The sequence below is a fragment of the Schistocerca nitens genome, chromosome 7 (genome assembly GCF_023898315.1).
Source record: "Schistocerca nitens isolate TAMUIC-IGC-003100 chromosome 7, iqSchNite1.1, whole genome shotgun sequence".
NCBI lineage: Eukaryota > Metazoa > Arthropoda > Insecta > Orthoptera > Acrididae > Schistocerca > Schistocerca nitens.
In genome coordinates this window covers 517,728,878-517,858,161 of record NC_064620.1, presented here as the reverse complement: position 1 = coordinate 517,858,161, position 129,284 = coordinate 517,728,878, and the positions used below count along the sequence as shown (strand labels likewise).

At 43.1% G+C, this 129,284-nt stretch overlaps 1 protein-coding gene across 1 annotated transcript; it reads right to left on the bottom strand.

Moving 5' to 3' along the window:
* Positions 1-14,125: 14,125 nt before the first annotated feature.
* LOC126195231 (facilitated trehalose transporter Tret1-2 homolog) lies at positions 14,126-74,546 on the bottom strand. The gene is made up of 2 exons (XM_049933756.1): positions 74,447-74,546; positions 14,126-15,668 (listed from the first exon to the last, which is right to left on the bottom strand). The coding sequence occupies exons 1-2, from the start codon at positions 74,502-74,504 to the stop codon at positions 14,263-14,265; spliced, it is 1,464 nt and encodes a 487-aa protein (XP_049789713.1). The 5' UTR covers positions 74,505-74,546; the 3' UTR covers positions 14,126-14,262.
* Positions 74,547-129,284: the final 54,738 nt, after the last annotated feature.

Here is a 129,284-nt window from a genome sequence, read left to right as displayed (position 1 = left end):
ACAGACACCAACTTAAGTGATTCGTTCGGCAAATGTCATGGGTGGAAGTAGGAAGAATAACGGTAAACGTCGCTTTGTTCTTCGTCAGCACAATGTCAGCTGTCACACATGGCCTCGAAAAACTGATTACTTCACAGGGAAACACATCGAATTACTGCCTTAGTTCTCACGTTCACCCGCTTCTTCACATTTGTGCTCTGTATGTCAAACAAAAAATGTGAGAACAGCGATTTACAGTAACCCAAGAAAATGTTGGGTTCTTCCGAATCCGTATTTTAAATGTACCAACTCAGATAAAAAGTAATCAGATAAAAATAACTAAGAACAAGGAAAACAGAAAGAGAAAGATAAGTAATATTTCGAAGTGGCGACGCACTAAGGATAGTAGTGTGTACTCACTGTATTACATACACTGGACGTGTCGAACCGCGTGTCAGAAATTTTAGGGATTTATTGTTGACATCTAAATATTACAAAAAGTTCATATGAACATCGGTCCAAAAATCTTCGTTACGGAGGTATCAAACAATTTATTTTTCATGGCTCAAACATGCTACACTTGCCAAACACGTTTACATTTAGAGACGATTAATTAATCATCTAGTAATTTACATTTACATACATTGCTTCCATCCGTCCGATAAGCCTCCGTTCAACCCTTTGCCATTGTTGTTTCAGTACGAAGACTGGTTTGATGCAGCTCTCCATGCTACTCTATCCTGTGCAACCTTCTCCATCTCCCAGTACCTACTGCAACCTACATCCTTCTGAATCTGCTTACTGTATTCGTCTTTTGGTCTCCCTCCACGATTTTTACTCCCTATATTTCCCTCCGATACTGAACTGATGTTCCCTTAGTCGTAAGTCGTGAAAACATCTGGTATGTTCCGTATTTGGTGAAATTTATTTTGGACACCCTCCCCCGGATCACAGATATTGGGTACAGGAGTTGAGTACATGAAGGATCTGAAATCTGCCTAGTAGGAAAGGAAAGTTCATTGGATTCAAGTCTGACGATCGGGCAGGAAACGAAGGGGGCAACCCTTGATCAATGTACCTGTTCTGAAACTGGTCATCAAGACACTGACGAATCAGCCGAGTAAAGCGAGGTGGAGCACCGTCGTACGTAACCACATTCGTTGGATGACGTCTTAGAGGTAGATCACGTAAGTGAGGTAAGTCTTTTCTGAAAAACCGGAGACGTTGCGGAAAGTAGCAGATGCCAATGAAATGGTCGTGGATGATTCCACCCCACGTGCTGTGGCTGAACTACTGTTGATGTCTATTTTGTCGCGTGTCATTTTCACAAATCCAGACGTTATGTTGTTCTTGCCAAAAATCTGCCTCATCTGATCCTTGCATCCGTGATACGGGTCACTTTTCGCGATTCTACGTAGGCCTACTAGTTAATGCAGTTTCATCGACACTACAAAGAACTCGTTCTTAGGCGTTCATTCATTCCGTGCTCTCCCACCGTCGGGAACTCCATTCTCAAATGAGCGTGTCCACTAAAAGCCTTGGTGGAGTCGTACAAACGCTCTTGCATGAAATAATTGCCTCCCAGAATGACGTTCAACATGAGGTTGACGTGCGGTGTTCGCATTCTCATCTGCTAGGCCACACATATAATGAATATGTGTCATTCCAGACACTAAATAAATCATTGTGGTATGATGGAAGTTATTCTAAAACGGAATAAATGAGAATCGGACAAAAAGTAAATGCCATGACCAGCTACAAACATTAATATGTGTAAAATACGCATTTCAAGTAAATCACACAACCAGGAGTCACTACAGGCAATTCGTTTGATACATCCCTGGCGAAGGATTTTCGGACCCCCGTTCAGGTGAACTTTTTGTAATGTTTAGATGTCAAGAATAAATCCCTAAAATTCCTGAACTGTTTTTACCCACATTGTATGGTCTGACCTGTCCTGCTTGTGGATTTTCAAGGACTTTCAACAATATTTGAACAGCTTCATGACAAGCTATCCTCAATTATAAACTGTATATAAAAATCAGATTCCTGGCAAACAATTCCATTGAACAGAAGAAAACTATTGCATCGTAAGACGAGTACAGAAACCAAAACTATTACCGCTGTTGAAAACACGCAAGTCGATAATTTCCTTACACGAAATCTGCACCAAGCCTTATTTCCACATTTTAATACTTCCACAGTTTAATTTTCAAAAGTCTTTACGATATTTCAGAGGTTCACATGCGAAGTGTTGCCTTTGTTAGCGGACACAGAGCGCGTAAATTTTCCGCGTGTGGATTTTAGTCTATTCATTGTGTGCGTGGTAACGCTGAATTGGATACGATGTGTTTTTGAAGTATTTCTTTGATTACTATTTTATTAGTGGTCACGAAGTTCACAATTAGATAACTGGAGTGCTGAATAAGTTGAAAATTATCACAATTGCAATAACTGTGTTTATAAAAAAAGTACGTTGCTCCCAAGTTTTTAGCTGTTTTTGACAGCATAGGCCTTGTTTAGGACAGACGGGTGGCAGAATAGTAAAGTTCACTAACATCGCACAGTGTGAATTCTTATTTTCACGCGTGTCGCGAGAGAGACAACAAACACCGCTCGAAGGAAATGCGTATTTGAACACTGCGAAGAAGTGAAAAGCTTCTCGATGAAACAATAGATGTCAAGTAAGGTGAGAAGCCCACAAGAAAAATGGGAATTCTGTCAATAGGAATGCAAAAATACTGTGACGGACCAATAACGAACATTAATAAACCCACTGGCCAACGAATTAGTAAGGCAAGGGACCCATAGGAAAACTGAGCAAGGCTAGCGGAAGCCGAAAACGCGTAACAGACAGGATAGGGGCGCAAGTCGCTCCGTTAATCTCGTACGCTTCAGTCACGGGGCGTGAGAGTGCATACTGCAGTGAGCAACTTGTCACGGAGATGGAGATTACTGTCAGAGGTGGAAGAATTACTGCACGCGGTAAGGGTACGGGGAGACCATTTGCGTTGAGGTAAGGTAGGTGTGTATAACTAACGTATGATATTAATGGTGGGATCCCCATGCAGCATCTGACGCATGCGACTGCCGTTATGTGTCCGCCGTAGTGCGACCGACGCATAGCTGGCGATTCCTACAGAGCATCAGCCTCACGCAGTCAGTTGACCCCCATGCCAGGACCGTAAGTAAGAATGAGCACGATTTCTTGTTTTACGTAATATTTGAAGAAGCTGAAGGCGAGGAAGTTCTGCTACAGTTATTTGAGGGACATACTAAAACATAGCCGATTTTCCGAACAAGATCTAGGGAAGGTTATTTCGAACAAATTGTTAAGTGACCAGAAATTTCGGGAGTATTTCAGGTTGAGCATTGCGCACTTCAACTATGTCATCGATCTCGTAAAAGAAGATATCAAGGACGACACAAAAAACTTGTGCGAATTTTTTCCACTGCACCATAAGGATCATTGTATTACACTTACAAACATTTTTTTTTTCTGCCGTCCATCTTTCTGTGATTGACGAGGACTACAGATTCATTTCCTTTGGTGTGGATCATACGGCAAGGAAGGCGTTAGGGGAAATTGTGACATAAGCAGTATCGCAAAAATTATTTTCAAGTGGTAAGATGTTTCAAAAAATGGCTCTGAGCACTATGGGACTTAAAATCTGAGGTCATCAGTCCTATAGAACTTAGATCTACTTAACCTGACTAACCTAAGGACGTCACACACATCCATGCCCGAGGCTGGATTCAAACCTGCGACCGTAGAAGTCGCGCGGTTCCGGATTGAAGCGCCTAGAACCGTTCGGCCACTAAAATGTTTCCTCCGCCTACTAATCAGTCCCAATAGCTGAATGGTCAGCGTGACGGACTGCCGTCGTAAGGAGCCGGGTTTGACTCCCGGCTGGGTTGGGGATTTTTCTCCGCTCAGGGACTGGGTGTTGTGTTGTCTTCATCATCATTGCATCCCCATCCGGCACGCAGGTCGCCCAGTGTGGCGTCGAATGTAATAAGACCTGCACCAAGTAGTGCATACTTCGTACTTGCATTCAGAGGCCGATGTCGATGTGTAATGAAAGACCTAACAAAGTTCCAATGAGGTCAGATTGTGGAGGCTCGATTAGCTGGAGCATCAGTAACCAAGACGGCCAACTTATTGAATGTTTCAAGAACAACTGTTTCAACAATCATGACAGCCTACACACAGCATGGAAAGACATAATCGTGTAAAAGAAATAGTGGGCGCAAATCAAAACTAAACGACAGAGATCGTCGTACGCTAACATGAATTGTGTCAAAATAACACAAAACTACGGCGGCTAAAGTGACTGCAGAGCTTAATACCCCTCTTCGAGACGCCGTATCTATTGACACTTTCCACCGAGAACTCCATAAAGCGAATATCCGTGGACGAATTGCTATACTGAAACCATTAGCGACGACAACCAACGCAAAGAAGCGTAAAACATGGTGTCAGAAGCATAAATCCTGCACGGCTGATTAATGGAAATACGTCATATGATGCCACGAGTAAACATTCGCGTTGTTTTCAGCATCGGGCCGAGTTTATGTCAGCAGAACGCCAATAAAAAGCAGCCTACAATCCTGATTGCTTGAGTCCAACGGTTAAGCATGGAGGTGGAAATGTGACGGTGTTGGCAGCCATATCATGGTATTCTGCTGGTCCCCTCATTACTCTCAAAGGCCGTGTTACATCCAAACATTATGTGAAGATTTTAGGTGATCAGGCGCACCCCATTATTCAAATGTTGTTCCTTAACAATGATGCCATATTTCAGGACGACAATGCACCAATTCACACAGCCAGGACATTAAAATCGTCATATGAGGAGCATGTAACTGAACTGCTGCGTCTTGCCTGGCCAGCGCAGTCCCCGGACCTGAAAATCATCGAACCCTTACGGGCAGTATCCTGCCCATGAACCATGGACTTTGCCGTTGGTGGGGAGGCTTGCGTGCCTCAGCGATACAGATTGCCGTACCGTAGGTGCAACCACAACGGAGGGGTATCTGTTGAGAGGCCAGACAAACGTGTGGTTCCTGAAGAGGGGCAGCAGCCTTTTCCTTAGTTGCAAGGGCAACAGTCTGGATGATTGACTGATCTGGCCTTGTAACACCAACCAAAACGGCCTTGCTGTGCTGGTACTGCGAAAGGCTGAAAGCAAGGGGAAACTACGGCCGTAATTTTTCCCGGGGGCATGCAGCTTTACTGTGTGGCTAAATGATGATGGCGTCCTCTTGGGTAAAATATTCCGGAGGTAAAATAGTCCCCCATTCGGATCTCCGAGTGGGGACTACTCAAGAGGATGTTGTTATCAGGTGAAAGAAAACTGGCGTACTACGGATCGGAGCGTGGAATGATTCCTTAATCGGGCAGGTAGGTTAGAAAATTTAAAAAGGGAAATGGATAGGTTAAAGTCAGATATAGAGGGAATTAGTGAAGTTCGGTGGAATGAGGAACAAGACCTCTGGTCAGGTGACTACAGGGTTATAAACACAAAATCAAAGGGAGGTAATGCAGGAGTAGGTTTAATAATGAATAGGAAAATAGGAATGCGGGTAAGGTACTACAAACAGCATAGTGAACGCATTATTGTGGCCAAGATAGATACGAAGCCCACGCCGACTATAGTAGTACAAGTTTAAATGCCAACTAGCTCAGCAGATGACGAAGAAATTGAAGGAATGTGTGATGAAATAAAAGAAATTATTCAGATTGTGAAGGGAGACGAAAATTTAATAGTCATGGGTGACTGGAATTCAGCTGTAGGAAAAGGGAGAGAAGGAAACATAGTAGGTGAATATGGATTGGGGGGAAGAAATGAAAGAGGAAGCCGCCTGGTAGAATTTTGCACAGAGCACAACTTAATCATAGCTAACGCTTGGTTCAAGAATCATGAAAGAAGGTTGTATACATGGAAGTAGCATGGAGATACTGACAGGTTTCATATAGATTATATAATGGTAAGACAGAGATTTGGGAACCAGGTTTTAAATTTTAAGACATTTCCAGGGGTAGATGTGGATTCTGACCACAATCTATTGGTTATGACCTGTAGATTAAAACTGAAGAAACTGCAAAAAGGTGGGAATTTAAGTAGATGGGACCTGGATAAACTGAAAGAACCAGAGGTTGTACAGTGTTTCAGGGAGAGCATAAGGGAACAATTGACAGGAATGGGGGAAAGAAATACAGTAGAAGAACAATGGGTATCTTTGAGGGATGAAGTAGTGAAGGCAGATGAGGATCAAGTAGGTAAAAAGACGAGGGCTAGTAGAAATCCTTGGGTGACAGAAAAAATACTGAATTTAATTGATGAAAGGAGAAAATATAAAAATGCAGTAAATGAAGCAGGCAAAAAGGAATACAAACGTCTCAAAAATGAGATCGACAGGGAGTGCAAAATGTCTAAGCAGGGATGGCTAGAGGACAAATGTAAGGATGTAGAGGCTTATCTCACGAGGGGTAAGATAGATACTGCCTACAGGAAAATTAAAGAGACCTTTGGAGAAAAGAGAACCACTTGCCAGAATATCAAGAGCTCAGATGGAAACCCAGTTCTAAGCAAAGAAGGGAAAGCAGAAAGGTGGAAGGAGTATATAGAGGATCTATACAAGGGCGATGTACTTGAGGACAATATTATGGAAACGGAAGAGGATGTAGATGAAGATGAAATGGGAGATATAATACCGCGTGAAGAGTTTGACAGAGCACTGAAAGACCTGAGTCGAAACAAGGCCCCGGGAGTAGACAACATTCCATTAGAACTACTGACAGCCTTGGGAGAGCCAGTCCTGACGAAACTCTACCATCTGGTGAGCAAGATGTATGAAACAGGCGAAATACCCACAGACTTCAAGAAGAATATAATAATTCCAATCCCAAAGAAAGCAGGTGTTGACAAATGTGAAAATTACCGAACCATTAGTTTAATAAGTCACGGCTGGAAAATACTAACGCGGATTCTTTACAGACGTATGGAAAAAGTAGTAGAAGCCGACCTCGGGGAAGATCAATTTGGATTCCGTAGAAATGTTGGAACACGTGAGGCAATACTGACCCTACGACTTATCTTAGTAGAAAGATTAAGGAAAGGCAAACCTACGTTTCTAGCATTTGTAGACTTAGAGAAAGCTTTTGACAATGTTGACTGGAATACGCTCTTTCAAATTCTGAAGGTGGCAGGGGTAAAATACAGGGAGCGAAAGGCTATTTACAATTTGTACAGAAACTAGATGGCAGTTATAAGAGTCGAGGGACATGAAAGGGAAGCAGTGGTTGGGGAGGGAGTGAGACATGGTTGTAGTCTCTCCCCGTTGTTATTCAATCTGTATATTGAGCAAGCAGTGAAGGAAACAAAAGAAAAATTCGGAGTAGGTATTAAAATCCATGGAGAAGAAATAAAAACTTTGAGGTTCGCCGATGACATTGTAATTCTGTCAGAGACAACAAAGGACTTGGAAGAGCAGTTGAATGGAATGGATAGTGTGTTGAAAGGAGGGTATAAGATGACTATCAACAAAAGTAAAACGAGGATAATGGTACGTAGTCGAATTAAGTCGGGTGATGCTGAGGGAATTAGATTAGGAAATGAGACACTTAAAGTAGCAAAGGAATTTTGCTATTTGGGGAGCAAAATAACTGATGATGGTCGAAGTAGAAAAGATATAAAATGTAGAATGGCAATGGCAAGGAAAGCGTTTCTGAGGAAGAGAAATTTATTAACATCGAGTATAGATTTAAGTGTCAGGAAGTCTTTTCTGAAAGTATTTGTATGGAGTGTAGCCATGTATGGAAGTGAAACAGGGACGATAAATAATTTGGACAAGATGAGAGTAGAAGCTTTTGAAATGTGGTGCTACAGAAGAATGCTGAAGATTAAATGGGTAGATCACATAAGTAATGAGGAAGTATTGGGTAGGATAGGGGAGAAGAGAAGTTTGTGGCACAACTTGACTAGAAGAAGGGATTGGTTGGTAGGACATATGTTGAGGCATCAAGGGATCACCAATTTGGTATTGGAGTGCAGCGTGGAGGGTAAAAATCGTAGAGGGAGACGAAGAGATGAATACACCAAGCAGATTCTGAAGGATGTAGGTTGCAGTAGGCACTGGGAGATGAAGAAGCTTGCACAGGATAGAGTAGCATGGAGAGCTGCATCAAACCAGTCTCAGGACTGAAGACAACAACAACAACAACAACGGGTGGTTTTGGGTTGCAGACTTCGGAGCAGATTTCCTCCTCCGTCGTCACTACCGGAGTTAGAAAAACGTTCTGATCGAAGAGTGGCACAACATTCCACTGGAGACTATACAATCATTATATGCCAGCAATCCAAGAAGAATTGCAGGTGTATTACGGGCAAATGGGGGTCCTATTCCTTATTAATTAAAAATTCCCAAGTAAGTACAGGTGTTAGCATTATTTTGCCTATGCCCTGTACCTTGCTTAATTAAAAATGTAAACAAAAACATTAACAGTCATACTGTCAGGAAAGATCTACATCATTTTCGTCTGCCTATTACTCACATATGGCGTTCTGGATGTTGCGAAGTTTCTCATATTCACTTTAGTTACATAAAATGCCTGAGGTCTACACTAATGAAGTAAAATTCGAAGAGTTTCTCTCCATATTGCTCACTCCCTACCACAGACGTCTTTAATGTACTATATTTGTTGCTGTAACGTGGTAAAATGATCAGAAAGCCTTTTATTTTCTTAATGATGGTCTCGAATGAGTCCTTTGTGGGCACTTTTCGTAAGGCGATAATTCTTTCAATGTTGTTACGGCAGTCTTAAACATACTGTTCAAAAATACGCAGTATCGTTTGTTAGATAGCTAATGTCTGCTGGTACGCATTAGGTTCTTGCTGAGAGTCTGTGTACTTTCTGACCTCCCTGGGACATCTGTCAGCAGTGAGTCCTTCCCCTTAACTACTACAGTGTCAGGGAGAATAAAAGAATATCTGCTTATCTGTCTGAATTACGACACTACGATCCTCGTAGGAAGAACAGGGTAATTCATGACGTACCACTGAGTTGAGGTACCATAAATTAGAACAGTGAGAGAATACACTTTTTGTCAGAATGCGTGTACACTTTACATAACAAGACCAGCTCCTACACAATAGTTAAGCGTGGCGTCACTCTTTGTTTACCGGTTACGCTTACAAAGTTTCTAGCTGAATGTGCTGCGTGACTAGTCGAGTTTCGTGATTCTAGTGACTTTTAGGAACTGAGACCATACGACTTTGAATTAAATTTCAGAATAAGTAGCACCTACTGCTGTATTTTTTGGCAGTGTGAGAATTTTTAATCCGACCGCTACGTTTGGTAGTACTTAGTTGCCAAATTGAACACCAAGTCGTTTCAGTGTATCGAAAGCACCGAATCTGTAGCGTTGTTTCATGTGTGGTCTGCATGTGCCACCTAAAATTAGCACAAGACAACATCTTTCAAATAAATCTACTCCTTCCCTTTTTATATTTAACTTGACAATTCTTTATTACGAATAATACGTAAAATGTAATCGTAAGGCGAGTATACTTTTCATCGACATGTACAGCACATTACCATCAGCATTTCTGAGTTTGGCAGCTTACTCTTCCTCTCAGATTGATCTTTTGTTTAATCAGTGGCAGCTCTTCCTGTCTTTCTCGTAACAAATAATCAACTGTAGACCTACAGTTCATCAGGGGTTGATGCGGAGCTCCAGAATAGAATATTCGCTTGGTTTGATCTTAATAAAACATTTTTTGGTGTATTGACTGGAAAAAATTAGCTAAAGTAGTCTGTGTATTCAAATCACAATTAGAAAACCTAATGCGAGAATATCCAGTAGCTACACACATCATTTAGCATCACCTCGGTTCCGAGGGTTCCGGAACCTGTACAGAAAATTGGAATAGAGATCAACATAAACATCTCTTCCGCCCTTTTTATTCCTCATGAAAACCACACATTACATGTTGTATCACCATACAGCGAGACCTTCAGAGGTGGTGGTCCAGATTTCTGTACACACCGGTACCTCTAATACCTAATAACGTGTCCTCTTGCATTGATGCTTACCTATATTCGTCGTGGCTTACTATCCACAAGTTCATTAAGGTACTGTTGGTCCAGATTCTCCCACTCCTCAACGGCGATTCGGCGTAGATCGCTCAGAGTGGTTGCTGGGTCACGTCCATAAACAGCCCTTTTCAATCTATCCCATGCATGTTCGATAAGCTTCATATCTGGAGAACATGCTGGTCACTCTAGTCGAGCGATGTCGTTACCCTGAAGGAAGTCATTCACAAGATGTGCACGATGGGGGCGCGAATTGTCGTTCATGAAGACGAATGCACCGCCAATTTGCAGTCGGTACGGTTGCACTATCGGTCGAAGGATGGCATTAATGTATCGCACAGCCGTTACGGCGCCTTCCATGACCACCAGTGGCGTACTTCGGCCCCACATAATGTCATCCTAAAACAGCAGTGAACCTTCACCTTGCACCATTCTCTGGAATGTGTCTCTAAGGCGTTCAGCCGTACCGGATTGACTCCAAACACGTCTCCGACGATTGTCTGGTTGAAGGCATATGCGACGTTCATCGGTGAAGAGAACGTGATGCCAATCCTGAGATATCCATTCGACATGTTGTTGGGCCCAACTGTACCGCGCTGCATGGTGTCGGGGTTGCAAAGATGGACCTCGCCATGGACGACAGGAGTGAAGTTGCACATCATGCAGCCTATTGCGCACAGTTTGACTGGTAACACGACTTCCTGTGGCTGCACGAAAAGCATTATTCAACATGGTGGCGTTGCTCTCAGGGTTCCTCCGAGCCATAATCAGTAGGTGGTGGTCATCCACTGCAGTAGTAGCTCTTGCGCGGCCTGAGTGAGGCATGTTGTCGACAGTTCCTGTCTCTCTGTGTCTCCTCCATGTCCGAACAACTTCACTTTAGTTCACTCCGAGACGCCTGGACACTTCCCTTGTTGAGAGCCCTCCCTGGCACAACGTAACAATGCGGACGCGATCGAATTGCGGTATTCACCGTCTAGGCATGGTTGAACTACAGACAACACGAGCCGTGTACCTCTTTCCTGGTGGAATGACTGGAGTTGATCGGCTGTTGGACCCCCTCCGTCTAATAGGTGCTGTTCATGCATGGTTGTTTACATCTTTGGGCGGGTTTAGTGACATCTCTGAACAGTCAAAGAGACTGTATCTGTGACACAGTATCCACAATCAACGTCTATCTTTAGGCGTTCTGGGAACCGGGATGAGGGAAAACTTTTTGTGAAGTGTATATAAAAAATAATAAGAGTGTTAACGTTAATGGCCTAACACTTGCAAACTACTATCTATCCACTGAAAAAGTCTAGTAAATAGAACAATGTAAATCAATATAAACAAACAATAATAGTGGCAACATAAATTGCAAAACACTTTGCTAACGACTTTCTGTCCTTTCAGAAAGTCTAATAAACCCAACAACGTAAGTCATACGCTTGGAGGAAGTAGCTAATGAAACATGTTCAGTAATATATTCAGAAAGAAAGCAAATTGACTGTGAATGCATCTTTAGTAAAAGATATAGTTCAAACATACAGGGTGAAAAATATTGTTTTCCTGGAGAATGGGTGATTATGTCATATGCAAGCATATATAAATTACAATACAAGCAATCAGCGGAGGGATGATAATCACTGATCACTTGTAATACACAAAAAATATGAATTTGTCTACTGAGGCAGTCCATTATTATATACTAAATTGTTATGATCAAACAGATTTCCAAATACATTTTGCAATAGAAGTAGGTAATGAACTGCACTCAAAAACATTAGGAAAGGTAAAAAAATCTTAAGAGTGAATGAAACAAGCAATACTTCGAATAAAACTATTACAGACGGAAGGAGTGTAATGGAGTACGGAAAAGAAAAAAGTTTCAAAATGGGTAGGATAAAGAAATACAGTAAAAGGATGGCAGAATACTGGACAGAAAGTTAGAGAGAACGGAAAACATGAAGAAGAAGAAGAAGTGAAATAGGTATGTTGTGGAATGAGATTTTCACTGTGCAGCGGAGTGTGCGCTGATATGAAACTTCCCGGCAGATTAAAACTGTGTGCCGGACCGAGACTCGAACTCGGGACCTTCGCCTTTCGCGGGCAAGTGCTCAACCAACTGAGCTACCCAAGCACGACTCACGCCCCGTCCTCACAGCTTTTACTTCTGCTAGTACCTCGCCTCCTACCTACCTTCCAAGTTTCAGGTATGTGGTACTCAGACAGCCACAATGAGGAAAGAGTGAGAAGTACAAGGAGACCAGTTTGACTGTATTTTTCTACAATGTGTACAGTAGTGGACAATGTTGAGCGTGACTAATCTAATTCATTACATAAAATTTCACAATAAATGGAAACGAAAGATTAGTTATGACCACAAAATCAGTAGTGAAATGCAAATAAGCGTCCTAGTCAGTTTATGAGTATTCATTACATATGTGAGGCCATTATCTAGAGCTACTAAATCACTTAGTATAATTTATTAATTTTTCAATGCTCAGTTTTCTGAAAATAGTTGCGTTCCTTAACGTCATTAATACTGTCATGTTTATCCAAATGCCGTGTGTAAAGTTGCACATTAGCACCCTTCGTTTTTTAGTCCTCGTCCTGTTATGAAGATATTTCAAACACAAAGTGTGAGCAGTTATAAGGTAATGCCGCACTGTAGTACAAGGCACTATTCCTGATTCGTGTACATTGTTCATCGCTTGATGTGTGAGTGATAGCGCACATCGTTTGGATTAATATCCATGTCAATAAAGACATCTCAGCATACCTTCCCTAATACGAGGGTCACTCCAAAAGAAATGCACAATATTTTTGTAAAAATACAGTTTTCATTCTGCACGTGTGAAGGATTTACAGTGTGTAAATACATCCTTCCCGCTTGTTTTCAAACTTAGTTCAACCTGTTCCCGTGAGTGGCGTCATCACAGCATGTCTCCAAGATGGCTGCTACACTTGACGTTCGTCAGAAGCAACGTGATGTTATAGAATTCCTGACTCTGAAAACGAGACAGTGGGAAACATCCACAAGAAGATGAAAAAGGTGTATGGAGATGCTGCTGTCGATCGCAGTACAGTTACTCGGTGGGCGAGCAGGTTACGTGATGAAAGCCGGCACGGCAATGTTGGAGATTGTCCTTGCAGCGGCAGGCCTCGTACTGCACACACTCCAGACAAAGTGCAGAGAGTTAACGAATAGGTGACTACTGACAGACGCATCACAGTGAACGAATTGGCACGCTACGTTGGGACAGGGGAAGGAAGTATTTGCAGAATACTGAAAGTGTTGGCGTTTGTTCCAGGTGGGTTCCCAGGATGTTGACAGTGGCTCACAAAGAAACAAGAAAAACGGTATGCAGCGAACTTTTGGAACAGTACAAGAATGGTGGAGATGAATTTCTTGGAAGAATTGTGACGGGTGATGAAACATGGCTCCATCATTTTTCATCAGAGATGGAGAGGCAATCAATGGAGTGGCATCATGCAAATTCACCCAAGAAAAAAAATTCAAAATCACACCTTCTGCTGGAAAAGTTATGGCTACGGTGTTTTTCGATTCCGAAGTGGAACCACCATAAATTCTGATGCATATGTGACGACACTGAAGAAACGTGAAGCTCGACTGAGTCGTGTTCGACCACATCGGCAAAAGCAGGATGTTTTACTGTTGCACGACAATGCACGGCCACACGTCAGTCAAAAACCCATGGAAGCGATCACAAAACTCGGATGGACAACACTGAAACGCCTGCCTTACAGTCCTGACCTGGCTTCAAGTGACTATCATCTCTTTGGGAAACAGAAAGACTCTCTTCGTGGAAGAAGGTTTGAAGATGATGCACGCTGCCAAACAGTGGCTCCAGCAGGCTGGTCCAGAATTTTACCGCGCGGTTGTACAGCCGCTGGTTCCAAGATAGCGTAAGGCAGTTGAGAGGGATGGAAATGATGTGCAGAAATGAAAAAAATTGTTCCTAAAGGATGTATCTACAGACTGTAAAACTTTCAAACATGTAGAATAAAAGATGGATTTTATAAAAAATAGTGCGCATTTCTTTTGGAGTGACCCACGTACGTACAAGGAAGACGACTACATCTGTTGCTCAGGTACACTGGACAGCGGCTTCGACATCCGCTGTTAACTCGTTCGCCGCATCTAAATTTCTGATTATTGTCTATTAAGAATATCCTGCTTACGTTTGGCTCTCGACTGCAGCGACCTGATTATATCGATGTTTATGTGCCGTAGTTTTCTTCGATTCACCTCTTAGATCAGAAATAATGTCCTTTATGGGGCGATTTTTAGTTTCTGGCAAAAATAGTAGTATATACACGTTGCTAAGTATGCAGGAGACGGCATAAAACCAGTAACATCCGTAGGGCTGCAGCCAGACGACCAGCACGACATAGAGTTTCAAAACCGCCGTTGTGGCAACAGTCTGCAGGGCGAGTCCGACAGAAATGGCGACGGGTAGCGCGTCCGGAGAGAAGAGTTCGTTCAGAATTACGAAGAGCAGAGACCCGATGCCGATGGCGCCGAGCACGAGCGAGAAGGACATGACAGAGGCGGGCAGCCACCAGACGGGGTCCACGTCGTAGCCGCTGGCTTGGGCGAAGAAGTATCCGCCGAGGGCTGTGAGGCAAGCAGCCATGCCGGCGTTGGTGGCCAAGAGGAGAGGCCGCCTTCCGGCTCGGTCCACCAGCGCCGAAGACAGGAAGGTCGCTGCGAACTGGAGGGTCGCCACCACGACGGCGGACCAGGCGGCGGAGCCTCCGTTGCCCGTCGACGACAGCATCTCGACCACGTAGTTGAGGATGGTCATGCCGCCACTCAGCTGCTGGTTGAGGATGAGCACGACGAGCGCGATTAAGCCGCGGCGGGCAGCGCGATCTTTGAAGAACTCTGGTATGGACAGCCGCTTGTGCCCCTTTTCTACCGTCCCCGAACTCAGTGTGGACTGTAGGGCCTTGAGCTCTGCGTCGACGTCGTGGCCGGCGGCACGGAACCAGCGCAGCGACGCTGCTGCTTCTTCGCTTCTGCCTTTGGAGAGCAGGTACTGAGGAGACTCTGGCAGGAAGAAGAAGGAGCACAAGTAGAGTGCTGGGAGGACTACGGCGCCGGCGCACACGATCCGATAGGGAGCCACGGCGCCGACGATGTAGGCGACCAGCACCCCTGCGTTGAACATCAGGGCAAAGAAGGTGCCGAGCGACCCTCGCACGTGTTCCTGGGCTGCCTCGGAAATGTACGTGGTGGACACCACAGGCGAACAGCCTGCGCCGAACCCGGTGAGCACTCGTCCCAGTAGCAGCACTGGAAAGGACGGGGCAAACATGACGGTGAGGCCGGCCAGAATGTCGAAGGCGCCAAGCAGGTAACCGGCCAGCTTGTAGCCCCAGCGTCGGCTGACGGCGCTGGAAACTGCTGGGCCCGGCATCGAGGCCATGACCATCAGCGAAGCCACCCAGGATGACTCGTCCCTGGTCAGCGGCCGGTCCAGCGGGTTCACGCTCGGCTCCGTCGTGTTGCTCTCCAGCACGGGGAGAGAGACAGCACTCCATCCGACAATGTATCCAGTGTTCATGGCCACGACGTTCGCTGGAAGAAGCAGATGTCTGTATTTAGTATTACAAAACTGTTGTAATAAGCACTGAAGATAGCACAGTACACTTCAAATGGTTCAGTTGGCTCTGAGCACTATGGGACTTAACATCTGAGGTCATCTGTCCCCTAGAACTTAGAACTACTTACACCTAACTAACCTAAGGACATCACACACATCCAGGCAGGATGTCGCGCGTATCGGTAGCGCGGTTCCAGACTGAAGCGCCTAGAACCGCTCGGCCACACCAGCTGACGCACAGTTCACAACATACTATTCACTCTAAAACTACATTTCAAAAACACCTCAATCTCTAATTAAGTAATCTAGGATCGTTTGACGATTTCAAAATGGAATAATGCGCGCTAAAAACAGGACACAGAGCCAGTGCATCGAATCGAAAGTCAACCGGCGCTCGGAAAACTGTCTGAACTCCCGAGAACTGCTTATCAGTTTACAGGCAAGCCCTCGTCGTTCATTACTATAACGTGCCCAAACGCTGAACATGCCACACAAGCAACAATTATTTGTAAATTCTCCGTGAAGAGCTTCTGCCGATTGGCCGCCTTGCTCGTCTGATCTGATCGTGCCAGACTTTGACCTACGGGGTTATTTACAGGCAACAATGTACAACGACCGCGCGAAAAAAAAAAAAGGTTCAAATTGCTCTGAGCACTATGAGACTAAACATCTGAGGTCATCAGTCCTCTAGAACTTAGAACTACTTAAACCTAACTAACCTAAAGACATCACATACATCCATGCCCGAGGCAGGATTCCAACCTGCGTCTGTAGCAGTTGGGGGGTTCTGCACTGAAGTGCCTAGAACCGCTCGTCCACGCCGGCCGGCTTCTCACGAAAAGCTTACAACAGTTAAAAGATCGAATTCACGATGAAATTTCCAGAGTTCCTCCTGCAGTTACCAAATATGTGTTCAAAAACTGAGTGAAACGCCTTGAGTACATGAATACAAAAAAAAAATGTTCAAATGTGTGTGAAATCTTATGGGACTTAACTGATAAGGTCATCAGTCCCTAAGCTTACACACAACCTAAATTATCCTAAGGACAAACACCCACACCCATGCCCAAGGGAGGACTCGAACCTCTGCTGGGATCAGCCGCACAGTCCATGACTGCAGCGCCTAGACCGCTCGGCTAATCCCGCGCGGCTACATGAATACCAGGTGTAGAAGTTTAAAACCGGAATTTCCATACAGATAGTGCTAGCTGTCAGTGTAGGGCCCACGAGACCGCGTCTGCAACGCCATCTGCTTCCTGTAACGGCTGACGACGAATGTCAACACACTAGGGATGGGGGATCTGCTCCTGAACTGATTCATAGAGTTGAATCTTTCAAAGGAGTGAACAATCAGTGATTCAGAAAAAAAACGGCAGCTCCAAACGTTTCCCACAGCAGAGAGAGAGAGTCGGAGCAGATCAGCAGGGCCTCTGCTGGTGAGAGCACACTGCACGCCACACAACACAGCCAGCGCCGGCCTCTGCCCTGCTTCTGCTTTGGCTGCCTGCATTGTGCAGTGCCCCATTGGATTTCGTGTTTCACATATGCCGTGCCGTCTCTGTGCTTCCTCTGCCGCGTGGAGTCTCTGGCGCACCTTAATTAGCATCGCACTCGGTCGTTTCAGTCGCACGACCTGCCCTCTGGGCAGTTGATGCGAGCAGCAGGACAGAGAGCCTCCTAGTGGAGAACATAAGAACTACTTGCAAAAACCTGCTCGCAAGAGAACGGACGATTTGTCTCGGAGCGGGTGACTGGTGACCGGTCACCGCTCCCCCCACCCTCGGAACTCGCCCGCTCAACGCTCACCCCACCGTTCTCGGCTCTAGCCAGAGCGTTGAGCAAAGAAACTCAGGTGTCACTCTGGTCTCTGCGGTCTTAGCTCACGCAGTAATACAGCTCACGGCTCGACCTGCTTGACTCGGAGCCTCTACATCGGACTTCGTCTCTACTGGATATTGTTCTTCGTAGTAATACCGGTATGTATATTACATAATTATGTTATGTATATGTCATTTGTTTTTATTTTATTTTTATTTGTTTAAACTGATAAGATTAGGTTCCTGACGACTCCTCTTACTATAGGATTTTTTATTATGGACACTCGAATTTATGCTTTAATTACTAGCGAACCGATAAATGCATTGCAAAATGTGATACACCAATATTTTCCTTGTTTTATTCTGTGTAAGGCTATATGCAGCACTTTGGTCTTACAGTCAAATTTATATATTTTTTTCTTATTGCAGTGCGGATTTTGTGATTTTAGGCGTCTTCAGAAAGCTACATCAGTTCCCTGTGAGCGTATCTTCTCAAAAGCAGGACAAATATGCAATGACAGAAGGAACAGACTCACTTCGAGTAAAACTGAACAAATTTTATTTATAAACCAGAACACTGATTAGTTTTTCCTATAACATATACTCACTGTTTGTGTCGACTATGCATACTAAAATATATTACAGCTTTTGTATGTTACTTTTTATGCAATTAAAGTTTGTTTACATAATATGAATCAGTCTTAGTTTCAAAATTTCCCTACCTGATAAAAATACTTAGAATTTTATAGTAATATTTTTATTTTTTCCACCAGATGAAATGTATAACTTTTCAATCTCAAAGTGACTCAGGATGTAATATAAACCTATCACTGATTTTTTCCTTCATTGCAGACTGCAGTCATACTGTACTTTATGAATGAAAATGCAACAATTTGATTAAGTTTCATTATTACTTCATTTCACACTATCACTATTTAGATGTAGATGTTTGTTTTGCGGGACACTCAAAAGTGTCGTTATCAGCATGCTGTTTTAGCTTTGTAGCCATTATCACGTGCAAAGGTGAAATATTTATTATATATCTGACATGTCTGAATGATTGTTGTCACAATATTACAAACATTCAGACATGTCAGATATTTTATGACTATTTCACCTTTGACCATGATAATGGCTACAAAGCAAAAACCACAATAGTGCAAAATAAGTCAATAATCAAAAACTTCGTCATATCATGGAAATTTTAATAAACAATACAAAATTCTTACTCATTATCTGTGTTACTTCAAAATAGGATCAAATAAGACCAAAATACAGGTATAGTACTGGAATAAACCAAGTTTAAAGGGCAATGTGCCTTCCATTTATTTTCTATTGTGAATGAGTGGTGAGTCATGAAAAAGAGCTAGTTCATTTCAGGGAGTGAACAGTTCTGATCCGATCTCTGAAAAGAACAGTTTTGCCCATCTCTACAACACACAGTAACCCAAGTTCCATACATCGGTATCTGTTTGAAACCCTCAAACATGTCGAGTTTTGTGCCTGCAAACAAAGATGTGCGGACAACATTCGTTTTTGTTATCATTTGAAGAAAACTGCTGTAGAATCGCATTGGATGCTTGTCGAAGCTTTCAGCGGACATACTCTTGGGAAAACACCATGTTTCGAATGGTTCAAAAAACTCAAAAGTGGTGATTTTGACGTGGGAAACGACGAGCGCGGGGAACCACCGAAATAGTTCGAAGACAACGAATTGCATGCCTTATTGTATGAAGACGATACTCATACTCAACAGGAACTCGCGGAACAATTGAATGTGGCGCAGAAAGCCTTTTCGGTTGAAAGCTATGGGAGAGCTGCAGAAAGTGGGAAACTGGGTATCGCATGAACCATATGAAAGACAGCAAACAAATCGAAAGACCACTTGTGAAATGCTGCTCGCCAGATACAAAAGAAAGTGGTTTCTCCGTCTAATAGTGACAGGTGATGATAATGGATATATTTTGAGAATCCCAAGCGTCGTAAATCATGGGTGAATCCAGGCAAACCATCGACATCCACTGCAAGACCAAATCACTTTGGAAAGAAAAGAATGCTCTGTTTTTGGTGGGATCAGAAGGCTGTCATGCATTATGAGCTGCTGAAACCTGGTGATACCGTGAACACTGATCGCTACCAACAGAAAATGATCGATTTAAATCGAGCATTACTTGAAAAACGACCGGAATATGGAAAAAGGCAACGCAAAGTAATTTTGCTCCATGATAACGTCCCATCACACACAGCAAACGGGGTCAGTCAAACGATCGAGGCGTTCAGTTGGGAAATACTAGGGCATGCGGCTGATTCTTCGGACTTGTCTCCGTCCGATTATCATCTATTTCCAACATTGGGACACGCTCTCGCTGAACAACGCTTCAGTTCGTATGATGATGTACGAAAATGGTTCGCTTCCAAAGAAGAACTTTTTTGGCGTGGAATTCATAGCCTGCCGGAGAGGTGGGAGAAATGTATAACTACCAATGGTGATTTTTTGAATAAAATATTGTTTATCAGTTTCAAGCAGCTGACGTGTAATTATTGCAACCGAATTTCGATTTCATACCTCTACACCTGATAAATGTCCTAATTTGTGTGTAAAATGTTCAACACTGTTTCGTGATTAGAATGCGTGTTATTCAAATTTAAAATCGTCATTGTGAAACACAGGTCGTTGACACATAAGATCAATTTTGTCAGGAGTTGTAATTGCTAATGCACTGTGTCCAAAATGTACAAAGTTACTAATAATAACTTTTATGGCTCAACAAATCAAATTCTGCAGGAGTTATTTCATCATACAAAATGGTAGCGTCAGCAATAGCAGTGTGATACCTTTCATCAGATATAGCAGTGATACATATTTCTGCCGATGTAAGCCATTACACAACATCATTATTCCACTTGAACGCAATATGTGAGGAATACACGAATACACCGTAAGAGGCGTTATTTTAGTTCCCTTGGAATTTAAGGGAAAAGATTAATGAATGCGGGTTAGAGCCGAGGTTCTCACCAGACCAGTGGTAATGTGCCAAGTGAATGAATAGAACACGTGCAACTAGGTCTCGCGCTGTGAGGGTTTCGTAAAAACTTAATCATTTATACTACTGGTCAAAAATTTTCGCTCATCGATGATAAAATCTGTATACTTCGTACTTATGTACAAACACGTCACACAAACGAAATAGAGCAACAAAATTATTATTAGGTACAAGACAAAATGGTTTAGATTTTAACCTCTTTAAATAATACATCATTTACCATGAGAAAAACTCCACAAACTCTTGGCATTCTGCAGATTTTGTAACGTTTCTCCAGTTATTGCAGTCCAACATATCTGCAATTTACTCCATAGATCTTCAACATTAGATTACCTCAGTTTTCTGACCTCCCTTTCAATTTAGTCCCATAAGAGTTCAATGGGATTTAAGGCAGGTGGCTTACATGCCCAAATCATATTCTTCAGTTCCCCACATATCTCTTTTCTATTGACATATCCTATGCACAATTCAGAATCATGTTTGGGATCATTGTAGTGCTGCAGAAGAAACCCACGACTAATACGTCTCTAGCCAACTGGAACTACATTGTTGATCAGTGTCCTGTGATATCCTTCCTTTTTTAATGTTCCATTAACTGTCGCGATATCACAGACTTTATCACTCGCAAAACATCCCTGCACCATGACCGACCTTCCTGTATGCTTCACCGCAGGCGTCACACATTGACTCTTCATACGTTGTCCACGAAGTCGACGAACAAACAATCGACGATGACTTCCAGATACTTCAAGCTTCAATTCGTCCGTGAATAACACCTTGGACCATTGCTCCACGCTTCAGTATTTACGTTGCTTTGCCCACTGCCATCGTTTCATATCATTTTGTTTGCGCAATAGAAGTATTTGGACCCCTGCAACCTACATAAACCTTGTTCACAGAGGCGACGTTGCAAAGGTGAGACAGAGATTGGAGCTCCTCACATACTATATACTTCCCCGTGAATTTTAGGAGTGTCGAATCCTCTGTCGTTTACTCCATACAGCACATGAACTAATCTGCCTTCTATCCTAGCAGATTACGTTAGAAATTCCATGAGGTTGATCGTAGATGACGCTGTTGTTTAGATGAGAGGCAGTAAAGCCCAAAAATTGTAGCTAAATGCTAGATGTCCTGAAAAGGACGGACGCTTGGTGCAGGGATGGGCAGTTCACTCTCAACATAAAACGTAGCAGAAAACTCATTATTATAGAGTCCGCCAGAAAAATGTATACACCCTTTGTCAGGCTCTATCGAGATATCGATATTGTCGTTCGATTTGACTTATAAGTGTGTTGTAGGATGGTCTTTGGTTCAATAGATGTTAGTACTTTCACCTCGTGACTTGGAAAACAAGATGGCTGGAGGATGCTTGACATTGGAGCAACGAAAATGTATTGTGAAGTTGTTTTTCAACTTTTGATAATGCCGTTGAAGTGCAACGTCAGTGAAGGCGGGAGTTTGAAACAGAACCGCAAATCCGCCTGACAATTAAAAGAATCATTGACAAGTTTCAATTGCATGGAACGATTTGTGATATTCACAAAGGGCTGGCCGCGATGGCCGAGTGGTTCTAGGCGCTTCAGTCCGGAACCGCGCGACTGCTACAGTCGAAGGTTCGAATCCTGCCTCGGGCATGGATGTGTGTGATGTCGTTAGGTTAGTTAGGTTTAAGTAGTTCTAAGTTCTAGGGTACTGATGACATCAGATGTTAAGTCCCATAATGCTCAGAGCCATTTGAACCATTCACAAAGGAAGATCAGGAAGATAGCGTACAGCTATGAGTCCTGCTTCGTCGGCTCTCGTGTTGTAAACGTTTGTTAACTCGCTACAGGAATTTGCTACGCAATGTGCACGTGAAGTGTGGGTTAGCAGTACAAGTGTACGAAGAAATCTGAAAGCTGCAAAGTGGAAAGTTTACATTCCACAACTACTGCGCTCGATTAATGATGACGATCCTGATCACCGAACGCAATTTTTCGAACGGTATCAGCAAATGGTAACTGATGAAGAACAATTTGTGACGAAGGTAGTGTGGAGTGACGAGGCACAATTTAAACTTGATGCAACCGCGAATCGGCATTCCAGTGAGTACTGGGCACCGGAAAATCTTCTTGTTAATGTGGATAAAGCGGTCAATCTAGTAGGTGTTCAAGTGTGGTATGGACTATCATCTAGGGGCTATAAGGACCTTTTTTCTTTGATGCTACTGTCACTGGAGAAGTGTACCTGGAAATGTTACACACATCAATTTTCCAGGTATACGTGAGCTTTATGGAGCTGATGAAGAGGCCTTCTACAAACAGGACGGGGCGCCACAACACTACCAGCTAGCGTAAGAGCTTTCGTGGTTGACAATTTTCCGGGGCATTGGATTGAGTTCCATCCACGGTCGCCAGATCTAATTCCTATGGACTTTTACTTGTGGGGAACTGTGAAAGATAACGTTTATCGACGTATGCCACGCACCTTGGAGGAACTTCGTCAGGAGATTACAGCGACATGTGCACCGATCTCCACTGTAACATTGACTGACGCAGTTGCGGCGACCGCTCGTCGTTCAGTTATGTTTATTGCCGCCAACGGTGAACATGTTGAACATTTAAAGTAACCATGTGCTAAACTGAAGGATGTACAACATGTGTGATCAATTATTAAATGTAAAATAAACACATGAGTAATACTTTTCGTTCGTTAAAGTGTGTATACATTTTCCTGACGGACTCTCTATAATGACGCGGTTGCAGAACAATCAGTGGAAGCAGTCACGTTCATAAAATATCTAGGACTATTTGCAATTTAAAGTGGAACGACCACGGGAAACAAATGGCAACTGTAGCATATGCCGGACTTAGAATCATTAGAAAACTGCTGAGCAAGGGTGCCAATACCCGAGGGCAAGGCAAGCCTCGTCAAACTGCCCCTCAAGGAAAGGAAAGTATTTAGTGTAGTCAGGTGTTTTTCTATCAAGAAAAGTAGGGCAGAACTGGAACTTTTTATGGCTGTTCACAAGTCACCATTCGCCTTCCAAAATATTAAAAATACTCCACCCTTCCAGGTCTAGCCCTCCCCCCATTGCCCCTCCCCCCCTACGAACTACCCCCCTCACCCCATACGAACTACCACATGGAGCACTTGCTCCTCACGAAGTCCAGTCCATCCACAAAGGAGATTGAATATTTCTCGTCAGTCGTGGAACCGTACCAATAGTATTGATAATGAAAAGAGAGAAGACCGAAAGAAGAGCTGCGCGTTTCGTTACAGTTTCATTTAACAAGGGCGAAAGCGAGACGGAGATTCTCAGCCGAGTCCAGTGGCTCTCGCTGCGAGAGAGGCGTTTTGCATCACGGTGTGGTCAACTGTACGTTCCTAGAAGAGGCAAACAATGTACTAATTCCTCTTGTATACAAGGGTAAGTCAAATATTATCCGCAGTTTAGTTATATTTTTGTTTATGTTTGTAGTACTGTCGTTTTACATTGATGACGCGTGCTTTGTTTATTTGTTGTTACACCTTTGCAATTTTCAAGGAGCTAGGGTAGTTTCGCTATCGCTGCCGTGCTGTTAACCATGGCTGCTCCGCTGTTTATTTGCACCATAGAAGAGCGACGTTCAGTGATCCGTTTTTTGTGGTCGGGAGGCGTATCAGGGGGCCGAAATTAATCGAAGACTTCCGGTACAGTACCCGTACTGTACTGAAAGTCTTCGATGAATTTCGGTCCCTGATACGTGTTTTGCCACAACGGAGTGTCTACGAATGGATTGAAAAATTCCGAAACAGTCGCACAAGTTTTACGCACGATGAAGGACCCGGAAGACCGTTTACCGCCACAAATGAAGACACCCCTGAGCGTTCACGTGAAATGATTCTCTTAGACAGACGATTAACTCTTGACGAATTGGCACATCTCTGCAAATTAGTCACGGTTCTGCCTACGATATCATCCACAACAGACTTGGGTTTCATGAAGTTTGTGCAAGATGGGTCCCAAAACAACTCACACAGTAGCATAAACAAACGCGCTTGGACATCTGCAAAAAACGTTTGGATCGCTATGGTAACAAAGGGGACAACTTCTTAGGCAGGATCATTACTTGTGACGAAACATGGATCCATCATTACGAGCCGGTGAGTAAACGGCAGAGTATGGAATGGGAACATCCAAATTGGTCTTGCAAGAAAGAGTTCAAGACCCAACCGTCTGCAGGAAAACTGATGTTTACGGTTTTTTGGGAAGCACAAAGTCCAGTATTGGAACATTATGGGGAAAGGGGCACAACAATAAACAGTGTATGTTACAGTGAGATGCTTACTGCCAGTCTAAAGACTGCAGTTCGAAGAAAACGCCGAGGATTGCTGTCAAAAGGTGTTGTGTTGTTGCACGACAATGCCCATCGCGCGGTGTTCCTATGTACAAGTCATTGAAGGCAATATACATTGACCTTGCTGGGCAATTCAATAAGCAGCAGCTTATTGGTGGACCGAATGTCGTCTGTGGACTGAGAATGCAGTTCACTTGTGATGTTTCTGCTGTGTTTGGAGGCAGTACATGGCTGACCTTGGCTGCTGTATGGGGGAATGATGCAGATTATGGTGGCCCTGAAGCTTTCCCTGATCCAAAAATTTTGGCTTGGAAGACTTGGAGTATAGCTGAGAGTACAGGTCTACTAGCGAAGGTTTCCTATGGTACTTTGGTGTCAGGCAAGCCTTTTAATTTGTCTACAAGAAGAAAGAAGAAGCTGAATGCAGACGACTACCTGTTTATATGTAGTTTGGCACATTACTGTCTACGGTGTACATTATAGCTCACCAGTAAGAAACTGCCGCAATAAAGCCCACATCCAAAGGCAAGGTAGTCAATGAAGCAATGTCCTTAAGTCTGAAAGCATATTTAATACTGACACCAACATCCATCTACATCAGAACTGCCAAGAGAGGGTGTGCAGCTATTTATACAAACATCGAATATTCCAGTATGCAAATAAGTATCCAAATATCGAATATAAAACATTATACAAACACTACTAAAGTAAGATATTTTAAATAATCTTCGAGAAATGATAAATACTAAATAACCGCTTCTGGTCAGGTTTTGAACGGGCGACCTACAACAGGCCAGCGATTGAAGCTAACCGCTACGCCACACGGCATGCATCTACATCTACATCTACATCCATACTCCGCAAGGCACCCAACGGTGTGTGGCGGAGGGCACTTTACTTGCCACTGTCATTACCTCCCTTTCCTGTTCCAGTCGCGTGTGGTTCGCGGGAAGAACGACTGTCTGAAAGCCTCCGTGCGCGCTCTAATCTCTCTAATTTTACATTCGTGATCTCCTCGGGAGGTATAAGTAGGGGGAAGCAATATACTCGATACCTCATCCAGAAACGCATCCTCTCGAAACCTGGCGAGCAAGCTACACCGCGATGCAGAGCGCCTCTCTTGCAGAGTCTGCCACTTGAGTTTATTAAACATCTCCGTAACGCTATCACGGTTACCAAATAACCCTGTGACGAAACGCGCCGCTCTTCTTTGGATCTTCTCTATCTCCTCCGTCAACCCGATCTGGTACGGATCCCACACTGATGAGCAATACTCAAGTATAGGTCGAACGAGTGTTTTGTAAGCCACCACCTTTGTTGCTGGACTACATTTTCTAAGCACTCTCCCAATGAATCTCAACCTGGTACCCGCCTTACCAACAATTAATTTTATATGATCATTCCACTTCAAATCGTTCCGCACGCATACTCCCAGATATTTTACAGAAGTAACTGCTACCAGTGTTTGTTCCGCTATCATATAATCATACAATAAAGGATCCTTCTTTCTATGTATTCGCAATACATTACATTTGTCTATGTTAAGGGACAGTTGCCACTCCCTGCACCAAGTGCCTATCCGCTGCAGATCTTCCTGCATTTCGCTACAATTTTCTAATGCTGCAACTTCTCTGTATACTACAGCATCATCCGCGAAAAGCCGCATGGAACTTCCGACACTATCTACTAGGTCATTTATATATATTGTGAAAAGCAATGGTCCCATAACACTCCCCTGTGGCACGCCAGAGGTTACCTTAACGTCTGTAGACGTCTCTCCATTGATAACAACATGCTGTGTTCTGTTTGCTAAAAACTCTTCAATCCAGCCACACAGCTGGTCTGATATTCCGTAGGCTCTTACTTTGTTTATCAGGCGACAGTGCGGAACTGTATCGAACGCCTTCCGGAAGTCAAGAAAAATAGCATCTACCTGGGAGCCTGTATCTAATATTTTCTGGGTCTCATGAACAAATAACGCGAGTTGGGTCTCACACGATCGCTGTTTCCGGAATCCATGTTGATTCCTACATAGTAGATTCTGGGTTTCCAAAAACGACATGATACTCGAGCAAAAAACATGTTCTAAAATTCTACAACAGATCGACGTCAGAGATATAGGTCTATAGTTTTGCGCATCTGCTCGACGACCCTTCTTGAAGACTGGGACTACCTGTGCTCTTTTCCAATCATTTGGAACCCTCCGTTCCTCTAGAGACGGCCGACCAAACGACGAAGGATACGATACTGCTCAAAGCAGCCCTCTAGCACCTTTTCCGGTAGCCCCATTTTCTGCACTTACTGCACAGGTCTAAAAACCCATACCAAGTCTTCCAGACTATATCCCACTTTATGGTTCTTGGTGTTATAGCGCCCTTGGTCTTACGCCCGGATGCCCAGGATGCACCGCAGCACTTGCCGCTGCTTCCTCCCTTGCTTCCTCCCCCCCCCCCCCCCCCCCCCCCCCCACATTTCAGAAGTTCTCACTGGAGTCGGGAGTCGACTATAGGACTCTTTAGCTAGACCTTGCCAGTGATCCTCTGTATAGTGGCACTGACGGATCCTTGAGCTCTAGCCGTGTTGTTACATCCTCTTCACTGTGATGAACACCAAAGGTAGCCCCTCCCGTCGAAGCTTCGCGATCATCGAGTGGGCTTCAGCATCCTTGAATCTCCCATCGTCGATCCGCACCTCTGAACTGTAACAGGGCTTCATACGGAGGACATCGACCACTTCTCGGGGCTTTTGTCATCTTTGTGGACACAATTCTCGACTTCATATATGACGGCCGACCAAACGACGAAGGATACGAAACTGCTCAAAGCAGCCCTCTAGCACCTTTTCTGGTAGTCCCATTTTCTGCACTTACTGCACAGGTCTAAAAACCCATACCAAGTCTTCCAGACTATATCCCACTTTATGGTTCTTGGTGTTATAGCGCCCTTGGTCTTACGCCCGGATGCCCAGGATCCATATGCTAGCCAGCAGCCTACTTTCTTCAGATCTGCTCGTGAGGTTTCGCAAAGTCATCCTGAGCATCGTCCAATTAAAACATGAACAGTGTACTTATTGTCGTTCCGGTTTTGCAACTGTGGAGCGAGAAGAGGGCTGGTGTGAAGTGTGTGTTGTATGCAGATGTATGCCAGCCTCTCTGTTCGACATCAACGTACATATCTGCCGATGTCTCATTAAAACATTCTGTGGATGGTAGGCATCCAGTGAGTAACTTCGCAGCCTTCGACTGGAAAACTTTTGCACCCTCAGAGATTAACACAGGACCGCTCTGTCTTTCCAAATGATGTCTTCCTCAAGGAACTCTGCAATTTCCAGAGTTTTGGCAGCCAGTACAGATTTGGTGACAGCATTGCTGGTGAGACAATCGGTGCAGACTGTTATCCATCGATTCGCATTTATCGACTTCCCAAGCTGTCTATTCCATTTCGATGCAAAGGTGCTGCTGCACGTGGAGAAGACTTTCTTTACGGTGGCTTATTTAGTGTCCAACAGTAGAGACATGGCCACTGATACCTCCTGCATATTCATGAAACGCAAATGAACAAATGTTGGTGTGTCTTGGAAATACCTTAGGATAGGTGGCTGTAGATGAGCTGGAATGACTAGCAACTTTTCATGCCCCAGTAGAGCATAATTCTGTTATCCAATGCTCTGTTTATTAATTTGAATTACCCATCGGTCGTTTCCTCCTTCTTCAATGGTACTATGGCTTTGAGCAATGCTGGATCTTATCTCTGTTCAGCAGCAATGACATTTAATGCAGCGATGACTGAAAATTCATCCACGCTGCTGTGTTCCACCTAAATATTCTATGACAGGCAGTTGACGTCCTTGTGTTTGCGTCTGCTTTTGCATCTCGCTGTGGGGTCATTCTCGTGAAGCCTCAGTGCCGATCTTGGCTAGTAACCCAACACACCATGAGGCTAGTTAGCCAGCATAGAGAATAATGGTCCGTCACGTCAGTGAATGGTTTGCCAAATAAATTTGGGCAGAACTTGGTGATGGCCCAGACAACTGAAAGGCACTCTTTCTCGTTTTAGAGTAGTTCATCTTGGAATCGGAAAGTGTAGTACATTGGAAATATAAGCTACCACCTTTTCAGCACCATGCTGAATTATCATTAGTACAGCACCTATCCCATACCAATTAGCGTCAGTGTGAAGTTCTGTCTCTTCGTTCTTGTCATACAATGACATGCCTGCCATTATTGGCGAGGATAAGGCGCAGACGAATAGCGAAATTCTGCATGACTCGCTGAAGTGTCGGAACATCGATGTTGTCGATGACCTCCTGAATGGTTGCTTCCAGCTCAGCAATGGTTTTGGGGCTGTTGCTGCACACCTTGTCTTTAATATAGCTCCACAAAAAGGAGTCGCAAGTGTTCAGATCCGGAGAATATGGCTGCAAATCGAAGCCCATGCCATTGGCCACTGGGTACCCCAGAGCCAGAATGCGCTCCCCAAAGAGCTCCTCTCGGACATTAAACACTGTCCTGCTTCGATGGGGTCGAGCTCCGTCTTGCATGAACTACATCTTGTCGAAATCAGGGTCACTCTGGATGATGGGTATGAAATCATCTTCCAAAACCTTTACGTACCGCTCGGTAATCACCGTGCCATCAAGGAATATCTCACCGATCGTTCCGTGACTGAACATTGCACAGCACACAGTCACCTGCTGAGGATGAAGAGACTTCTTGATCGCGAAATGTGGATTCTCAGTCCCCAAATGCGCCAGTTTTGCTTATTGACAAATCCATCCAAATTAAAGTGGGCTTCGTCGATAAACAAAATCACGTCGAAATTCCCTTCACGCCCCGCAGCCAACCGTACAGTTTCAACGTCCTATGGCAAACCGTTCAGAAGTTATGATGATTTTATTTCATATATTCCAATAACGGTCACGCTGTATTTACAGTACAAGAAACAACGGTTTACTTGTAGGTAAGCCCAACAGCTAAAATCCACTATTAATAAAATAAAAAAAAAACTTATCCGTTCGCTATCGGCAACAGGTATCTATTTACTGGGTTTCAATATGGAAGACTTCGCTCATGCACACTAAATTTTGGTGTACATACTGCAACCGTCTTTCGATTCTGTATACTGTCTATTCTGTGGTTCCACAATGTTTACGATCGTCGCAGATGTATAGATTTCCTCTGTGAGCCTGAGTGCCGTTTTGCAACCGACAAAAATGTCACAGTTTAACTGAACATCTTTACTGACGACTGGAATTTGTCTCACTAAAGACGGCAGCATAATAACTTCATCAGAGGGAAACAACCGCACAAAGCAATCTTTGTAATGTGTGCTTTTTGGAATAGCTTCTTCAATATGGAGCTCTGGTCTTGCACAGTCTGTTATTGTCAATTATGCCTGCAAGACGTGCCATTCGAGAGTAACATTATGATTACATTGTGTTAAAACGATAAATTGGAAGGGATGTTGTCTGCCATACATAGTTATTCTAGCAATGCGTGTTCCGGTCGTCTAGGCGTATTCCCTGTTTACGATTTTCAGCACAATCGCTTTCGTATCATGGAAAATAGTTTGCTATAGCTGAGATCCGTAAGCGTTTGAAATTACAGAAAAGGAATCCCCTGAGTCGACTAGCGCTCGGACAATTTGGCCGTCGATGATGACGTCACTGAGATGTGTTGACATCTTGTTGACTGTCGTCTATGGAGGATTTGCAGCCGGCCGAAGTGGCCGTGCGGTTAAAGGCGCTGCAGTCTGGAACCGCATGACCGCTACGGTCGCAGGTTCGAATCCTGCCTCGGGCATGGTTGTTTGTGATGTCCTTAGGTTAGTTAGGTTTCACTAGTTCTAAGTTCTAGGGGACTAATGACCTCAGCAGTTGAGTCCCATAGTGCTCAGAGCCATTTGAACCATTTTTTTGAGGATTTGCACCTGTGGCGGCCTCGTCTCCACAGATGTACACCTCGTTAATTTTTCCAGAAAATCGCCAGCTAGGCGAGCGGCTGCTACCTCTGTACAGCGATGGGGAAGGGCTGTGTGTGTGTGTGGGGGGGGGGGGGGGTTGATTTGGGGGAGGAGACCAAACTGCGAAATTATCGGTCTTATCGGATTAGGGAAGGATGCGGAAAGAAGGCATCCGTGCCCTTTGAAAGGAGCCATCCCGGTATTTGCCTGAAGAGATTAAGGGAAATCACGGGAAACCTGAATCAGGATGGCCGGACGCGGGATTGAACCGTCGTCCTCCCGAATGCGAGTCCAGTGTGCTAACCACTGCGCCACCTCGCTCGGTGAATGGCTGTGTTGTGTGGGGAGCGACTTCGTTCAGGCTTTCGCGATGGGTTTTCGTCCCACACGGCCACTATATAATCGTCTGCAGCTGCCTCGCGTGAGCGGGACTGTTGTGACTGCTGACGTCAGGCAGGGAACAGTCATCGAAATCACGCCTTCTTTGTCTGCAGTAGCGTACAGTCTGTCCAGATGTCTACATTAGAAACACACTGGCGTATTGTCCTCTGTCCTCCAGATGTCTGTCATTTTGTGGGCGTAGTGGTTTGTTGCGCCTGCGTTGGTCGGGTGCTGGTTACGATACAGGTCCGAGTTGGCCGAGGTCTTTCTTCAAAGAGCATCTGACAAGTGGCGAAGATTGTTACTAAGGCCTGATATATTTCTTCGACGTTCCGTATTACCTCCTGAGATATAGGGTGGAGATTAATAGGTGTTTCCCCTTGTGTGCTCGATCCGACGTTCCTGGTCGCCATACACTGCTATATTTCTCTTACTATCCGGCGTATGAGAGAGGCGAATTGCCACAGGGACAACATTCAGGAGTCGTCCATACTTGTTTCGTCTGACTCTATCCTGTCGCATTGCCTTGATGCGTTGGCGCTGCTTTATCAATTCCTCTCCCGTTCTAATATCCTTGGCACATGCCTTCTACGACTCCTTTCATCAAATGTGAGATTTGGTTGGCTTCTGTCATCCGGATTCACGATGTGGTTTATGGCCGATACATTCTGTTTGTACGATTATGTCGTTTCTTTATGACGTTGGGCCCTGATCCTCAGTTGTCCGCGTAGTGGACTTGCAGCTGTTCTTTGCCAAACGGTCTGTTACGTTTGTCCCAACTGTCAGTTTCTCTTCGTTTTTCGAGAAACACTCCCATTCTGTGCCGTTCAATAAAAGTACATACGTGCCAAACATATCATATCATACCAAACTGCGACTCGTTCGAATCCTTTGGGCCATTTCGTCGGGTCCTGATTAGCGTGTGCAGAAAACGTCGATGGGTGACTGATGTACAGCTGAATTACTGCTGTTTTGGAATCCATCTGCCTCCTGAATATACAGGGTGTTACAAAAAGGTACGGCCAAACTTTCAGAAAACATTCCTCACACACAAAGAAAGAAAATATGTTATGTGCACATGTGTCCGGAAATGCTTACTTTCCATGTTAGAGCTCTTTTTATTACTTCTCTTCAGATCACACTAATCATGGAATGGAAACACACAGCAACAGAACGTATCAGCGTGACTTCAAAAACTTTGTTACAGGAAATGTTCAAAATGTCCTCCGTTAGCGAGGATACATGCATCCACCCTCCGTCGCATGGAATCCCTGATGCGCTGATGCAGCCATGGAGAATGGCGTATTGTATCACAGCCGTCCACAATGCGAGCACGAATAGTCTCTACATTTGGCATCGGGGTTGCGTAAACAAGAGCTTTCAAATGCCCCCATAAATGAAAGTCAAGAGGGTTGAGGTCAGGAGAGCGTGGAGGCCATGGAATTGGTCCGCCTCTACCAATCCATCGGTCACCGAATCTGTTGTTGAGAAGCGTACGAACACTTCGACTGAAATGTGCAGGTGCTCCATCGTGCATGAACCACATGTTGTGTCGTACTTGTAAAGTCACATGTTCTAGCAGCACAGGTAGAGTATCCCGTATGAAATCATGATATCGTGCTTCATTGAGCGTAGGTGGAAGAACATACTGACGAAACTAAAATGAGCTCTAACCAGGAGGGTGAAACTCATATAGGGATTTCCGGTAACACGACGTTGGTTTGGTCCCAGGCCACTTGGAGCGCTGCAAGTTTAGCAATTTATAGTCTCGTGTTCCTATTGGATGACGTAGTCTTCCATAATTGTTTTGGTATCGTAGCAAAGTGATCGTGATTTTTCGTTTAAACTGCAGTGTAAGTATGTTGCTATTATTCTGCTTAATTTTTGGATGCATTCGTAATATTTGATGGTGTGATGATTCAGTATTTACTTTTGTTTCATATAGAACACAAGGTTGTATCATCACATTACGTTCTGTGGACTCTTGTATATTTGTTCCTGCAAAGAAATACAATTTCCATTGCTCAGTTTACTTAAAGGGTAAGTATATTTCTTATTTCTGTTCATATTTCCTTGTATTTCATAGAGAATCCCATGCTAGCAGATTCTGACATAGTTGGTATTCAACTTTCCGAATCCTGTAATGGAATATAATTCTGGCTTTGATTCATCTTCCTTTTTGCCACGAAGTACTCTTAGTGACAAAATAAGTACCATTTATTGTGCCGTTTACTACACACCAAATATTGAACGTGTTACAATTGATTCGTAATGCCTCGTGTGTGTTCTATTTCCCGTTTTCGAGAGTAAATATTCTGTACAGTACGTAACACTCTATCCAGGTAAAAAGTGTTTGTTGCTGTTGTATTGACAAAGGTTGTGTTCTCACATAATAAGACATTTGTTTGGAAGTCACACAAAGCAGGTCCTTCAAGCAGTTGGACATTTACACGTATTATTGTGGCAATATCCAATGCACTAGAAATCTTCTCGCACTTTAATGCTCAACACAATGTAATACAGATTTACAGCTGTAACTGTTACTGATAATGTACAGTTGAATTTGGTATCTACCATGGTATCTAGATGCTGAAATATACTGAAATGGTACAATAAGCAGTGTTTCTACTGCCTGATAGCACTGTTTAATGAAGTAGTGTTGAATATAGAATATAGTGCAACTACACTCACACAGTTATATATAGAGTGATGTGCATATCCGTAGTAGAAATGAGAATTTGTTTCGTTTTTTCACTATTTTGTAGCAATACCACATCAGATTACAAGCCATGATAACAGTTCTCAATACTTCACGTCAGGATAGCTGCATTTAGACATAAGCTAATATGATTTTTGATAGGGAAATTAATTTCACATTGAGTTTTCTTTAACATTAATCTATGTAAACCATACCTGATCTTTTTTCTCGTTCCTAATTTTTGGTTTGAATAACATTTCAGACACATGAGGATGGATCATACAAGAAGAGAAGAATCCAGTTTGAGATTGAAATTGAAATACTCGTGCAAGTTTCCGGAATGCAGGAGTAGTTAATACATAAAAACAAATTCCAAACACAAGAATAAACATTTCTATAAATTTCCAGCTGCATCAAAAAGTGAGACTTTAAAGAAGTGGAAAATGATCTGTAATATAGATGGTGTCAACTGTAGTCATTATTATGTGTGTGAGGATCATTTTTATGAAGCAGATTTTGTGAACTTTACTAGACACAGGCTAAATCCTGGTGTTATACCAAAGCACATGGAATTGGTGTTCAATCACCCTCCCCCCACCCATCTGTGTTGCACTGGTGGTGGTGGCGGTTTCACCACATCGGGTGCAAATATAAGTGTGCACGAGACAGGTCACAATGCAAAATCTACAGTAATATAACGAAGCAGTCCCCCTTTACAGAGCACAGATAATGGTGAGTACAGCTTTTTATCCTCACCTGTTTATGATGTTGAAAGTAGTCCAGGTGTAATGGGATCTGGCGTTTCTAAACGTGATTTAACTCCAAGAAAACACAAAATGTGTAAACTGCATAGAATTACAGTTTCCAGAGTGTGTAAATTGTAAAAACAGCTACAGAATGAGAGGAATAAATTGAAAACTCTAAAAGAGTTGTATGATGACAGGAAATTTCAGTTAATTGAAGAAGAGTTGAATGATGTGACTAAAACTTTTAGTAATAGTCTGTTAAGAAATGCCAATATGCAGTCCACAGCAGTACGGTGGTCTATACATTTGTTTTATCTATTTATAAGCGTAGTCCCCGGTTGTACAGATATTTGGCCACATACTTCTCCCTTCCATCTGTCAGGCTGCTCAAGGGAGTGCTTTCCCACATACCATTCGATACAGGACTTAATCCAGCTTTATTAAACTTTTTAGCAAGGGAAGTAAGTAATATGCATGAAAATGACAAGTATTGTGCTCTACTTTGTGATGAAATGTCTCTGGATGATGGTATGTACTATGATGCACACAAACAGCTAATCTATGGGTATCAGGACTTGGGTCATTGAGGACGTTCACCTGTAGCTGCTAGTCAAGCATTGGTTTTTATGCTGAAAGGCATTCACAGAATTTGGAAACAAGTTCTAGCATATTACTTTACCGCAACCACTTTCCACTATAGCCATTTGAAATCACTCATTGTTCACATCATAAGTGAACTACAGAATATTGGGTTCAAAGTGGTTTGTACTGTATGTGACCAGAATGCAACAAACCAAAAGGCCCTTAAGCAACTGTGTGAAGCAAATTTGTTGAAGCCCAGTTTATTTCATTTGGTCGTCAATAATCAACCAATTGTTACCATTTATGATGTACCACAACTGCTCAAAAACACTAGAAATGCTTCGATAGATAATAAAATTCAATTTGAACCTCACAAAGCAGCAAAGTTTGAGTACATCAGTACAGTGTTCTTTTTGGATACAAAAAACGGTTCAAAACTCTACCCAAATTAAAAGCACAACACTTTAACTTTTCTGATTCCCATGTCAAAATTAAGGTAAAAGTTGCTGCTGCACAAATTAGCTGTACGGTTGCAGCTGCAATTGAAACATATGTTTCTACTCACACATTACCATCTGAAGCTATACACACAGCTGAGTTTGTGGAAAAGGTAGATAATCTCTTTGATTCACTCAACAGTAATGAGCAATATCCCAGGGATGGAAAACAATTTAGGTGTGCTTTATCAGAAAATTCGCCACATTTAGAAATGTGGTATAGCATATTGAGTGAAATAGGCAGCTGGCAAATAATAGATTTAAAAATGGGAAGAAACAATACTAATATGTTTAGCTTCATAAAAGGTTAGCAGTTTACATTACAGTCTATTATTTTCTTGTGGAAGACCTTGAAATTGGTTGGCTTTAAGTACTTAAATTTAAAGGCGTTCAATCAAGATGCTTCAGAAAATTTCTTTTGTTGTATAAGACAACATGGTATTGCTAATACAAACCCAACTTGTTTTCAGTTTGTACAATCTCTGAAGACTTGTGTTGTCAATCATATGACTTTGCCTTTCAAAGCCATGAGTGTAACTAAATGTGAAAATGATGATTACACTCCCTTAAGCAGTTTGTGTCACTTTTTGGCAGCTAGTGGTAGGAGTGAACATTTAAGTGAATGTGAGATGAATGACACTGATACACCTGAGCAAATTTATTCTTACTCAGGTGGTATCATCGAGTCTGTAGAAGATCAACAATCCTTAGCCTATGTAGCAGGCTATGTACTAAAAGCCATAGATATACCAGATGATTGTGAAACACATAATACCAGTCTCTACTCCTCTGTTGTGACTGAAAATCATTTGTTTACCTCATTTAAAGAGAATAGTGAGGAGCATTCTCATTTGAAATATGCAAGTGAAAGAGTCATGATTTTCCTAAGGGCACTCCATAATCAGCTGTATGAGTATCTAAATAGTCATGGTCACACAACAAGACTACATGATAATTTTTAAAAAACATTTGTTCTGTCTCATACAACAATTTGTAATAAACATGACATTGGAGAGAGACTTCTGAAGACAAGTATTCCATTTATACTCTACAAGTATGTGAAAGAAAAGAAATTTACAAACAAGAGGAAATTGTGTATGCAACAACTTAAAAAGAAGTTCAAATCATGTTAAAAGACTTTGTATTTCAGTGTTTATTATGTGTACAATGAGAGTAAGCTCCCTATACATATACAAATGTTGTGTTAAAAGCAGAGAATTACATGTTCTTGTATCAAAATCATGCCTTTGATTTGTTATGATAAAATCTGGTAATTCAGCAGGAACATAACTTAACACTTTCTAGATGCAATGATTGGACTCCAAAAGTATAATGAATAAAGTGCTGTCAAGGGGAATTTGTGTTAATTTTCAGTAGTGTACCAAACAAAGTTTTCAAAGAGGAAGTAAATAAATAAAAATGTTAAAAACAAATGTTGTACCAGCGTCTTCTTTCATTATTTAAACATGCTGGGTGTTGCCAAAATAACAGCCAAGTTGGGGAAAAAAGAAAAAAAAAATGTTATGTGTTGCAGTTCATTTTCTTTGTATGTCTCATTGGCAAAAACATTTTGGCTACATTCATGGAGAGTCTACCTGCTCTGCTCCCAATTTGTTTTTCAGTTGATGTAAAGTAGTATTTTGTGTGTTTCATAAATTTATTTGAACTGTGCAGAAGTTCAATTTCAGATGACTGAATATCCATAAATAACAATCAACAGAAAAAATAATAAATCGGATTTTGTAGACTTTACAGTACATCTTTGTTTTGTAGCACAGATTTTTTTGTAAATGACCTCTTGGTTATCCATTAGCTGTGTAGTTATTTATTTGTGTAACCTACTATTCCACTTTCGATCATGCGAGTGGACATAATGTGCTTTAGGATATGTGGAAACGTAAAAATCATTTATACATGCATGCAATGTCAGATGATTTTTTAGTCTGACATGTGCTAAAGCTCGTTTATTTCCACATGATAATGGCCACACGGCCAAAATCGCAATATTGAGTTTTACAAAAAAAAATTCACAGTCAAAAGGTGACGTCGTAATTTACGAAAATTTTCACAATGTAAACTGCAGCTACGAGTAGTTAATGTTTGTTTTTGATTGAGATTTCTTTTATATATTACTTTTCAAGATCTCAAAAACCTTTATTACTGCACTATGCGGCCCACATTCAAAGATTAAATGAAAAATATTGTCATCTAATTCGCGTATTTAGAAATAAACAGAAGAGATTTTCGCGCCATATTTTTTCGTGTTGAAGTTCACAGCCAGGCCACAAGTAGCGCTGGTGTAGTTCTGTGCTGCCGTATAATAACGTGGTCTTTGCACTTCTACTATATTGGTGTTCTGTGGCTCTAACATGGAAATTAAGCGTTTCCGGCCACATGTCCACATAACATCTTTTCTTTATTTGTGTGTGAGGAATGTTTCCTGAAACTTTGGACGTACCTTTTTGTAACACCCTGTATGTATCTTAGGAAGTTTGTATTACTTGTATTTTGACCTGTAGGCGAGGATCTTTACGTTGCCTAACCGGACCCACGGCGGTGAAAATGTACTGAAGTACCCTGCAGCTCCGCCAAATAACGTTATGTCGAAACCACAGTCAATTCCAAATTCACAGCCAGGGTGTCAATGAAGTACAACTCTTAGAACTTGTGAAGCTGACGACTGACTGTTTGTATTCTTGAAACGTGCTTCACCGTTTCTGTTTGACAGCCATGAATAAAATTTTTTTACTGATACTGATATTGATCTTCCGGACAAGGAGTGCAACTATTTATACAAACACTGAATATTCCAGAATGCGTGCATTTGTACAAACATTGAATATTACAGAAACCACAAACAAGAGGTATTTCAAGAAACCTCTAGAAACGATAAATAACACATATTTGCGAGCAATGCTAACCACTAGGCCATAAAGCATACACCACAGCTCACGACATTGCGCTTGAATAATTAGAAATGACCCAAATCCATGCTACATGAACGGGCTGATTTAGCTAGACATCATTTCTAAATGTAATAGCACGAAGTACAAAAATGTAATGTAACCTCAAAACACTTGTCAATACGAGTGTGTAATATGAGATCGATTAGTAATCTGTCCTTAGCTCTTACTGTGGTGTCACCGCCAGACACCACACTTGCTAGGTGGTAGCTTAAATCGGCCGCGGTCCATTAGTACATGTCGGACCCGCGTGTCGCCACTGTCAGGATCGCAGATCGAGCGCCACCACACGGCAGGTCTCGAGAGACTGACTAGCACTCGTCCCAGTTGTACGAAGACGTTGCTAGCGACTTCACGTACGAAGCTTTCTCTCATTTGCCGAGAGACAGTTAGAATAGCCTTCAGCTAAGTTAATGGCTACGACCTAGCAAGGCGCCCTTAAACATTTGTAACGTTGCATGTACCTCAAGATAGAGTCTCACTTGTATCATCCAGAATGCTGTATACCAAAGGACAATATAAAAGTTAAGTGTTTTAGTAGCTACGTTCTTTTCTCTATCACATTCATTACGAATCCTGTTCCAGACTTAACGCCAGACGGCGTGAGTTGACGCGTGCCCTTTCGGCTACTTCACTGTGGACTGGCTGCCTTAACAGTCCACTACACTTACTATACCATATCTGCGAACTGTTGTGAGGGTTACACCAGATGTACGCCTTGAGCGAAATTGTGCTTTCCTAAAGTGCAATTGTCAGCGTCGAACGCTAATACAGTGTCGAACAATACCACTCCGAATTTCTCTGGAGCGTTTATCACACTTCCTCATTTTACCCTTCTTTGATTTCTCGTTTTCTTCGATTTGGAATTTTCAAAAACGTAACACCCAGTGTCATTAAGGTAACCAAAGTAATGTGGATTGGTTGCTATTATTATCGGAGTCAATAGAAAATGCGACTAATCTAACCAGACAGCTCCAGAGACCAGCATCTAAATCAGGATTGGAAGACATCTATCGACAACGCAAATTTCACAAAGAGTTTAAAAACGGCGTCACATGTACCTACAGGTCAAAACTAGAAAAAAGATCTCATGATGGAATGTTTCAGAATGTGGTATTGTAAGCTTATTTGTCCGTCGCTGACATAGAAGACCGCAAACCTTCTTTCCTTCCCGTCTGGGCAAGCTGTGCAGTGACTAGAGTACATGTAAAGCTTACTGGGACAGGGTAAATGCTAGCTACAACGAAGTCGATAATTCGATTGTAATATTGGCATTTTAATTTGATATCCCCCACAACTGACAAAATTTACAAAAAGAAAGTGAATTCCGTTGTCTACCCACACACTCCTGAGAATGGCACATTACCAATTTGCAATTACGTGCCCCTATTACCGGCAGCTGCGTTGATAAATACTCGGCAACTCGCAAGGATAACTAGCATATCAAGAATATTAGGTAAGTTGTTGGAAGTGGTTAAGCGTCGGTGAAAATCTCGCTTCTGAGCGCACAAAGAGCTCTAACCGCAGAACTCTGCACGGAACACGCGTTGGTGCAGTGCTGCGATACAGACCGTATATCTCCCTTCGAAGACGATGGCCAACACGCCATCTCCAAGTCCGTACCGCTCGATGGCTGAAGGCGAAGTGCACTTTCTCCACCACTCTCCCGTCTCCCACGCGTACGAAAACGCGGCGGAAGAATACCCCGTTTCGACCAATGTCGAACGCTCTATCATCGCCGAAATCCCTCCACTGAGATCTACCCAGTGATCGAGTAGGTCATAAAGCCCCTAGGCAAACGAAATTACCGTCTTCGCTACGTGTTGCCCAGCACAGGTGGCTCCGGATGCCGGTCTATCCCCAAAAGCGCCGTATTGTCCCGCGTTTCCGGTGACCGCTACCTGCCGCCCACGGCGGCCCGGCGAGCTACGTCCATCTGCAGACTTTATATTCCACAATTCTCAACTTCCTACACTTTTGACCAACGCTTTAAGTTAGTGACTTAATCATGCAGACATGCAGGGAATACTGCTCGAGAGTGCCTCATATTTATCATAATTCAATAGACTCATGATCTGATGCCATTGCCAGACCCTTTATTATTAATACTAATGTTGGTGAGCTAACGTGTAAGTGCCCATGTCCTGGCACCTTACAGTATCATACAGCGAAGCCACGCTACCGGCGTCTTTACGTTGGCAGTCGAACACGCCGATAGCGGTCACTCAGGGTCTGGTGGCCCAACGGTGCGTGCTCGCTGACCCATGCCTCCAGTGGCTCTGGACTACGAGCGCCCTGCGCCGCCATGATATAGGACGGCCGGTGCCAGCCAGCCAACCCACTGTGCCTGGAGCCTCTTCGCTATGTAATGCTACGCAAACGCTGCGTAGTCATGGCTCCAACACCATCGTTAGTGCTGTAGTCCAGAGAGCCTCTTTCTTGTTGACTTTCAGAGCTGAACTTTATCCCCTGCTGCATTATTTGTAATTAGTCTTCGTGCACTTGGAGAAATACAGGTTAAGTAAATCTTCTGTTTATTGTATGAACTTGTTCGTTAATCATTTCTTCTCCTTTCCAGCTTTACTACAACTACACTTGCTGCACGACTTTGTAGCCCACCACTTCTTACCATTGTGTACGAAATCGTATACAACATGGAAATCAACATCAGTTAAGACATGGGTCCTTTCATTCCTCTCAGCCTGATACGTAGAAGTAAATGGATAACATTTGGAAAAGGAACAACGCACGAGGTCGAGAGATTTAGAAATGTAGTAGAGTTGATTTGAGTTGGTGTGACTGCAAGTGAAGCAATGGGAACTCAGATCAACATGGTGAATTCAGCATATAAACTCACTATGAACATATACATTCTCAACATCATAATCCACCACAGCAACGGCTGAGATCGCGAAATAGCTTCCTGAGAACATCCGAGAAGCTCACCATTTCACCAAAGAAGGCAAGGCTGGAGTTATGGAAGAAGTCGACGCCTCACCTTCAGACCGCCAGAAGCTTGAGAACTGCCAACTGGGCACAACGAGAGCTGGCTGGTGTGGAAATCTTTAAACAGATTACGATCAGGAGTTGGACGATCCAGAGACAACCCGAAGAGATGGAGCTTCAAAACAGAAGATACGTCCTGTGATTGTGGACAAGAACAAACCACAAGCCACATGCTCCAGTGCCTTTTGTGCCCTACATCCTGCACGAAGATTGATCTCCTGCAAGCCACTCCAAGCGCCTTGGAGGTTGCAAAGTACTGGGCACATGTAATATAATTACAATTGGTGTATATATATGTACATATTTATTGATGTGTAAGGCTACTGTAAATTTGTTTGTTTCTGATTCGAGAATAATGATAATCAGGAAGATCCCACAACAGTTTACATTCTCAGCATCGGGAAGATCCCACAAGAGTTTAAAATAGCTCATACTATAGCAATACTGAAACCAGGCAAACCACCCAAAGATCCAGCAAGCCATCGCCGAATAGCATGACTGAGCGTAAGCTACAAATTGCTGGAACGACTCATATACAAGGTATCTACAAGGCTATAGATGAAGTGATACCACGATTCTAGGCAGGTTTCCGTAATAACCGTAGCTGGTACGAGCAAGTAGTGGCTTTGACATCATATATAAAAGCTGGCTTTCAAAGAGGACTGGAAACATCAGTGGCATTCATAGACTTAGCAGGTGCCTACGATACTGTTTGGCTGGATGGACTCGTGCTGAAAATGAAGAAAGCGATCCCTTGCCTTCGGCTCACGACTCTCCTGAAGAACATGCTCACCAGTCGCAACTTTAAAGTGGAAAGTGGAATGGACGTCAGTAACTCTTTCAAGATCAAGAATGGACTGCCTCAAGGCTCAGTCCTAACACCACTACTATTCAACCTCTAAACCAGCAATATGCTTTACACAGTGAGCAGAAAATTCGGATACGCTGACGACCTGGACATAGCAGTGCGAAGCAAATCTCTCGAACAAGAGCAAAGACTTTAACAGATGACTTTGAAGTTATAAACAAATACCACAGAAGATGACGTCTACACCCAAACCCTTCTAAGACAGACGTCTGCGCTTTTCACGTCAACAGCAAAGCCGCCAATGAAAGGCTGACAATGTTATTAGACCAGCAGAGAGTGAAACACAGCTTCCATATTAAATGTTTGGGCATAACACTGGAAAGGACCCCAGCCTACAAAGAACACCTTAAAAATGTTGGTAAGAAGCTCAAAACACAGAATAGTATTATTAGCAAATTGGATGGCAGTTCCTGGGGTGCAGACGCATCAACTCTACGAACAGCAGCAACAGCAATAGTCTACACCACTGCAGAATACTGTGCTCCTGTCTGGCAGAGAAGTCACCATACCAACATGGTAGACGTGCAGTTCCACGATACGATGTGTGTTATCACTGTGACATTAGCATCTACCCCAATACCATGGCTTTCCGTCATCGTCAACATAGCACCGCCAAAACTAAGACGGCAAAAAATGTATTAAGGAATGGGAAAAAATAACACAAATAGATGACACAAAATGCCTGCTTATTCTAGACGTCATTAGAAATTTACCAAATCGCCGATTGAAGTCACGAAATCCGATATGTAATAACAGCTACATAAAAGGAGAGGATAGCTTCAACCTTACAGACGCTTGGAAAAAGGAATGGGAGAACTCAGTAATTATCACCTTATAATTGACCCGTCAAAAGCATTAAAAGGGTTCGACTTTGCTAGGAAAGACTGAGTTAAGGTCAACCGCATCCGAAGTGGACACTATAGATGCAAGACCACGGTCTATAAATGGGGATTCGTAGACAACCCATGCTATGACTGTGGAGCACCTGAGCAAACTCTGGGCCACATCACAAAAGTGTGTCCTACTAGGAAATTTTTTGGATCAGAAGAGGACTTCATAGAAGCCACACCTCGAGCTATGAAGTGGATCAAAGCCCTGGACATCGATGTGTAACCAATAGCTTCTAGTCTCGCATGGCACATGTCATTTTTCTGTATATCACATTGACCACTTTGCATTTGAATGACAATTTTTGTATATATGCTGCTGGCATGTCATAGGATAAATAAATAAACATATACAACCGGATGACTCTGTCGATCAAACAATTTGTAATTTACCTTTTGAGAACAATGTTACTTACAAGGGAACCTCCCCATCGCACCCTCCTCAGATTTAGTTATAAGTTGGCGCAGTGTATAGGCCTTGGGAAACTGAACACAGATCAAACGAGAAAAGAGGAAGAAGTTGTGTGGAACTATGAAAAATATAAGCAAAATATACAAACTGAGTAGTCCATGCACAAGATAGCCAACATCAAAGATAACACGAGCTCAGGAGCGCCGTGGTCCCGTGGTTAGCGTGAGCAGCTGCCGAATGAGAGGTCCTTGGTTCAAGTCTTCCCTCGAGTGAAAATTTTAATTTCTTTATTTTCGCAAAGTTATGATCTGTCCGTTCGTTCATTGACGTCTCTGTTCACTGTAATAAGTTTAGTGTCTGTGTTTTGCGACCGCACCGCAAAACCGTGCAATTGGTAGACGAAAGGACGTGGCTCTCCAAAGGGAACCGAAAACATTTGATCGCAAGGTCATAGGTCAACCGATTCCTTCACAGGAAAACACGTCTGATATATTCTATACGACACTGGTGACGGCATGTGCGTCACATGACAGGAATATGTTGTCGACCCACCTAACTTGTACACTTGGCGAATGGGTAAAAAGATTCTTCTACCTTGCCCGATTTGGATTTTTTGTGGATGTGATAATCACTCCCAAAAAAGTGATGATAACATAAGAATTTGTGAGATAAACTGCAACAAATGAATGCAACAGTTTCACAGTCGCACAGTTTTCCTGTGCTCTGTTAAAACATTTTCAAATTTTTCCGTGTATAGACCGTCAAATCCTGCATATGTCCAAGCAAATCTGAGCATGTCCAGGAATTTTGGAGAGCGAAGTTGATTATGTGCAAGTGCCTGAACTTTGATAATTGTCTGAAAATAACAAATTAAACTTTTCACTCGGGGAAGACTTGAACCAAGGACCTCTCGTTCCACAGTTGCTCACGGGACCACGGCGCTCCTGTGTTCACGTTATCATTGATGTTGCCTATCTTGCACATAGACTACTCAGTTTGTATATTTTGCTTATTTTTTTCATAGTTCCACACAACTTCTTCCTGTTTTCTCGATTGATCTGCGTTTAGTTTTTCAAGGCCTATTCGTTGTGCCAACTTATACCTAAATCTGAGGGGGGTGCGATTGGGAGGTTCCGTTGTTAGAAGGCTAAAACTTGTGTACAGTATATCTCAGGAATAAATTGAGAACCCGAAGACCGGGAGAGAGTTAATATAAAAGGAACAATCAAGAATTATGCAGGACGTCGGGCACCGTTAGGAAGGACTGTTTTTAAGGTATATTTCAGCCTCATGTTAGAAAATTAGCATCATTACCGTTACTGAAATCGATAATAGTAACGTTTGTGTGAACTGAGGCTGATATAATAAAAAAAAAAGAATCAAAAGAATGTCACTGTGGTGTTTCCCTATGGCATTATGTCTAATCTAAGAAGGTCTGTATTCTTCGGCCATATCATTAGATTGGACGAGGAAAGGTTGGTATATCGTATATAGTAGTTTCCTTTGACCTATAAAATCGAGGTACTGTAGAACCAAGAGATGCGAAGGGGTTTGGAAGAATGTGCAAAAGCCCGCATCTCGTGGTCGTGCGGTAGCGTTCTCGCTTCCCACGCCCGGGTTCCCGGGTTCGATTCCCGGCGGGGTCAGGGATTTTCTCTGCCTCGTGATGGCTGGGTGTTGTGTGCTGTCCTTAGGTTAGTTAGGTTTAAGTAGTTCTAAGTTCTAGGGGACTTATGACCACAGCAGTTGAGTCCCATAGTGCTCAGAGCCAAGAATGTCCAAAAAACAGGTTATTTTTCACTTCGAAAATTTAGACTGCTGTAGATCTGCTGGATAGAATTAAACTTAGCAGGAAAATGTCATCGAGAGAAGAGCGAATAAGTTTGCAAAGCGTGATGCTCAAAGAGTACTAGACAAGGACTAGGATAAAAACTGGAACAACGGAAGATGATCCTAAATAACGTGGAGCACATGTGGATGTCTATCTAGCCTCCATACACGCACCGATATCCCACTCCAATGCTAGAAATCTTCTGCTGTTCTCATGATCCCTCTGCAGTGGAGCACACAGACTCAGTGTACTTCACATCCAGATGTAACATCGAAGTTACGAGCAGTGAAGTGTAAAAACGTTAATTCAATTGAGCCCAGAAATGTTTACACAGGAATCAATGTACACGCATAAGGTGCATGGACATAAAAAGTAAATATACGTCAGGCCAATACGCGCAAATAACGTAAATTTTGATCTAAGATTGTTACATATCTAAAAATCAAATCTTTATGTCTTAGGAAACAATCAGTTATTTCTTAGTTGCCCACGGAAGATGCTGGATATATTTAGATGTAACATGTTTGGGGAAAAATAATAGTGAAAAATAGTTGGAAAAGACTACCATCAACAAGACGAGCAGAATCAAAATGAACAGCAACAGAAGAACACCGATCCACTGATTTCCACGACATTCACTGTCTAGTGAGGAGTCTTGTGATATGTCACGTAAAGATTGTTTCCAGAAAAGTACTTCATAAAAACTCCGTAAAAATACTTGGAACGTTTGATAATGGAGGATGTATACTGCATGCGTAGTTTCACTACCCTTAGGCCATAGCCGGCCGCGTTGGCCGAGCGGTTCTAGGCGCTTCAGACCGGAACCGCGCGACCTCTACGGTCGCAGGATCGAATCCTGCCTCGGGCATGGATGTGTGTGATGTCCTTAGGTTAGTTAGGTTTAAGTAGTTCTAAGTTCTAGGGTACTGATGACCTCAGATGTTAAGTCCCATAGTGCTCAGAGCCATTTTTTGAACCTTAGGCCACATTTACCCATAACTGCATCTGACTTCTTGAAAATTTGCAGGTGCTCTTGCGAAATGCGTTACTGTACGCAATGGCAAGCCTGATATCACTACAATCCTATGGTAAAAATAAAACTGTAAAACTGTTGCGGCTGCCTGTTTGTCCGAACTCGCTATTCTCCAAAACTACTAGACAAATTTTCATGGAAGTTTCACAGATAACTTGATTGTAGCTTGGTGTAACGTATAGGCTTTCTTTCATCAAAATCAGATAACGGCAAGAAAGATATCACGACTTATTAAAGTTTTATCTAAAACAGTCGTGTCTGTCTGGTTGTCTGTTTAAACACATTAACTTCCAAAACTACAAGACAAATTTTCATGTGGTTTTCATAGGTATCTTAGGCGTAGCTCTGGGCAACACATACGCTATATTTCATCAAAATCTGAACTCGAAAAGAAGACATTGTAATTTAAAATTATATCTAAAACCGTGTGATCAGCTTATTACTTCAGGTATTTACCTTAGTGACGGTGTAGTACACCAAAGAACACCTGATGCTGTTAGTTTCGTAGTACACAAAGGACAGTAGATTCTGCTGTTAGTCTCTCTACCCTACTGACAGAAGTAATTTCGGAAGGTTACGTCAATGACTGAATTAAGCGCTGCAGTCTTACCCTTGCGAACACAAACTCACATAGAATGTACTTGGCTGCGATATACGGATTTCCTGATTTCGTTTTGTGTACTAAAAACTTCACAAAATTGCTTCGTTCGTTCTTTAGGTCTCTTTTATATTTGACTTCTTGGTCGCCGATTGAGATACTGAACACTAAGAAGCGACGATATGCGAAGACCCTTCTTTAATTTCCATTGCGAAGCACCAACTTATACCTAGTATACTAATGAGACGCTCTTGTCTTTATTTGAACTTCTGAACTACTTCTATACGATATCGCAGTGCCTGTGTCACTCCGAATTACGTTGCAAAGGCACTGAGGCACCAACAGCCGTTATAAAATACATTAAATGTATTCGCAACTGTAAATATGGACAACCATTAGCAGTAGAATGGAATGACGGCAGTGAGAATTTGTACCGGACCAGGAATCGAATGCGAATTTCCCGTTTATCGCGTGCGGTCGCCTCACCATTTGGCTATCTACATCTACATCTACATTCATACTCCGCAAGCCACCCAACGGTGTGTGGCGGAGGGCACTTTACGTGCCACTGTCATTACCTCCCTTTCCTGTTCCAGTCGCGTATGGTTCGCGGGAAGAACGACTGTCTGTAAGCCTCCGTGTGCGCTCTAATCTCTATAATTTTACATTCGTGATCTCCTCGGGAGGTATAAGTAGGGGGAAGCAATATACTCGATACCTCATCCAGAAACGCACCCTCTCGAAACCTGGCGAGCAAGCTACACCGCGATGCAGAGCGCCTCTCTTGCAGAGTCTGCCACTTGAGTTTATTAAACATCTCCGTAACGCTATCACGGTTACCAAATAACCCTGTGACGAAACGCGCCGCTCTTCTTTGGATCTTCTCTATCTCCTCCGTCAACCCGATCTGGTACGGATCCCACACTGATGAGCAATACTCAAGTATAGGTCGAACGAGTGTTTTGTAAGCCACCTCCTTTGTTGCTGGACTACATTTTCTAAGCACTCTCCCAATGAATCTCAACCTGGTACCCGCCTTACCAACAATTAATTTTATATGATCATTCCACTTCAAATCGTTCCGCACGCATACTCCCAGATATTTTACAGAAGTAACTGCTACCAGTGTTTGTTCCGCTATCATATAATCATACAATAAAGGATCCTTCTTTCTATGTATTCGCAATACATTACATTTGTCTATGTTAAGGGACAGTTGCCACTCCCTGCACCAAGTGCCTATCCGCTGCAGATCTTCCTGCATTTCGCTACAATTTTCTAATGCTGCAACTTCTCTGTATACTACAGCATCATCCGCGAAAAGCCGCATGGAACTTCCGACACTATCTACTAGGTCATTTATATATATTGTGAAAAGCAATGGTCCCATAACACTCCCCTGTGGCACGCCAGAGGTTACCTTAACGTCTGTAGACGTCTCTCCATTGATAACAACATGCTGTGTTCTGTTTGCTAAAAAATCTTCAATCCACCCACACAGCTGGTCTGATATTCCGTAGGCTCTTACTTTGTTTATCAGGCGACAGTGCGGAACTGTATCGAACGCCTTCCGGAAGTCAAGAAAAATAGCATCTACCTGGGAGCCTGTATCTAATATTTTCTGGGTCTCATGAACAAATAACGCGAGTTGGGTCTCACACGATCGCTGTTTCCGGAATCCATGTTGATTGCTACATAGTAGATTCTGGGTTTCCAAAAACGACATGATACTCGAGCAAAAAACATGTTCTAAAATTCTACAACAGATCGACGTCAGAGATATAGGTCTATAGTTTTGCGCATCTGCTCGACGACCCTTCTTGAAGACTGGGACTACCTGTGCTCTTTTCCAATCATTTGGAACCCTCCGTTCCTCTAGAGACTTGCGGTACACGGCTGTTAGAAGGGGGGCAAGTTCTTTCGCGTACTCTGTGTAGAATCGAATTGGTATCCCGTCAGGTCCAGTGGACTTTCCTCTGTTGAGTGATTCCAGTTGCTTTTCTATTCCTTGGACTATCCGTGCACGACTCACGGCCAGACCCAAACATCCATATGTCGTCAACCACGCGTCTACAGCTTGTATTCGCACATCCATTATGTATATTCCTGCGCAGATGAGACATTTTACTTGCACGTCGCTTGCCCGGTGTTGGCGTATAAATACGATATTGCAGTGCCTATGTTATTCCAAATTACGATACAAAGTTTCTTTGGACATGCATGTATATACCGGTCCGGCACCAGCTTTCATTGACGTTGTTCTGTTCCACAGCCGATGGTTGTCCATATTCGCAATTGCGTATACATTTAGTGAACTTACAAGTGAACTATGTCTGTAGTTCAGATATAAGTGGTGATCAAAAAGTTACCGTTCGAGGACTTCGCTGCAGCGTATATGCAACGTAGCGCGACTCCGATGTCGTTAGACAAGCACTGATATGCAGGACAGGGAGTTATTGTGCCTTTCGTGTCTTTCCGACTTGCGTGAGGTAAATGCGGAAACTTGAACTTCGGTGACGTTATTACCAAATGCGTCGAAACAAGAGCGAAGAGCTGCTATTCTTTTTTTGGCTGCCGAATGGCAAATATAGTTAGCCACCCATCGGAGGAAGAAGAATATATATGGGGCAGCATATCTTCGAAAACCACCATTGTGGAATGGAGCACCTGCTGCTCCATGATAACGCACGTCCCCATGTGGTATGCCATAAAGCCGCAGTTACGCCAACTCTAGGGGGAGGCTCTTCAGTACTGGCCCTATAGTCCTCATCTCTCTCCAAGCAATCATCGCCTTCGGTCCCGTAAAAAAAGGCTTTGTAGAGTCGAGGATTACTGCCGGGCGCAGATGTGCAGGAGGCAGCAGTTAGGGACCACTCCACGCAGCAACCGTTTTACCAGACGTGTATCTTGAAACACGTGCTCATAAAGGTTGATTGCCTCAACGCTCGCGGCTATTTCTCCTGATTAGCATACCGACTATAGGCTGTACCACCTTCGAACGGGAACTTTTTGATCACCCTTTGTATAGTACTCATTCTGCCGAGTGAACGGTTTCGATTGAACAATAATTAGTCGAATGCGTCGAAATTTTATTTTGTCTGTAAAGGGTATTCAGAAATGTTGTTTGATTAATATAATTCTCCGTAAGTCTTATTATTGCAGTTGTAAGAATAATTCTGTCTGTTGCTCTGTTGTAAGAGTGTTGCTTAAGTTATTTTCTTTATCTAATATCCTCCGAAATTCTCTTAAAGACATCGGCAAGGTTTTTTTAAGGAAAATTTCTTTTTCAAAACTGTGTTTCACGATAGCACCAGCGACGAGACAAATTCAAAGCCATGTTGTCCGGACAAGAAATCACGGAATAAAATCATATTGAAACCTGGACTTTTTTACGTGTCCATCTCGTGCTCTGTTCAGATGTTAGTATCACACTCAACAGAATTATGCGTCGCCAAGGTAGTAAATACAGCAACAATTACCTATTGCCGTTTGAATGATTTGCGGAAGAATAACTGTCAAAGTAATTCAAACCAACTGTGAGGTAAGTCGAAATCTTTTACACTGTTCTTCGAGAAGTAACTCGGCTGCTGGAGAACCCATTGCATTATAACGAAAGGTCTCAGAAATCAGTTTCTTGTAACATTAATCCAGGGACTTAAGAGAAGGGTGATATTACTACGGAGAAGATTTTACTGACTGATTTTAATTTTCCTTTATATTCGTACCGCAGTTGCTGCTACGTTGATAAGTCTCTCTTTGCGAACATTTCGCTAGAAATGGGTTACGTTTGCTTGAGATCTGTTTTGCAAATACGTACGCTGCTCTTGGTCCGGTTCAATGATGTCTTCCAAGACCGATACTACGCCAACAAATTTTTTCTCATCCAAATAATAAATGTACATCCAAAATGGTTTATGAAATAATAACAATTAGACAATGCAAGTATTTGAAGAAGAACGAGATAGAGGGGAACTTGAGCGTATCACAAAACACACATAGCCTACGTAAATAGTGAGACCTTAACGTTTAACCAAATTCTATGAACTGTAGTGCACGACTAAACAACTGTTTGTAGGTTCTGCGACGTATCTTTTCCTTTACGAGTGTCAAAGGACTCTAGATAGTATTGCATTTAAGCAGCTGAGAAATCGTAAACATATAAACCTTTTTGCCCTATGGGCCTGTAATAATAAATCTGCGAAATAGTTTACTAAAATGGCCTATCATAGAAAACAGTGTACTTTTAATTATAGCTTATACCAAAAAAAACTTTTAATTGATATACAATGATAATGTCTTTATGTAGGTGAATAACAATACTACAATAAAGTTCTTGTTATTATTTGGACCTATAGAGTAACTTTTTGGACTTCAGAACTCAAAAAGCAGTCTCTCGATTGTTGATACGACATATTCTTGTTGTGTGAGACTACTAACGACTTAACTGTACAAATTACTGCTCTTGCAATAGGCAATGTTTATACTGCGTTTTTCCTTTAATGCAGCATGCAAGAAACTTTAATAAACTGCAATAACATATACCAGTATTTCTAAAGACACACACATAACTCAAGAGAATGATACAGTCAATTACAACAGAATGTAACTCGTTTTAACCGTGGCTGGATTCATCTTTGTGAGATTTTCGTTGAGCACACAGTTATAAGAATTTTTCAATGATGAGCAGTGCTAAAAGTATTTGTAGCAACTTACACCGTAGTTTTTATTCCATTGCATCAATGCTTCACAACCCTACTTCATTGAAAACTTCAGGGCCTGCAGGTCGTTTCTAGAGCTCAACAATTAACTATGAGAGACAATTTGTTAGACATACGGTTTATTAAAAAAGAAAACATTTCATTTTTACCCATCGTTTAGGACATAAGAGCATCAGTGAGTTGCTTTGGTGCGAGACACACAGTAGCCAACTTGTCTCTGGCTACAGTTGCTGCTAATACCCTACGTCTGCCTTAGCAGTTTGTTTTTAAACGCAAAAGTCTGCAACCAACATAGAACACAACTGGGCTCATTAACACTAATATATTTTCCGTTGAAGAACAGATGCTCCTCACACTTACCAGCGTTAGTATCCTGACACGAAATAATATCTTCTGCTGCGTTTTATGAATATTTCCCGTGATCAGGACAACCACGTCCTGAGCATGTTGATTGTGCAAAGTTGTGTTAAAAAAAGGATGCCAAATTTTGAAGAACGTAGGACAGAGAGGTTTAATTATGTACTTTGAATCAGTACGCACCTGCTGGACCTGGTTCAGATGTGATTTTGAAGGATATTGCGGAGGTGAGGCTTACATTATACTACATAAGAATAATGAGGTAGTTAGTAAGGTAACTATAGTCTGGTAAGTGGAGTCTATCGAACGAAACAAGGTTACTGTTAACAGTAACTGTTTCTTTATTTCCACAAAGCGTTTCGAAACTTTAAATCAGCTGGCTTTATGAGGATCAGTATGGCAAGCATGTGTCATGTTACGGATTTGGAGCAACCTGTGGTACTGTCTAGCAGACTAAAACGAAACGCTATTTTAGTGTACGGCTCAAAACTTTGTGGAGGTCTGTGATTAAAAAGATGAACGAAAATATAACTGCGAAAGTAAAATCAATATAATAAAAATACCTCCAGTGTTCATGGGAAAGGAGCCCTAGATTAAATAAGACAAATAACCCCTGCGATATCGTCACCTACCAATGAGGGTAGGGGCTTCCTTTCGGGATTATGTGCTTTCCAATTGTATACACTACTTTAATTCAACAAATGGAAGTACTGCAGACTAATTTCACCCACAAAAATGAACGGACAGCTCATCTAAAGCACTAAAACATAGTGATTTTAGTTGAAAGAACGAAACGGTAGACTGGCTCCACTTGAAAAGGAAGAATGAATACTTCTCTCAACATACAAAAGTACAAAGGATCTTATCGATCGTTTTCATTCTGTCGTTCCCACTGGCTGGTTTCACTAGAAAGAGATCAATAGTCCAACCGATACGTAAAACTGCATCGAAGAGCCAAAGAAACTGGTACACTTGCTTAATATCGTGTAGGGCCCCCACAGGGATGCAGAAGTGCCGCAACAAGACGTGGCATAGACTCGACTGATGTGGAAGTAGTGCTGGAGAGAAATGTGGACTCCTGCAGGGCTGTCCACAAATCCATAAGAACACAAGGGAGTGGAAATCCCCTGTGAACAGCACGTTGCAAAGCATCCCAGATATGTTCAATAATGTTCGTGTCTGGGGAGTTTGGTGGCCAGCGAGAGTGTTTAAACTCAGAAGAGTGTTCTTGGAGCCACTCTGTAGCAATTCTGGATGTGTGGGGTGTCGCATTGTCTTGCTGGAATTGACTAAGTCCGTCGGAATGCACAATGGACATGAATGGATGCAGGTGTCACATGTCAGAGTCGTATCTAGATGTATAAGAGGTCCCATATCACTCCAATTGCACACGTCCCACACCATTAGAGAGACTCAACCAGCTTTCAATAGTCCCCTGCTGACATGCAGGCTTCATGGATTTTTGAGGTTGTCTCGACATCCATACACGCCCATCCGCTCGATACAATATGAAACGAGACTCATCCGACCAGGCAACAAGTTTCCAGTTATCAGCAGTCCAATTTCAGTGTTAACCGGCCCAGGCGAGGCGTATAAAGCTATTTGTCGTTCGTCTGTTCGACTCCGAAAGCCCTTATCGATGATGGTTCGTTGAATGGTTCGCACGCCGACACTTACTGCTGGCCCAGAATTGAAATCTGCAGCAGTTTGCGGTAGATTTTCAATTCTGTCGCGTTGAACGATTCCCTTCAGTCGTCTTTGGTCCCGTTCTTGCAGGATCTTTTTCCAGCAGCAGCGATGTCGGAGATTTGATGTTTTACCGGATTTCTGATTTTCACGGTACGGGAAAATCCCCACTTCATCGCTATTTCGGATATGCTGTGTCCCATCGCTTGTGCGCCGACTGTAACACCAAGTTCAAACTCACTTAAATCCCAGTGTAGCAGCAGCAACCGATCTAACAACTGCGGCTGACACTTGTTGTCTTATACAGGCGTTGCCAACTGCAGCGCCGTATTCTGCCTGCATCTGAATACGCATGCCTATACCAGTTTCTTTGGCGCTACAATGCGTAATCGACTTCCCATCTATTATTTCCAATCAGGTGCTCCCAACAATGGTTTCGCTCAAAGGAAAGGCTGAATAATTAAACATAAACTTAAAAGTATAACCAAACGAGGCGACTATCTTCCATCACTAACAGAGCGAACTGGTATCATGAGAACGTTCTTAGTATTTTCCTTTTTCTAGTAAATAACGCCAAATCAGGCGAAGTTCAAAAATAAATAGATAAATAAATAAATAAAACTCCGTCAAAGCCGGTCCCAAGCCCGGTTGAGAAAGGAGGAGGGGGAGGAGTAACACCTCGTAAAAGAACCTTGGTCCAGCCGGCCCGGCTGGTAGTACCTTGTAGAGGCCCCTTACCAGGTACAGGTAAAAAGGATCAACGGCTCTGATGGCGAATTAAGATGAAGATATCACCGGCAGAGAAGACCGAAGAATTCTCTTCTTATAACCCAAGGGCGTCTGTTGTGGAAACTACCGGTAACTTGGTCAGCGACTGTTCATCCAGTGGGTGCGGCTGCAGCAACTGCTCCAGGAACCAACAATCCCTGGTTCTACACAACCAGCCTAGCTGGACAAAATTTAATAACAAGGACTATGGTTCGTGGGAGCAACAACAGCATTACCCCAGGTGATAACCATTCCACCCGTTGGCAAGCGGCAAACGAGCATTCGGATTCTGGGGGACCCGGGCGACCACGTACTCAGAGAAAGTCGGAGTTCTCTGGCAAACTACCCACTAAAACGCCAACATTCATTGGCACACTAAATATCAATACACTAATACATTCTGGAATGCAACTCAGTCTTACTACATAATTCGACAGACAAAAAAATCCTATTACTCGCACTTCAGGAAACACGATAAACTGACGATGATACCACAAATTATGGTAACTACCGCATAGTCAAGAGCAAAACTGATAGAAATATTGGCAAAGGTGTCCCCCTTCCTGGGAATGGCGATACTTGCACACAAGAAGATCATAAACTCCGTCAGGGAAGTCACTCCCGTCAACACTCATGATGGCATTTATACAGTGCGCCAACAGAAATTATACACGTGTCAACACTCACGCTCCATCCAACATAGAAAATAAGAAAGACCCTACAGAAGTGGAGAATTTCTGGAACCAGATGGAGGAGACTACGACGAAGATCCCCAAGGAGGACACCATCTTACTCCTTGGTGACTTTAATGCACAATTGAGCAGAGAAAAGGACACAAAAAGACTATAGGCAGATATCCTGCGCACAAATTTACTAACAGAAATGGAAGGCGACTAGTTTATCACTGCCAAAAATGCAACCTGGAAATAATGTCCACATATTTACGAAAGCACCCCAGAAAGTAAAAAACTTGGCGTTCTCTTATTCAAGAACTTGGGGAATTCCAGATTGACCATGTAGCAATCACCCACACACAGCAACGAGAAATTCATGTACATGTCCGAAGAGGTGCCAATATTGACTCAGACCACTACCTTACACGAGTCAAAGAAAAATTCACTGCGCCCCAAGTACAATTCCAAGAAATCGCACCTGCGGAGATTCGACGTAAACAGTCTCCACAAAACAAACATAAAGGACAAATGTGAGAAAGAAGAAGCAAACGCATGGGAAGAGTTCAAAAACGAGATTATATGTAAAGCACAGGAACTACTACCGCTGACAAAAAAGAAAAAAGAAAACATACATGTTGGAACGACAACTATGAAAATGCCCTTAAAGTACGCAAATTGGTCTTTCAGAAATACAGAAGCAAGAAAACGCCAGAAACACAACAAAATTCCTTCAAAGTATGGAAATAAATAGCGAGAACCATCAGACAAACCAAAAGAAGAAACCTAAACGAACAATTGGAACATCTGGAGAATGACTTCAGGAATTACAATATAAGAGATTTCTACAGGAAATTTGCAAATAGGAAACGAGGATTCACACCACAGGCCGGCCGGTGTGCCCGTGCGGTTCTAGGCGCTTCAGTCTGGAACCGCATGACCGCTCCGGTCGCTGGTTCGAATCCTGCCTCGAGCATGGATGTGTGTGATGTCCTTAGGTTAGTTAGGTTTAAGTAGTTCTAAGTTCTAGGGGACTGATGACTACAGATGTTAAGTCCCATAGTGCTCAGAGCCATTTGAACCATTTTGATACACACCACACAATATCTGCTTTAAAAAACAAAATGGAAAATTAGCACTTACTAATAAAGAAAACTGCAAAGAACTCGCAGTTTACTTATACAATTTACTAAATTTTCCAGAGCCCACAGAAATATTCCCAATTATTGAATCCGCACACACCAAACAAGACTCAATACCACCCTAGTAAGAAGAAATCCACCATCTCAAAAACAACAAAGCGGCTGGTGATGACAACATGTTGTTGTTGTGGTCTTCAGTCCTGAGACTGGTTTGATGCAGCTCTCCATGCTATTCTATCCTGTGGAAGCTTCTTCATCTCCCAGTACCTACTGCAACCTACATCCTTCTGAATCTGCTTGGTGTATTCATCTCTTGGTCTCCCTCTACAATTTCTACCCTCCACGCTGCCCTCCAATACTAAATTGGTGATACCTTGATGCCTCAGAACATGTCCTACCAACCGATCCCTTCTTCATAGTAGTAGCAGAAATAGTAGTAGCAGAAATACTCAAAAATTTAGGCCCTAAATCACTTTAGGAGCTCACGGAAATCATCAAAGAAATTTGGACAACAGAAGAACTACCTGACTATTGGAAGTGTGCACTTATCCACCCCTTGCACAAAAATGCCGACAGAGCGGGTGTTAACTATTACCGAGGCATTTCACTACTACCAGTCACCTACAAGACCTTCTCTTCATGCCTGCTGCAGTGAACACAGGAACAAATTGACCACAAGATTGGGGCGTATGAAGCAGGTTTCCGACCCAGGAGTTCCAGCCCTGAACAAATTTTTAATCTAAAAACAACGTTGAAATACAGAGCTATTAGATATAAGCGCAACATATGTACATTCGTCGACTTGAAGAAGGCGTATATCCCTTGTCATCACTCTAATAGAACTCGGACTTGATCAGAAAACACGTAACCTCATTGAAGAGACACTCTCCAACATAAACTCTAAAGTAAAATTCATGGGGGAAATCTCGGGACGTTTTAAGATCATAACTGGAGAAAGACAAGTAGACGGACTATCTCCAACTCTGTTCAATATCATTTCGGACAAGGTCATAAGGGAATGGGAGAGTGAGCTTAGAAAACGTGGCCTGTGGAAACCAGTGAAGATTGGCAGGAAAACTGAAGTCATCTGCCTAGCCTTTGCCGATGCCCTTGCAATTTTGACAGACAATAAACCAAATGCAATACATCAAATAGAAATACTCAAGGAATGAGCCGAGAAGGTTGGCTTGCAAATTTCTTTTGAGAAAGCCGAATTCATGTGTACACTCTTAAACATAGAGAATCTCACCACAAAATATGGGTGGACAAACAGTTCCACATTTTTAGATACCTGGGAGGTCTCCCTGAGTGGTAACGTGCTTGCCTCCAATGCGGTGCGCCCGGGTTCGATTCCCCGCCGGGTTGTAGATTTTTTTTTCAGCTCGTGGACTGGGTGTTCTATTGTCCTCATTATCATTCCATCCTGATCACCAGCACACAAGTCGCCCAGTGTGACGTCGACTGAAATAAGACTTGCACTTGGCGGCCGAACTTCCCCGAATGGGGCCTCCCGGCCAACAATGCGATACAATCATTTCATTTGATTTCAATACCTGACAGAAATTTTGGAACCCACTGGACTAGAAAAGAAAAGAAACTCGAGCACAGAAACTAAAGAAAGCCTACGGTCGAACACACCAACTTTACAACAAAAAGTGCATGTCCATGCATGCAAAAATCAGGCACTACAGCACTGTCATTAAACCCGAGTTGCTATACGCAGCAGAAACCTTGTCAATCCATAACAAGATGTTACTACAATATCTACGATAAGAAGAACGAAAGATCATCAGAAAAATCCTTGGACCACGAAAAACTGAAGCTGGATGTAGACTGCAAACCAACGAAACTACAGGGGAAATTTCAAATATTGCTGCTGACATTAGAAAAAGACACCTTAAATTCTATGGACGCATACACAGACTCCCTGAGTATAGGTTCATACGCCAGATCCTAACAACCACTGAAAATCTTAGAGGTATGACATGGGCCGAACAAGTACGAAGAGACCTTACTGGTGCTCAACTCACCATTCAGGACACTGCAGACCGTAACATCTACAGAAGCAAAATAGACAAGTGGGGAATCCAACCAGAGACAAGAGCCAAAAAGATCGGTACAAAGTGGACGGATGAAAGAAAGCCATGAACGAGAAAATGAAGGTCTCATGGAAAAACCTCAGGAAGAACTGTAGAAGCTTCACGTGATCCACAAAGGATCTACTACGTGTATAATAAATAAATAAAAACCGTCATACGCAATATGGACTTATTATTGTCGTATACTACTTCAATCGTCAATCCACTACGTCAGTTATAGTAACCCATTCCCCAAAAACGTGGTTAAGCTTGGTGGCTGGCCTATCACGAGATGTGAATTGTGCCAAAATTTGGTCTGGAAGCTATATATTTCCGGTAGGCACATTGTGGATGAGGCAATGCCTTCATTCTTGGGGTTTCAAAATACGCCATCATTCCGAGCTGTAGTCTGTAGTTTCTGTTATCTTAACTGAAAGTTTCCTACAAGGGATCAACAGTGCATATTAGTGAAGGCACCTTAACTAATCACTTCATATAATTAGTAGCGATGCATCTTGTCATAGCCTGAAATACACTGCTGGAAAAAATCGCAACACCAAGAAGAAGTTGTGGGAAAGAAAAGGAAATTGATATGCGTGTTTCCGTGTCTGAAGGACGATGTCTAATCAGATTTCGCACCAGTCGCTTAAGAGTGGTGCTAGTAGCGTCCCTACGAGAACGCAAATCATGTTTGCTTTGAATAGAAAATGTAACGGTCGTGAGAGTTATGTTTGAGCATCGTAGTGAGTTGATTTAGTCAAGAATGCCCCTAAGGCGACAAAGACGCCACTATAAACTCCTCACTGAGCTTCAACGATGTCGTGGCTGTTGGTTCTGCATTACTGCAGGAACACATGGCAGTAACGTAACCACTATACGTGACTGGTGGCAGCGGTGGTCACTCGAATGTACACTACTGGCCATTAAAATTGCTACACCAAGAAGAAATGCAGATGATAAACGGGTATTCATTGGACAAATACACTCCTGGAAATGGAAAAAAGCACACATTGACACCGGTGTGTCAGACCCACCATACTTGCTCCGGACACTGCGAGAGGGCTGTACAAGCAATGATCACACGCACGGCACAGCGGACACACCAGGAACCGCGGTGTTGGCCGTCGAATGGCGCTAACTGCGCAGCATTTGTGCACCGCCGCCGTCAGTGTCAGCCAGTTTACCGTGGCATACGGAGCTCCATCGCAGTCTTTAACACTGGTAGCATGCCGCGACAGCGTGGACGTGAACCGTATGTGCAGTGGCCGGACTTTGAGCGAGGGCGTATAGTGGGCATGCGGGAGGCCGGGTGGACGTACCGCCGAATTGCTCAACACGTGGGGCGTGAGGTCTCCACAGTACATCGATGTTGTCGCCAGTGGTCGGCGGAAGGTGCACGTGCCCGTCGACCTGGGACCGGACCGCAGCGACGCACGGATGCACGCCAAGACCGTAGGATCCTACGCAGTGCCGTAGGGGACCGCACCGCCACTTCCCAGCAAATTAGGGACATTGTTGCTCCTGGGGTATGGGCGAGGACCATTCGCAACCGTCTCCATGAAGCTGGGCTACGGTCCCGCACACCGTTAGGCCGTCTTCCGCTCACGCCCCAACATCGTGCAGCCCGCCTCCAGTGGTGTCGCGACAGGCGTGAATGGAGGGACGAATGGAGACGTGTCGTCTTCAGCGATGAGAGTCGCTTTTGCCTTGGTGCCAATGATGGTCGTATGCGTGTTTGGCGCCGTGCAGGTGAGCGCCACAATCAGGACTGCATACGACCGAGGCACACAGGGCCAACACCCGGCATCATGGTGTGGGAAGCGATCTCCTACACTGGCCGTACACCACTGGTGATCGTCGAGGGGACACTGAATAGTGCACGGTACATCCAAACCGTCATCGAACCCATCGTTCTCCCATTCCTAGACCGGCAAGGGAACTTGCTGTTCCAACAGGACAATGCACGTCCGCATGTATCCCGTGCCACCCAACGTGCTCTAGAAGGTGTAAGTCAACTACCCTGGCCAGCAAGATCTCCGGATCTGTCCCCCATTGAGCATGTTTGGGACTGGATGAAGCGTCGTCTCACGCGGTCTGCACGTCCAGCACGAACGCTGGTCCAACTGAGGCGCCAGGTGGAAATGGCATGGCAAGCCGTTCCACAGGACTACATCCAGCATCTCTACGATCGTCTCCATGGGAGAATAGCAGCCTGCATTGCTGCGAAAGGTGGATATACACTGTACTAGTGCCGACATTGTGCATGCTCTGTTGCCTGTGTCTATGTGCCTGTGGTTCTGCCAGTGTGATCATGTGATGTATCTGACCCCAGGAATGTGTCAATAAAGTTTCCCCTTCCTGGGACAATGAATTCACGGTGTTCTTATTGCAATTTCCAGGAGTGTATATTATACTAGAACTGACATGTCATTACACTTTCACGCAATTTGGGTGCATAGATCCCGAGAAATCAGTACCCAGAACAACCACCTCTGGCCGTCATAACGGCCTTGATACGCCTGGGCATTGAGTCAAACTGATCTTGGATGGCGTGTACAGGTACAGCTGCCCATGCAGATTCAACACGATACCACAGTTCATCAAGAGTAGTGACTGGTGTATTGTGACTAGCCAGTTGCTTGGCCACCATTGACCAGACGTTTTCAATTGGTGAGAGATCTGGAGAATGTGATGGCCAGGGCAACAGTAGAACATTTTCTGTTTCCAGAAAGGTCCGTACGGGACATGCAACATGCGGTCGTGCATTATTCTGCTGAAATGTAGGGTTTCGCAGGGATTGAATGAAGGGTAGAGCCACGGGACGTAACACATCTGAAATGTAATGTTCACTGTTCAAAGTGGCGTCAATGAGAACAAGAGACGACTGAGACGTGTAACCAATGGGACCTCATACCAGCACGCCGGGTGATACGCCAGTATGACGATGACGAATACACGCTTCCAAAGTGCGTTCACCGCGATGTTGCCAAACACGGATGCGACCATCACCATGCTGTAAACAGAACCTGGAATCATCCGAAAAAATGACGTTTTGCCACTCGTGCACCCAGGTTCGTAGTTGAGTACACCATCGCAGGCGCTCCTGTCTCTGATGCAGCGTCAAGGGTAACCGCAGCCATGGTCTTCGAGCTGCAAACTTCGTCCGACTGTTCGTGCAGATGGTTGTTGTCTTGCAAACGTCCCCATCTGTTGACTCAGGAATCGAGACGTGGCTGCAAGATCCGTTACAGCCATGCGGATAAGATGCCTGTCATCTCGACTGCTAGTGATACGAGGCCGTTGGGATCCAGCACGGCGTTCCGTATTACCCTCCTGAACCCACCGATTCCATGTTCTGCTAACAGTCATTGGATCTCGACCAACGCGAGCAGCAATCTCGTGATACGGTAAACCGCAATCGCTATAGTCTACAATCCGACCTTTATCATAGTCGGAAACGTGATGGTACGCATTTCTCCTCCTTACACGAGGCATCACAACAACGTTTCACCAGGCAACGCCGGTCAACTGCTGTTTGTGTATGAGAAATCGGTTGGAAACTTTCCTGGTGTCAGCACGTTATAGGTGTCGCCACCGGCGCCAACCTTGTGTGAATGCTCTGAAAAGCTAATCATATGCATATGACAGCATCTTCTTCCTGTTGGTTAAATTTCGCGTCTGTAACACGTCATCTTCGTGGTGTAGCAATTTTAATGGCCAGTAGAGTATCAACAATACCGGATTCCGGAAGGCTACGTGGCACTACCGAAAGTCCATCATGTTCGGCATACGTGACGCATCTGCAGCATTAATTTGAGCAACAGCTGGCACCGCAGTGACACAACGGACTTCTGCAAATCGGTTACTTCAAGGACAACTGCAAGCCAGATGCCCTAAATCATGCATTCCACTGACTCCAGACCACCGCCATCTGCGACTTCAATGGTGTCAAGCAAGGTCTCATTGTAAGACTATTGTGTTTTCTGATGAAAGGTGCATGTGCCTCGGTGCCAGTGAGTGGCAGTGTGTTAGTCAGCAGGAGGCCAATTGAAAGCCTGGAAACCAACCTGTCTTCTTCATAGACACACTGGACCTGCACCTGGAGTTATGGTCTGGGGCGCGATTTCGTATGGCAACAGAAGCACTCTCGTTATTATCCTACGCACCCCTGACTGCACATATGTACAATTAGGTGGTTTGACCCGTTGTGCTGTCACTCATGAACAGTACTCATGGGGTGTTTTCCAGCACGACAACTCTCGCCCACGTATCACTGTTGTAACCCAACAAGCTGTGCATGGTGTCGACAAGTTATCTTGGCCTGTTGGTCACCAGATCTGTCTCCAGTTTGCTTGCTTACTTGAGAGACAACAAAATGAACATTAAGCTATAATCAGGAACGGAGAACCAACAGGTGAATCGATTGTTTTGTGAAGTCAAAGGTAAAGGCGAAAGCTAAATCTGTTCTCAACACGAAGGCTGTAAGTAGGCTGTTTAGGTTTTTATGTTGGTAACGCCACGTAGCGCTCTGTATGAAAATCACTTACTGTGCTGTGTGCAGTCTGTGGCTGGTTGGCATTGTTGGAATATTCGCTATTGTACTGTTGGGCTGTTGGATGTGAACGGCACGTAGCGTTGTGCAGTTGCAGGAGAGCCGCCAGCAGTTGTGGATGTGGGGAGAGAGATGGCGGAATTTTGAGAGCGGACGATCTGGACGTGTGTCCATCAGAAAGAGCAAATTTGTAATACTGGATATCATGAACTGATGTATATATATGATGACTTTTGAACATTATTAAGGTAAATACATTGTTTGTTCTCTATCAAAATCTTTCATTTGCTAACTATGCCTATCAGTAGTTAGTGCCTTCCGTAGTTAGAATCTTTTATTTAGCTGGCAGTATTGGCGCTCGCTGTATTGCAGTAGTTCGAGTAACGAAGATTTTTGTGAGGTGAGTGATTCATGAAAGGTATAGGTTATTGTTAGTCAGTGCCATTCTTTCGTAGGGATTATTGAAAGTCAGATTACGTTGCGCTGAAATATTGTGTGTCAGTTTAGTGATGATCAGAATAAGTAAAGAGAAAACTGTCTGAGTACGTTGAGTTTTGCTCAGATTTTGTAAATCAAATAAGGTAAGAGGTTTACCAGCACAGTAATTCATAATTTTTCTAAGGGGGCGTTTCATAAGGCTACTCTGAACGCGACAGTGCTTTACTAAACCTAGATGTATTAGGGGGTGGCATTCCAGTGCCTTTATCAGGCCTTTGAACTCATTTAGCCAGTCAGTTACAGAGAGCTACAGTTAGGCCTAGAATCTGAAGCACGGTGCACTTTTTAGATTAGCCAATGATGTCTCGAGAGTTATGATGTAATACAAAACATCCTAGTAGCATGTAATGACTGAACATATGGCCTTTACACGTTTATTCCGATCGACCGAGACATACGGGAGAAAATTAGAAAAGAGAGAAAAAATTTACTTGACTTATTTGATTCTTTGATCAAGATCAAAACATGGTGCAAATGTCAAACCAGTCATCAGCTTGAAACTCTGACAGATGAAAACCGTGTACCGAACCAGCATTCTAAACCGGTAGGAGGAAGAATATGAGTCGTGCGTGCATCATCCGGTCGGTACCAGCAATGCCTGCGACTGGCGATGTACCGGATACGAGTCCCTACGGTACGCAGCTATCAAGAAGTTTCAAACCACACTTTGCTGCAAGGCGAAAAGTTTATTCTGGTCCCTACAATTTATATCCCAGAGTTTAGGCTATTCTAGTCCACAGATAGAACACTGCATTATAGCCAGAGTGTAACAAATATATGGAACGCTGGTGACCAAAAGAGGCAGACAGCTTTTATAACATATCTTCGGAATTTTTGAAATCTTTGGGGATAAGTGACAACCAGGCGACTAATGAAATTGGTATGAAGAATGTTTAAGCCAGCAGACTTTCCATCACACTTCAGAGAAATACCATGCGCACGGTCGAGAAGATAGCACCATCCAACAAGTACAAGAATTATCTATCGCACAATCAGTTTAATGGCTCATGCATCCAAAGTGCTCACAAGAATAATATAAAGAAAAATGGAAAACAAAATTGTGAATCTGTAACATACAGAAAAGGACGGGTGAGATACAATATGTGCAAGAACCATGAGGGGACAATAAGAAAGAAACACCAAGAACGAAGTGCTCGGATTAGAAATTCTCTAAGAAGGGGATGTAGCCTTTCGCCCCTACTGTTCGATCTATACGTCGGAGAGTAAATGATGGAAATAAAAGATAGCTATCCTCAGTGAATGTGAAGAAGAATTGTAGGACCTACTGAATTGAGTGAACGGTCCAATGAGTACATAAAAATACGGGTTGAGAATAAACCGAAGAAAAATGGAAATCACGCGGAACAGCAGAAATGAGATTAACGATAAATTTAACATCAAAACTAGGGACCATGCAATAGATGAAGTTAAGAAATAATGCTACCTTAGAAGTTAATTTACTCACGACAGAAGAAGCAAGGAGGATATAAAAAGCTTATTAGCACAGGCAACGAGGGAATTCGTGGTCAAGCGAACGGCAGTTGTAACAGAGATCTGTCTTAACCTGAGGCAGAAATTTCTGAGAATGTACGTCTGGAGTACAGCACTGTATGGTACTGCATAATGGACAGTGGGAAAACCGGAACAGAAGAGATCGACGCGTTTGAGACGCCCTGCTCCAGGATAATGTTGAAAATTAGGTGGGCTGATAAGATACGAAATGGTTAGGTTCTCAGAAAAACAAGCGAAGAAAGGAACATGTGAAAAACACTGAGAAAAGGAAGGGTGGGAATGATAGGACATGTATTAAGACACAGGGAATAGCTTTCATGGTACTACCGCCGTGGTTCCGAATATGGAGATAAGTACCTCCGACGAGTAAATTGTAATTTTATGAGGGGTACGAACAAAGGGGTTGAATTGTGTTTCGGTCAAGACAAAAATTATTTATAAAATATCCTTGCTTATTGGCACTATTCCCTAAGAAATTTCTACTGACTGCATGGTTTACCAATAATAACTTATTTTTCGAGTACTACCATTAACGCTAGACGCAATGCGGTTACAGCTTTTGAAATGAATGTATGGATAATATCTTCCTCACGTACTCCAACCATACACACATTCTTTGTACTTTATTCCATGCTTCTATGGCAATAAACTTGAGACATACACATCACATGTGTTCCAAGAAAATGTCTTCTCCGGCTTGTAGCCACATAAAACAATACAGCGGAAATAGTTTCATTATTAACTACACAACAGTAAACGAACTATTTGACAGCACAACACAAGAGTATCTATATAATAGCTACTACACTGTAGTAGGACATAAACTGTTATTACTGTTATAGATAAAAACTTTCTATAGCCGAGATCGCATAAATCCTTCTTTATTTTCGACAATCGGTTTCGACACACTTTGTTGTTATTCTCTTATCTGTAACATAGAGTATATACAGTCAGTTCCATAAGAAAGTGTTCGCCGTTATCTGTATGAAATAAAAGACACTATTACAAGTATAAATTGAAGCTCCAAAGAAACTAGTATAGGCATGCGTATTTAAATACAGAGATACATAACCGGGCAGAATATGCCGCTGCTGTCGGCAACGCCTATATAAGACAACAAGTGCCTGGCGCAGTTGTTGGATCGGTTACTGTTGCTACAATGGCAGATTATCAAGTAAGTTTGAACGTAGTGATACGGTCGGCGCACGAGCGATGGGACACAGCATGTACCCCTGTACGACCATTTCACGAGTGTACCGTGAATATCAGGAATCCGGTAAAACATCAAATCTCCGACATCGCTGCGGCCGGAAAAAGAACGGGACCAACGACGATTGAAAAGAATCGTGCAACGTGACAGAAGTGCAACCCTTCCGCAAATTGCTGCAAGTTTCAATGCTGGACCACCAACAAGTGTCAGCGTGTGAACCATTCAACGAAACGTCGTCGATATGGGCTCTCGGAGTCGAAGGCCCACTCGTGTACCCTTGATGACTGCACGACACAAACCTTTACGCCTCGCCTGGGCCCGTCAGCACCGACATGGGACTGTTAATGACGAAACATGATGCATGGTCGTACGAGTCTCGTTTCAAATTGTATTGAGTGGATAAATGTGTGCGGCTATGGAGACATCCTCATGAATCCATGGGCGCTGCATATCAGCAGGAAACTGTTCAAGCTGGTGGAGGCTCTGTAATGGTGTGGGGCGTGTGCAGTTGGTGTGATATGGGACCCCTGATACGTCTAGATGGATGAGATGTACGTATGCATCCTGTTGATCACCTGCATCCATTCATGTCCATTGTGCATTCCGACGAACTTCGGCAATTCCAGCAGGACAATGCGACACCACGTTCAGAATTGCTACAGAATGGCTCCAGGAACAGTTTTATCAGTTTAAACACTTCCGCTGGTCACCAAACCCTTCCACGCATGAACATTATTGAGCATACCTGGGATGCCTTGCAACGTGCAGTTCAGAAGAGCTCGCGGGGTCCCTACACGATATTAGGCAGTTGTACCAGTGCCTTTGGCTCTCCAGTGTATGTTTACATAAAATAAATGTCATTATTAATTGCACAGTTACCTAACAGTTAATCCAATCGTCGCCATCATTGATACAGCATGGCACGTTAGCCCATCCACGTTTCCAGCCTCTAAATATTGTCTGATACACTTCGAAACGAATGTCTTTGACTTTCTAAGAATTTTAGCAGCAGATCCATATGAAAGCTTTGGTCCCTGTCGATGATTTACGTGGAACACTGCCTCGTGGCACTTCAGATATTTTGCACCCATTTTAAACTGCAGCCGACAAATCAAAACATTCAGCCGCCACACTGTTTATCTATACACTGTACAAAATCGCACTGAGTACAGATTTGAGACCACTGCGGGCGTTACATTTAAAATTATGGCGCACACTTTCTTGTGGAACTGACTGTACATGGACCATATTTCCACCATGATTTATCACGTGACATTTTAGAAAAAATTTTTTGATAGACATTACAAGAAGCAGAAATAGAAACTGTACATTTACATAACTTCTAAATTTTTTGTTACAGAACGTGTTTATCGTGAGTTATAAACTCATTCTATGTTGCGTATTAGTGGATAAAATGTAGCACATGTTTTATAGGACTGTCAGAAACAAAATACCTACAATTAAAAAGGACCTTGTGCACATGGCCTTGTCCATATATTTAGAGCTCACAGATGATTATTAAGTCCTAAAAACCACAATATACAGTAAAATGCACATTTACTGATCTGTTTACGTTTGTTTGACGTGTTCCATTCATTGATGATCAACCTTAAAGAAAGTGTATGGTACAACTGGACGGCACTGTTGCAAATATTATACGTGTATAAAGTGTTACAGCCGCTAGCCCTTACATAGGTATCGTAAAACTAGAGCTTAAATCAGAGCTTAAATTATTCCCTTCTTCCAGTTTAAAATTGCATATTTTTGTGAGTGGTCTTTAAACACTGTAATAGTTACAAAAGTGTACTATATTTGTACACGAAACATCTTCGAACCTTCTTATTACTACATCCATTATAGGTAAGTTTTGATATTTACTCTTGTACAGCTTATTTTTGTATTGTCGTGGCGTGCACGTGCCAATGACAACAAAGCAGCATCTCACACCACACAAGACGCCCGACGCCCGAAGTATGACTCCTTCCAGCCAACAACCACGACGGGCAACATAAAAGAAACGGTTGATGATGCGGGGAAGGGGGGGGGGGAATGACGTAAAAGTGCCAGGAGCACAGGCAACTGGATATTGTAGCGTACAGGGTTGGCTGGGAAGGTAATGGGAAAGCAGAGGAGAAGGGGTGGGGGGGAGGGGAGTATGCCGCTTCAAATTACAATTTCTAGAGATTATTTACATACAATATAATTTTAGAAATAATAAAGCGTTGAGTGGGATGGGGACAGGGCGGAGACAGATTGGCTACACATACCGTGGACACAGACGAACTGGAATGCGCAGTATATAGATTTTTATTATTGTTATTGTTATTATTAGTGACGGCGGTCATGCACAGAGGACTGGCTGCCTGAGGTCTCCCAGTTCAAATTGTAAGGGGTCAACAACTATGTGATTTGCGAAGAGTAGGCCTGAGACTATTTTGGATATGCGTGGTCAGTTCTTTGAGACTGCTGAGGTCATCGGTCCCTAAGCTTATACAGTACTTTACGTAACTTAAACTAACTTACGCTAAGGGCGACACACACACCCATGCTCGAGGGAGGACTCGATCCTCCGACGGAGGGAGCCGCTCGGCTAGGCCTGAGTGTAGTGCACAAATACTAACACGACTGATTATTATTAATAGGGGTGCAGACAACTACAGAGGAATCTCTCTCCTACATTGCACATATAAAATTCTATCCAAGATCCTATATGAAAGAATCAAGGAGGAATTAGAACAGGAGTTAGGGGAATATCAGGGAGGTTTCAGACCATGGAGAAGCTGTGCAGAGCAGATAATTAGCTTAAAATTGATTATGGCATACTACAAGAAACGGAACAAACCTCTGTCAATAACATTTGAAACCTCTGGCAATAACATTTGTAGATTTTAAGAAGGCATATGACTGTCTCCACAGACCTTCAGTATTAAAAATTTTAAGAAATCTAGGACTCCATCCAGAACTAATTAAAATAATACAACTCACTCTAACCAACACCAAATCAAAAGTGAAGTTTAGAGGAGAAATTTCGGAACCATTCCTCATAAAAACAGGCTTAAGACAAGGTGACTGCCTATCACCATTACTTTTCAACTGTGCACTGGAATACATAATGAGAGAATGGTACAAGGACAATCCACAGAGGATAAGAATTGGAAGTGCAAAAGATGATATTAGCTTAAACTGCTTGGGATTCGCTGATCATCTTGGTCTCCTAGCCAACACCATTCAAGAAGCCAGGAAACAAGTGAAATCACTACAAGAAATAGCAGAGAAAGTAGGCCTTAGAATATCATTTGAAAAAACGGAGATTATGCTAACTGATCCACCACTTGCAAACAAAATTACAATAGGAGAACAGGAAATCAAAATTGTTGATAAATTTAAATATTTAGGCGAAATAATAACATACAATCTAAATGAGAAGCCATCATGGCAAAATAGAATAAAAAAACTGAACTATGCAAATTACATTACCAAAACTACATACAACAAAAAAGTCTATCTATAGATGCAAAATTAAAACACTATAAAACAGTTACACAACCAGAAACAACGTATGCAACTGAAACTATCTTCAAAACAACTAATACAGCAGAAATTGACAGAATACTAAAAATAGAAAGAAGAATAATTAGGACATGTATAAATAAACAGTATAAAATAAATGAACATTGGAGAATAGGATCAAATGAAACAGTATATAAGAAAATAGAACCAGTCATGAGCACAATCAGGAAGAAACGCATCTCATTCTTTGGACATCTGATGAGAACTCCTGAAAACAGAATTAGTAAAAAAATAATACAAAAATTGTGGAATAGCAAGAGCGACATTAAATGGATCACAGAAATTAAGGAAGATATAAAAGAACTTCAAATTACAGTAGATGACCTTAACAACAAGACAGAGAAAACCAGAATACTACAAGACCCGCAAACCAGACTACAAATGAAAATCAATAAAAGAAGTACAGGAAGAGTTGTCTCAGATGAAGAAAGAAAGAAAATATCTGAAAGAATGAAGAAATATTGGGCAGACAGAAGAGCAAAACACCTTTCATATAAGAATAGCATCTAATAATTATATTACCTAAATATATTAAGTTATTGTCGAACCAAATTGTATCCATGTGTAACAACTTGTTTAGAACTCTGTATTTTTGACTACAGTGGTCCAATGAAGGCCATAAAATAAATAATAATAATAATAATAATAATAAAGGGGTGCAGAGTGTGGGTGAAGCAAGTGTCGCTAGGGATAGGAGGGTGCACCATATTTTATAACAAGTGTATACCCTCAATGTGGGTAGCTATCTTTGTTTTCCGAGAAGAAGTTGTACATAGCACTCTGAATGAGCTAGGAATTGCTTCACCATTTTATCATCATCATCATCATCATTTAAGACTGATTATGCCTTTCAGAGTTCAGTCTGGAGCATAGTCCCCCTTATAAAATTCCTCCATGATCCCCTATTCAGTGCTAACATTGGTGCCTCTTCTGATGTTCAGCCCATTACTTCAAAGTCATTCTTAACCGAATCCAGGTACCTTCTCCTTGGTCTACCCCGACAACTCCTACCCTCTACTGCTGAACCCTCTACTGCTGAACCCATGAGTCGCTTTGGTAACCTTGCTTCTCCCATGCATGCCTGTTCGCCCTGACTGCTACATCTATAGAGCTCTTTCCCAGTTTTTCTTTGATTTCCTCATTGTGGAGACCGTCCTGCCATTGTTCCCATCTACTAGTACCTGCAATCATCCTAGCTACCTAGCTACTTTCGTATCCGTAACCTCAACCTTATTGATAAGGTAATCTGAATCCACCCAGCTTTCGCTCCCATTCAACAAAGTTAGTCGAAAGATTGAACGGTGCACAGATAACTTAGTCTTGGTACTGACTTCCTTCTTGCAGAAGAGAGTGGATCGTAGCTGAGCGCTCACTGCATTAGCTTTGACACACCTCGCTTCCAGTTCTTTCACTATGTTGCCATCCTGTGAGAATATGCATCCTAAGTACTTGAAACCGTCCACCTGTTCTAACTTTGTTCCTCCTATTTGGCACTCAATCCGTTTACATCTCTTTCCCACTGACATTACTTTCGTTTTGGAGATGATAATCTTCATACCATAGTTATTACATTTCTGATCTAGCTTTGAAATATTACTTTGCAAACTTTCAATCGAATCTGCCATCACAACTAAGTCATCCGCATATGCGAGACTGCTTATTTTGTGTTCAAATATCTTAATCTCACCCAGCCAGTCTATTGTTTTCAACATATGATCCATAAATAATATGACAACAGTGGAGACAGGTTGCAGCCTTGTCTTGCCCCTGAAACTACTCTGAACCATGAACTCAATTTACCGTCAACTCTAACTGCTGCCTGACTATCTATGTAAAGACCTTTAATTGCTTGCAAACGTTTGCCTCCTATTCCATAATCTCGTAGAACAGACAATAACTTCCTCCTAGGAACCCGGTCATATGCCTTTTCTAGATCTATAAAGCATAGATACAATTCCTTGTTCCACTCGTAACATTTTACATACATTAAAAAAAGTTGAAAGAAATGGGCTGTAGATATTGTCTGGATTCATCAGAAATCACTTGTTTTTCGTCATTTCAAAAATGAAACTGTTCACACAAAATTCTTTTCCATTCTGAAGTTTACTCAGGCGCTAATGTTGACGATGGCTGAGGAAGGAGTTACTAGCCAATATCCAACTGCAGTCATGGATGTAAGGCAGGGGTGTAGTCTTTCGCCCCTGATGAACAGTCTACACGCCAAAGAAGCAATGACAGAAATAAAAGAAAGGTTTAAGAGCGTGATTAAAATTCAGCGTGAAAGGAAATCGATGATAAGATTCGCTGAGACATTGCTATCTTAATTGAAAGTGAAGAAGAATTACAGAATCTGTTGAAGTGGACTACAGAACTACAGAATACGGATTGAGTAATACGAAGAAAGACTGAAGTAATGAGAAGTAACAGAAATGAGAACAGCGAGAAACTAAACATCATAATGTGGGACCACGAAGTAGACGAAGTTGAGAAATTTTGATTCCTAGGCTGCAAAATAACCCATGACGGACAGAGCAAGGAGGCTATAAAAAAGCAGACTAGCACTGGCAGAAAGGAAATTCCTGGCCGAAAGATGTCTAGCAGCGTCAAACACAGGCCTTAATTTGAAGAAGAAATTTTTGAGAATGTACGTTTGAAGCACCGCATTGTATGCTACTGGGACACTGACTGTCGGAAAACCGGAACAGAGCAGAAATGAAGCATCTGAGATTTGGTCCCACAGAAGAATGTTTAAAATTAAGTCGACTGGTAATGCAAAGAATCAGGAGATTCTCTTTAAATGTGAACATTTTAGGTTAGGCCTTACAGTGACTGATATTGACATTAAATGAAACAACAAGTTTACTGTTACCAGTCACAGTTTTATTTATTTCCACGACGCGTTTCAAAGGTTTAAACCTTTTATAGCATTAACCAATGTATTACCCCAAACTTCAGGCAGCCAATATATGTAACATGTAATCTTAGGACCCCTTGCCATGTAAATGTTTGCTCTCATATAATCACTCTATCCACCCCCCCCCCCTCTCACTCTCTCTCTCTCTCTCTCTCTCTCTCTCTCTCTCACACACACACACACACACACTTTCTCTCTCTCTTCCCCTACTTCTGCCTCCAGCCTCTCACATCTGTCTATTAATTCCAATCAAATAGTATCATCTATGTATGATTCTACTGCTGTAGCCAATATGATTATTGTACTTCAAATCTGTAACATTACACCTGATTGTTATTAACAAGTATGAAGTTTAAGCCATTTTAACATTTCACCTGATTGTATAAACGAGTACGAATGTTAAGCTGTTTGAACTTGTCAAAATTAGATTCATACGCCACCTGAAGTACACACACAGATATTCGACACTTCAAAACAAACACCCCCAAATGCTTTAAACAATTATACTGTAATAATGTTGTTACGATGTATATTCTTTGCACTTTGCGATTATGTCTTCTCTCCTGCTACGAACCTTGCACCCAGCAGCTTCCAGACGCCATATTTGTTTACAAATGTGACAGTATACATGTGATGTGTTACGACAGCGAAGGGAACCTGTGACTCTAGTTTACTTATTTTATGTTTACCATTAGATCAGTTTAATTTTTTGTCAGAAGAGATCCAAAAGCATGTTCTGAAATAGTGTCTTGTTTCTCCACTAGGCAGTGCCGCTAGTTCCTCCAAAAAATCGTTAACACAACACACACAAAAATGTCATACTAACTAATGTAAATCCACCCGATGATGGAGGTTTAAACCTTTGAAACGCGTCGTGGAAATAAAAAAAACGGTGACTGGTAACAGTAAACACGTTGTTTCAGGAGGTTCTCCGCAGAATCGGCGAAGAAAGGAATATACGGGAAACACTGACAAGAAGAACGCAGAGTGTGCGGAATAGATTCGATGGTAGTAGAGGGAGCTGTAGAAGGTAACAACTGCAGAGGAAGACAGTGATTGGGATACAACCAGCAAACGATTGAGGAAGTAGGTTGGAAGTGCTACTCTATGATGAAAATGTTGGCACAGGAAATTGGCCGCAAGAAACCAGTCAGAATCCACGACTTACTTAAAAAACGACGGATCTGCAGAGGGTTACAAAGTGTAGAGGAAGATGATAAAGTTTGGAGCACACTAAACAAATAATTGGGGACGTTCTACTCTCGGATAAAGAGGTTGGGACAGGGGAGGTAACCATGGGACTGGTGAATCATGAGAATGTACACATGTGCTCCCGAAAACTGAAAGGACACAATGAGAAAGTCATCTACTGTTTGTCATAGGTACAAGCTGATGCGCCACAGACATTGGCCTGTGGCGTGGCGTGGTTGCTCACCGAGGAACGCTGCGAGGAACTGCATGGCCACGGCCCTGGGCCCTTTGGCGCCCGCCATGCTGCCAGAGCTGAGCTGTCGGTGCTCGCAGGTGTGGCCAGGTGACTGACACCCTAGCGTCGCCGACCCTGCACACGTGGCAGCTGCAGCACGCAACCGCCCATATATATGCCCGTGCCGTATCTCACACTGCTCGCGCTCATCTAAATCACGCCTGCCAGCAGTCAGCTGACGCAGAATGTCTTACTTCTGAAATCACGTGCTACTCCTCACACCTAACATTTCACATCGTCATAAAATATTCAAAAAAACGTTTTTTGCCTAGTTGCAAAACTGTGTGGTCTTTGATCCAAGTGCATCAGGGAATGAAACACATTTTCCACCTATGTATCCAGGCAGGACTGACGTTCCTCCGTTAAGCTTGTGATAGGACATACTATGGGGACCCTTATATGAAGTATTCGATACCACAGTCTCACATATTATACGATACGCATTTCACAGTATAGCAAATGTTAAAATACAACTTTCGGTGCTTTTTATTGTATCATTTAGTTGTACACGAGATATGTTAAAAGTAACACACCCATTAGTGAACTACATCTCATTTAAATATTATTAACAGAGATCTTTAGTTAGTGGAAAATATCTTACTGTAATCACTAATTTTACGAAATTTATATAAAAACTAATTGTTTGACTTGTGGAACTATCAGACAGTAATCATGTAGAAACTTCAGTGTTAAAATTAGTTCAGTTATTAAATGGGAAATTAGTTGTCCAGATTCGATTATTTCGTTAAACGTGGAAATTAATGTTTTGGGTAGATTTCTGTCTAATTGATGCACTGAAAGCTACGTTCGCTCTCAAGAGATTATGTTTCTATAAAAACGCAAATCAGTTTCAATGCAATTAATTTTGAAATTACGAGTTCTAGAAATTTCTGTCATAAAAAAACTATTATTTCGATCATTTGGTCAACAAGAGATTATCATGTAAAATTTGAACCTCAAAATCTGTTTCTGCATTATGTAAAGTGCTCCAAAATACGTTACCATCAAAATTCCTATGGTAATTAACGAGATGTCAATTATTATGTATCAGGTATTGTTAGTCACATTTCTCAAGCAGAATTTCTATACTATATTTGGAAAGAGATTTTAGAAATTTCGTTTGTTATAGTCAGTCATTTATTATCTTCAAAATTGTAGCTGCAGTTTCTTATGAAACAACCGATTTTAATTGTAACTGAATTAATGTGACTTTGTTAAACAGTATTTTCAGAGAACTTGTGTTGTTTAGGAACTATGTAAGCAGTGAGCCGAAGAGCTCGGGGGTGGCAGTAGAGTGACGTTTGTTTCCGATTAATTCGAGTACATGACCCGTAAAGTCAGTTTCTTTCAGCAGTGCACTGTGCGAATGTTTTGGAAGAAAATAAACATCAACACAAAATTCGAACTGTGTATTGGTGTAAATTATTTAATATCATCGACTTTTCACATTGCCTCCTGAGATATCTGCAGTGAAGCAATTAATATTATGCACCCCAGTTAACAATGAATAGCTGGAGAAAGGTTTTCAAAACCAGGAAACCTCCAAGAGTTACACTGAACTTAACACTGACTCGTAGTCTACGCGTATGTTAATCCAACATTTCTCGCTAGAACCTGGTAAACAGTGTGTTTGAAACTTTGCTTCTGCCGGAAACTCACGGTTTGCTCAGACGGTAACTTCATTGGCCTCCAAAAGGCAAAGTTCCCTATTCGATTCTCGATCTGCAACACAGCTTTAATCTGCCAGGGAGTTTCAAAAAGCGGTGCACACACTGTTGAACGGTGAAAAAGTCACCTACCCATGCCTATGTCGTTTCCTCGTAATACCTTTTCTTATAGCAGTACCAACCCAATATGCCTTCTGTGAGTTTTTTGCGAAAATAGGGGAGAGTTCTGGCTGAAATAAATCTACGAGGGTGGGTCGGCAGTAAACTGGACTGGTATCCAGCACAACTTCAGTCTTGGTCAGTATCCTGGCATGGTAACGACTTGGTACAAATCAGTCAGTAACATAGTTGGTACCAACCAACGACTGTACTAAATCCGATTGTGTCAAACGAACCTTCTCCTACGTTGCAATCTAGTTGCACAGCTGTATACACATATATATGTGGATGGAATGTCAATAGTTCGCAGTGGGTAAGAGGGCAAATATCATTCATTACAATGTCTTCAGCAGCGAACATAACATCATCAATGCTGTGCTGACCATAGACACTATACTTTCCAGAGAAAACGAACAATGATAGGTGCCGGTTAACGAGAAAATACGTGCTTTACCTAATCAACAACTATGGACCTGACACAAAGGTATATTTCAATATGTGAATACTCCAAAATCTGTAAGTACAGTGTATGGAGCACAAGAGAAAATAGGGTAACATGCTGAAAACTGTACTACAAGGAATGAGGGTAGGATGATATAATGAAACGAGAATAATAATAATAATAATAATAATAATAATAATAAAAGGAGTTATCACACCCAACTTATCTCCAGCACATTTTCCTGATATATCTATCTTGAAAAGAAGATATTAAAACTGGTGTTTCTTTTCTAAGTGATTTCCAATTCCATGTCTCAAGAAGAACCATTTGAGATAATACGAAGAAGAAATATTTTCAGTTTCACAACGAAGAAGTGACTTTAATTTGTATTATTATTTTCCTTGGGACCGATGACCTCAGCAGTTTGGTCCCTTAGGAATTCACACACACTGTTTTCCTTTCGTAGGAGCAGATAAGAAAATCCGGTTTATTTCTCTTTTTGCAGTAAAGAATTTCTTCTGTTATAAAATAAAAGCACAGCATTGAAGCTAGCCGAAGGTGGCAAAGCTGGCAAACAGAAGTGCCAGATATTAAAGAAAATTGGAAAATGGGTCTAAGGTTAATAAAAAAACAAAAAGTCAATAGAGCAAGGTTTTGGGTTCGACTTCCAGTGTGGCACACAATTTTATTCTACTAGGAATTTTTTGGAAAAGCTCACACTCCGTTGCAGGGTGAAACACTTATTCTGTTCAACGGCAACTGCTGGAATTTTTATGCAAGCAAGGTACTGTCTAGTAGAAACCGCTGCCCTATCTTCCTTCGATAATTATATTTGATGTAATTGCTGTAATGAATGATTTCACATGATAGTTCTTAGTGATGTCTTCAGTTTTCCCTATCGGTTTCAGCAGAACATCTTTTATCAGCTAGGATGACTAACACAAATCTTGCTTTCTCCAGTTACGCTGTATTCTGTAAACCAGTTTCAGATATTGAGAAGCGTTTCGTACATCATATTGTCTGAAACATAAAACCGTTGGGATGCTTCAAACACAGATGGTATAGATAACTATGTATATGCGGAAATTTATGGGCTTTGATCCAGGAGGATCAGGGAATAAAACAAGCAAAACAATAAAAACAATGAAAATTAAGGAGGCCTATTCGAAAGCATACATCTTACCTGTGAAAATAGAACTTGCTGCTGGGTAACATTCAGCATTGTGTTCCTCCATCCGATGAGCTGTAACATGCCTGGTGCCTCCTTGGCAGGCTGACCGCAATGTGGTCGAGACGTTGCCGGTCAGGTCTCATCTGCTCTTCGATGGTGCCTCTACTGACATCATCCCGTGTGAGGTGGCTCCCTTCACGATCACTGCGTAGTTTAACTGGTTCCAGCGACAGTCAGCTGGGGGGGGGGGGGGCGGGGAAGGGGGGGAGGGGCATGTTAGCAGACACAGACACCACAGAGCAATCAATGTGATTGATTTCCATTTGTTCCTGCCTCACGAAGGAACACGTCCGCAAAATGGCATGGCGTACTCGAGAACTGTTGTCCTGGAAGACGAACCCAGTGCCAGTTTGTTGACTGTAGGATTGTACAAAAGTTGAAGGATTCTTCCCCAGTACTGCACTACCCTCTAATGACCCTAGGCAACGAGGAGTCCAACACCCATACATGATGCTAATTCAAAACTCCCCTCCTCACTCCACTGGGCTTCATCCCTTTGCCATGAGTCCAGTACCTAAGAATGTCTCGAAATCTTCATGGCTCGAACATTTGTCTCAAAATTCTCTGCATCTTGTGGCCAGTAGCGGGTTGGGATACATTCTGGTTCAGTCTGCATTGTTGCTAGATTTCCGTCAAGTTCAAAGTCATAGACACCCCTCCCACACTAACCCTTCTGTCCCTCCCTTTGTGGCCGACTGGTTGAGATATAAATGATGGAAATTAAAAAAAACTGTAGTATGAGCAATGCCGTATTGCCCAGGAAAGCTGGTGCAGACTGCAGATTTATCTAATATGGTGCCTATAATTTACTACTTAATTATTATAATTTATGACCTGTCACTTTAAGCCACATCCTAAGCTCTCATTGCTATAATTTATTACCCAGATAGTATAATTTATGATGAAAAAAAATTGTATATGACATCACATTTAAAAATTAAAAGAAAGCCTGGGACAATTTATTTAGGACAGTTATAAATAGGAGTCACAGTCAAAGCCACACTAGAGGTCACACTCAATTTATTAGTATAATTTATGGACACAGTATCTCTTTACAATGAAATATGGCTGTGTCTATATTTGTGCCAATTTGTGCCACCCTTATGTTTATCACTACAATTTATGATGCAATATGCCAAATGTTTTACCAATATAGATTTATCTTCGTTTGCATAATTTATAAGCCAATATGACATCACAAGAAACATGGCTGGGAAATGTAAAATGGGCGAGAAATTAACTAAATTCACTTGCTCTAAGTTTAAAAGCGATGGGGAGACGTCTGTTGGAATCTACATAGTTGTTACAAGAGTCAGTTAAGAAGTAATGCTTCATAATTTTTATTTGTCAATAATTTCGAATGCAACTACATCGTTAGAAAACCACAACACAGACGATTAATATATGACCTCGATATAATCCATGTCCATTTCCACAGTTTTGATCTATATATCAACAAGGGCATGTATCGCAGTGTGGTAAAACGCATGGTCCTGCTTCTGAATCCACTGACACATAAACATTTACTCACCTTCAAACTGCATCCCACGATGACTACTGATGTGTGCCCTTGCATTATCATTCAAATCAAGAACGTCCACCACAGGTTTTGTTGGGCAAACGCGCTGAAGACGTGCTTTGAGCTGTTTTACTTTTCCAACGTATTGGACAGAATTTATTGTGCATCCCTGCTCCAAAAAATCAACCATAATAGCACATTTTGCACAAGCCTGCCACTCGCTGTTTCATTGGCCAACGGTGTTTGTCCTTCAGCTTTATCACAGTGACGAACCAATCGTCTAACATTACTGACATCCACTGTTGCAGCAAAATCCACAGTCTTCCATGAATGCAAATGAGCGTTTCATCCTTCTACACTCAAGAATTCCATCACAGAACGCTATCTGATATGAATATCAACGTCGGTCATTTTGTAAGCGACTGCAGTACTCACAGTACTGTTGAAACAGAAAGTTACTTCTTCAACAGGTTGGAGAACAAGCTTTACTGGTAGCTCCAAATTCAATTTTCTCTTAACTAACATTATTTAAGGGGGAAAGAATAGGGGACATCACTTTTTGACTGACCTCGTAGAGACAGACCACCTGACCTAGGTTTGAACCTGTATAGTTCACTGGTGCAACCTGTGTGGTTCTCAGATAATTGCCACTGCTGTGTGTATGTAGGATAAGGTAGGTAATGGTACAGATATGAACTTAACATATTTTATTTGTCTGAACTCTGCCGCTCCTGCCAGGCCATATGTAGAACACATGCCATGCTACTCTGTGACCCACAACCACTGGGCTTGTAAACAGTTGGTAGGGAATCGTGGTGTTGCCTAGAGATGTTGTGCACTCCACAAGGCACTGCAGTTGCCTGACTCAGACCCAGAGGTGAGCCGCTAAATGATCTCCTGCTCCTCCACGCTGGGAGGCTAACACTGTCTCGCAAAGTGCCCCTGCTAACTCCTATCATCTTGCAATATGCTCAAAACAGTCCGCTGGCTTCAGCCACAACACCACCGCTGACCCATGACTCCACCCATGCCTGCAGACATGTCCAGCGTAAACCACACCCACTTGTGTGCATAGAGTATCCTCCCACAAGATGGGAGCACAATGCAGAGATAGCCTCTTCAACAAAACCATTTTTAAAGTACAAATTTATATTTCCATTCGATAGAGCAGTCCCAGTTTATTCTACTGCGATAGTCCTTTACTTAGTGCGTATTTAAGTCCATTATTGAGGTCTGTTGTGGTAATTCCCTTAATTATCCAGGTTTTTCCATAACTTTAGGTAAGGGATATGCATCTCTCACTGTTCTACTCTTTAAGGAGCAATAATTATTTCCTTTCCCAGACGACGCTATTGTGGTATCCCACTTAGCTATTCCTGAAAAAAATTTAACCTACTCTGCTTCTTATAGCGCTGAACAAGACTATTTTTTAGTTGGTTGAATGTAAGCATTTTCCCTGCATCACCCATAATACCTAAAAAATGCCTTTGCTTGCCCCTCTCTTGTAACTATGCGTTTCCATACATGCAAGGACTGTTCGGAAAGTAAGGTCACATAGATCATGAAATGGAAACCACTCTGAAAATGTGAAGAAGATTTGCACATATATGTGGGGGCAGTGTCTCTAATACACTCCTGGAAATTGAAATAAGAACACCGTGAATTCATTGTCCCAGGAAGGGGAAACTTTATTGACACATTCCTGGGGTCAGATACATCACATGATCACACTGACAGAACCACAGGCACATAGACAAAGGCAACAGAGCATGCACAATGTCGGCACTAGTACAGTGTATATCCACCTTTCGCAGCAATGCAGGCTGCTATTCTCCCATGGAGACGATCGTAGAGATGCTGGATGTAGTCCTGTGGAACGGCTTGCCATGCCATTTCCACCTGGCGCCTCAGTTGGACCAGCGTTCGTGCTGGACGTGCAGACCGCGTGAGACGACGCTTCATCCAGTCCCAAACATGCGCAATGGGGGACAGATCCGGAGATCTTGCTGGCCAGGGTAGTTGACTTACACCTTCTAGAGCACGTTGGGTGGCACGGGATACATGCGGACGTGCATTGTCCTGTTGGAACAGCAAGTTCCCTTGCCGGTCTAGGAATGGTAGAACGATGGGTTCGATGACGGTTTGGATGTACCGTGCACTATTCAGTGTCCCCTCGACGATCACCAGTGGTGTACGGCCAGTGTAGGAGATCGCTCCCCACACCATGATGCCGGGTGTTGGCCGTGTGTGCCTCGGTCGTATGCAGTCCTGATTGTGGCGCTCACCTGCACGGCGCCAAACACGCATACGACCATCATTGGCACCAAGGCAGAAGCGACTCTCATCGCTGAAGACGACACGTCTCCATTCGTCCCTCCATTCACGCCTGTCGCGACACCACTGGAGGCGGGCTGCACGATGTTGGGGCGTGAGCGGAAGACGGCCTAACGGTGTGCGGGACCGTAGCCCAGCTTCATGGAGACGGTTGCGAATGGTCCTCGCCGATACCCCAGGAGCAACAGTGTCCCTAATTTGCTGGGAAGTGGCGGTGCGGTCCCCTACAGCACTGCGTGGGGTCCTACGGTCTTGGCGTGCATCCGTGCGTCGCTGCGGTCCGGTCCCAGGTCGACGGGCACGTGCACCTTCCGCCGACCACTGGCGACAACATCGATGTACTGTGGAGACCTCACGCCCCACGTGTTGAGCAATTCGGCGGTACGTCCACCCGGCCTCCCGCATGCCCACTATACGCCCTCGCTCAAAGTCCGTCAACTGCACATACGGTTCACGTCCACGCTGTCGCGGCATGCTACCAGTGTTAAAGACTGCGATGGAGCTCCGTATGCCACGGCAAACTGGCTGACACTGACGGCGGCGGTGCACAAATGCTGCGCAGCTAGCGCCATTCGACGGCCAACACCGCGGGTCCTGGTGTGTCCGCTGTGCCGTGCGTGTGATCATTGCTTGTACAGCCCTCTCGCAGTGTCCGGAGCAAGTATGGTGGGTCTGACACACCGGTGTCAATGTGTTCTTTTTTCCATTTCCAGGAGTGTACGCCAGTAGATCGTATCACGTCGCTATTTTCAGTTCTGTGTGCACAGTGAGTACGTAAAGATGCCAAGGAAATAGTCACCTGCCAAGTATGAGAGCCTGGTGAGAGATTTCGCCTGATGTCGTGCAGCCCACGTAACACAACTATCATGCGGTTTCTTGTTCGTTACAATTCTGTACCGCATTCTGCAGGGGCAATGAAGATGCTAATGCAGAGTTTTCGATGGGAAATATTTGACCACCCACTATATAGTCCGTAACTGGCTGCGCCTGAGTTCCAACTCTTCTCACATTAACGGCTGTCTATGAAGACAACATTTTGGCTCAGAAAACGAGCTGCAGAGCAGCGTAGAGAACTGGCGGATAGCACAGGCGGTTGCCTTCTATGACGAAGGTGTTGGAAAGTTGGTACAACACTACGACAAACGTTTAAGCCGGAGCGACGACTGTGTAGAGAAGTAGCTGGAAGGTGTAGCTAACAGTTGCATATGAGATATTTCTGAATAGCCCTCGTATACACACAGGGTACTCATTTTAACTGAAGACAGTTATAGTTCCAATTCGTTTATTTCGCAGAGGACATGATGCTACACACGACCCCCTACCACAACCAGTGTGTGGGTGCTGGGGGGCAACTTTTAAATATTGAATGGGAGTCCTCGTCTTTCATTGCAGATAACGATTCCACAGAAAAATCTACGAACGATAATTAATTGAATCCTCAGCTGCCGACAGGTGTTGTTGATATACCTCGATGGGGGCAGCTGAAAATGTGTGCAGCGACCGGAACTCGAACACGGGATCTCCTGCTTAAATGGCAGACGCTCTATCCATCTGAGCCATCGAGGACACAGATGAATAGGGCGACTGCAGGGACTTACCCCTTGCACGCTTCCCGTTAGCCTCACATTCCCAACTGTCCACAATCTACATACGTAATGTACCTAATAGATATTTGCCCATCCACCGATTACTCGCGCACACTACGGTGACGATTCCCGTAAGAGTTCGGGCAACCTGTGCACATTTGCACAGACGTTGGTCAATGGTTGGGTAGCCTTTAACTATATATATATATATATATATATATATATATATATATATATATATATATATATATATATATATATAAAGTAACTGTTTCGAAACAACAGATACCATTGATAACCGTGCAGCTTCTTTAGAATAAATGATAATTAATTGAAAGGTCATCAATGGTATCTGTTGTTTCGAGAACAATTAATATCTTCGAATAATTCTACAAACTTTTTGTCTGAAGCATTTTCTTCGTTTCGCCACAGATGGCGCTGTTATCAGGGTAATAGAAATGGTACACAGTCGTAATTTACGATATGCTACTCAACGGCTCTCGTTAAAGTGGGCATGTCATTTTGATTTTTGTAAGTTATCAATGTGCAGTTCAGAGAGAGAGTAAGTTATGTCACTGTTAAACAATCTCTGATCGTGTTGTGGCACAGTCTTTTCCTCTGCGCAGTCTGATACATTCTTAGTGGAAATATGGTAGGTGATGGACGTATTCAGTATTGCTGTGTTGACTCGTGATTCAGATGAAAAGAGGTTTATTGTAAAGGACGGCAAGGATGAATATGACGTATATATTTAAAGTCTAAAAGACTATAAATTCTGAATAATGTTATTTTTTTAAGAGAAGAATTTGAGGCAGGACAGCAGCACTGCGCAGCTAGTTTGTCGGAATTATTATTGTCAGGTAGTTAAATTCCTCCACTTGCTCGGAGCTGAGAGAAAGACCACCCTACTTCTCTGAGTCATGCCTTAACATATCAACTAATTAAGCCGTTTGGTACTTCTAGAAACTCTCTATTAACATTGTACCCTTTTTAAATCATTGTTCACTTTGTTAAGCATAGTACTGTTCAGACCAATGTTATGTGTGAAGATCTTTCGAAGTTTTCGTCTGTCCTTTTGAATACATCCTTAATTCTCAAATCGTTGTCTTGGAATATCAGTTCATAGGAACAGTTGCTCTCCCCACTATCCATTTAAAGAAGGTTTATTATTATGCATTACCACATTGCACCATATGGCATGCAACAGTTTGAATATTGTTTAGAAATTTTATTTAAAAACAGAAATCTGGCTTAGCCGCTACCTGCTTGCTGTTTGCTGCTGTGCTTTCGAGAAAGCTGCAACAATGTTGTCAAGACGCGAGGTACGTGGAAATTTTTATTAGGGCCAGATAATTGTCTTACTTCACCTGCACATTTAATATAAAGGCCAGACCATTTGCAGTTCAGTTCAAATTAGGTTCTGTTTAGTCAAAGATTAGCACAGGAGTTTAAGTTGGATAACAGTTTGTGGATACATCGTTTTGGTAATACGTAGATTTTTTATAGAGTAGGGGGGTAAATTTGGGATAAATTTCATGTAGAAACACTTAGTGGGGAACCTACAACCTGAAAATCCAATTGCACATGGGACCCAACCTCCATGCTGCGAGGGTAAGACAGGCCAGTATTTCATAACTTCGATTGGGAATCGCATTCGCAACGTTGTATACCTCCGACATATCGAACAGGGGACTACGCGACGCGTCGTTGTGGCCGTGGCTCGAGGCGATTTTTTGCAATTAGAGTAAGTGTTCAAAAGTAGTACCGCCAACTTCAAGACAGTGGTCCGCTTTTCATATAACCGCACACAGGACAGAAGCATATTTGCGGGAACATCAAAGGTGCTTCTGTTGCGGTCGACCAAGTATTCACAGCCTGTTGCCACTTGCTGGTAGACCTTATCTTTTAAATATCCCCACAGAAAGAAACCCGGCGACGTCAAATCCTGCCATCTAGCGGGCCAGTTAATAGGGCCACCTCTGCCGATGTACCGACCGTGGGTCAGTTGCATAATGCACTGGGCAACCGTCATGCTGAAGCTACATACTTTGTCGAACGTCCAGGGCAACATCCTGCAGCATTACGGGTAGTTCCTGGTCCAAAAAGTTTGATACGAGGGTCACTCCAAAAGAAACGCACACAATTTTTTTTAAAAATCCATCTTTTATTCTACATGTTTGAAAGTTTTACAGTGTGTAGATACATCTTTTAGGAACAATATGTTCATTTCTCCACATAATTTCCATCCCTCCCAACTGCCTCACGCCATCTTGGAACCAGCGCCTGTATACCCGCACGATACAATTCTGGACCAACCTGTTGGAGCCACTGTTTGGCAAGGTGCACAAGGGAGTCATCATCTTAAAACCTTGTTCCACGAAGAGAGTCTTTCAGTTTCCCAAAGAGATGATAGTCACATGGAGCCAGGTCAGGACTGCAAGGCGGGTGTTTCAGTGTTGTCCATCCGAGTTTTGTGATCGCTTCCATGGTTTTTTGACTGGCATGTGGCCGTGCATTGTCGTGCAACAGCAAAACATCCTGAGTCGAACACGACTCAGTCGAGCTTGAAGTTTGATCAGTGTCGTCACATATGCGTCTGTCAGCAGTCACCAATGCGTTAACTGTCTGCACATTGTCTGGAGTGTGTGCAGTACGGGGCCTGCCGCTGTGAGGACAATCTTCACTATTGCCGTGCCCGCTTTCATCACGTAACTGGCTTGCCCACCGACTAACTGCACTGCGATCGACAGCAGCATCTCCATACACCTTTTTCAACCTCTTGTGGATGTTTCCCGCTGTCTCGTTTTCGCAGCACAGGAATTCTATGACAGCACGTTGCTTCTGTAGAACATCAAGTGTAGCAGCCATCTTGAAGACATGCTGTGACGGCGCCACTCACGGGAACAGGTTGAACTAAGTTTGAAAACAAGCGGGAAGTATGTATCTACACACTGTAACACTTTCACACATGCAGAATGAAAACTGTATTTTTACAAAAATAGTGTGCATTTCTTTTGGAGTAACCCTCGTATTTGCGTCCATTCAATGTGTCGTCTATAAAATACTGACCAGTACTAAGGAATCATGATTTTAGCGTCAAAATGTAGAATTGTCAGACACCAAATTACACAATACCACTACTTGTCCTCAAGATCTAAAACATCATTTCATTCCATGCAGAGTACTATAGTTTAGACATTTAGACCTGAACTAGCCAGTTTCATTCATATTGTCCACTACCATGTGCTTTGCATTGTTGTAATAGCATGCCGGAAGCAACTTCTTCACTATGATAAACTCGTAACAACTTGATGTTGAACTAGGATGAATAATATGGAAAATATCTGATTCCCTTACCACACAACCACTCTGTAACAGAAAAATTGTAGAATTCGTTGGCTACAACACCAGTATATCAGAATCCATTACAATTCTTAATATGATAATATTACGCTGATTTATAGATACACATAGAAAAAGTTGTAGACAGAGAAAGTAATAGGAATTTGCATGAGAAGCTGTGGGACGTTAATGTAAACACTCAGAGTAAAATGGTTGCTTAAATTCCCGTCTTAATACACACAACAGGGGTAATTGAATGTTTACGTAGAAACGACATGACACAGACACCTACAACTAGGTAACCATCTTACTGAGCTTAAAAAAGATATCCTGATATCCTGATATCCATGCACACTGATCAGCCAGAACATTATGATCAATAACCTACTATCGATATAAACCCGTCCAGGCGATAATGACTGCTAGTCAGACATACGCTGCATTTGGTATCAGTGAGCGTGCTGTCCATGTGTAGAAAGGGGAAGGCGAGCGATGTATCTGGGTCTGGCAGAGGGCGGATTGTGACGGCTCTGAGGCTCGGTACGAGCATTTCGGAAGCTGCACGACTCGATTGGCGTTGAGTTCTGTGGTGAGTGTCTTCAACACGTGTCGAAACCAAGGTGAAACCATGTTCAGACGTCGTGGGGTTTGGCGGCCACCCCTCATCGTAGGTTGGGCAGACTGGTAAAACAGGACAGGTGACGAACAGTGAAAGAGCTAACATCATGCTGGGCAGAGTAGAAGTGTGTCTGAACAATCAGTGCACCGAACACACCTAACGATGGACCTTCACAGCCGATGACCCACACATGTGCCAATGTTAACACCACGACATCGGCAACTACGACTGAAATGGGCACGCGAAAACGGCACTGGCTGGATGTTGGCGCACTGGAAGAGCGTTGCCTTCTCCATCATGCCGCGAGAGGGCGTGAATCTTTCTTTTTCCAGGTGAACAGCCCTTTGACACCTCTACTGTGCGATGGAGACGAGCTGACGGTGGCTCCATATTGCGTCCTGGGGAACATTCATTGGGCATCCATAGGTCCAGTGGAGCTCGTGCAAGTCAACATCACCGCCAAGGAGTATCGTACCTTGGATGCAGACCACACACACCCCTTCATGACGATCATGTTTCCCGACGGCAATGGCATTTTTCAACAAGATAATGCTCCATACCACAGAGCCAGGAGGGTTCGTGGAAAACAGAGTTCCAATTGATGCGCTTGGCTTGCCCCCCCAGCTGGCCAGATTCGAGCCCGATCGAACACATCTGGGACGTGACTGAACGTGGTGTCAGAGTTCATCGCCCTCGTCCCCGGAATTTACGGGAATTACGAGACCTTTGTGTTCAGATGTGGTGCCAACACCCTCTAGCGACCTACTAATGTCTAGTTGCTTTCAAACCACGACGCGTCTCCGCTGTTATCCACGCAGAATGTGGACATACCATTAGGTAGGTGATCATAACGTTCTGGATGGTCATTACATGTGTGCTTTAATAGACACACTAAAAAATTTCTTCCATAACCTATAGAAGAATGTGACAGAAGTTGTAGTGAGAGACTATGAGTATTGAAACGTCAGAATAATGTGTGAAAAGAAACAGAGCGGATCTGTCATATATTCTGTCATCTTGCAGCTCATGATCACTAAGGGAGATAGTTTCAAGTGTTTTAGTGTCACATTCCTGTTTTGGTCGGGATTTCCAAATCTCAGTTGCGTGGCTGTTTGCTACATGCAAACTACGTAGCAATGGCATATGCATTATTTTTTTAAAAAAAGACAACCTCACACTTTTTCTTTAGAAAATACAGTTATTACTACATTTACAAGCAAAAGGAACCAGTGGAAATAATAAAGTGGCAGTGGTTTACTTCAACTGTTTAATTACTGTGGGAAATTTATTCTACTGCTCACGTTTTAAATGCGTTACACAGTCCGAAACACTGATCTCTGGCCCAATATTCCACACAGGATGGGTTTCGTAATGATAGCGATGTTCTGGGACGCTTCGCCTCCGACTAAACGATTCCTATATGGAAGAGACATGTTATGTATTCGTTATCAGACGTTTTGTTAAGCATTATGGATTGTTCTAGAAGTACTGGCGTTCGTTTACCCTCTATTTATAAGGACAGTAAGATGCTTACCAAGTCGTAAACTGCGCATGAGCCTGCGTGGTCTTCAAATGGCTCTAAGCACTATGGGACTTAACATCTAAGGTCATTAGTCCCCTAGACTTACAACTACTTAAACCTAACTAACCTAAGGACATCACAGAAATCCATGCCCGAGGCAGGATTCGAACCTGCGACCGTAGCAGCTGCGCGGTTCCAGACTGAAGCGCCTAGAACCGCTCGGTCACCGCAGCAGGCGTGCCTGTGTAGTCTATTTTCTACATAGTTTAGCTGCAAATCACAACTTTAGCATGAACAAATGGTTCTTAAATACAGTAATTCGCTTTTTTTTAAACTTGGCAAAGTGATTTCCAGCTTCTAGAAGCGTACAGTGCAAAACACAGCACAACTTGATAGTATGAGAAAAACCCAGCACCACCTCTGAGCTATAAATCTCACGTTAATGCCATTTTCTCTAGTGGAAATAACGGACATCAAGAAACTTTTCTGAAGTTCAGTAAGATGGTTACCTAATTGTAGATGTCTGTGTCGTGTCGTTTCTACGTAAACATTTAGCTACAGTGATACGGCTGTTGTGTGTATTATGATGGGGATGTAAGCTACCATTTCATTCTAAGATTAAAGTACTGTTTTATTTATTTTCGTGTTTTACATTCATGTTCAGAAAAAATAGAAAACCTTGAATGACTAGAAATAGGACGTTGAAATTCACGGGACATGTACATTAGTGTGTTCTGCCGTAATTATTAGCACTTCATTCACCTTGGTTCAGCATGTGTCCTGTTGCCAAGTAAGCACAGGGTCCGCCATGGGCCCTGATAACTTATTCCTTGCGTGATGGCATCGACGCGGATAAGGCGCAAATGGCGTCTTGTGGTATAGCCATCCATGCTACATTCATCTGATGCCAAAGTTCATCTGTGGTGGTTGGCACTGGGTCACAGCACTGCACCTGTCGTTTCTCCATATCCCACACATTTTCGATTGGTGACAAGTCTGGTGATCTGGCGGGACTGGGCAAAAGGCTGACATCCTGTGACACTAACGTATGGTCGTGCATTGTCTTGCTGAAAACCGGCGAGTGGTGTGTTGTGCAGAAATGGTATGGCTACGGGTCGCAGGATATCATTAACGTAGGTCACACTGGTCACAGTGCCCTGGACAGACACCAGCTGTGATTTGTGGTTGAACCCAGTAGCACCCCACGCCATGAGGCCTTGAGTTGGTGCTGTATGTCTTCTGCGGCGGCAGGCACTGTGATGCCAATCCTCCTGTCTGCTGCGAACCGAAATGCGGCCATCATTTTCAGACAAACAGAACCTGGATTCATCCGAAAACGCTCTGTGATTCTCTTCTTGCCCCCAGTGACGTCGTTCCATACACCTTTGCCGCCTAGCAGGTTTCTGAACATTCATCAAAGGTGGACGACGCGCACGGAACCCATGCCGTAATAAACGGTGACCCCTGATAGTGTACGGTGTGTTACACTGTTCCACTGTTGCGCCAGAGCTGAGGAGGACGCAGCTCTGTCCGGCAATGCCATTTGGATGAGGTTTCGATCTTCTTAGTGGGTGTTTGGGTGGTGCGATGTGACCCGTCTCGTAGTGTTCTACGGCCTTCCATGAACTCATTCTGCACACACCCGTTGCACTGCCAAAATACATCCTCCCACAAGAACAGAGAAGTATTTTGAAAGCAATAGGTGTTTGAAATTGTAAGAAATATTGAGGGAATTGTGCATCGAAGTCAATGACTTCGTACCGAAAACAAGGAATTTCGTGTGAAAATAATTCTTTTGGGGTATACGACAGTATTCTTGGTTACAAAAATGTGAACCAGTTTCTGATAATCTGCTTCATATACCGCTACATTACAATAAAACAAATGTAGTAAACAACTCTCTTTCACTTCCAAGTGCATCTCATTCCACATGTATCACGTGAATGTGACAGCAAGGTGTTTAATAAGCGACTCCAACCGGCCAGACACAACAGAGTAATAAAAACAATTAGTTGTTTGAGATACTACATAATTGTTGGGCAACGGCCTTGCCGCAGTGGATACACAGGTTCCCGTCAGATTACCGAAGTTAAGCGCTGTCGGGCGTGGTCGGCACTTGGATGGGTGACCATCCGGTCGCCATGCGCTGTTCCCATTTTTCTGGGTGCCCTCAGCCTTGTGATGCCAATTGAGGAGCTATTCGAGAGAATAGTAGCAGCTCCGGTCAAAGAGAACCATCATAACGACGGGAGAGCGGTGTGCTGACCACACGCCCCTCCTATCCGCATCCTCCACTGAGGATGATACGGAGGTCGGATGGTCCCGATGGGCCGCTTATGGCCTGAAGACGGAGTGCTTGAGTACATAATCGTTGATTGTAAAGTTGATCCGATCGTTCGAGGCAATAGGGTGTAGAGAATGCATGACGTCTGCGCCGGCCGGTGTGGCCGAGCGGTTCTAGGCGCTTCAGTCTGGCACCGCGCGACCGCTACGGTCGCAGGTTCGAATCCTGCCTCGGGCATGGATGTGTGTGATGTCCTTAGGTTAGTTAGGTTTAAGTAGTTCTTAGTTCTAGGGGACTGATGACCTCAGATGTTAAGTCCCATAGTGCTTAGAGCCATTTGAACCATGACGTCTGCTCTGACAGATTCATAGTGACAATAGGATTTACTGAAGACAAAATTAACAACCTTTAAACGAAAAGTGCCGACCAATTTCAAGTCACATCTGCCGTAAGAGGTGGACCACAGGCTGCTAGGACTTGATATTGAAACCGAGTGGAAAGATTTCCAAAAGAGCAACAGAAAAGAAGGGCAAGACGAACAAGGCACACGGCACAACAGGCAAAGGAAAAAAGATCTGTCAGCTGGGAATCAGGAAATCGCCATACTGCTGGGCGAAAAAGAGCGAGCATGTTGAATGGAACAATGGAGCGGATGAAGTACAGTACAGACGGAACTGAATGGTTGTCAAGAGGAAAACTGAAAAACTACCCAAAAATTGTTAGGACCGTTACGTGAGCAATACAGATTATGACGTATATTGAAAGCAGCCTAACGCAGATAAATCGAAAAATATGCGGTACGCATAAATTTAAAACATGAAAACAGATGGTTAGAATATTACAAAGAATTCTGGATCAGCTATAAATCAACCAGTTCTCTGAAGTAACGGATAACAGAATCGAATGCATAGATGTTCTGGTGCCGCTTGAACTGACGTCAGAATGAAATCCTATGAAAAACAAGAACCGGTCTCTGTGACCGAACGGTTCTAGGCGCTTCAGTCCGGCATCGCGCTGCTGCTACGGTCGCAGGTTCGAATCCTGCCTCGGGCAGTAGTTCTCAGTTCTAGGGGACTGCTAACCTCAGATGTTAAGTCCCATAGTGCTTAGAGCCATTTGAACCATTTTTTTGAAAAAACAAGAAAGCCTCCAGGTAGTGCAAGACCCAGATTTTTAAGCATCCTTGATGTATGACAGGGTATGGCTAGGATCCCCGAATAACGCATCTGTGATACCCATTTACAAGAAACGTAATGAGTTTTTCAATTATAATGGGATAAGTGTATCAGTAGCACCTGATAATATCTATGCTGAAATTATTACAAGGCACCTTACAACAATCAGAGAGTCCCATTTATCAGAAGAACAGCAAGGTTTCAGTAAAATACATTCTTCAAGCTATTGTGAATTCATATTGAAGATTCCAGTAGACGTATAGCACGATAAACACAACGCCACCCACAAAAGAACAATGGACAGACAAAGTAAATTTTAAAAAGCGCTGGCAATGTTTGTGCTGTTGTATACTTGCGAGAATTTGGCTCTAAAAGTAAAATGGAACGTTGGCTGAGAAACATTTATGAAATTCATAACAATGACGGCTAAATATACCCTCAGAGGCTAAATAAGAAAAGAAAACTTTAGGCAGGAACTAAAGAAAATTAATGTAGATGGAAAGATACAAAGAAATAAACGCAACCGGCTCGAGCGCCCTCTGTGAATGGAAGACAAAAGGCCTGCGAAAAATTCTTTGCTTTAGAAACCGGCTGGTTGAAGAGATGTTGGACTCCTGTGAAAGAGATGGGAGGAAGACTGTGAACTCCATTTTGAAAAGAACGGCCTGTTGAGTCCAACATGAAAACAATGGTGATAATATTTTTTCATAGTCATAAATTACACATGCTGGCGAAATGCAAAGCTTTTCACTGTGTTGCAATGCGTGATGTTTATCAAAATTTGTGATACTCATTTTATGACGGGGATTACATTAAATTTTCGTCTTGTTCGTCCAGCGTAATGTGTAAAGCGAGGTGAGCCACACCCGGATAGGACGGAGTATTAAAGGCAGTGCCCTGGTTCACCGGGCACCATGAATGTGGTTTTCAGGTGCTTTGTTAAAAATTTCTCACAAATAAAAACAACACAGATTAAAAGCACTGTCTATCACTAGGGCTGTCCGCACACGTAACATTCGACTGATGTTTGTTACATGCTGAATGTGCGCTGTTCGCAATTCAGCATCTAACAAGTATCAGTGGACTGTTCTGTGTGTGGACAGCCCAAGTGCCAATAGTGCTTCTAACGTGTATTCTTTTTATTTGTGACAGACCTGTTTTTATTTTTAACAAGCCTGTGTGGAATGTGCTGCACACTAACCACTGTGAAGTTAACATGGCAAGTGTGATACACTCACGATGGTACAGGGCGTATAACAACAGTATTTTTTTATATCAGAAGATGACAGTCTTAACTAATGAAACAGGTCGTCAGGAATAAATAGTATTGAATGCGATCTTAGCTATAAAAGGTTTCTTAAAATTCGACTGGCGTTCGGCAATCGTGTAATCAAACAATTACGGGTTTCTCCGCCTAGTTATGCGCAACACTTCGCATTTGTTTATTTGCCAACGAAACAACCGTTGACAAAAAGCGTCGATGATTTGGGAGTTTTCTGCATTTCACTACAGATTACAAGCTTTGCGATTTTCCTACAGGTGTATAAAACAGTATAGTCCTGTGTTTGTGTACCATTACAATGTGAACAGTGATGGTTCAATAACGCTCCTCTGGGGTACGCCCGAAGCTAGTCCCATCTACCTCAGTGAGACTCTTTTTGAAAAAAGGATTTCCTATTGCGTCATTTCTCGCTCATACTCTGTTTCAAGGCTTGATCTGTCGCTAAGTAGCTGATCAAGTATCTTGGTCCGTTTACTGACCACACCCAGGACCAAACGGTCTTACCACCTATTGTAAAATTCGTACAGGGTATTCTCTATCGAATTCGTTGAATTCTTCATGTATGGCACCCCTATTATCTTCGTCAGTTTTTGTTTGTCAACAAGACTTTGTCAAATATCACTCTCGATCTCATTGGTAAAACAACTAATTAGGTACCAACTAACAAAGGGGTACGACAAGGCTGCTGCATCTCTCCAACTTCGTTCAACATCTACAGTAATGAAATAATACATACATGGATGTCAGAATTTTAGAAAGGCATGTGCCTAGATAGGAACATTCTTTTAAATAATTTACTATATACCGATGATGCAGTGATCCTAGTAGATAAGGAAGATGACTTTCAGAAAGGAATCTACTTGCTAAAACAAATAAGTGCAAAATTTAACATGGAAATTTAAAAAGAAAAAACTAAGACAATGGCCTTCATTGGGAAAGAACCAGTCAGAACCAAAACAGTGATATATCAGAGGATTTTAGAGCAAGTAAACCATTTTAGTTACCTCGGATGTGAAATGACATATGGCTACAGCAGAGATATTGAAATTAAGGTTAGTGAATTCAGTCGGGTATGTGGAACAATCAACAGGAACCTAAAAAAACAAAACCAGGAAAGACACTCAAACAAGACTTTGTTACGTTAAATCCATGGCGATGTCCTCTTTGCTTTCAGAGCAACTTTATAACACAGATGTTTAGCCACGACGAATCTATCTCATATATCAAAATGGCTCTGAGCATTATGGGACTCAACTGCTGAGGTCATTAGTCCCCTAGAACTTAGAACTAGTTAAACCTAACTAACCTAAGGACATCACAAACATCCATGCCCGAGGCAGGATTCGAACCTGCGACCGTAGCGTATCTCATATATCAGACTTCTAATGAACGTCGTGTAATAGTAATGAATTTTGCCTATTTGTGTTAAATTTACTTACGGAAAAAATCGTAATACAAAAAATAAAATAATGTAGAATAATACAATTTTTGAAATACATTTGCCTAGGTATTATACCGGGTGATCAAAAAGTCAGTATAAATTTGAAAACTGAATAAATCACGGAATAATGTAGATAGAGAGGTACAAATTGACACACATGCTTGGAATGACATGGGGTTTTATTAGAACCAAAAAAATACAAACGTTCAAAAAATGTCCGACAGATGGCGCTTCATCTGATCAGAATAGCAATAATTAGCATAACAAAGTAAGACAAAGCAAAGATGATGTTCTTTACAGCAAATGCTTAATATGTCCACCATCATACCTCAACAATAGCTGTAGTCGAGGAATAATGTTGTGAACAGCACTGTAAAGCATGTCCGGAATTATGGTGAGGCATTGGCGTCGGATGTTGTCTTTCAGCATCCCTAGAGATGTCGGTCGACCACGATACACTTGCCACTTCAGGTAACCCCAAAGCCAATAATCGCACGGACTGAGGTCTTGGGACCTGGGAGGCCAAGCATGACGAAAGTGGCGGCTGAGCACACGATCATCACCAAACGACGCGTGCAAGAGATCTTTCACGCGTCTAGAAATATGAGTTTTTTTTGTACTAATAAAATCCCATGTCATTCCAAGCATGTGTGTCAATTTTTACCTCTCTATCTAGATTATTCCGTGGTTTATTAAGTTTTCAAATTTATACTGACTTTCTGATCACCCGGTATTTACGTGATTAGCATCTTCAGCATTTGTAGTCCTGTCTTCCTCAGATGCGTTTAATATTGAGGTATATTGATAATTTTTACTTTTGAACCGTCTAACTACAATTGAATGAAACGCAATTTTCGTGCCACACGGGTTTCGCCTTTAATCTCTGCAAGGCATCTTCAGTGGCAGGTTGCGTGGATGATGTTCTACGTATTCTGTTTCTGTTCCATTTTGGTGCTGTTCCTCTTCTTATACTTGCCATTTGAGGTTTTTGTTTTCCATATTTAACAGCACTCAGTTCTCGTAGCTTTAATACACATCGTTGAAACTCGGTGAGGTGTTGATAACGACATTTTTATAGCCTTAAAAGCATTATTGACTAATATCAACTCACCACGTTCAATCTCAAATGTAGCTTACGCTCATGACTGTTACAGCGTGTATTTAAAGCAAACCTGATCCAGAATGAGATTTTCACTCTGCAGCGGAGTGTGCGCTGATATGAAACTTCCTGGCACACACTTCGCTGCAGAGTGAAAATCTCATTCTGGAAATATCCCCAAGGCTGTGGCTAAGCCATGTCTCCACAATGTCCTTTCTTTCAGGAGTGCTAGTTCTGCAAGGCTCGCAGGAGAGCTTCTGTAAAGTTTGGAAGGTAGCAGACGAGGCACTGGCAGAAGTAGAGCTGTGAGGACGGGCCGTGAGTCGTGCCTGGTTAGCTCAGTTGGTAGGGCACTTGCCCGCGAAAGGCAAAGGTACCGAGTTCGAGTCTCGGTCCGGCACACATTTTTAATGTGGCAGGAAGTTTCAAACCTGATCCACCCTTATAGTGGCGCTACAAGCACCTCTTTGATGCGACTGGTGCGAAATGTGAATAGACGTCTACTTTCGAATCTAGAAACTTGCGTATCAACTATGGTTTATGTCTCGCAACTCCTTCTTGGTGTAGCCATTTTTTTCCGTGAGTGTATTTTGTGGGTTAGAGATGAAAGTTTGGTTATGGTTGAGATAATCTGCAATTAGCTTCTTGTCGTACATACTAAGCAGAAATATTTCTCTACCTCAACATTTAACATACGCCGTTGATACTATAATGGTATTAAGACCACATTTTCATGTTGTACTTTACCTTAATCGAACAGTTCCAACCTGGTTCAAGCCAGATGACATAAGACATTGCTCTCACCATTCGGTTGTCTATGTGACTGAAGGAGGTAGCTCGAGTACGGGATCTAGAACAATATACCGGATACCTCCCCCTCTCCCTGCCCCCCTCCCCCATTCTTCAAGGAATCGCACGGCCATGTGCTAAACAGCTTCAAACCTCAGATTACTTTAAAAATGAGTTAATGTGTTAAATATTTCATGTTAAGTACATAAAACGTTTATGGCTCAAGAGGAAAAAGCCTAACTAAGTTAGCTGTATTTGTTTCGGATTATTCCCTGTAGAGTACAGTCGGATGCTATGTTTCAAAATATTCAAATTTTTCAAGTATCCTGATATTTACGGTGTCATATCTCCTGAACTCTGAGTCGTGTAATGACATAATTATGCAGGTACGTTAAGCTGTATATGTGGACACTTTCTTCAAATCTCGTTGCGAACAGATTTAGTAGTAAAGAAATAAATTAAAACGCCATGCTCGATATTGTGTTATTGGATGAACAGCGAAAATGTATTTAGTGATAAACTTTTTTCCTTTCATTATTTTGTAAAGGTTTTCAGCGATAAAAAGTTTATAAATGCTTAATATTGTGTGTAATGTCTGGATGACTATAGTTTGTGTGATTGGCGTGCCGTGAGTTAAGCTCCTAGAAGAAATATGCACTGTTTCTGACTTTAATAATTGACTTGTATACTAAGATCTATTCATCAGCAGATTGCGGTAGTATTTTAAATTTTTATATTCGGTCAATACTTACTTCTATACTGCCGAAAAAAGGAACAGTACACCAGGAGAGATGACGTCGACTCTGATCCGATGACAGCAAACGCCACCTGTGGGCTAGTAGATAAACTGATAACGGTGACTGTCCTTTAACAACGACTGCTCACAGTCAAACGTGTTAAGCAAGCAGGTAACCTTGCCACGGAGACACACTCCTGCTTCCTACAGCCAAATGAACGAGTTCAGAGAAATGTCACACAAGTTGAACGTGCGCATCGTCTCGTGCACATTCTCACACCCGAAGACGAGATTCTGGACGTCCACGCAGCAAAGACGCTCTCCAGGACCGTCGTATTGTAATGGCAGCAGTGGCAGATTGTATAGCTATCAGAGCACAGACAAGAGGGCTTGTGAACCCAGACGTGTCAGCGCGAAGCGTTGTGAACCGGTTATTAACAATGGGACTACGGGCACGCTCACCTCTCACCGGTCTCCCACATGCGCCACAGCATCGACGTACATGGCTTGACTCGTGCAGTCAGAGGATCATGTGGAAGATGGTATGGCACGCCATGGTCTTCAGCAATGAAAACAGATTCTGCCTGCACACAGGTGTTGGTTGTTTGCGCCTACGACGTAGACCTGGTGAGCGATGTGTCGTAGAAATGGTTCAAATGACTCTGAGCACTATGCGACTTAACGTCTGAGGTCATCAGTCGCCTAGAACTTAGAACTAATTAAACCTAACTAACCTAAGGACATCACACACATCCATGCCCGAGGCAGGATTCGAACCTGCAACCGTAGCGGTAGCTCGGTTACAGACTGTAGCGCCTAGAACCGCACGGCCACTCCGGCCGGCTGTGTCGTAGAATGCATTAGTCCAATTAGTCCAAGACACATTGCCCCCCCCCCCCCCCCCCCGACCTTACAGTCTGTGAGTGCGATAAGCTACAACTCTGGTTCATCTTTCGTGTTTCTGTAGGGTTCGCTAACTAGGACTCGATACGTGCAGAATGTTGTTAGTCCCTCTCTTTTGGCATTCTCGAACAGGAATATGATGTGCTGTTCCAGCAGGATAACGCTCGCTCACACACTGCCCGTGAAACTCAGCGTGCTCTGAAAAACGTGCAAAAACTTCCCTGGTGTGACGTCCCCTCTCCGCCGCGTGCTGGTGTTGTCGACGCCGTGGAGCTGTTACTGCTACACAGCTCGGTCGGTGGAGTCGAGACGTGATGCGCGATGATGGATGTCTCCGTCGTTAACGAGAGACAAGATCTGAAAAAGCTCTTAAGAAATCGTTCCTCGCGTAATGATTAAAGTTTAACTGCGTGTCCGCACAGTTTCCTTATTAATGCGAACTGTGATTGTCTCTTTTAGTTTGAAGTTGAATTATTATGTACCCGGTTAACACTTTAGTGCAGTAATTGATGAATCTTTCCTCATGTGCATCGTCCACATCACCAAAAGCGAGGAAAAAGTTCAATTGCAGATCGTATTGGTCGTTGTTTGTTCGTTGCTAAGTAAAATTGTTCGCTCTATATGACGCGAGATCCACAGATAGTCTTTAATAATGTCTTCATTATCTTGCGTCCTAATATTATGCCATGTCAAAACCTTCCTAGTCACAACTAACAGTCCACGAATTTACTTCGAAGTTAAATAGTCGCTGTTCATTAACTTTTGATGAGCAATTACCAAATACTCATAGAATGATGGAGGTGACATGTTGAATAGTTCTGTTAGTTTTAAGTATCGTGACAATGACGACAGCTTTAACCCTCGGCGTGATTTTATCTTCTTCATGTATTCGTGTCAATGTCTCCTACTCGAGACTAAACGGGTATTATAGTCTTTTGAAAATTTGTCAATTCCTTTCTATAAGTTCACTTATATGAATGTTGAGTCCAATATTGCTTACTTCCGTTAATAAAGTCCAACACCTCGGTATACACAGTCAGCATACTATCGCGGTTGAAGTCTCTCGTCTGAATATCAGTTCACAAAATCCGTGCGTCTACGTCACGTAACAACGACTCTTGAAAGTAAAACAATCTCGTCGCGCTTCGTTCGCTCAACTATGGCAAGAGCTTCTCTCGTATGACTTGATAGCACGATAGCTAGCAAGCGACTTACTTTTTCCGTGAATGAGTATTGTAGACGCATTGAATTTCTTCGTTGCGTTTACAACTCTCTTATCTCCGACCTACATTTCTTTGGACTTAACTTTCATGGTATTAATTTGCAATTATTACTTAGATGTTTGGCAAATAACTATAGATGACCTTTCTTTCTTCTTCTCTGCAGTGCTTAATGTTGGTGTTTATGAAGACTTTCTGGTGTTACATCATCGGCAAAGTTGTCGTACCTGTCAGGATTACTTTTCTCTACTTTACACCATGATGGTCTTTCCTAATTGGGTTTTGGGGTTCATTAGGGTGTTACACTGGTCAGTACGATCTCCAGACATGTCTGCAATCGAACACGTGTGGGATATGATGGGACGAGGAGTGACTCGCGCGAAGCGTCAACCAGCAACTCTTACACAACTAAGTGAACAGATCGATCAGGCGTGCATAACGTATCCCAGGACAGCATTCGCCATCTGTACGATCGACTGGTTGCCAGAGTCAGCTCTCCCATTGCTGCCAGTGGAGTATATATCACGTACTGATATGGGTGTTCCAGCATGGGTCGTTAACTGTTACCTCAGGTCCGCTTGCGCTACTGTAGCTGTAATCATTTCATATACTTTTGCAACAATAAATAGTGAGTGAAATGGAATGTCTGATATGGTGTACTATTTTTTTGTATGCGATTAAAAATCAAAATTTTTTTCTCCCTGGATACCGTTAGATGACGACTTGGAACCAGGGACGGGTGACTCTATGAAATGACTTTTTTTATAATAATATCAATATATATATATATATATATATATATATATATATATATATATATATATATATATATATATATATATATATATATATTTGGAGAGAGAGAGAGATTGATTTTTGATTGAGATTTTTACTTTACGTCGTAACTGGTAGCTGAATTTTGGTTGCTGCCTCCATGAATGATCAACTTCTGCACCAGTTGTTGACGTATTGCAATTTGGAGGAAGTTATTGTTTTTTAAGGTTTAAAATACGACTCTGTTAGTTACTTGCCCGTATTGCGGATAGCTTTGAGCCCAAATTTTCGTAGCTTTTCATACCTAAGGGACCGCTGTTGTAAGTAAGTAAGATCAAACAGCAATCTGCTTTTCGTGAGAAAAGGAGATTGCTTGGCACACAGACTTCCTTCAAACTACACGTCCTGCTACATCAAAACTGGTGAGTGGAGTTCAGCACCTTATTATTGTACAAGAACATAATACAGTTACTGTAATTAAGAAATTATGAGAGGTTGTTACTTACTGAATGAAAACTATAGAGAATGCATTTCTTTTCCTGTATTTTAGTGAACTTTGTACACTTACAATTCTGTCGATTGATAGACAGCAACGACAATGAAGTTCACCTCCTTTTCCAAAAACAAGATATTTCTACTCTTCACTTCCAGAAAATGTGTATACACAAATGTTTGGCAACTCTTACACATACTTCACTCGGTTTTATCACTAAAATATCAATTTTCATTAAATGTAACAATACGTTCTGAGCGACGGCCTAGCACCACTTCCTCTTTCCACCAGATACATATTAACAGTTTTTTTTAATAAAATCGTCTTTTTTTCTAGAGTCCATACTCAAAGATTCTCTAATACTATCGTTTCGGGGATTGCGCGCTAAAGAGTTTCTTGCTGTCCAGTTGCGCTTCACTTCACCTCAAGAAATTTTTGAATCACATTTACATTTACGGTATTTACATACAGGGTGTTTCAAAAATGACCGGTATATTTGAAATGGCAATAAAACCTAAACGAGCAGCGATAGAAATACACCGTTTGTTGCAATATGCTTGGGACAACAGTACATTTTCAGGCGGACAAACTTTCGAAATTACAGTAGTTACAATTTTCAACAACAGATAGCGCTGCAAGTGATGTGAAAGATATAGAAGACAACGCAGTCTGTGGGTGCGCCATTCTGTACGTCATCTTTCTGCTGTAAGCGTGTGCTGTTCACAACGTGCACGTGTGCTATAGACAACATGGTTTATTCCTTAGAACAGAGGATTTTTCTGGTGTTGGAATTCCACCGCCTAGAACACAGTGTTGTTGCAACAAGACGAAGTTTTCAACGGAGGTTTAATGTAACCAAAGGACCGAAAAGCGATACAATAAAGCATCTGTTTGAAAAATTTCAACGGACTGGGAACGTGACGGATGAACGTGCTGGAAAGGTAGGGCGACCGCGTACGGCAACCACAGAGGGCAACGCGCAGCTAGTGCAGCAGGTGATCCAACACGGCCTCGGGTTTCCGTTCGCCCTGTTGCAGCTGCGGTCCAAATGACGCCAACGTCCACGTTTCGTCTCATGCGCCAGAGTTTACACCTCTATCCATACAAAATTCAAACGCGGCAACCCCTCAGCGCCGCTACCATTGCTGCACGAGAGACATTCGCGAACGATATAGTGCACAGGATTGATGACGGCGATATGCATGTGGGCAGCATTTGGTTTACTGACGAAGCTTATTTTTACCTGGACGGCTTCGTCAATAAACAGAACTGGCGCATATGGGGAACCGAAAAGCCCCATGTTGCAGTCCCATCGTCCCTGCATCCTCAAAAAGTACTGGTCTGGGCCGCCATTTCTTCCAAAGGAATCATTGGCCCATTTTTCAGATCCGAAGCGATTACTGCATCACGCTATCTGGACATTCTTCGTGAATTCGTGGCGGTACAAACTGCCTTAGACGACACTGCGAACACCTCGTGGTTTATGCAAGATGGTGCCCGGCCACATCGCACGGCCGACGTCTTTAATTTCCTGAATGAATATTTCGATGATCGTGTGATTGCTTTGGGCTATCCGAAACATACAGGAGGCGGCGTGGATTGGCCTCCCTATTCGCCAGACATGAACCCCTGTGACTTCTTTCTGTGGGGACACTTGAAAGACCAGGTGTATCGCCAGAATCCAGAAACAATTGAACAGCTGAAGCAGTACATCTCATCTGCATGTGAAGCCATTCCGCCAGACACGTTGTCAAAGGTTTCGGGTAATTTCATTCAGAGACTACGCCATATTATTGCTACGCATGGTGGATATGTGGAAAATATCGTACTATAGAGTTTCCCAGACCGCAGCGCCATCTGTTGTTGAAAATTGTAACTACTGCAATTTCGAAAGTTTGTCTGCCTGAAAATGTACTGTTGTCCCAAGCATATTGCAACAAACGGTGTATTTCTATCGCTGCTCGTTTAGGTTTTATTGCCGTTTCAAATATACCGGTCATTTATGAAACACCCTGTATATTACTGAGCTTCTCAGAATAAAATCAGGCACAAATTAGTTAAAGAAAAAAGCAGTGGGACACACATAACGTTACAACTGGGTGACCATTTGGTAATACAGATTACTCGAAATCGTGTCTCACCCATGGGCAAAAATTGTAGGCGCGCTGACAATGGCGTCAACATCAGTAATGCGTGTCAGGCCCGTAGGATGTTGTGGAAAGTGTGTGTGTGTGTGTGTGTGTGTGTGTGTGTGTGTGTGTGTGTGTGTGTGTGTGTGGATATATCAGAAAGTTCCGCGCCCGCGGAGGGCTTTTAACCCACGACAGAGAGGCGGACAGCGGCAGCTGACACTTGGTGAGAGGGCTAAAGCTGACGGATAACTTCTAGCCTGCTGTGTGTACCTTAAGGAGGCAGTCCCAAATCGTTCATAACGTATCAGACTTAGCGACATCCAAACGGCAGGACAGTAATAAATAACAGCAGGGACAAACAGCACAGGAGAAAGGTTAAACAGCACAATTTAAAGCCACGGAAATAAAAGGAAAGGGCAGAATTAGATAAAATCTGAATCTCCTCATACGTAAAAGTAACTAACGCCATTCGCAGAACGTAAATTTCTTTTTCTGTTCACCAGGGACGAATAAGAACGGAATGCCTGTTCCATCGGATCGTTGTCTACTTTCTGGAGAAGACACCTACATAGGGCTGGTTCCAGAGACAGAAGAACAAACCTAACAAGCCATGGGGATCTCACACAAAGTCTCTAAGAATGCGATGCTTTAAATAAAGGCGAACAAAAAGAATAAAATATAAATGTTACCGCGGAATGAAATTTAAGTGTTCATAGCAAATCTATTATACAGGGTGAGTCACAAAAAACGTAACACCCCTTTTATGTCGTGAATCGTTACAAATAATGGAAAGCAGTTTTTGGCAAATGTTAGAACGTCGAGGGGAGCGTATTTTTTTGGTTGGTTAATGTTTGTAGCGCTGCTCTTCTTTTAAATGGAATCGTATACTTTTTATAACTGCATTCGGTATGTTTTGAGAAGACAATTACTGCGATACGGCGCTTGTTAATGTTGACGTCGAAACCTTTCGTAAATTAATTCAAAAAATATCCTAGAATGTGAGGGCACCGTGGCCGCAACGGTATTTGCGGTGCAAACATTGTCGAACAGGCGTCTCGGAACAGGCTGCGTTGTTGTATACCGTAAGGTATGCCTTTGGTACGAGACTAAAGCCTGATTTCCCCCTTCTACCAACTTAGGACCTAGATGCAGGTTCACGTACTGATGAGGTATATGGAAATACGGCAAATACCACATAGGCTAGACTCTAGCTTATGACAAAGGGCTAAGGAAAACTATTTCACATTTATTTATCCTCTCAGACTTATGCGAGCCGTAACAGAGAAATCAACTGTTCATTCTACAAAAATACACGCTGCAAAATGTTAAAAGGAAAATTTGACCTATCTTTTTCTCAAAGAAAATGGCTCTGAGCACTATGGGACTCAACTGCTGAGGTCATTAGTCCCCTAGAACTTAGAACTAGTTAAACCTAACTAACCTAAAGACATCACAAACATCCATGCCCGAGGCAGGATTCGAACCTGCGACCGTAGCGGTCTTGCGGTTCCAGACTGCAGCGCCTTTAACCGCACGGCCACTTCGGCCGGTCTATCTTTTTCTCTACGTGGCTGTGTGCTTCTTAGTGGTAAAATACATGCTGTCGGCCAACTGTCTCTAGCTACACTGCTCTAAACTATATCATATGGGATACATACGTTGAACTAAGCATCATATTAAAAATACTTTGGTGGCACCTGTACCCCGCAAAACAAATACCATTCTTAATGAAACGACGTTTCATGCTGAACGTAAACGTGTAATTACAGTGTTCCCAGTTACGTTCATTATACGCTGTCGACTTATTTGACACAGCAATGCTATTTCGTACACACGTATATGAAATAAACCATTTAATAACAATAGTTTGATAACTACCCAAGTAACATAGCATAAATTTTGTCACCCCAAAAATAACTTTTTCTTTATTTAAGCATGTGTTCAAACTGTTGACTATGGACTGAAAGGCACGTTCGTAAGGACGGTGAACTCATATAAATGAAGTGGATGATATGGTAAAGCATGTGCTGGCGATTCGACAACACATATCGTCTGCCGTAGTTGGTGCTTCGTCATAGACTGCATCTTCGAGTGCTCCCCAAAACAATAAATCAAGAGGAGTCAAACTGAGTCACCTCGCAGCTCTTTCGACAACGGAATTTAGTCCTAACCAACATCTAGGAAAGATCTCATTCAGTATTTGCGTTGCATCGCGGGACGAGTCAGCTGGACAACCGTCGTGTTGCAGCCACAACACTATCGAGTATACAGTGGTGCCTCTTCTAGAAGAACCGGCAGAATATTCGTCAGAAAGTGTGGGTGCGAATGTCCATTTAGAACGCTTAAGGTGAATAAGGTCCTACAAGGTAATTTCCTATGATGCCGCACCATACGTTTACGGTCTATGGCCAAGATAAAATATACACCAACGTCAGTTTTACAATTTGTAACCGCTCGACTGAGCTGTTCGTGTAATAAGTACATTCTATGAAGATCAAAGATGACGAATGTGGTAAATAATTTCTGTAGTCGCAAATTTTTGTACGGTGATAGGATACAGCGCTTTGAACAACAGTCTAGAAATCCTGACGTTTTAGTGCTGAGTGTGGGAGTGTTGATGCATTTGAAGGTCACTTTTGTATGTTTTTCTTCAATAACTTAGAAATCACGGGCTCGTGCGATAACATGTACTAGTACACAATTTAACTGTACTTTATTTCCTACATACAGGGCCTCGTTCATTATCTTTGTATTCGTCAGACCTTCTGCCTACGAAATTACTGTGCTTATAATCGTTAAGTTCTGGTCGAATTAGCAACAAAATTAGTTTTACTGCAACGTTTTTCTTTCATTACCCTGATGAGCGCGTATAAACTAATGATGTAAACGAAATAACCGACTAGGTTGGTGGCGGGAATAGTTCGCATAGTCAGAAATTTTTGCACAGTTGTAGAAGGGAGGTGCCAGAACAACATACTAGAAATTCTGACTGGTGAGTGATGAGTGTGGTGGTGGACATGCTTTTGAAGATCACTTCCATTTTCTTAAATAATTCGAAAACTGTGGCGTCCAGCGAAAACGTATTGCAGCACAAAACTACGTTAAATTTTCTACGGAAAGATTCTGTTCATTTTTTTCTGTTGGACCAACACTTTGCGCGTAGCGAGCGAAAGAACGTGAACATCTTGCGCGTGCTTTTAGAAGGCCAGATATAACATCGCGGGTTGCATAAAACGACATCGGTAACGGCAGCTGAATCACCTTTTATGAAGCCTGTCGCGGGGACACAGCATACAGTGAAGCCATTCTCGAATTAGGGCTCTCATAATGTCGGCGTTGACCGCCCGTCAGCTTCAAATACACACACACACACACACACACACAGAACATCGTTCTCGTTCTTCGGAAACAGAGCGATTTATCCGACGTCCGAAAGGGCATTATCCTTGGATTTCGGGCTAAGGGTGGAAGCATTTGCGATACAGCTAAGTTTTCAAACTGTTCGCGTGCCACTGTGGTTAAAATTTTGCTGTACAAAACCGTCGTTGAGGGAACTCTGGTGCACCACACGTGTAAGGTGGCTATAATTTCGCACCTTACAAGAACTAATCCACATACTTTGCCGTTATCTACAAACACAATTAGGTATTATGTGATAGGTTGTAGATCGTATATACACTCCTGGAAATTGAAATAAGAACACCGTGAATTCATTGTCCCAGGAAGGGGAAACTTTATTGACACATTCCTGGGGTCAGATACATCACATGATCACACTGACAGAACCACAGGAACATAGACACAGGCAACAGAGCATGCACAATGTCGGCACTAGTACAGTGTATATCCACCTTTCGCAGCAATGCAGGCTGCTATTCTCCCATGGAGACGATCGTAGAGATGCTGGATGTAGTCCTGTGGGACGGCTTGCCATGCCATTTCCACCTGGCGCCTCAGTTGGACCAGCGTTCGTGCTGGACGTGCAGACCGCGTGAGACGACGCTTCATCCAGTCCCAAACATGCTCAATGGGGGACAGATCCGGAGATCTTGCTGGCCAGGGTAGTTGACTTACACCTTCTAGAGCACGTTGGGTGGCACGGGATACATGCGGACGTGCATTGTCCTGTTGGAACAGCAAGTTCCCTTGCCGGTCTAGGAATGGTAGAACGATGGGTTAGATGACGGTTTGGATGTACCGTGCACTATTCAGTGTCCCCTCGACGATCACCAGTGGTGTACGGCCAGTGTAGGAGATCGCTCCCCACACCATGATGCCGGGTGTTGGCCCTGTGTGCCTCGGTCGTATGCAGTCCTGATTGTGGCGCTCACCTGCACGGCGCCAAACACGCATACGACCATCATTGGCACCAAGGCAGAAGCGACTCTCATCGCTGAAGACGACACGTCTCCATTCGTCCCTCCATTCACGCCTGTCGCGACACCACTGGAGGCGGGCTGCACGATGTTGGGGCGTGAGCGGAAGACGGCCTAACGGTGTGCGGGACCGTAGCCCAGCTTCATGGAGACGGTTGCGAATGGTCCTCGCCGATACCCCAGGAGCAACAGTGTCCCTAATTTGCTGGGAAGTGGCGGTGCGGTCCCCTACGGCACTGCGTAGGATCCTACGGTCTTGGCGTGCATCCGTGCGTCGCTGCGGTCCGGTCCCAGGTCGACGGGCACGTGCACCTTCCGCCGACCACTGGCGACAACATCGATGTACTGTGGAGACCTCACGCCCCACGTGTTGAGCAATTCGGCGGTACGTCCACCCGGCCTCCTGGATGCCCACTATACGCCCTCGCTCAAAGTGCGTCAACTGCACATACGGTTCACGTCCACGCTGTCGCGGCATGCTACCAGTGTTAAAGACTGCGATAGAGCTCCGTATGCCACGGCAAACTGGCTGACACTGACGGCGGCGGTGCACAAATGCTGCGCAGCTAGCGCCATTCGACGGCCAACACCGCGGTTCCTGGTGTGTCCGCTGTGCCGTGCGTGTGATCATTGCTTGTACAGCCCTCTCGCAGTGTCCGAAGCAAGTATGGTGGGTCTGACACACCGGTGTCAATGTGTTCTTTTTTCCATTTCCAGGAGTGTATGAATAGATAAAGGAGACTGACATTGTCACGTACGTCTTGTAAATAATTGTTAACGCTTATTGCATGGAAGGCGACGGAGTGTCTTTATTATAAAAACGGCGTAATAATGATTGCCTATACTAGAAGAGGTTGGAACGCCAGTGGAGATGAATCGGCAGGCAGAACTCAAGCTCTGGGTGGAAGGCCCGCACAGGTATTGGTCCTGCTTAAACACAGGAAGTAGCTTGACGGACGTCGTGGCATCTGAGCTCTGGAGCACAATAGGGTGACGGCCGGCCGCTATTGTAGTAGAGGCCGGAAGGATAACCGGATAATACTTCCGAACGCCGGAAATCTTGGACGAAGGTGAGAGGAACGAAGAAGCGGCACCTCGGAAACCACGCAGGCTGGGTTATTTCCAAGGATTTATACGCGGAAGCGTACCATTGTACGAGTACAGGTTTTTCCTCGCAAACTTTCCGCGCTGGACGACAAAAGACTAAAATATGGTTGGTCATCCAGAATGAGATTTTCACTCTGCAGCGGAGTTTGCGCTGATATGAAACTTTCTGGCAGATTAAAACTGTGTGCCCGACCGAGACTCGATCTCGGGAACTTTGCCTTTCCCCCGCGAAAGGCAAAGGTCCAGAGTTCGAGTCTCGGTCGGGCACACAGTTTTAATCTACCAGAAAGTTTCGTGATTGGTCATCGTTCAGAAGAATCTGTAGAGAGGGAGAATATTCCGTGGTTTCGGTAATATGATTTGTTTCCGGACTTACGATGGTGGGGGAACCTAGCCTTGCTGGGAAGCCAGCGTTGGAGAGACGTGATCTTCCGTTGTGAGCGCTCGTGTGTGACGGTCGCTCGATATCATCTTTGTTGAGACAGACGGACGTGCTGTCTTTGCTCTCAGGAGACCTTATAGTTAGAACAGGTACTGTACTGTTGCGAACCTATACAATTGTGGTTTTCACCTCCGGGTTGGAAGTCGTCGTTGAGTACGCAGTGTTCAGTAATTGAGAGCACTTCCTCTGCCGATACTTACGTTGAGTCGTTATCTGAACTCCGTCCTTGTGGCTGGGAATTCGCGATTCTCGTCAGTAGAACACGCAGAAGAGAAGGCAGTATTAGATTATATTAGTCAGAGGACCGCCTTCTGTCGTCCTAGTGTCTGAAAGAGTTTATTTGCGGCTGGAGTACTTCCGTCGTTGCACATGAGTACGAGAACCATACGGTGATATCGCAAATGGCTTCGGATTATTAGGGCTTTAAAAGCTAAACAGCTGTGATAACGTTGGTTTATTTCTACTGTGGTTCCACACCACCATAGATCATCTTTGAAAGTAGTGTCTTCTAGTGTTAGGTACGCAGACGATGTCAGTCAAACCGCTTTATTGAAATTAAATCACGCAGTCATAATAAGGGCAAATGATTAGTAATTTACCTAGGAAATGTAAACTTTGAAACATAAAGGTTTCTAATCTACAATAAATATATAAGCAGGAACAACGTTTATCATTTAGTAGTATTAGTTGCCTTAATCATTCATTTATGTTTAGGTTGTAATTCATACACTACTGGCCATTAAAGTTGCTACACCAAGAAGAAATGCAGATGATAAACGGGTATCCACTGGACAAATATATTATACTAGAACTGACATGTGATTACATTTTCACGCAATTTGGGTGCATAGATCCTGAGAAATCAGTACCCAGAACAACCACCTCTGGTCATAATAACGGGCTTGATACTCCTGGATGGCGTGTACAGGCACAGCTGCCCATGCAGCTTCAACACGATACCACAGTTCATTAACAGTAGTGACTGAATGGTTGTGACGAGCCAATTGCTCGGCCACCATTGAGCAGACGTTTTCAATTGGTGAGAGATCTGGAGAATATGCTGGTCAGGGCAGCAGTCGAACATTTTCTGCATCCAGAAAGGCCCGTACAGGACCTGCAACAAGCGGTCGTGCATTATACTGCTGAAGTGTAGGGTTTCGCAGGGATCGAATGAAGGGTAGAGCCACGGGTAGTAACACATGTGAAATGTAACGTCCACTGTTCACAGTGCCGTCAATGCGAACAAGAGGTGACCGAGACGTGTAACCAATGGCACCCTATACCATCACGCCGGGTGATGCGCCAGTATGGCGATGACGAATACACACTTCCAATGTGCGTTCACCGCGATGTCGCCAAACACGGATGCGACCATCATGAGGCTGTAAACAGAACCGGGATTCATCCGAAAAAATGACGTTTTGCCATTCGTGCAACCAAGTTCGTCGTTGAGTACACCATCGCCGGCGCTCCTGTCTGTGATGCAGCGTCAAGGGTAACCGCAGCCATGGTCTCCGAGCTGATATTCGATGCTGCTGCAAACGTCATCGAACTGTTCGTGCAGATGGTTATTATCTTGCAAACGTCCCATTCTGTTGACTCAGGGATCGAGACGTGGCTGCACGATCCGTTAAAGTCATGCGGATGAGATGCTTGTCATCTCGACTGCTAGTGATACGAGGCCGTTGGGATCCAGCACGCTGTTTCGTATTACCCTCCTGAAGCCACCGATTCCATATTTTGCTAACAGTCATTGGATCTCGACCAATCAAAGTCGGAAACGTGATGGTATGCATTTCTCGACCAATCAAAGTCGGAAACGTGATGGTATGCATTTCTCCTCCTTACACGAGGCATCACAACAACGCTTCACCAGGCAACGCCGGTCGACTGCTGTTTGTGTATGAGAAATCGGTTGGAAACTTTCCTCATGTCAGCACCTTGTAGGTATCGCCACGGGCGACAACCTTGTGTGAATGCTCTGAAAAGATAATGATTTGCATATCACAGCATCTTACTGCTGTCGGTTAAATTTCGCGTCTGTAGCACGTCATCTTCGTGGTGTAGCCGTTTTAATGGCCAGTAGTGTATGTTAAAGTCCATTAAGAGATCCTAAGATGTGTTTCAGGGGGTAGTAAGACAGGGCCAAATCTTCATTTAGCGTTTATTATTTTCCGTTGCGCACATTTATTTTTACACCCGCCTGGTGTAACATCTTGGACACGCCATAGGTGACAGGGTGAACGACGGACGCGGAGATGCGTACGGACGAATAGACGTGCAGCTACTCAACAATTGGCAAGGGGCTAGCAACAGTGCCTCTTCAACAACAGCTCGGCGAACATTGCTGCGTAAGGACCTCCTTATGCAGCAACGCTGGATGCTGTTCATCGGCGACGAAGGCTGGAATTTGCACGCCAGTACCATCGTGTGACTTAGATGTTAGTTTCAGACTTAAACACAGCAGAGATGGGGATGTGCGCGATCTATATGGGCGTCTTCTGATTGCCGAGAGGCTGACTTTTCAGATGAACCACGTTTTCTGCCCCATCAGGAAGGAAGCAAATACCATGCAGGAGAGCTTCTGTAAAGTTTGGAAGGTAGGAGACGAGGTAATGGCAGAAGTAAAGCTGGAGGACGGGGCGTGAGTCGTGCTTGGGTAGCTCAGTTGGTAGTGCACTTGCCCGCGAAAGGCAAAGGTCCCGAGTTCGAGTCTCGGTCCGGCACACAGTTTTAATCTGCCTGGAGGTTTCAGTAACAAAGGAGGTGGCTTACAAAACACTCGTTCGACCTATACTTGGGTACTGCTCGTCAGTGTGGGAGCCGTACCAGGTCGGGTGGACGGAGGAGATAGAGAAGATCCAAAGAAGAGCGGTGCGTTTCGTCACACGGTTATTTGGTAAGCGTGGTACCGTTACGGAGATGTTTAGCAAACTCAAGTGGCAGACTCTTCAAGAGAGGTGCTCTGCATCGTGGTGTAGCTTGCTGTCCAGGTTTACAGAGGGTGCGTTTCTGGATGACGTATCGAATATATTGCTTCCCCCTTACTTATACCTCTCGATGAGATTACGAATGTAAAATTAGAGAGATTCGAGCGCGCAGGGAGGCTTTCCGGCAGTCGTTCTTCCCGCGAACAATACGCGAGTGGAACAGGAAAGGGAGTTAATGACAGTGGCACGTAAAGTGCCCTCCGCCACACACCGTTGGGTGGCTTGCGGAGTATAAATGTAGATGTAGATGTAGATGCAGATGTAGATCCACATCTCACAAGCCACAGTGACTCTCTGCTTGCACGTCTCACAACGGGCCGCGCTGCAAAAAGGCGATTATTCAGGCTTCTGACAGGTGCTCACATTAATGTGATTGGATAGGCGCAATACCCTCAGACTTCAAGAAGAATATAATAATTCCAATCCCAAAGAAAGCAGGTGTTGAAAATTACCGAACTATCAGTTTAACAAGCCACGGCTGCAAAATACTAACACGAATTCTTTACAGACCAATTGAAAAGCTGATAGAAGCCGACCTCGGGGAAGAATAGTTTGGATTCTGTAGAAATGTTGGAACACGTAAGGCAATACTGACCCTATGACATACCTTAGAAAATAGATTAAAGAAAGGCAAACCTATGTTTCTAGCATTTGTGGACTTAGAGAAAGCTTTTGACAATGTTGACTGTAATACTCTCTTTCAAATTCTGAAGGTGGCAGGAGTAAAATACAGGGAGCAAAAGGCTATTTACAATTTGTACAGAAAGCAGAAGGCAGTTATAAGAGTCGAGGGGTATGAAAGGGAAGCAGTGGTTGGGAAGGGAGTGAGACAGGGTTGTAGCCTATCCCCAATGTTATTCAAATGGTTCAAATGGCTCTGAGCACTATGGGAATCAACCTCTGAGATCATTAGTACCCTAGAACTTAGAACTAGTTAAACCTAGCTAACCTAAGGACATCACACACATCCATGCCCGAGGCAGGTTTCGAACCTGCGAACGTAGCGGTCTCGCGGTTCCAGACTGCAGCGCCTATAACCGCACGGCCACTTCGGCCGGCCCCGATGTTATTCAATCTGTATATTGAGCAAGCAGTAAAGGAAACAAAAGAAAAATTTGGAGTAGGAATTAAAATCCATGGAGAAGAAATAAAAACTTTGAGGTTCGCCTATGACACTGTAATTCTGTCAGAGATAGCAAAGGACCTGGAAGAAAAGCTGAACGGAATGGGCAGTGTCTTGAAAGGAGGATATAAGATGAAGATCAGCAGAAGCAAAACGAGGATAATGGAATGTAGTCGAATAAAATCGGGTGATGCTGCGGGAGTTAGAGTAGGAAATGAGAGGCTTAAAGTAGTAAATGAGTTTTGCTATTTGGGGAGCAAAATAACTGATGATGGTCGAAGTAGAGAGAATATAAAATGTAGACTGGCAATGGCAAGGAAAACGTTTCTGAAGAAGAGAAATTTGTTAACATCGAGTATAGATTTAAGTGTGAGGAAGTCGTTTCTGAAAGTATTTGTATGGAGTGTAGCCATGTATGGAAGTGAAACGTGGACGATAAATAGTTTAGACAGGAAGAGAATAGAAGCTTTCGAAGAGTGCTGAAGATTAGATGGGTGGATCACATAACTAATGAGGAGGTATTGAACAGAATTGGAGACAAGAGAAATTTGTGGCACAACTTGACTAGGAGAAGGGATCGGTTGGTGGGGCATATTCTGAGGCATCAAGGGATCACCAATTTAGTATTGGAGGGCAGCGTGAGGGTAAAAATCGTAGAGGGAGACTAGGAGATGAATACACTAAACAGATTCAGAAGGATGTAGGTTGCAGTAGGTACTGGGAGATGAAGAAGCTTGCACAGCATAGAGCAGCATGGAGAGCTGCATCAAACCACTCTCAGGACTGAAGATCACAACAACAACAGTGTGTAAACGATAAACATCGCACTGATGGCACGAATTTCAGAGAAATTAGGTTAGCTGTAGTTCAAAAAATGTTCAAATGTGTGTCAAATCTTATTGAACGTAACTTCTAAGGTCATGAGTCCCTAAGCTTACACACTACTTAACCTAAATTATCCTAAGGACAAACACACACACCCATGCCCGAGGCATGGCTCGAACCTCCGCCGGGACCAGCCGCACAGTCCATGACGGCAGCGCCTTAGCTGTATTTCTTAGTGTGTAATGCTAACATAGAAAGGTGTTCAATTTTTAAAATCGGGACTTGATTTCGACTGTAAATGAGTAATAACATAAACTCTGCTTTTCGCAATCCATCGTGGGACTTATATGTTGGTTTCAAATCGTAACACAGCAGAGATGGAGATTTGCGTGGTCTATAGTGTCTGTACTATGGGTAGATCCATCACATAGACGTTGATGCGGGACCGCGGCTTATCAACAGCTCGTAGACAAAGAATACCAATAGCCGTAATTCTTCCTAAAATTTTTTTGAGATCTAAGCAAACAATTGCGGCGCTTCCTTATCGTCATGTTCCGTGCCGTGAAGATAACACTAATTGCACGTCGAAACTGGTTCTTTAAATAGCAAGAAGTGTTTAGGAAGAATTACAGCTTCCCCTTTTCTGCGAGATACGTATCCACGGCTTGCAACACATAAAAAACGAGTGTGGTGAGAGTTCTTAGCAAATCGGCAATGAGTGTCATCCAGAAACTACCAGCCACTTAGTGGCTTGGTCTAATAGAACATCTAAAGGATTACAACCCTGAAGAGCCTAAACTTTACTGCTTGACCTAGAGGAGGTATTACGTTCATTAAACACTTGCACAACAAACTAACCATTTCTCAAGGTAATGTGATTGTATAAGTGCGAAACATTAATTATCTGTTTGTATGAGTATTAGGTGCGTGCGCAGTAGATGTAAGACCTTCCTGATAATTTCTTGACGATGATGCAATTTTTTTTCAAGTGTAACGTCTTTCGCATCCTAATTAGTAAATTATGCACACAAATGTAAAATACCCACTTTACATTTGTGTTAGTAAATTCATGTATAGTATGTTGAAAACAATAATTTCAATGAACCCCTCTGACAGATCGTTCACGGAAAGAATCATACGTGTTGCCTTTGACACTTGTGGTGCAATGTTGCGAAGTCTCTCCCAGCAGCAGGCTTGACCTTCACTCGCAAGTCGGGCCCGTCAGAGTTAGTCGTGGAGATGAACTATGCCATGCAAGTGTCACAGTACAGATAGTACAGTCTCTAGTAATATCAAGCATATGAAATTCTAAACAATTTATTTGCAATTATTGGTGATTAAATTTCCTCTCTGTTTTAATATGTAAATATAAAGCCTTTGAACTATGTAGAGAATACCATGCTAAGATATGAAAATATTCGCAATCAACTGTTATCATTTTCCGACCGTGAAAGTTAATTTGGAGCACTGTGGTGCACATCAAGGTCAGCCTGTGCGAGAAAACGGTAACAACTAACAACGGGAAGATCAGACCAACAAAGATGATAAAATGAGATATATTATACAGGGTGGTCCATTGATCGTAACCGGGCCAAATATATCACGAAATAAGCGTCAAAGGAATAACCTAGAATACACGCCGGCCGGAGTGGTCGTGCAGTTCTGGGCGCTATAGTCTGGAACCGAGCGACCGCTACGGTCGCAGGTTCGGATCCTGCCTCGGGCATGGATGTGTGTGACGTCCTTAGGTTAGTTGAGTTTAATTAGTTCTAAGTTCTAGGCGACTGATGACCTCAGAAGTTGAGTCGCATAGTGCCCAGAGCCATTTGTACCATTTGAACCTAGAATGCACGAAACTTGTCTAGCTTGAAGGAGGAAACCAGATGGCACTATGGTTGACATGCTAGATGGCGCTGCCATAGGTCAAACGGATATCAACTGCGTTTTATTTAAATAGGAACCCCCATTTTTTTGTTACATATGCGTGTAGTACGTAAAGAAATGTGAATGTTTTAGTTGGATCACTTTTTTCGCTTTGTGATAGGTGGCGCTGTAACAGTCACAATTTTAGAGGAACTGTTGGTAACAGGTAGGTTTTTAAAATTAAAACACAGAACGTAGGCACGTTTGAACATTTTATTTCGGTTGTTCCAATGTGATACATGTACCTTTGTGAACTTATCATTTCTGAGAACGCATGCTGTTACAGCGTGATTACCTGTAAATATCACATTAGTACAATAAATGCTCAAAATGATGTGCTTCAACCTCAATGCATTTGGCAATACATGTAACGACTTTCCTCTCAACAGCGAGTAGTTGGCCTTCCGTAATGTTCGCACATGCATTGACAGTGCGCTGACGTATGTTGACAGGCGTTGTCGGTGGATCACGATAGCAAATATCCTTCAACTTTCCCCACAGAAACAAATCCGGGAACGTCAGATCCGGTGAACGTGCGGGCCATGGTATGGTACTTCGAAGACCAATCCACCCGTCAAGAAATATTCTATTCAATACCGCTTCAACTACACGCGAGCTATGTGCCGGACGTCCATCATGTTGGAAGTACACTGCCAACCTGTCATGCAGTGAAACATCTTGTAGTAACATCCGTAGAACATTATGTAGGAAATCAGCATACATTGCACCACTTAGACTGTCATCCATAAAATGGGGCCCAATTATCCTTCCTCTGATAATGCTGCACCATACATTAACCCGCCAAGGTCGCTGATGTTCCACTTATCGCAGCCATTGTGGATTTTCCGTTGCCCAATAGTGCGTATTATGTCGGTTTACCTTACCGCTGTTGGTGAATGACGCTTCGTCGCTAAATAGAACGCGTGCAAAAAATCTTTCATCGTCCCGTATTTTCTCTTGTACTCAGTGGCAGAACTGTACACGACGTTCAAAGTCGTCGCCATGCAATTGCTGGTGCATAGAAATGTGGTACGGGTGCAATCGATGTTGATGTAGCATTCTCAATACCGACGTTTTTGAGATTCCCGATTCTCGCGAAATTTGTCTGTTACTGATGTGCGGCTTAGCCGCGACAGCAGCTAAAAAATCTACTTTGGCATCATCATTTGTTGCAGGTCGTGGTTGACGTTGCATATGTGGTTGACCACTTCCTGTTTCCTTAAATAACGTAAGTATCCGGCGAACGATCCGGACACTTGGATGGTGTCGTCCTGGATACCGAGCAGCATACATAGCACACGCCCGTTGGGCATTTTGATCACAATAGCCATACATCAACACGATATCGACCTTTTCTGCAATTAGTAAACGGTCCATTTTATCACGGGTAATGTATCACGAAGCAAATACCGTCCGCACTGGCGGAATGTTAGGCGATACCACGTACTTATATGTTTGTGACTATTACAGCACCATCTAAACAAAGCGAAAAAAGTGGTCCAACTAAAACATTCATATTTCTTTACGTACTAGACGAATATGTAATAAAAAATGGGAGTTCCTATTTAAAAAACGCAGTTGATATCCGTTTGACCTATGGCAGCGCCATCTAGCGGGCCAACCATATCGCCATCTGGTTTCCCCCTTCAAGCTAGACGAGTTTCGTTCTTTGTAGTTTTTTCGTTTGATGCTTATTTCTTGAGATATTTGGCCCAGTCACTATTAATGGACCACCCTGTATAATCACCGTAAGGCGTTACCTGGCGCTCCTAAATAGAATGTTAATGGTACTATGTGCCCAGGAGGACTCATGAGTATTGAGGAACGCAAAGTATTTTTGGGCCAGCCATTGCGATTGAGTGTGCTATTCATTCGCGTACAAGTACGATGTGAAAATACTCTTCCTGACAAAGAAAAGTGAAGCTCCCAGAAGTGGAATTGGAAACTGGCTAGGAGGGTATGTAATGTTACTTTAGTGACTGCAAAATAGAGTCAAGTTTTTGAAGACACGATTTTACTTATCAGCATGATGTTGCACCCCTTTCTGTCCTGGATACATGCACTGATACTGTAGGGAAGGGTGTCAAAAACCGTTGTATGCTCTCGTGAGGCAGTCTGACCCACTACTGATGTATTTGGTCCTTGGATCCTGGAGCTGGGACATTCCTGACGCCCGAACTGGTACAACATATCAACTATCGGGTGCAGATCTGGTGATCTTGATGGTCAGTGGAGTACCTCAGCATCGCACAGTTCGTGGAGACACGTGCGATGCGTGGACGAGTGTTTTCCCACTGAAAAGTGGTACCATGATACTGTAGAGGTAACACATGTGGACACAGGAAATCTGTACAGTCAGAGATCCCTCAGTGGTGGTCTGAAGTCATACCACATGGCTCTCTATACCATGGTGCCACGAGGAACAACCCTGCATCCCTCCAAAACATCATAAGAACTGGACCTCTCTCCATGTCGATGTCTGACTCATCAACGATGACCATCCGAGGACGTGCAGAACAACTACTGGTCACTGAACGCAATGCGACATAATTCGGAAGTCCATACTCGGCGGTTACGGTTACAGTCCAAAAGCAACTATTTGTGTTCCGGAGCTAACGGCAGCCTCCTCTTGGAACGGTAATTCCCTAGGCCGCCTGCTGCTAATCTAAGACCAATGGTTCGGGATGACACAGAATGTTTTAGTAGCTCCATTAGGCCTACATGTTCTTGGATGGCAGTTGTAGACGTGATGGGGTTGGGATGTGCTTCAATCACAATACGGCGATCTTCCCTCTGTGTGTCAAACATACCCAACCAGACCCTTGACGACGAGTATGCCTGCCATCACATTCACATTCAGTGAAACATCGGGGCGCTGTCACATCCGAATGCTCAACAAATCTGGATAGTGCACGATATGACCAGGCTGCCAAATGGAGACCCACGATCAGAGCTTTTTCTAACGCTGTCAGGTGCCAAATCGCTGTCTCATACGAGAGCACAACATCTCCGATTCCTTCATAGTCATCACTCAACAAGTTGGTTCAAATGGCTCTGAGCACTATGGGACTTAACTGCTGTGGTCATCAGTCCCCTAGAACTTAGAACTACTTAAAGCTAACTAACGTAAGGACATCACACACAACCATGCCCGAGGCAGGATTCGAACCTGAGACCGTAGCGGTCGCGCGGTTCCAGACTGTAGCGCCTAGAACCGCTCGGCCACCCCCGCCGTCTCACTCAACAAGTGACACCCTACTTGGTCTGGTAAGAACACTAAACACAATCAACTTTACCGCGCTCTATGAGCGTGCCTACATTTTACAAAGAACTGCAGCTTTAATCGTTTACAAGCCCACCGACTGTGTGCATCTGTACGAAGTTACACTGATATACACCCATGTCTTCTGCGTGCTTCACTCCGTCTCAGACAGCGTATATATGCCTGGCAATGTAATACGGTTTCTTTCCAGCTAAAATGAATTTATATTTGACGTGGCTTTCAATAAGAATCATTTACTGATTATTCCGCGTCCAGGAAGTTGAGCGGTAGCGAGAAAACATTTTTGGGGTATGTGTGAAAGGGAAAACAGTGCATATGTGAATACGTCGCATCTCCTTTATACACTTATCGCTCCCCACACCCCTTTCACACTAGCCGGCTGCAAGCAATGTCGGATGAAATGGTGGGGGGCACGCGATGGCAGAATCCCTTAAGGGAACTGGTTCGTGAACACATGGGCCAGTCTTGAAAAATTTGTCAGTTTTCTAAATAGTGTAGGGTTGTCACCCTGTGCAATGCTTACCAATTTTAACAGATCTTTTGGGAACAATTTGATGTAACAACCCAGCTTTTGGTCTCGCACATTTTTCTCAATTGTGTTCTGCGTTGTATGTGAAATAGGGCATGTTAATTATTTATGTACAGCGTATGATATTTACACATATCTCAAAATAAAAAAAATATAGAAGTTTGAGGGTTTTCTGGAAGTTCTTCACACTATTATGTTTAAAGAAGACTTTTAAAAAGATGTTTCTATCATAAATTATGGTTGGAAAAATTATTTAGTACTGATTATCGTATTTTCAGTTATTAACTCATTGTTGTCCTTTAAAAAGGTCTTTAATTTTCCATTTGAGTAATAAGAATAGTCCGCTTTTTAGTTAAGTAAGTGTTAACACAGTATACAACATTTCAGCTCTCTGTCTTCAACAGTTTTTGATCAGTGTGTTCCAGAACATTAAAATTGTGAACTTGTGGGAAATTTTAAAAAAATGATTCAAATGGCTCTGAGTACTATGGGACTTTTAACATCTGAGGTCATCAGTCCCCTAGAACTTAAAACTACTTAAACCTAACTAACCTAAGGACATCACACACATCCATGCCCGAGGCGGGATTGGAACCTGCGACCATAGCGGTCCCGCGGTTCCAGACTGAAGCGCTTAGAACCACTCGGCCACCCCGGCCGTGCTGGCAAATTGAACTCAACGTAATAGCTTGTTGCTCTACCTACCCGGCATAACACTAATGCACGTCCAGGTCCATATTCATCTTGGTTCAGGTATTGTTCCCCCTCCTGGTTCTTGCTTTCTTCTTCTTGCTTCTTTGGTGTCTTCTGACACTGATTTCTCTGCTTCTAAGTGTGTCTTGTGATCGGTGGAAATTTAAACCTTGACGCTACTCAATCACTTAAACATAATAGAGCATTCAGCACACTTATTTTCGAAGTATTTAGTCCTACGAGAATAGTTTTTGGTGTCCATACCGACACAAAGTAGTTAAAACTCTCATTTGGGTTTTGAGTCCTACGGTGTAATTTCTTCTCTGATAATTCTGTGTCAATAAAACAATAGAAACTTAGAAGCTATACACTACTGGCCATTAAAATTGCTACACCAAGAAGAAATACAGATGATAAACGGGTATTCATTGGACAAATATATTATACTAGAACTGACATGTGATTACATTTTCACGCAATTTAGGTGCATAGATCCTGAGAAATCAGTACCCAGAACAACCACCTCTGGCCGTAATAACGGCCTTGATACTCCTGGGCATTGAGTCAAACAGACCTTCGATGGCGTGTACAGGTACAGCTGCTCATGCAGCTTCAACACGATACCACAATTCATCAAGAGTAGTGACTGGCGTATTGTGACGAACCAGTTGCTCGGCCACCATTGACCAGACGTTTTCAGTTGGAGAGAGATCTGGAGAATGTGCTACCCAGGACAGCAGTGGAACATTTTCTATATACAGAAAGGCCCGTACAGGACCTGGAAACGCGGTCATGCACTATCCTGCTGAAATGTACGGTCTTGCAGGGATCGAATGAAGGGTAGAGCCACGGGTCGTAATACATCTGAAATGTAACGTCCACTGTTCAAAGTGCCGTCAATGCGAACAAGAGGTCACCGAGACATGTAACCACTTGCACCCCATAACATCACGCTGGGTGATACACCAGTATCGCAATAACGAATATACTCTCCCAATGTGGGTCCATCGCGATGTCGCCAAATACGGATGCGACCATCATGAGGCTGTAAACAGAACCGTGCAACCAAGTTCGTCGTTGAGTACACCATCGCAGGCGCTCCTGTCTGTGATGCAGCGTCAAGGGTAACCGCAGCCATGGTCTCCGAGCTGATAGTCGATGCTGCTGCAAACGTCGTCGAACTGTTCGTGCAGATGGTTGTTGTCTTGCAAACGTCCTCATCTGTTGATTCAGGGATCGAGACGTGGCTGCACGATCCGTTACAGCCATGTGGATACCTTGCCTGTCATCTCGACTGCTAAAGATACTCGGCCGTTGGGATCCAGCTCGGCGTTCCGTATTACCCTCCTGAACCTACCGATTCCATATTCTGCTAACAGTCATTAGATCTTGACCAACGCAAGCAGCAATGTCGCGATACGATAAACCGCAATCGCGATAGGCTACAATCCGACCTTTATCAAAGTCGGAAACGTGATGGTACGCATTTCTCCTCCTTACATGAGGCATCACAACAACGTTTCACAGGCAACGCCGGTCAGCTGCTGTTTGTGTATGAGAAATAGGTTGGAAACTTTCCTCATGTCGGCACGTTGTAGGTTTCGCCACCGGCGTCAACCCTGTGTGAATGCTCTGAAAAGCTAATCATTTGCATATCACAGCATCTTCCTCCTGTCGGTTAAATTTCGCGTCTGTAGCACATCTTCGTGGTGTAGCAGTTTTAATGGCCAGTATTGTTCATTCCCATTACGGTCGGAGGAAGGCAACGGCAAACCACCTCCATTAGGACCTTGCCTAGTAAGGCGGTGCGGGTCTCCTGCATCGTTCCCCTGTTGTTGTTGTGGTCTTCAGTCCTGAGACTGTAAATAAGCATGGGACTTCATTTCCATTTCATTGTGAAAACAAGCAAGTGTGAAAGAAATTCTATTTTTAGCAGAGCTGCTTGCGTGACATACGTCGTCCGTGTGCAGACACTTTTAAATGCCACTAATTTGGGTTCAATATACTCGAAATAAACTTTTCCTTATTCATAAAACTGCTGAAAATATTTTAAGACTAAAATTTAATGCTCACAGGAAAATTCATCAACACTTCAAGGACGTGGCAAAAGTCGTGAGGTACTCTCTCCTTTTCCCCGGCGTAATGCAGCAACTCGACAACGCATGGACTCAACAAGTCGCTAGAAGCCTCTGCTAGAAAACTGATCCTTGCTCCCTTTATAGCAGACCATAATTGCGAAGTTGTTGCTGGTGCAGGAATTTGTGCACAAACGAACATCACACTTATGTCCCATAAATTTCTGATGGGATTCATTTAGGAGAATCTGGGTGGTCAAACCAATATCTCGAATCGTCCAGTATGTTCTTCCAACTAATCTCGAACAACTGTGAGCCGATTGCATCGTGCATTGTCATCCATGAAAATTTCATCGATACTTGGGAACATGGAGTCCGTGAACGGCAGCAAATGGTCTCCCAAGTAGCATTACATAACCATTTCCAATTAACGATCGGTTCAGTTGAATCAGAGGACATACCCCATTTCATATAAACACAGCCCACACCAAGTTTCAGGGTGCATTGTTGACAGCTTAGGTCCATGGCTTCGCGAGATGTGCACGTCATCAGTCTTCTGAATGGTTTGATTGGGCCCGCCACGAATTCCTCTCCTGTGCCTACCTCACAGTAGCAATTGCAAACTACGTCCTCGGTTATTTTCTGGAGTTATTCCAGCCCCTGACTTCCTCTACATTTTTACACTCTGCAGCTCCTTCTAGTGCCATGGAAGCTATTCCGTGATGTTTTCATAAATGTCCTACCATCCTGTCTCTCTTCTTGTCGGTGTTTTCCATGTATTTCTGCCGATTCTGCAGACAGCCTCTTCATTTCTTACCTTATCTAATGTTCAAAATTATTCTGTAGCATCACGTCTCAAATACTTCGACTCTTCTGTTTTGGGTTTCGCACAGTCCATGATTCACTAATTCACTACCATACAACGCTGTGCTGCAAACGCCTATTCTCATAGATTTCTTCCCAAAATTAAGGCCTACGTTTTACTAGTAGACTTCTTTTGGCCAGGAATGCCCCTCTTGCCAGTGCTAGGCTGCTTTTAATGTTCTCCTTGCTTCGACGCTCATGGTTTATTTTGCTGCTTAGGTAGCAGAATTCCTTAACTTCATCTACTTCGTGATCACCAATCCTGATGTTAGGTTTCTCGCTGTTCTCATTCCTGCTGCTTCTCATTTCTTTCGCTTTTCTGTGATATACTCTTAATTTGTATTCTGTACTGCTCATTACATTCAGCAGATGCTACAATTCTTCTTCAGTTCCTCTGAGAATAGCAATGCCATCAGCGAATCTTGTCATTTATATCCTTTCATCTTGAACTTTAATTCCGTTCGTGAACATTTCTTTTCATTTCGTGATTGCTTCTTCGATGAATAGGTTGAACAGTACGGGCGAAAGACCACTTCCCTGTCTTACACACTTTTTAATCCGAGAACTTCGTTCTTCGTCTCCCACTTTTATCATTCCCTCTTCGTTCTTGTTCATATTTTTAGGTCTACAAATTTGCTTCCACCGTTTTGCAATAGACGGCAGTAGTGGAAAGTAGTGGTGCAAGTCGTGTCATACAACAAGCTTAGGCATTTGAGAACATAACGCCATCAAAATATCAGTCGATTTTTGATTGCATCATAAAGTTATTCTCGACTGAATACGTCAACTTACGAGCCCAATTCTCGTCATCTGTTGGAGGTTTTAATTTTCTGCTTTGATACGAAGAAATCTGCGGCTGAGGCTCATAAAAATCTGGGTAAGACCTATGATGACACGCCTGCTAGTGAGAGAACTTCGCTGGCCGCTGTGACCGAGCGGTTCTAGGGGCTCCAGTCCGGAACCGCACTGCTGCTACAGTCGCAGGTTCGAATCCTGCCTCGGGCATGGATGTGTGTGATGTCCTTACGTTAGTTATGTTTAAATAGTTCTAAGTTCTAGGGGACTGATGACCTCAGAAGTTAAGTCCCATAGTGCTCAGAGCCATTTGAATCATTTTTTGACAGATCTTTGCTGAAAATGGTTTCCATGCTTCGCAAATGGTGATTTTGACGTTGAAGACCGGCATGGTTGTGAAAGAGAGAAAGCTTTCTGTGCTACTGCAACCGGCTGGAACAATCACAGGAGATCGTTATGGAAAGCCATTGATGTGTTTGAGCCGAGCATTGAAAGACAAACGGCAATACTACAGCGATAGACAGGAGAAAATGATTTTGCAGCATGACAGTACACGACCCTATGTCGAAAATCCCGTCAAAACATACTTGGAAATGTTGCAATGGGAAGTTCTACCCTACATCCTGTATTCTCCATATATTCCTCCCTCTGACTGCCACCTTTCTCGATCTATGACACACTATCTAGCTGACTAGCACTTGCGGTCATATGAACAAGTGCAAAATTGGATGGATTCATGGCTCCCCTCAAAAGATGCCCAGTTTATTCACTACAGGATTCGTATACTGCCCTAAAGCTAGGAGAAGGCAGTGGCCAACGATGGACAGTACTTTAAATCGTAAATTTTTTTGTAAATGTTTCGCAATACAGTCTCGAACTTCGAGAAAAATCAGCGGAAGCAAAGTTGTAGACCTAGTATATATTACCCGTCTTTCTCTAAAGCTTACCAATATTTTTTCTGAGAATTTCGAAGATCTTGCACCATTTTACATTGTCTAACACTTTTTCCAGGTCGACAAATCCTATGAAAGCGTCTTGATATTTCTTCAGTCTTGCTTCCAGTATCAACTGTAACGTCCGAATTGCCTCTCTGGTGCCTTTTCTAAAGCCAGACTGATCGTCGAATAACACATCGATAATTTCTTTTCCGTATATTATTCTGGTCAGCAATTTGGTTGCATGAGCAGTTAAGCTGATTGTGCGATGACTCTCACACTTGTCAGCTCTTGCAGAATTGTGTGGGTGATGTTCTTCCGAAAGTCAGTTGGTATATCATCAGACTCGTACATTTCACATACCAACATGAATGATCGGTTTATTGCCATTTCTCCCAATGATTTCAGAATTTCTGATGGCATGTTGTCTACCTCTTCTGCCTTATTCGATCGTAAATATTCCAAAGCTCTTTTTAATTGTGATTCCAATATCGGATCCCCTAGCTCTTCTCTATCAATTCCTATATTTTCTCCTATCGTGTCTTCCCCTCATTGAGGCCTTCAGTGTACCCCTTACAACTATCTGCTCTCTCTCTCATCTTCATTTAACAGTGAAATTCTCATTGCGCCCTTAATGTTACCACCCTTGCTTTTAGTTTCACCGAAGGTTCGTTCATTTGACTTGTCTATTGCTGAGTCAGTTCTTCCGATAATCATTTCATTTCCCATTTCTTCACATTTTCTCTACAATCATTTCGCCTTAGCTTCCTTGGACGTAATGTTTACTTCATTTCTAAGTGACTTGTATTTTTGTACTCCTGATGTTCCCTGAAAATTTTTGTACTTCCTTCTTTCATCGATCAACTGAAATATTTCATGTGTTCTGAATTTTCTTGAAATTTTTTTGTACTTTCTTCTTTCACCGATCAACTGAAGTATTTCTATGTGTTTCTCATGGTTTCTTCGCAGTCAACTTCTTTGCATCCATATTTTTCTCTCCACTTCAGTGATTATACTTTTTAGAGATGTCCATTCCTTTTCATCTGAACTGCCTACTGATCTGTTCCTTATCGCAGTATCTATATCCTGGAGAACTTCAAGAATATCTCTTCATGCCTTAGTACTTCTGTATCCTACTTCGTTGCGAACTGACTAATCCCTTAAACTTAAGTCCACTCTTCATTACTACTAAACTGTGATCTGAATATATATCTGCTCGTGGCTAAGCCTTACAATCCAATATCTGATTTCGGAATCTCTGGCTAACCATAATGAAATCTAAATGAAATCTTCATGTATCTCCCGGTATTTTCCAAGGATACCTTCTACTCTTGTGATTCTTGAATATAGTATTCGCTATTAATAGATGAAATTTATTGCAGAACTCAACTAGTTCTTCCCCTCTTCCATTCCTTGTACCAAACGCCTATTCTCCCGTAACCCTTTCTTCTACTCCTTCTACTCCGTCCCCCATGACTATTAGATTTTCATCATCCTTTACAAACTGAATTACCCGTTCAATATTCTCATAAACTTCCTCTATCTCTTCTTCTTCGGCTTGCTACGTCGGTATATATTCGTGAACTATTGTTGACGATGTTGGTTTGGTATTGATTCTAATAAGAACAACCTTATCACTGAACTGTTCACAGTAACTTTCACAGTAACTCACTCTCTGCTCTACCTTCCTATTCAAAACGAATCCTACTCCCGTTATACCATTTTCTGATGATTCTGATGTTACCCTGTAATCATCTGATCAGAAGTCCTAACCTTCTTTCGATTTCCCTTCACTGACCCCACAATGTCTTAACCGAGCCTTAGCATTCCCTTTCAGATTTTTTAGTGTCCTTACCACATTCTGACATTGCACACCCCGACTCGTAGAACATTACCTTTCCGTTGGTTTTCAATCTTTTTCTCATCATTACTCCTTGGCAGTCCCCTCCTTGAGATCCGAATGAGGGACTATTCCGAATCTTTTGCCAATGAAGAGCTCATCATGACGCTACTCAATTTCAGGACACATGTCTTATGGATACACATTATGTGTCTTTAACGTAATGGTTTCCATTACCTTCTGCATACTCATGCCGTTGATCATTTCTCATTGTTCCGCCTTTAACGGCAGTTTTTTTTTTTTTTTTTCATCAGTCTACTGACTGGTTTGATGCGGCCCGCCACGAATTCCTTTCCTGTGCTAAACTCTTCATCTCAGAGTAGCACTTGCAACCTACGTCCTCAATATTTGCTTGACGTATTCCAATCTCTGTCTTCCTCTACAGTTTTTGACCTATACAGCTCCCTCTAGTACCATGGAAGTCAGTCCTTCATGTCTTAGCAGATGTCATATCATCCTGTCCCTTCTCCTTATCAGTGTTTACCACATATTCCTTTCCTCTCCGATTCTGCGTAGAACCTCCTCATTCCTTACCTTATCAGTCCACCTAATTTTCAACATTCGTCTATAGCACCACATCTCAAATGCTTCGATTCTCTTCTGTTCCGGTTTTCCCACAGTCCATGTTTCACTACCATACAATGCTGTACTCCAGACGTACATCCTCAGAAATTACTTCCTCAAATTAAGGCCGGTATTTGATATTAGTAGACTTCTCTTGGCCAGAAATGCCTTTTTTGCCATAGCGAGGCTGCTTTTGATGTCCTCCTTGCTCCGTCCGCCATTGGTTATTTTACTGCCTAGAAAGCAGAATTCCTTAACTTCATTGACTTCGTGACCATCAATCCTGATGTTAAGTTTCTCGCTGTTCTCATTTCTACTACTTCTCATTACCTTCATCTGTCTCCGATTTACTCTCAAACCATACTGTGTACTCATTAGACTGTTCATTCCGTTCAGTAGATCATTTAATTCTTCTTCACTTTCACTCAGGATAGCAATTTCATCAGCGAATCGTATCATTGATATCCTTTCACCTTGTATTTTAATTCTACTCCTGAACCTTTCTTTTATTTCCATCATTGCTTCGTCGATGTACAGATTGAAGAGTAGGGGTGAAAGGCTACAGCCTTGTCTTACACCCTTCTTAATACGAGCACTTCGTTCTTGATCGTCCACTCTTATTATTCCCTCTTGGTTGTTGTACATATTGTATATGACCCGTCTCTCCCTATAGCTTACCCCTACCTTTTTCAGAATCTCGAACAGCTTGCACCATTTTATATTGTCGAACGCTTTTTCCAGGTCGACAAATCCTATGAAAGTGTCTTGATTTTTCTTTAGCCTTGCTTCCATTATTATCCGTAACGTCAGAATTGCCTCTCTCGTCCCTTTACTTTTCCTAAAGCCAAACTGATCGTCACCCAGCGCATTCTCAATTTTCTTTTCCATTCTTCTGTATATTATTCTTGTAAGCAGCTTCGATGCATGAGCTGTTAAGCCGATTGTGCGATAATTCTCGCACTTGTCAGCTCTTGCCGTCTTCGGAATTGTGTGGATGTTCCCCACGCCAAAGGCAAGAGAATGTCGTGAGCCACTGTCTGTTTCTCCTCCGTCTTTGACAAGGCAGAAAGAGGGCGACTTCTTATCACGAAAGTCCTCGGCCGTCTAAATTTGAGCCATGAGGGGGTTCGAACCCGGCACCCAGGACGTTTTGGTTAGTAGTCAAAGATGCTATCCCTAGACCACGGGTGCGTCTCTTACCAAGTGCAATATGGACTCATCTGACCAGGTCACGGTGTTTCAGTCGCCTAGGCTGCAACCTATGTGGTCACGAACCCAGGAGAGGCACTGCAGGCAACGTCGTGCTGTCAACAAAGGCACTCGCGTCGATCGGCTTTTGCCGTAAACCACTAATGCCAAATCTCACCCAGCTGTCCTGACGGATTCATTTGTCGTACGTCCCACATTGATTTCTGCCGTTATTTCACGCAGCTTTGCTTGTCTGCTAGCTCTGACAACTCCTCAGAAACGCTATTACTACCGTTCATCAAGTGTAGGCCGTCGGCCAATTCGTTGTCGGCGGTGAGAGGTAACACCGGAAATTCGTAATCTCGGCACACGCTCCATACTGTGGATCTCGAAATAACCAATTCTCTACCCGTTTCCGAAATGGAA

What these genes read in the sequence shown, in the direction of transcription:
- LOC126195231 (XM_049933756.1), bottom strand. Translation starts at nt 74,504, where the DNA reads ATGGCGGGCGCCAAAGGGCCCAGGGCCGTGGCCATGCAGTTCCTCGCA. An exon ending in GTTCCTCGCAGCGTTCCTCG is followed by an intron (nt 15,669 to 74,446) that starts GTGAGCAACCAC and finishes TGCTTCTTCCAG; the next exon opens with CGAACGTCGTGGCCATGAAC.